General features: G+C 36.1%; 2 protein-coding genes across 3 annotated transcripts; both read left to right on the top strand.

Annotated features, from left to right (window-relative positions):
- Positions 1–15,289: 15,289 nt before the first annotated feature.
- DIP-beta (Dpr-interacting protein beta) lies at positions 15,290–90,552 on the top strand. Of its 2 annotated transcripts, none has more exons than XM_028173112.2 (9): positions 15,290–15,633; positions 33,948–34,153; positions 62,064–62,197; positions 64,547–64,732; positions 65,104–65,296; positions 71,411–71,539; positions 79,503–79,622; positions 88,973–89,143; positions 89,384–90,552. In XM_028173112.2, the coding sequence occupies exons 2-9, from the start codon at positions 34,072–34,074 to the stop codon at positions 89,608–89,610; spliced, it is 1,242 nt and encodes a 413-aa protein (XP_028028913.1). In that variant the 5' UTR covers positions 15,290–15,633; positions 33,948–34,071; the 3' UTR covers positions 89,611–90,552. The 2 variants fall into 2 exon arrangements, with proteins under 2 accessions (XP_028028913.1, XP_089583762.1); XM_089727636.1 differs by having other exon boundaries at positions 15,493–15,633; positions 62,064–62,170.
- Positions 90,553–101,614: 11,062 nt separating this feature from the next.
- On the top strand, positions 101,615–105,766 carry LOC114242150 (C-type mannose receptor 2). Its single transcript, XM_028173198.2, has 5 exons — positions 101,615–101,805; positions 102,124–102,375; positions 103,240–103,440; positions 104,398–104,640; positions 105,591–105,766. Exons 1-5 carry the CDS (start codon positions 101,622–101,624, stop codon positions 105,764–105,766), a joined length of 1,056 nt encoding a protein of 351 aa, XP_028028999.2. The 5' UTR covers positions 101,615–101,621.
- Positions 105,767–144,179: the final 38,413 nt, after the last annotated feature.

The raw sequence follows: 144,179 nt of genomic DNA on the forward strand, positions 1-144,179 counted from the left end.
TTAAGATACCCTATGAATCACGTGCATATCTTGTATGATAATGAAACGAATACAGAAATTTTAAAGCACAATACGTTTTATTTGATGACTCATAAAGTCCTTTTTCAAATGCCCATCCGTTTATCCATACAGAAAATTTTTAAAGAAAACCGTTGCGTGTTCTCATCGCGTAGAAGTTAACCGCTGTACTGAATAAGTAAATGCCTCGAATAAATCAAGTTAATTGCACCGGAACACCTCCTTCAGCCTTCGAGTACCGTTTTCGATATATATAACATATAAATGGATATTACTAGGTTTTGGTACCTGAAACAGCCTGGAATGTAAAAATCGTCCACTACAATTAATTGACAGTAATTTTCGTCATTTAGGCGAATTTTATTTCGGATCATTTTTAAATTTTTTTTTTTTTTTTTATTGCTTAGATGAGTGGACGAGCTCACAGCCCACCTGGTGTTAAGTGGTTACTGGAGCCCATAGACATCTACAACGTAAATGCGCCACCCACCTTGAGATATAAGTTCTAAGGTCTCAATTATAGTTACAACGGCTGCCCCACCCTTCAAACCGAAACGCATTACTGCTTCACGGCAGAAATAGGCAGGGTGGTGGTACCTACCCGTGCGGACTCACAAGAGGTCCTACCACCAGAGTAAATTCCAAAAGAATCATATTCTTTTAAAAACAAAAACATCTACAGTCGTTGTTTTAAAATTTATCATCAATCTAAAATAGCTTAGCACCGTGTTCAGTGGACGAGAAATGATTTAGTTGAACTTAAGACATGATTGAAACTTTAAATTAGTTAAACTATCGAATAAAACCTTTTACGCATTTATAGCGTTCTTCTAATCTAACATAGCGGTATTCAGACGAAAATGTGAAACTTGTAAACTAATAATGCAACAACTGGGACGAAACAAAAACTCTCGCTGTTCGCTCAAGTTTTGAATTCCCCCTCATAGTTTTGTAATATCTGTTGTTGCCTAAATACTGCTATGGCGAATTCACGTTTGAATAAATACATACTCGTATAGGTACGTATAAATACTAAATCTTTATTCTATTTGCACATCACAATACTAATGGCTGATAAGAATGTTTTAAATTTATATTTGTGTTCGTATCTAGTTCCAGTGTCAAGATGTGATCGTTTTTTTAATTTGTCTAGATTTAAGTGATTTTATGAATACTAGAGGTCCCGCAGTAGTCGAAATTCGACTATAATTAATTGGAATTGTAAGTTTGTACACTATTATGGTTGTATTTTATACTTCTATAATCACAAATTTAGCCAAGACTACACTATAAAAAATATTAACAAAGACAAACCATATTCTATTCTCAATTTGACAACAGATGTCAAGAACAAAAGTTTGACAATAAATAGTATGCATGCGTGTGTGCGTCAAATACATGGTATGTAGTGTGTGTAATGTTTTCTTTATTGATTTAATGTATCTTTTATGCATTATTTAAAAAAAAATATTAACATTGTGCACTTCTTCTCTATATTCTCTATAAGTGCGGAAAATTTCATCGTCGTCCGTCCGCGCAATTTTCTTAAAAAGGGATACAAAGTTTTTGCTTCACGTATTAATATATAGATATTTAAATATAGGATGATTACATTGGAAGCATTATATATACATTTTGTTTAACGGATCCACTCAAAATTATTATGGTCAGTAGTAATCGTCGCTCATGGGATCAGCAACGCGAGAACGACTTTTTCAAATGTCGTTAAAAGAAAGACATTATATTATAGAGCGCTATCGCTCGGACACACTCTGTAGCTCTGTGGTGCAGAGTTCATTTTAGAGTTGAATGGCAAGCGACCGAAATAATCTCATGGAAACTAATCTGGGTGAGCACAATGGTTCCAGGTAGTACGGGTCACCCTATTAGGACGATGCCATGATTAAGAAAAGCTTATGAAATCTTAAAAAACAGTTTATAATTAATTATATTATTTCACCTATAATTAACAAATAATTGCAGTCTCTTAAATTAAATTTGAAAATACATTGCTGCTAAATGTAGCCAGCAATGTATTTATAAATGGAAATCTGAAAAAAAAAAAGTTGATGCGAAAGCATATTTGGCAAGTAAAAACAAACTCTCAATTAGTCTAACTTAGATAAAAAACACGCTTAAAAACCAAGCTAAACTAAATACTAAATGAATCGTTTTGTAACTTAGTAATCCTGGTCAAGATATCAAGCCAAAATAATAAATAATATTCTTGGTTTGTTATCGGCTCATGATCGGTGTGCAAATTTTCAAGTATATCTGACATCTTAGCGAGAAAGTGAAGAGTGGATCTTAAAAGATTCCGTTACAGATCAAACAAATAAAAACGTTTTAAAAATAAGATATGACGACAACATTTGGTAATTATGCCAAGCAAGTAACAAAACGATATATCTACACTGAATAACGAATATTCAGCAGTGCCAGTAAATAAAATTATATGACGAATGAAAGCAAAACACAAGTTGATTTTAATACGTGCGAGGGCAGTCTTCCACAAAAAAATACATTCTCTCAAGCTCGGAGTTACATGTAGAAAGGAAACATAGTACTTTATTTCGTTGAACATTTTTCAGACAGCAAAGGATGTTGATTACTTTTCAGTTGAATTCGGATGCAGAGTTTATCCAGATAAAATGCACTTTTCGAATTCAAATTTAAATTGTTTATTATCTTTAAATTTAAAAATAATTACAGAGTTGCAATCTCTGTTTAACAAAAACATAATAGGTTTTTTATTATACCTACTAAATTGGCGTTTAGTATAAAGAATATTAAAGTAATTTTCTTCAAATAATTTTATGGCAATCAATCAATGAAATAAATGATGCAAAATCCACAAATCAAATGCACCTATGGTATCGATGCAACTCTGCAAGCGTAGTGATAATTTTCAATGCCATTCCTGAAGAAGTTAGGGGTACGACAGACAACAAACTCTTCAAATGCATTTTGTTCTGCCTTGGACATTAAATTTTTTCCATGCCTTTGCAGTCCAGTTGTCCAAACTTTGAAAAAAGGAGAAGTGTAAGATCTGGTGAATACGAAGGATGAACTAGCTCTTGTACTTAAGAGACCGTTTTTTGTACCATGCGAGGTAGAACGTTATCGGCGTAAGAGCAGTGGGGACGAGCGATTAACTAAGACCAACTATACACATCCACAGAAATGCTGGTGCCATTTGGTATGAAGCTGTAGTGAATTATAACGGCACTACATCACCTAACACTGACTGTGACCGTCTAAGGGTAAGTTTTCATTCGGGGTATTGCTTAGGTGCTAAGCCATGATCTAACCAATATGATTTTTTTTTATTGCTTAGATGAGTGGATAAGCTCATAGCCCACCTGGTTTTAAGTGGTCACTGGAGCCTATAGACATCTACAACGTAAATGCGCCATCCACCTCGTGATATAAGTTCTAAGGTCTCAAGTATAGTTACCAACCAACCATGACCATGAGTATAGACTAAATATGATTATCCGAAAGAATCAATTTTTCATCCAAAGTGAAAGCGTTGTTCAAAATCCCTTAATTTCTGTGTTAAACAACTCAAGACACATTTTAATGCATTCGTCGCGCTGGCGATCGTTCAGTTCATGCGGCACCTACTTACGAGGGCGGCACTGAAAATTTCGGGAATTAATGAAGTGACACAACATTATTATTTAAAAATGTATTTATTGCTTTTCGAAGTATTCTCCGCGAAATTTGACACATTTGTCCATACGATGGAACCAATCATTGAAGCAACCATTCCATTCGGAAGTTGGGGTCTCCAAAATGGCCGTTTTGTAAGCGTCCACAGCTTCTTCAGGTGATGCAAATCTCTGTCCACGCAATTTATTCTTTATTTTAGGGAAAGTATAGAAATCATTAGGGCTTAGGTTGGGGCTGTACGGCGGATGGTCTAATAATTCTATGTTTTCTTGCTCTAAAAACTCTTTTGTTCTGTGCGCGGTGTGAGAACTCGCATTGTCGTGATGGAGGATGATGCGGCGGTTGCAGTTCTCTTTACGGAGCTCAGAAACGACCTGTGGCAAACAAATGCTAGCATACCATTCTGCATTAACCGTTCTTTGTCCCTCAAGAGGAATAGTCGTAACATGTCCGGTTTTAGAGACAAACGTGGCCACCATTTTTTTTGCAACACTCCGTGAACGAACAATTTTTGTTGGCTTTAACTCATTTTCGAACACCCAAACTCGTGACTGGTTTTTTGTTTCGGATTCGTACGCGTATATCCAGGATTCGTCACCTGATACAATGTTGTATACAGCATTTGAGGATCCTGCGTGGAATATTTCGAGAGTTCTGACGCACCAAGTAACGCGAGCCGCTTTTTGCTATTCACAGAGCGAATGCGGTATCCATCGGGAAAATAACTTTTTTACACCTAATTGTTCATGCAAGATTATTTGTATTTGACTCATGCCAATGTCTAAAGTTGCCTGAATTTCGCGGTATGTCACATGTCGATCTTCCTCAATCAGCTTACGCACAGCATCAACGTTTTCTTGGGTGACTGCAGTTTTTGGACGACCTTGACGGGGATCATCACTGAGCTTGACACGTCCACGTTGAAACTCAGCAAACCAGCGATAAATTGAGGTTTTGGATGGGGCTTCATCACGAAATGCAGATATCATCCAGTCAACACACTGTTTTTGTGTTAAACCACTTCGAAAGTCATAATAAATCATCGCTCTTGAATTTTCTCGAGTCAATTCCATTTTCTCATAGACTAAACAAGTTTGACAAAATCTCGTGACAAGACCGAGAATCTTTTTTTAAATAAATAAATGGTATTCGATTTTTAAAACCAAGGAGTTTTCAATTAAAAAGATTTTAATATCACAGGAACAGTGGAAATATTCCATTCCCGATACTTTTAGTGCAACCTAGTACCAAGTTTTTTTAATCTTATCCATTTTTTAAAGAAGTTCATATGTTTAAAAATATATATTAATTTCTATTTAGAATTTATTACCAGGTACACATGATTCATGTTTTAAATGGCCCGTACAGTAAAACTGCAAATTCATAGCTAAATACCTATTTATTATAATATGCCTGTCATTTGAGGAACCATTATGTTTAATTCTTTACCGGTGGTAGGACCTCTTGTGAGTCCGCACGGGTAGGTGCCACCGCCCCGCCTATTTCTGCCGTGAAACAGTAATGCGTTTCGGTTTGAAGGGTGGGGCAGCCGTTGTAACTATGCTTGAGACCTTAGAACTTGTATCTCAAGGTGGGTGGCGCATTTGCGTTGTGGATGTCTATGGGTTCCAGTAACCACTTAACACCAGGTGGGCTGTGAGCTCGTCCATCCACCTAAGCAATAAAAAAAAAAAAATATAATAATAGCAACATTTAGAAGTTATTATAAATATGTATATCCAAATAAACAGCGTATTGCTAAAATCAATAGAAATTGAACTCTACTACTCACTCGTGAGCATATGTACAGAAAGGTATTACGAAAAAAAAAATTTTTATTCAAACAGGCCGTGCATGATTACGGTCATGATTATTATTTCTCTGTCGTTTCACTCTTGTCAGAGCGGTTGTGGTCGTCGTGCAGTATCATGATATTACGTGATTGTTAATTTAATTAATTATATTAATTTAATATTAATTTAAGTCCATTAGAGTGACTTCGTTTGTTTAGAACACTAACCATAAAATATATGTAGTTACCCCGCGAAATCGGATTACACGTAATCACCAAACGTAATATTCATTCTGATTGAATTAATTATTGAATGCACAAAAGATAATTAGTGAAAATCAAACACAACAACGTCAATTATCGCGAAATGGCAAACAATCGTTTAATGACCCACTGGCATGAAAACCACATAATTAAACGATAGCCTAGTCTCAGATTCTGGACAATTAATGTAAAATTGCAATCTCTATATATTAATACGTGAAGCAAAAACTTTGTATCCCTTTTTACGAAAATTGCGCGGACGGAGGAGTATGAAAATTTTCACACTTATACAGAATATAGAGAAGAAGTGCACAATGCTAATATTTTTTTAAAATAATGCATAAAATATACATTAAATCTATAAAGAAAACATTACACACACTACATACCATGTATTTGACGCACACACGCATGCATATTATTTATTGTCAAACTTTTGTTCTTGACGTCTGTTGTCAAATTAAGAATAGATTAAATATTTTTTGTCTTTGTTAATATTGTTTATAGTGTAGTCTTGGCGAAATTTGTTATTATAGAAGTATAAAATACACTCATAATAGTGTACAAGCTTACAATTCCAATTAATTATAGTCGAATTTCGACTACTGCGGGCCTCTAGTATACATAATAAATACATCAAAATATCATTAGTTAAAATAACTAAAATTTAATTTACACTTGTTAATGTTTAGCGTAATTTGTGTTCCCAAATATTTAATATTGTCTTAAAATTAATATAAAACGACCAGTTTTGAGAACGTGTCGATGCCCATGGACATCACAAACTGAGACATTTAGGTCGGAATTGCAATTGATTGGCTTATCGGCTCTGCGGCCCGTCAAACCCAAAAACGCGACCTCTTCGCGGTAGAAATAAGCAAGATGATAGATAGTACCTACCCAGACAGGCTTATCAATTCATATAGGTCAATTGTACTTTTATACATGAAAACTTATGATCTAATTAAAATTACCTTAAAAAAAAATTTTACTGGTGGTAGGACCTCTTGTGAGTCCGCGCGGGTAGGTACCACCACCCTGCCTATTTTTGCCGTGAAGCAGTAATGCGTTTCGGTTTGAAGGGTGGGGCAGCAGTTGTAACCATACTGATACCTTAGAACTTACATCTCAAGGGGTGTGGCGCATTTACGTTGTAGGTATCTATGGGCTCCAGTAACCACTTAACACCAGGTGGGCTGTGAGCTCGTCCACCCATCTAAGCAATAAAAAAAATTTAAAAAAATTACCTGTATAATGTGACCACGACGAAAACTATCAGGTATGCGAAACGTCGGAAATAATATAGTGACAATAAAAAATATAAAATTAATGCGTAAAATTCACACGTCATGCTTTTATTTTGTGCTCAATTATGGCTGGAGAACCATAAAAATCAATAATTACCGCATAGATTTTTTTATTGCCTTTGCATGCAGATGAGCATACGACCCACCTGATGGTAAGCGGTTACCGTCGCTCATGGACATCAGCAATGCTAGGGGCAGAGCCAAGCCGCTGCCTACAGCTTCATACTCTCCACAAGCCTCGTTTGAAAAAGGACATGTCATAGCGGAGAAACACCGTGGAGGGGAGTTCATTCCAAAGCCGGATGGTACGTGGCAGAAAAGATCTTTGGAAACGCAATGTCGATGAACGCAGCGGTTCCAGATAATATGGATGAACTCTCAAAGTGGACAGATATATTCATTCACGTCGCGGCAACTATGCACCCCAGTAGCAGTCACACATTCAGTTAACCCTGAGTCTTTATTTATTTATTTTTTATTGCTTAGATGGTTGGACGAGCTCACAGCCCACCTGGTTTTAAGTGGTTACTGGAGCCCATAGACAACTACGACGTAAATGCGCCACCCACCTTGAGATATAATTTCTAAGGTGTCAGTATAACTAGTCAGGTCATAAGTATTGTCACACAGTAAAAACTTTTCTTTTAGAATGCTGGCCACAAAAAAGTTTTTTGAATTCGAATTTCGAATTGTTCATGAAAATAAAAATGTATACTTTTAGAATTTTACTCATTTTTAAATATGGAGTGGACGCTTAAAGAAGACCGTGTTGCAGTTATTGCGTTGCATCGTTGCGGTTACGCGCCAATTAATTTTTTTAACATACTGAAAAATTTGAATATAACCAAAAGATTCGCTTATAGTACCATCAAACGATACAATGAAGACTCTAGTGTAGATGACAGGTCAAGAAGTGGTCGCCCTCGGTCTGTTAGGACTCCAGCAGTGATAAAAGCTGTGAAGGCGCGAATTCAAAGAAATCCCAAACGTAAGCAGAAACTGTTGGCCCTTCAGATGGGGTTAAGCAGAACCACGGTGAAAAGGGTGTTAAATGAAGACTTAGGGCTTCGGGCATATCGAAGAAAAACAGGACATCGTTTGAATGCTCGTCTAATGAACCTGAGACTGAAGAGATGCCGCGCTTTGTTGAAGCGGTAGGCGGGAAAAAACTATCGGGAAATTCTTTTTTCGGATGAAAAAATTTTTACTGTAGAAGAGAGCTACAACAAACAAAATGATAAGGTGTACGCACACAGTAATGAAGAAGCGAGCAACCGTATTCCGCGTGTCCAACGAGGTCATTTTCCATCCTCGCTCATGGTATGGTTGGGAGTTTCTTATTGGGGCTTAACAGAGGTACATTTTTGTGAGAAAGGTGTAAAAACGAATGCAGTTGTGTATCAAAACACAGTATTGACGAACCTTGTGGAACCTGTTTCTCATATCATGTTCAATAACAGGCACTGGGTATTCCAACAAGATTCGGCGCCAGCTCATAGAGCGAAGAGCACACAAGACTGGCTGGCGGCGCGTGAAATCGACTTAATCCGGCACGAAGACTGGCCCTCCTCCAGTCCAGATTTGAATCCGTTAGATTACAAGATATGGCAACACTTGGAGGAAAAGGCGTGCTCAAAGCCTCATCCCAATTTGGAGTCACTCAAGACATCCTTGATTAAGGCAGCCGCCGATATTGACATTGACCTCGTTCGTGCTGCGATAGACGACTGGCCGTGCAGATTGAAGGCCTGTATTCAAAATCACGGAGGTCATTTTGAATAAACTTTAGTGTCATAAGAATCTATGTTTTGTTGAGTTCATTTTGGTATATGAATAATGAAACATAATGAATAAACTTGTTTCAATTATTTTACATTAAACATGTGACAGAATTTATGACCTGACTAGGTAGTTACGACGGCTTCGACCCTTCAAACCGAAACGCATTTGAACGCAAGAAGTCCTACTACCAGTAATTACGCAAATTATAATTTTGCGGGTTTGATTTTTATTACACGTTGTTATTCCTTCACCGTGGAAGTCAATCGTGAACGTTTGTTGAGTACGTATTTAATTAGAAAAATTGGTACCCGCCTGAGATTCGAATATCGGCGCATCGCTCAACACGAATGCACCGTACGTCTTATCCTTTAAGCCACGACGACTTCAAAGCAAACCTTAATCATTCTAAGTTTATTTCACACATAAACGTCCTCTGAACTGTGAATACTTTTAACAATAAAATCCGTCATAAAACGCTGAATATACTATCTCGAGAAAACAGCTAAAGTTTTCATTTTACCTAAATGTAAATAAAGAAAATTTGCCTAATATAAAACAACTTTCCGTTCAAATGGAACACACTTTCCCCTTTATCGTGTTTTCCTGTTTCTTTTATAAACTTATTTATGTTTATTTCATTAGTTGGATTTTTTCGTAGTCTTTTGGAAATTCAAGGAGGGATATTTCGGATTTCAATCTTAAAGGAGTAGTTTTATCGGGAATGAATATATTCGACTCAATTAGTCATGAAGAATAGGACATAAAAGTTTTGAAATGAAGCATGCAGTGATATGAACGTAACTCGGTACAACAATAATTACCGTCAATTGTACTCAATTTTTATTCTAATTTTGTTTTTCCTGTCCTTTTTAGGGTTCTGATCATTTAATAAAAAACCCTTATACGAGTTTGTTTAGTTTATTCTGCACGTTGTCTGAGCAATGTTGGTATGCTAATCATAAAGTAGATGAAGGTTGCGAGAAGCAGCCAGATGCTGACAACGCATTACCAGTATTGTGGTGAGACTTGTGAAAGGCCTACGTCCAGCAATCGTGCAATAAAAATCAAATTTGCTAAATATAATTTGCGTAATTACTGGTGGTAGGACCTATTGTGAGTTCGCACGGGTAGGTACCTCCACCCTGCCTATTTCTGCCGTGAAGCAGTAATGCGTTTCGGTTTGACGGGTGGGGCAGCCGTTGTAACTATACTTGATACCTTAGAACTTACATTCCAAGGCGTGTGGCGCATTTACGTTGTAGATATCTATGGGCTCCAGTAACCACTTAGCACCAGGTGGGCTGTGAGTTCGTCCACACAACTAAGCAATAAATAAATAAAACTACATGTACATAAATGCTGATGCTTATAATTATTAATATCACGAAATGTATTTTCAAAAACAAAAATGTATATAGATTTGTTAAAAGGCTAGTAGCTATGGTTCCATACAGAAACGCATAAGTAATTAAGCAGGAAGACCGTCCAGCCGTATGAATCATTTATTATCGGACTATCGGAATATACACTGTGTTAAAATGTTTAAAGCTCAACTATGGAAGTAATTGCAATTTAACGTTTACAGTATGATGTGAATTTCCCGATTAATTCTACTCATCACATAATTATGCTGAATGTTGTCGCTAGCAATCATAAATATTTTTAACAGACATGAGGTTAATGTCCCAATTGTATTCTACAACGGCTGTAAGTGTAAGTGACATAAAACAATAAGGATGAGTCCTTACTGCTTTGTGTCAAAAATAGATATGTAAACCTGTAGAGGCTTGCAATTCGCACATTCCCTCATTAAATTTTTACCACGAGAATCGTACGGTCAAAAACTTTATTGAACTCAATTAATTCTACATATTTCTTTTGTCGAGTAGATGAAACAAGGAGAGTAGAAAAAAACGCTTTAGCTTCTTGATCTTTTACTTTTAGTTACATTTTAGGTACATTAGATAACTGTGAGACTTCATAATAGTAAGTAGACAACTTAAGCAGCTAGTTAGCTAAGTTACATGCATGTAGACTACTAAGTTACAGATCCTGGACTAAGCTTAAAAGAATTAACTTTTTCGAAGGAATCTTGTTACCAAGATAAGACAGACTTTTTACGAGACCAATGACAATTTAATATTTTTGAATTTATGGTGCTATATCAATGGGCAGCAGCAAATAACACCTTTGTGCACTCGTTTGTCCAACTAGCAATAGAAGGGAGAATGCCAGAACATAAAAATGCGGATCCTTAAAATGAAGTGCTTAAAACTCAGTACAACGGTTTGCGGAACCCGAATCCCCCAAGAACTGACTTAATCATAAGAACGAGTAAACCGCTTCGGCTTAAACGAGCCCCCAGGGACGTCGGGCTATCGGCCTCTTTTTGCCTTATTCCTGAACTTGAGTCGATCGAGTGCGAACTTGCCTGGATTACAATTTACACGGTACTTTCGTTCGCAGATGTACAAAAATAATGTAAACAGCCCTTATAGGTAAATCTTGTAAGGCAAGTAAATTATCTTGTCATACTTGTTTTGTTTTCAATCGAGACAGTTTTTTATTGTTTTATGGGAATTTATCAAGCTTCGGATTCGGATGTTTCAATTATTAAAAAGAAAAAGAAAGTATGAATCACTTTCAAATACTTTTTGTACGAGTATATATCCATTTAATGTGATTTTTTATGGATACAGTGTTTATGTTTGATTTTGGACCATTCGATTTGATATTATAGCATAGTTAAAATTATCTTAAGTTGAATGACTGTTTTCTGGCTTCGTTCCGGGTACGTCGCACTCAATAAATTTGCTCATTTAATAGGGAAGGCTCCTGATCCTAAGTGTTCAATTTGTGATGTAGTGGAAGATGCTTTTCACATTATGATGGAGTGTGCACGGAACGATGATTTGAGACAATAATTCTTTGCAAAATATACATATTTTCGACAAGTTGGAACTGTGAATTACTTATTAGCCTTTCCGGAATCCGAAATGGATAAGTCACTTTATAAAATAGTTTTGGTGGGCCTTCAGAGACGATAGACGTTACCTTTATTTTTTTATATAATTATTTTGTTACTCTCTTTTGTTGCACAATGGAGTGGCATATTCACTAGGTAAATAATCTCCTTAAATAAAGATAAAAAAAATTATCTTAAGATCAATTTGATATTTAATAAATTATTACAAACGTACTGACCGTTGCAAAACCTATTTTGTTTCTGTGTATTATTAATAAAATACGATACAAGTAAGAAAAAAGAAGAAAAATGCATAAAGTAGCGTTCTAGGAAAATTATATTGTATTAGAAAAAAAATATTGCATTGATATTAAAAACTTATTTTTTTTATACAACTAGGTACCATAAATCGATATAATCTTACTACAGATTCAAAACGCAGTTTGAAAACTAAAATCAATGAGCCAGATAAATCGTATTATTAATACATAACGTATACACATTTTTTTATTATAAAATCTCATTTATATCGGTGTAGAGTCGTGCAAATTTTATTTAAACTGTGGTGATTTGAAATTATTTGCACGGACCATAGCGGCGATGTAAATTCATTACATATTAATACTATACATATTTCAATAAAATCGGGACATTGAATATTTTACATTGGCCACACAGTTGGCATGAGTGCCCTGCATTGACCGGCCTGATTTTTAAAAATAAAAATACAAGAGTGTTGTAGGGTAATAATATATTATATATTATTACTATAATATATATATTATCATTAGTAATAAATATTTATAATACGCACTGAGGTTAGTCTCAAAATATTCTGTGTAAGGATGACTTGAACTAGAAGAACCGCGATATCTAACAACGGATAAGCTACAGTTAAAATCATCCATAGCTGAGCTTTCTTCTGCTCTTATCTTAGCACCTACGTCAATGCTTAAATTTTATTTAATAAGAGAAAAAAAAATCAGCAAGCCACATTTACTACGTAATTGAAAAGCCTGTTTCGGCAGATACAATTTTTTTTTTAAACAATCACGCCACTTTAACTCTTCCCGTGTTAAGTTCGTAAAGAACTTGTATTGCAGGTACCAGATAACGGAAATAAATGTAAGATTTTTACTATACACATACATATATTTTTAATATACATCCATAAACCTGGTCAAGACATTTAAAATTTTTCATACAAATTTCTTCCTTTGGCGGGATTCGAACCCGCGCCCCCTTGTGTAATGACCACGTCACTTACCACTACACCGGACGGCCGTTAACAATTATGTATGTACGTTCTGAATTTTTTTTTCATTTCCCATACGCAGTCTACCCCCACCTGATGGCCCACCTGATGGTGAGTAGTTACCGTCGCACATGGACGTCTAAATATGGTAAACTGTCCACGAAAATGCTCCTTTAGAGGCAGTCAGGCAGACGACTTCACAACGGCCTTATATGAATAACGTCCACTACAGAAATGATATCTTGAATAGCGTCCCATGCTTTGAGATACATAGGTGATCAAAATCACAATCTTATTGTAAAACCGGTTTATAACGCAACGACTCTGAGGCTTTTTAATTCGAGGACTTTTTATTATTAAATTAAAATAAAAAATTAAATTAAATTAAAAAAAAAATTAAATTAATTTACGTATTGACTACCTTGTAACTACCGTCACTAGTCAAAAATAAAAAAAATCAAATTATAAACGTAAGATTAAATCGTAAAAGTGGTTTCAAATATACCACATTCAATTCATATCAGTTTTTTTATTACGATAGTAAGATGTTTAGTTTTGTAGTGAATATTATGTATATTCAATTAATTTTGATTTTAATTATAAAGAAGATTTCAAGACTTTAGCCAACATCGTGTTTGTGATATTATTTTTGGAACCTAACACCTAAGCCTAATGGAAGGACCATTCAAATGATTTTGTTCTTCATTTGAAACTTTAAATATCTAATATGTATGTCTTTTATTATTCCTTTTTTTTAAATAATCACTAAACATGAATGTTATTCAAAAGAGTTTATAACTAAGTGTTCTTACTCAATATACAACTGTTTTGTAATAAAATTTAGGCTTCAAAATAGTACATATCTCAAAGTGTGTTGCATACGGGACGTGCACGTCTATAGGTTCTAATAACCATTTGACACCAAGCAAACGTAAATTTCTTTCAATCATTTAGTGCCATAAAAAGAGTCTCAAAAATATCTACTTCAAAATTAAAGTGAATTTTTCCCAAATAAATTTGCTCTAAAATTTTTATGTACAACGTTACTGAGAGTCGATGTACGTCAATTATTCATTGTCAAGCTCTATTTAATTAAATTTATTGATGTCAGTCGTCATTAGGATCCCGTTACATACGACACCAAACAAATAGGTGTTCACTTTATATTTATTAAGTAAAGATGCAAAAGCCTATTCACCTGCCCAACGGCCAGTGCATTTTGTTCTCTATTGCGATGACAATAAAGTTTTAAACTTATTGAAGTTTCGTTTAAATTTGATACGGCAAATAGGAGTGCGAACGCAGAGTATTAGCGTTGGCTTATGGCACTGTATTAATTTTGAACCGTAGTAACTTAGATGGTGACAGAACTAAGATACTAACACATAACTCACTTTGTAACGCAAATGAAACTAGCGCTTAATTTACTGGTATAATTTAGGAAATTCCTTTACAGGATCCCCTCGTGGGATAGTAGCTAAAGCGTTATCACGATACAAAGTTTGAAAAAAAAAACTTTATTAATTCTTTTTTTTTAAACCTATTAGATTTATTTCTTACTAGTGGTAGGACCTCTTGTGAGTCTGCACGGGTAGGTACCACCACCCTGCCTATTTCTGCCGTGAAGCAGTAATGCGTTTCGGTTTCAAGGGTGGGGCAGCCGTTGTAACTATACTGAGACCTTAGAACTTTACGTTGTAGATGTCTATGGGCTCCAGTAACCACTTAACACCAGGTGGGCTGTGAGCTCGTCCAACCATCTAAGCAATAAAAAAAAAGAAAATTATGAGATCAGGAGAAAGACAAGTAATCGAACAAAAAGATCTGTTAAATATACAGAAAATCAGTTTACTCCGTATCAAATAAAGTTTTTCTGTAAGTATTTTATCATTCCAGTAGATACGAACAAGCAACAGCACGTGAAATTGGTAACAAAATAAGAAAAAAAAAAAAGAAAATCACACGGAGCGTACGTAGCATCACGGGCCGACTCGGTTCGCGAACTACATTACAGTTTACATAAAAACATCGTGTTGAACGACAACGGGGCATCAACTTTCCCAGCGAAGACATAAGCGAAATTGAATTACACATATTGAAAAAGAAATGTGTAGCTCCTTGGTAGGCGTGGTTTTTTGGGGAGACTCCTCCTACCCGGTGAGACGCGCATGAATCGCAGCGATATCGCTCACGAGTCGCCGAAACGAGCCGCATGCCGCACGGACCAAGTCAGTTCGAACGGAGCCGCGCGTCAGGTCTGTGCCGAGCGGCGTGATAACTTCTCTCCCGTTTGCGAGATTAGTTCCCGGCCGCGTTCTTTACTTTGATCCCGACTTACGAGCGAACACCGAAACTTTTGTGTTTGACTTCGTCGAAATTTAATATAACTTCACCGGGTAAACTCGACAAGTGAGATAAGGAAAGTAATGGTCTTTTAACATATTAAAATTAATTACGTTAGAGGATGTTCTTTAGTGGGATGCTGTTCGGTGAGCTTAGCCAGGATGACGAACTTTTGTGGATCTAAAGCTTGAATGAAGACTTTATAATGATTATTTCGTTTTAAATTTCAAAGGTAAGCTCATAAATATTAGGACAGATTTTACCATAGACTTGGAATAACTTTAGTTAGTACCTACCTAATAATAAATGGCTGCATTTTAAAATATACTTAGAATAATCTCCATTTAAAAGTTTATATTTTGGTGTAAGTATGTGCAGAACCGAGTTTAACATTGATTTGGATATTTTTTATTAAAGACTTTTGAGACTAAATCTTCATGAATTCAAAAAGTATCTCACAACGATATCTTGCACTGTTAATTATATTGTACGTAGCATTTTAAAGCAAATTACTTGTATTTTTACATCTCATTTAGTTCATTACGAAATTTATTTATCCTTAAATAGAAATAACAAAAATATTAATTAATTATTTTGATTGTATTTACTTCATTAATATTAGTTTGTTGTTTAGTAGAAACTGATCAGTTGTAGTAACAAGAGACGAGAATTCATGGGCTATTTGAGGTAACTAGCTACTTACACCCTCATTACGAACTTACTAAGCGTGAATGCGCCGCCCCTGGAAAATAAAGTACTGGTCTCAGATGCACTGAAATTTAAACAAACAATAACTCTTAAGTTACAAATTGGATGTAGTGAACTATCAATGATCTAGCCTATTTTGATCAAAGGTGTTTATAATTGTATGCATAGGTAAATCTACTTTTGTTTGCTACGCTATACAAATATATATTTTTTATTGCTTTTATGGGTGGACGATCTCACAGCCCACCTGATGTTAAGTGGTTACTGGAGCCCATAGACATCTATAACGTAAATGCGCCATCCACCTTGAGATATAATTTCTAAGATCTCAGTAGAGTTACAGCGGCTGCCCCACCCTTCAAACCGAAACGCATTACTGCTTCACGGCAGAAATAGGCAGGGTGGTGTTATCTACCCGTGCCGTTTATATTATTAAACTGCAATAATCAGTATTTCATAAAATAACTATTTGATCCAAAATAAATTTTAATGTATGTATTGTATGATATTATTGAATGAAACGACATCAAAGGAGAAAATTGTTTTTACCCATCTATGACGTCATCGGTAAGTGATTATTGAACCTGACTACAGCAAGTACTACAAGGTTCAGATGTGATTTCGAATTCGTGTGTGTTGAGACAAAAAATAGTGTTTTTATTTAAAAAACATTCAGTTAGTACACAGACAACCGATTCGAACTGATTTTATTTTCCTAAATTTCAGTTGGTATATACAATTTGATATATACCAATTGGTATATACAATTTTGAAGTCGTCGTGGCCTAACGGATAAGACTTCCGGTGCATTCATGTTGAGCGATGCACCGGCGTTCGAATCTCAGGCGGGTACCAATTTTTCTAATGAAATACGTACTCAACAAATGTTCACGATTGACTTCCACGGTGAAGGAATAACATCGTGTAATAAAAAATGATTCCCGCAAAACTATAATTTGCATAATTACTGGTGGTAGGACCTCTTGTGAGTCCGCGCGGGTAGGTACCACCACTCTGCCTATTTCTGCCGTGAAGCAGTAATGCGTTTCGGTTTGAAGGGTGGGGCAGCCGTTGTAACTATACTTGAGACCTTAGAACTTATTCTCAAGGTGGTTGGCGCATTTACGTTGCGGATGTCTATGGGCTCCAGTAACCACTTAACACCAGGTGGGCTGTGAGCTCGTCCACCCATCTAAGCAATAAAAAAACCGTTGCTATTACCTAAGCCTGTTCTGAAATTAATGAAATTATTGGTCCTAATTATTTTCATCAATAGTACTCAATAACATTTCATTGAATAGCATTTCCTCAAATTCCACGAGACTAAGTCAAATAAATAACATCCTAATGGCTTTTTCTTATTGAAATTCCAAATTGGTCACAGGTTTCGTGATCATAAGAACTGTAAATAAATTTAAACTGTATTTTTTTATTATAATAATACACATTATAATAATAAAATATTCGCATTTAATCATTAAAATTTAAACTGTATTTTTTTTATTATAATTATCCACACAATCAAAAAAATGTATATTCGCATTTAGATTAGTAATAAATATTCAATTATTTTCACCATAAAGAAAATTATTACCGTAAAATATATCTTAATTCCAGTTGAAATTTTCTATTGCTTAATTCAATACATTATTATACTTTAGGAAAGTACTAAAGATACAATTTTATTTCATGGACTATAAGATGACACCATCCCATTACTGGTAAGATTATTAATGAGCCATTGAAACTGAATTCTGTTAAGATAATTTCTAACCCAGAATAAGTAAACAACAAGCAATTCTCTTAAAATAAATATGAATTAATTACTTTATAAATGATGATCAAATGACAAAATGAATCCTCGACTCTTATTCATAATATTAATTTGTCCAGAACACCCATTATAAAAGAGTCAATAGATTTTTTTTTTTAAATAAGTTTTTCATTAACTTAAAAGCTTCTCGAAAGCTTAACAAGAAGCTTCGTCAGTTTTACAAAATGCGGGCGAACATAATTTAATATTCTATTCATTTTCTGTATGAATTTCTGTGTACGGAATTTTTAAAGAGCTTTGATAAAAAAAAGAACTGTATTATACTGTTATTGCTCTTTGCTTTACCTGAATGAAAATTGTTTTGGTGTGACGCTCTGATTTTGAACCGTTATAAAAAATAAAATTTGTCAGTCCGTATTTTTATCCACCAACGCGACGTGGTAGTTGTAAAATACTTTCTGTGATATACCTACTTGGTTTGATTTAAAAAAAAAATGATTACTTAGATGGGTGGACGAGCTCACAGCCCACCTGTTGTTAAGTGGTTACTGGAGCCCATGGACATCTACAACGTAAATGCGCCACCCACCATGAGATATAAGTTCTAAGATCTCAGTATAGTTACAACGGCTGCTCTACCCTTCAAACCGAAACGCATTACTGCTTCACGGCAGAAATAGGCAGGGCAGTGGTACCTACCCGCGCGGACTCACAAGAGGTCCTACCACCAGTAAAATATTTCACCGGAATTAGGTGTTTTACAGTTCTCCTAGACAGAGTATTGTCTTTAATTGATACAGCACTATCTTATCTTAAATAGCAGTACTAAAAACGTTTATTCCAGAACCTTGTACGTTAAATTAAGTTTTTTTAATAAACAATCCCTTCAGTTCTACAAAGACGAAACCCGTCACAAGGTAAACAAATAAAGCCTTTTCTTTGATTTCCACTAAAAATTTAAAGGACCCGGTAACGAACGAACAAACTTCTAGTAAGCCAATTTTTTTTTATTGCCCTTGTAGGCAGACGAGCATACGGTCCACCTGATGATGAGTGGTTACCGTCGTCCATGGACTTCAACAATGCCAGGGGCAGAGCCAAGCCGCTGCCTACCGCTTAATACTCTCCACAAGCCTCGTTTGAAGAAGGACATGTCACTGTTGTCCCCCACATTACGAATGCATATCGTAATCATCAATTTATTTTTGTTTCATACGACCGTTACTGATTTAATTCTACTCAGTTTATGAACTTAGCATAAAGCATTGGCGGTCTGATAATAATTTTGAGTACGGTCTTGTCACCCACATCCTGCACCCAGATCGTTGTGTAATTATTATTTAATACTTTTTGGTTGTTTTTAACGGAGTCCCTTTAGAAGACCCTTTAGGACCCCAAGGAGACACTTTATATTTAAAGCCGTAAGAAAGTAAGTCTCAATTGCATTGATACAACGGCTGTCCTCTCAGATTTGAATATATCCAGTATACTATGGTTGGATTACAGAAAAATGGTAGCCTGGGAGCTCATCAAAAACTATATACATATACCTATATATTTACAAAATCTTAAGGGAAAGCTTTAAAAAAAACTTATAGTTGGCACATTCAAATGTCAAAGCACCTCAGTCGTATGCACCCACGAAAATATTAAATAAGTGGAAACATTTGAAACAATATACTCAGACTAATAAAACAAGATTTAGCCTTAAAAAAAAAAAGTAAGTATGCAGGCAGCGGCTTGGCTCTGCCCCTGGCATTGCTAAGGTCCAAGGGCGACGGTAACCACTCAACATCAGGTGGGCCGTACGCTCGTCTGCCTACAAGGGCAATAAAAAAAAATTAGGAAGTGTTCTTTGACTTGACTCAATCTAAAACAACAACAATTGAATTAAAGCTAATTTCACGGCTTAGTCACAATTTTTTTATTGTGCATATGCATTAATTTCAATATAATGTCTATCTACCGTCTGTATGTCAGTAAAGCCTTTGACTGTGTTGATGGTCGGACCTATGGAAGGTACTTAGTGAACTGGGAGTACCTCTACACCTCGTTGCCCTCATCCGCTCTCTATACCTGGACAATAAAGGAATGGTAAAGGTCGAGAACTGCACATCGGAGCTTTTTGGTTTCGGTAAAGGGGTAAGACAGGGATGTATCCTGTCCCCTGTTCTCTTTAACGCCTATGGAGAGTACATAATCAGGCGGGCATGTGAGGGTTGGCAGGGCGGAGTCACAATAGGTGGCACTAAAATAACCAACCTCCGCTACGCAGATGACACCACACTTCTTGCTGCAGGTGAAATCGAGATGGTGAGCCTCTTTGCTCGAATTGAGAACATCAGTTTGCGGTTGGGTCTAAAAGTCAATCACAGCAAAACCAAAGTGATGATTGTAGATCGAACCAACAGCCTTGAACTAACGGGAACGCTGAACCTTGACGTCGTGAGCGACTTCGTCTACCTAGGGTCTAACATTAATAACACAGGATCATGCGAAAAAGAGATAGGGAGACGTATAGGGATGACCAAAAATGCAATGTCCCAGCTGCATAAGATATGGAGAGACCGTAACATCACGCGAAAAACTCAAACCAAATTTTTTTTTTTTTTTATTGCTTAGATGGGTGGACGAGCTCACAGCCCACCTGGTGTTAAGTGGTTACTGGAGCCCATAGACATCCACAACGTAAATGCGCCACCCACCTTGAGATACAAATTCTAAGGTCTCAAGTATAGTTACAACGGCTGCCCCACCCTTCAAACCGAAACGCATTACTGCTTCACGGCAGAAATAGGCAGGGTGGTGGTACCCACCCGCGCGGACTCACAAGAGGTCCTACCACCAGTGATTACGCAAATTATAATTTTGCGGGTTTCATTTTTATTACACGATGTTATTCCTTCACCGTGGAAGTCAATCGTGAACATTTGTTGAGTACGTATTTCATTAGAAAAATTGGTACCCGCCTGCGGGATTCGAACGCCGGTGCATCGCTCAACACGAATGCACCGGACGTCTTATCCGTTAGGCCACGACGACTTCTTGGTGAGTTCGCTAGTTTTCTCCATATTCAGTTATGGCGCGGAGGACCTGGACAATTAAGAGGGCCGACAGAGACCGAATAGACGCTTTTGAAATGTGGTGCTGGAGAAAAATGCTACAGATTCCATGGACCGCCTTTCGCACCAACGTGTCTATTCTGAGAGAGCTTCATGTCAAAGCCAGACTTTCCACTATATGCCTTCGTAGCATGCTGGAATTCTTCGGACATATTGCTCGTAAAGAGGGTCATAATCTTGAACAGCTGATTGTGACAGTAAAGGTAGATGGCAAACGTCCCAGAGGACGCAGTCCTACGAGATGGTCGGACCAAATACGATCTTCTCTGGACATCAACTTCCACGATGCCTTCCACAAAGCTAAGGATCGTAGAAGATGGAGGGAAATCGTACGGAAGAAACTGATGCAGCGGGAGAGTCACGACCCTCAGTAATGAGGAAAACGACGCGAGGAGGAGGACCGTCTGTATATAAAATTCTATAATATAAACATTTCTGAATAAATGTCAACTTATAAAACCTTAATTGTCCGTGACCACGTAAAGTATTCGATGCATCGATAATAATCTAACGACAATAAAAAACTCAAGATTACACCCTGAAATTAGTTTTCATTATATCTAAGAGTACAACTCCCGAAAACCGAAGATAATATGATTACGATTGAGATAGAGATTGAACTAGGTCTTTTTTTTAATGGTAATTTAATAAATTACCTCTTTATCTCCAATCAACAGGAAGCAATGAATAACAATTACGATTAAACGTAGTAAGTGTTTTTTTATTTATTAAAAAGCCTTATCTAACTGTGGGAAACAGCTTTGTAGTCAAGAGTGAGCCCCCGTTTCCTGAACAGTGAGTAATTTAAAGACGGCTAAGGTTTGATATCTGCGGGGCATCCATTAAACCGGCCCGGCAAAGGCGTCCTATAAATTATGTACGACTATACTTATTCACTGATTTATATTGTGCTGTAAATTTTGTACTACTCTGTACCTCGAAGCACATAAACCGATCTTCGTAATTATAGAGAAACTGAATTCAATATTTTTACACGGAAACTCGCTGAAAATACAAAACTCTTTTGTTTTTTTTTTTGGAACAGCTTATTTATTGATCAATTAATTAGCTATCACAAAAGTGCAAAAATCAATGCATCCATTTAATACCGCAAGTGAATTATTGTTTTTATTATCAATATATCATCAATCAATCAATAATTGTTATTTTTACAATTTTCAAATTCGTAGTTTTCGTAGAATGATACAATTGCAATTATGTGATTTTTATGTAAGAATAAAAACCTTAAATGCATATCACTTTTGAAGCATAAGAGATTTTTTTCTAAAACTATGAAATTTTTGAGAGAAATATGTTTGGTAAATACAAAAAAGTGTATACAAGACTTTCTTATTTAATTAAAAAAATTACGAATCCTATTACATATTCGCTAATTTCAAATTATTATAAATGTAATAATTTGGAAGATAATTGTTTAAAAATACACACAAACATAAACTGTATCTGACCTTGAACTTTAGTTATTGATCGAAAAATCACATCTTTAGACTTTCCTTCCACCGAAAAACCAGTTTATATTAAAGCAACTGTGAGGCAGAAGACAAAAGTAAAACATAGGAGTCCACTCTCAAACTAATAGATACGTCACATAATATATTCAACTCATGAAAACGAAAAGTAAATTAGATAAAAAAAAATCGGTGCAGAAATAGACATCATACAACTCTAGTCTAGTCTTGAAGTCATTGTGGCCTAAAGGATAAGACGTCCGGTACATTCGTATGTAGCGATGCACCGGTGTTCGAATCCGGCAGGCGGGTACCAATTTTTCTAATGAAATACGTACTCAACAAATGTTCACGATTGACTTTCACGGTGAAGGAATAACATCATGTAATAAAAATCAAACCCGCAACATTATAATTTGCGTAATCACTGGTGGTAGGACCTCTTGGGAGTCCGCACGGGTAGGTACCACCACCCCGCCTATTTCCGCCGTGAAGCAGTAATGCGTTTCGGTTCGAAGGGTGGGGTAGCCGTTGTAACTATACTGATACCTTAGAACTTATATCTTAAGGTGGGTGGCGCATTTACGTTGTAGATGTCTATGGGCTCCAGTAACCACTTAACACCAGGTGGGCTGTAAGCTCGTCCATCCATCTAAGCAATAATAAATAATACAATCAGTTATTACACGTTTTCACCGATTTTTGCGAGTCGTAGACATAATTAAAATTATAAATATAAATACTTTACGGATATCTGACAGCTACCACGAAATATGTAAATATATCGAAAGGTCGAATAAAATATAATGTAATGAAAAAAAAAACCGCAGTATAAATTCGTAAAAGTTGTTTTATTTAAGTTTAAATGCTGCATCTTCATTTTTCATCGAGTAATTCTTTCATAAGTATATCTCAGCTAACAAGAGGCGAATAAGCCGACAGGACCCAAACGTAGACCTTATAGAGCTGCTATTTCAAAGTTACATTTTATTAGAAAATACATTTTCTTAAATTGAATATAATAATGTAATAATAGTTATAAATCTACCGCAATAGTAATAGTAAAATAATAATATCTCATCTAAATAATCATTAAGCACTTTACCATACTATTAAACTTATTAAGTACAGAGTTAATATTGTCATAATTTATTCGGAAATTGGTGCTACTTCAAAATGCAATCACGCTATCTTTGCATGAGTACAGAGAACTGAGCAATTAGACTTGCCAATTAGATCACGAACAGAACTATCGATCTAATTTAGTTATGCATCAACTGACAAACGTGAATATGATGATGATGATGATGATGATATATTGAAGAACAAAACATTTCTATATCACACGTACTAAAGCTTTAACACATTAAGAATAATGAAAAAATCTGAACCGATTATCGATTATATAGGAAAGGCTGATACTTCATATTAGAAGATCATAAAATTAAACGAGATACGCCTTTTCTCTAAAAGTAGCAATATAATATTTAACTCATCTTAACTTATTTTTTTCACCTTAAAAAGATTAATAAGTTTTAAATTACTATTATTTGATCCTGCTTCCACATCCGCTGAAAACTAATAACCACTCGGAATGTGTTTCTCGCCTAGTTCGATATAAATAGCTGTGTTGATGTCCACGACTGCTGTTTGAAAGTAGTTTTATTAAAAGCGGAAAGATTATTAAAGAAATTTTAATAGAAACAAAAAAAAATGATTTCATACGTAAATTAAATTAGATAATCCTTTGTTTCAGTTTGAACTTTAAAAAAATTGTCTTTTAATTAAATAATAAATAACTTTGTACAAATCACGAACGGTCATCCGACCCCAATTTGGGATTCCCTTTGTTATTATTACCAGAGACTGACATACATACTTATATACGTTTGAATATATACCATATATAGATAATCAACACCCAAACAAAGGGAAAACAAACCTGTTCATCTCATGAATGTTTTCCCGATGTGGGAATCGAACCCATAACCCTCGACGCATCAGTCATGAGCGCAAACTGCTGCACTTCCACGGTGAAGGAATAACATCGTGTAATAAAAATCAAACCCGCAAAAATATAATTTGCATAATTACTGGTGGTAGGATCTCTTGTGAGTCCGTACGGGTAGGTACCACCGCCCTGCCCTAATTCGGCCGTGAAGCAGTAATGCGTTTCGGTTTGAAGGGCGGGGCAGCCCTTGTTACTATACTGAGACCTTAGAACTCATATCTCAAGGTTGGTGGATTACGCTGTAGATGTCTATGGGCTCCAGTAACCACTTAACACCAGGTAGGATGTGAGCTCGTCCACCCATCTAAGCAATAAATTAAAAATAACCACCGGCTCAGTCACAAAATTCCTAAATCATGAAATATGTAGAATATATTAGAGTTCCAAATTCCGTTAATGTTTAATATAAAATTGAAGAACGAATTAGAACGTGTAGTATATGATACATTATTGTATTATGTAAATGTACAACAGAATAATTAATACATTAGAAATAAATAAAATATCTACGCTATATTATTTTCGATTTTTCGCACACTTTATAATACAATTTTTGTGGACGACTGAACGTCGGAGATAATACACATAATTACAATTGAAAACAAGCGAGATTTAATCGTAAAAACAGTTATGTAGAAAATAATAGCAATAAAAATCGAGGAAAATAAAACATGTCTAGTATCGGTTTTATTTCTCAATATATACACACACATATTTATACTATTAGTACAAATTATTATAAATGCCTATTTCTATTTCATGCTAATTTTTGCATCGAAGCATTTGTGCGTTCCAGTTTTAGAGCTGGGTGTTTCTAAATAAAATCATGGCTTGGATCTGATATTTCCAGGTTGATGACGGTATTCACGCTATGGTGACTGTGAGCTACGATGACCGTTTTAAATTAAGTGATCGCGAGAGATCTACAGAAATGAAAGTTTTATGTTTTAGTCAATTCTAAAACTTCCTCCGCTACAATAAAAACCCAGCTTTACGAACGGAAGCGTATATGACATGTCAGTTTTTGCGCGACACGTAACGTGATCCATTCATTATACCAGCACTGCTCGCGTCCATAATAATAACTGGATGGTTTGATGAATACGAGTATTAAAATCTAAAACTTTAAAAACCTAAAAATTGTTGAACGCAAATCCTATTATTTCTATCAACTTGTGACTCGTGGTTATAAAAATTAAAGGTGGTGCAATATTTATAAATTTTACTAACAACCAGCAGATTGTGAGCCGCATATACATTAACAATAACAGAATATACAGAAACAGCATCTACACTCTTTTTTTTTTGGTCAGGACGAAATCGCTGGACTTCCGCCCTCCACTGGGGATGGCGGGCGGAGAATCTCGGAGTCAAACCGACTAAAAACTCTCGTCGTTCAACAACCAACGTCCAAACCTCGCATGAGACAGAACTCATGAAAAGGCAAAGGGGGGAAAGTGTAGCGTTTAGTGCGGAGCACATCTCTCCCATCACCCTCCTCCTCGGGACGCCGGACCAGCGGTCGTCGGCGCCACGACCACCAGCCCTCTCGGTCGGCAGACTATCTGAAGCCCGCCTAGATGGCGCCGGTTAGAGTGACTTATCCTACGGAATACCCCGATGGGTCATAACCAGCGTGGGTCAAAGATAGCCGGCCTTCCATCACCCAGAGCATCTACACTAATCACTCTATAGATTTTAAAACGTTAGCTTAAACCATTGTATTTTATACGCGAATAATCCATAAATTGTATCTATAACTATAATCTTCTATAGTAAATTTACATCGTTCGTGAATAAGCTGGTGCTCGGCTCTATATCTTATTCATTTCACATTTAGTTAGGCTACATTTTTATTGCTTAGACCGTTAAAAGAACTCACAGCCCATCTAATGTTAGGTGGTTACCAAACTCATAGATATCACAACTTGAACGTGGCAACACTCCTTGACCCGAGAAGCGGAAGTTTTAATTGTATTGTATAGCGACTATCCTACCGTCCAAACCGAGTAGACACGACTCCTTCGCGATAGAAATGGAAGGGATTATGGACCCCATTCGCCACACTTAACCCGCCACTCAAAATACGCCCTAAGATCAGTTTTAATCACAATTACTCATGCTAGGCAAATCAATATAGCTTTTTATTTAGATTAGTAAAGTATATTATTGTCTTTTGTTTTGTAAACAGTAATTTTAAGATCAAAGTACACGATAGTTTGCAGGTTTTTGGAAAAAAACCTAAAAAAATATAAAATCCATACGAACAAATTTTAATATCCCAAAGTAACACTAAGCTAACAGAGTGATTGATAAAAATGTAAAAATAATCGATTTTAGTCAGATACATCAATCAAATCCGATATCGGAATCTTTTAAATAAATTCAATAAACAGACTCATTTCTCTTGCTTATGTATAAGAGACATTGAGTTGATAATAGTTTTTTTTTTTTTGAACAAAACTGGAAATGAAAATATCCAATGGGAACAATAAACTCATTACACAAATTATACTAATCAGTTGCATCTATTGCTGAATCAGACACGACCGCACGGCCGCGGGCTGATTACGGCCGGTTTATAATTACCGCTCTTACAAATGAGGCCGAAATGCCAAATCGACGATGGCGAAAATCCTTTCATACGATCGGCGTTCATTAATTTCAGTATATTGTGTCAATTTTGACTTTCGACTGATTGAACTGAAACTACAATCAAATCGAATTTGTTGGGATTTATGAACCGGGCATAGTGACGAACTTCGGGTCTTATGTCCACCGGTGGCTCTTACCCCATCTGGTGTTAATTAGTTGCTGAAGCCCATAGACATCTACAACGTAAATGCGCCACCCACCTTGAGATATAAGTTCTAAAGTCTCAAGTATAGTTACAACAGCTGCCCCACCCTTCAAACCGAAATGCATTACTTCACGGCAGAAATAGACAGGGTGGTGGTACCTACCCGCGCGGACACACAAGAGGTCCTACCACCAGTAAAAAACTGTTTGTATTTTGCTTTAAACAAAACACTCAATATCTGTTTGGCTTCGACTCCTTATATAACAATATAGCAGATCATTGTCAGCTAGTTTACTAAACCCTCGAGGGTGTTTCCCTACCCACGTTTCCCTTCGCTCTTTCTACCTAAAAAGACAATAAAATACGCTTTTAGCTCACAAACTAAAATAAAAACCAAGCTAGTAATAGTTTAGCTAACTTTGATAAAATAAAAAATATCTTTATTAAAGTTTGTGTATATATGCATTTCTATAAACTTGGAATGCTTTGATTAACATGAGATAATTATAAATTCTAATGATACATTTGTAATTTATTACTTGTTCAATAATGCTGGTTTGTATTCGGTCGTTAACATAAATTATAGCATCTTTTTTTTTTTTAGCTTATTCGGATAAAGGTCCCTGTTTCTCAAAAACAATTTCAAAATAAATGCTTCAAACTTTGAGTTTGAACATGGACGCTAGCCCATCAAATAAACTGAAATAATGCTAATAACTCGAGCACTAGAAACTGTATATAGCTTCTGAAAACTGAAATAATTCACTTGGGACTGCTGCACCACAACAAACCACGACTCTTAAAGCAAAGTTACGGGCATGATCGTAATGCATTTTATACTAAAACATGGCACAATGCCATGCATTAAAAATAATGTGATTTTGCATTTTAAATCATTTTATTCAAAAACTAAAACTTTTTAGAGTCTCAATTGTCAAATATTAATAAAGTACCAGTGGCCCCGCAGTAGTCGAAATTCGACTATAATTAATTGAAATTTTCTTTATAAACATTGTTATGGTTCTACTGTTAAACACTATTAGACTTCTTTAATATTATAATCACAGATTTTGTCAAAACTACACTATAGATAAATAGTATTAAAGACAAAGAATATTAATTAATTCTCAATTTGACCACATACTTTGAACAATAACAAAAGTTTGACAATAAACGCAGAGTATATGTGTGTGTATGTGTGCTGTGTCAAATATGTCAATAGTGTGTGTAATGTTTTTTATTGATTTAATGATTTTTTATGCATAATAAAAAAAATATTAACATTCTGCACTCCTTCTCTATATTCTCTATAAGTGTGGGAAATTTGATACTCCTCCGTCCGCGCAATTTTTGTAAAAAGGAATACAAAAGTTTTTGCTTCACGTATTAATATATAGATTCTTATAGTAGTAGACTTCGGTTGAATAGAAAGTTGCTTGTGATTTAAAGGATAAGACAACTGATGTACTAGAATCGAGCGATGCCTCTATATCGGTAATCATATTCCGGAAGTACGTACAAACTTAAATATGTAGGCAACTCATGTTCACGCGTGATTTCAACGATGAATGAATTATTAAGGGATAGCTTTTGACCGCGACTTCGTCACCGTGGAATAGTTCACAAATAATGCTTTATTTTAGAACAAATTTGATTAGCATAAAAAACGTTATAGTGAGCTAACCTTAATATAATATAGACATATGCTGTCCCGGACTTTTTTTTAGATCTTTTAAAGGGGAACAATTCTGTCATACATTACTTTAGCGAAACTTTAACCGTTTCCGCAGCGCACGCAGTGGAAGTTCTCAAAAGGGATTAAAACCCCGATTTTGAAATATTCTTTATTGGTGCTCTGCTTTTATTGATTTTGGCGTGATGTTATATAGCCAATATCCTTTCTCGATAAATGGGCTATCTAACACTGAAAGAATTTTTCAAATCGGACCATTCGTTCCTGAGATTAGCGCGTTCAAACAAACAAACTCTTCAGCTTTATAATATTAGTATAGATGTATTAAAAATCAAATACACAAAAAATATTAATTTGCATAATTGAGACATAGACCTCAGGTCTCAAGACTCAGTACCGACTTCACACTGGTCTGTGAGCTAATTCATCGGCCAGAACAATAAAAAAAATATGTTTTTTATGTTTGTTTATGTTTTTCAAATGTCACGGAATTTTCGTATGCTTATTAGTAATTTGTTGTGATTGTAAAATCATCACAAATATTCATGAACTTCGAAGAAATTTACAAAAATAGAATTATGATGTTTAGAGGTAAGTTTTTGTAGATTCGCTTCACGTGTTTTTGTTTTCACCCAAAACAGGCGAGCGTACGGTAGGAATGGTCAAAAGTTGTCCGCCACTTCGACAGTTCGACACAGCCAAATACCAATTAAAAGTTTATGATTTGGGGCTTCAATTATTTTACAGTTTTTCTCACTATAGTAGCAGCCGAAGTTTCAGAACAAAACTATTTTTTGTCAAAACAATAAAGAAAAAGCTCACGAGTGAGTGAACATCAAAACTCAGAATAACCTGAAACAAAATTTCGTTACAAATCGGAAAAGTGATTTTACATCGACGCGATTAATACCTCATGTCTAAAGAATTTAGCATTCACGTTATGATATCTATGAGCTCCGGTAACCTCTTAGTACTTACTAGGTAAGCTGTGAATACAACTGCTTATCTACAGCATTCAACCATCCAGCCGTCATTAAAACGTCGAAGAATTAATTAAAATTATTACGCTGTCGTAATCTCAGATATGAATGCAAATCGCGGCAGCTTACTCAATCCTTTAAGCATATGTATTATAATATGTATGAGCGGAAAACGCATAATGTGGCGTTGGCATTAATTACGACTTCCGATGGCGATCGCCTTGCTATCGCATACCTGTTTATGGCACCGCGCGCGGGTACGATTCGTCATTGCCAAGTCGAGTTATCAAGCCCATTATATCACACGAGTCCACACGTATCGTGTGTGCGGTGAAAATTGCTAGTTTCAAATATCAAATACGCATTTATTAATTTTGTTTAAAACTTGGACTAATATGTGTGTGGTCTATTTAAATCGGCTAGCAACCAAATATAATTAGAAACCATTGCGATGATATATATAACGTTAATTAAAATATAGAAAACTAAGTGATTTTTAAGCCAGACGAAAGGAAATTGTTAAGGAAGGATCTATGTAAATAATCTGTATAATATGTAGATATCCACGTAATATTTGCATTAAGTGAAGTGACCTCAGTGCCCTCTAGCTACTACTACAACACAACTCATTCATAGTTGCACGAATTCACGATACTTCCTATATTACCTTCCCAAAAGAATCCTGTCCATTGATACTAATATCCATCGTTATTGCAAGTTCGCCAGTGCAAATCGGAATACAATACAATTTTTTTTCGTTGCTTAGATGGGTGGACGAGCTCATAGCCCACCTGGTGCTAAGTGGTTACTGGAGCCCATAGACATCTACGACGTAAATACGCCACCCACCTTGAAATATAAGTTCTAAGGTCTCAAGTACAGTTACAACGGCTGCCCCACCTTTCAAACCGAAACGCATTACTGCTTCACGGCAGAAATAGGCAGGGTGGTGGTACCTACCCGCAACCGCAGCCACCACCATGGGACAGTGGTTCCGGAAGTGGCGCATCGACATCAACCCCACGAAAAGCACAGCGGTGCTCTTCAAAAGGGGTCGCCCTCCGAACACCACGCTGAGCATCCCCCTCCCGACTAGGCGCGTCAACACCTCCGCCCCCGCCGTTCGCCCAATCACGATGTTCGACCAGCCCATACCGTGGGCCCCGAAGGTCAAATATTTAGGCGTCACCCTCGACAGTAGGATGACATTCCGCCCCCACATCAAGACGGTACGCGATCGTGCCGCCTTCATTCTAGGACGTCTCTACCCGATGATATGTAGGCGAAGTAAAATGTCCCTTAGAAATAAGGTGACACTCTACAAAACTTGCATACGCCCCGTCATGACCTATGCAAGTGTAGTGTTCGCTCACGCGGCCCGCATACACTTGAAATCATTCCAAGTCATTCAATCCCGTTTTTGCAGGATAGCCGTCGGAGCCCCGTGGTTCGTCAGGAATGTCGACCTCCATGACGACCTGGACTTAGAGTCCATCAGTAAGTATCTGCAGTCGGCGTCCATGCGCCACTTCGATAAAGCGGCACGACACGAGAACCCTCTCATCGTGGCCGCCGGTAACTACATTCCCGATCCTGCGGACAGAATGGAAAGCAGTCGACGTCGCCCAAAAAACGTCATCTCGGATCCTCCCGATCCACTAACGGTGCTTCTAGGTACTTCAAGCACCGGTCACCGTTCTCGTCGAACCCGTCGCTTGCGACGAAGGGCTCGACGAGTAAATTAACTCTCAGACACAGCCCACTGAGTTTCTCGCCGGATCTTCTCAGTGGGTCGCGTTTCCGATCCGGTGGTAGATTCTGCAAAGCACGACTCTTGCTAGGGTTCGTGTTAGCAACGTCATCAGGTTTGAGCCCCGTGAGCTCACCTACAAAAGTTAGGGTTACGCTGATATAGCCTCTCAAGGCACTCAGCTTAGGTAGGAAAAAAAAAAAAAAAAAAAACCTACCCGCATAGACTCACAAGAGGTCCTACCACCAGTAAGACATTCGACATTTTCACATTATACTTCAAAGTGTTATCATCGAAATTTTTTAGTACATTGACGCGCAGTATTTTCAATTTGATGCATACTTCGATTATAAATGCAAAAATTATTTTATCTGTTTCTCATACTTTTAGGTTTTAATCACTCAAACGAGCGCTATGAATGTTATTTGAATTGAAATGAACGTTATTCGTATACATTCTGTCAGGGGTACAGAAAATATCATAGAGTAGTCTTCATATAAGCGAGTGTACTATTCCCAAATGATTAGATTATTTACTAACATAGAACTGGACGGTCTGTATCGTATTTTATGTTCATTTTCTGATTAGTAGTTAATAACTTTAGGCTTACAGCGCTGTTTTTACGAAGGTCGTTTAGCCGGATCACGATCGCTTGTGATCACACAGATATCTAATTGAGCGGTTCAATAATTGATAGTCAATAAATACAATTGACTGCAGTCATATTTGTCTTATATTTGTTGTTGCGTATACAGGTTGTCTATATTATGTTTCAACAATATTTATATACCCAAGTTTATCTCAGTCTCTTTAAAACATAGCACACGTAGCTGACCCTAACTCTCTCATATTTAAGATAGCGTTCGACTATTCCTGTGGCGCGCTGCATTCTGAATGTTATGAATAAAAATGCGAAAATATTTCAACACCTTTGTGTACAGCGCGACGGCTATAATACCGAAATTTATGTGCGTCGGCGTGAGGTATTTTGTTTACTTTTTTTTAAATATTAGCATTTTACATATTATTTAATATCTGAACAACTTGTTTACGTCTGTATATAATAAAAGGAATCTAACTGCGTTTCGTTTTCTTACATTTTAAGCATCGGATATTATTCCAATAGTGCACACGGCTATGCTACGCAAAAGTACTTTATTACGCTTTAAAGAAAATATAGTTTTATTAAACTACTGCGGAGACTACTTTGAAGTCGTCGTGGCCTAAAGGATAAGACGTTCGGTGCATTTGTGTTGAGCGATGCACCGGTGTTCGAATCTCAGGCGGGTACCAATTTTTCTAATGAAATACGTACTCAACAAATGTTCACGATTGACTTCCACGGTGAAGGAATAACATCGTGTAATAAAAATCAAACCCGCAAAATTATAATTTGCGTAATTACTTGTGAGTCCGCGCGGGTAGGTTACCACCACCCTGCCTATTTCTGCCGTGAAGCAGTAATGCGTTTCGGTTTGAAGGGTGTTGTAACTATACTTGAGATTTTAGAACTTATATCTCAAGGTGGGTGGCGCATTTACGTTATAGATGTTTATGGGCTCCAGTATCACTTAACACCAGGTGGGCTGTGAGCTCGATCACCCATCTAAGCAATAAAAAAAAGACGTACTGACATGTCATTGTATGCGTATTCTTAGCTTGATGACGTCACCAGCACGCATAGCACTGGGAAGTGTCACCTACGTTACTCAAACAGCGCAGGCACATACTGAAACCCACGCACTTAACTTGCGTCGCTGCTGCCCATCCTACGCAAGAATGAATAGGCTGTTTCACTGAGACGTTGTTCCAAAAAAATGGACGTGGTCTTCCGGTAAACGTTTTTAGCTATTGTAGCTGTGGTGTGCTTGTACGCATATTACATTTGCAATATAATATAATATAATATATAATATATAATAATATTATAAAGAGGAAAGATTTGTTTGTTTGTTTGTTTCGAATAGGCTCCGAAACTACTGGACCGATTTGAAAAATTCTTTTTCCATTAGAAGCCGACATTGTCCCTGGTGAACATAGGCTACATTAAAAAAAAAAAAAATATTTTATTTTTTTGGTTTCATGTGTGTTTTAATGTTTCCGAAGCGAAGCGAGGGCGGGTCGCTAGTTTGCAATATTTCGAAATAGTTTTTGGGATAACCGAAATTTATGAATAAGAACTTTAAACCATTGCGGTAGTTAAAACAAAAACCTAATTTTCTTTGGGTTTTTTTTTCAGAGACTTCGCCGCTTATGAAATAGAGGATTCTGGTGGATTATTCAACACGATGAGGAGCAAGGGTTTCGTGTGGACAGGAAAAAGAAGTAGCAGGTGGCAACACTGGATACTGCGTTGAAACAAAATGGCTGCAGGTGCGCAGGCGATGGGTGGTGGACCACTCGCGCGCCTTTTAATCTTGGCAATCCTACATGTCAACTTTGTAGGTAAGTATTTAGAAGTACATTATTAGAAGTATTTATTATAAGTAAGTAGACTCCCAGTAGTCGAAAATCGACTACTATTAATTGAACAATTAATTGAAATTACCTAGTCAGGTCATAAGTATTGTCACACAGTAAAAACTTTTCTTTTAGAATGCTGGCCACAAAAAAGTTTATTGAATTCGAATTTCGAATTGTTCATGAAAATAAAAATGTATACTTTTAGAATTTTACTCATTTTTAAATATGGAGTGGACGTTTAAAGAAGACCGTGTTGCAGTTATTGCGTTGCATCGTTGCGGTTACGCGCCAATTCAAATTTTTAACATACTGAAAAATTTGAATATAACCAAAAGATTCGTTTATCGTACCATCAAACGATACAATGAAGACTCTAGTGTAGATGACAGGTCAAGAAGTGGTCGCCCTCGGTCTGTTAGGACTCCAGCAGTGATAAAAGCTGTGAAGGCGCGAATTCAAAGAAATCCCAAACGTAAGCAGAAACTGTTGGCCCTTCAGATGAGGTTAAGCAGAACCACGGTGAAAAGGGTGTTAAATGAAGACTTAGGGCTTCGGGCATATCGAAGAAAAACAGGACATCGTTTGAATGCTCGTCTAATGGACCTGAGACCGAAGAGATGCCGCGATTTGTTGGAGCGGTACGCGGGAAAAAAAAATCGGGAAATTCTTTTTTCGGATGAAAAAAATTTTACCGTAGAAGAGAGCTACAACAAACAAAATGATAAGGTGTACGCACACAGTAGTGAAGAAGCGAGCAACCGTATTCTGCGTGTCCAAGGAGGTCATTTTCCATCCTCGCTCATGGTATGGTTGGGAGTTTCTTATTGGGGCTTAACAGAGGTACATTTTTGTGAGAAAGGTGTAAAAACGAATGCAGTTGTGTATCAAAATACAGTCCTGACGAACCTTGTGCAACCTGTTTCTCATACCATGTTCAATAACAGGCACTGGGTATTCCAACAAGATTCGGCGCCAGCTCATAGAGCGAAGAGCACACAAGACTGGCTGGCGGCGCGTGAAATCGACTTCATCCGGCACGAAGACTGGCCCTCCTCTAGTCCAGATTTGAATCCGTTAGATTACAAGATATGGCAACACTTGGAGGAAAAGACGTGCTCAAAGCCTCATCCCAATTTGGAGTCACTCAAGACATCCTTGATTAAGGCAGCCGCCGATATTGACATGGACCTCGTTCGTGCTGCGATAGACGACTGGCCGCGCAGATTGAAGGCCTGTATTCAAAATCACGGAGGTCATTTTGAATAAACTTTAGTGTCATAAGAATATATGTTTTGTTAAGTTCATTTTGGTAAATGAATGGTTCCATAATGAATAAACTTGTTTCAATTATTTTACATTAAACATGTGACAGAATTTATGACCTGACTAGGTATATGTTTTACTGGTAGGACCTCTTGTGAGTCCGAGCGGGTGGGTACCACCACCCTGCCTATTTCTAGCGTGAAGCAGTAATGCGTTTCGGTTTGATGGGGGTGGGGCAGCCGTTGTAACTATAGTTGACCCTTAGAACTTATACCTCAAGGTGGGTGGTGCATTTACGTTGTGGATGTCTATGAGCTCCAGTATCCACTTAACACCAGGTGGGCTGTGAGCTCGTCCACCCATCTAAGCAATAAAAAAAAATCTTAAAAAAAAAATCTGTTCGGTTATCAAACTTGAAGCTCTGGTTATGGTCAAGGTCATAAAGTTCGTGTACTTTTAAATCGCGTTTAAATTACCGCACCTAATTTGAATACGGAATTCTTAGTGTAAAATCGATCAAATTTGAGCGTCTGTTCGGAGCAGCCGTCAAATATATTTTTTTATCTTTACGATAGAATTTCTAAACGAACCTTTAACGAGAAAAGTTCACGTAACTCTTTAGTTAAACACCAAAATGAGAATTCTCCGAATCTTGTATAATTAGGTGTATTTATGAAACCTTTAATGGAAACCTCATTACGGTTTGGTTCAAACTAATTAGCATAATATTATGATTAATTATATCATTAATTTGTTAATACATATTATTGTTTAATTTGTAATGAAATTTTATCAAATAAATGTAAAATATCTGTTTGTGTAGGATACTGTGTGGGTTCTCATCAAAATTAGACTCAACATTGAATGGTAAAGGAGCTGTCCTATTAATGGAGATGGACTAGATTAAAGTTATACAACCTTAGGTGATTTACCTAAGAGGTTTACTTCGATTGATATTCTCAATCTCACAAATAACTTATTACACAAATAAGCATGTTATATAATACTATAATTTTATAAAGTATAATATAAATAATAATACTTCAATACATACAAAACTTTTAATCCTTTTAATACAAAAACAAAACGCAGAAAAATATGAGTTGCTTTAAGTACAATTTTTATTGCAATGCATTTGAAACTTACAAAATAAATAAATAAAAAAGGAAACTAAGCACACGGGCATCTAGGTTCGAAATAGGATTCGCCATACTATAGGAACCACAGATTGATTATACTTAAATGTATAGTTTAAACATAATATGTATATACCATATAATATATAATACATACCCAGATAATATGTAAAGAAAATTAAGTTAACTAACCTGTTCATCACAGGAATTTTGGAAGGGGAATCGAACCCACGATCCTCAGTATAGAGGCTAAGGGCAATACCAATACCACTACGTCATCAGATCACTATTAATTACATATGTGTATCTCAGGGCTAGTACTGATATGCAATTTGTGGTGTTAATGGATTCTAGAACATATAGAATCGCTGCCTTGAGCCTATCTACCTATCATAGCCCCTCTTCAACTCGGATTCCTTATTTCTGACAGTCGTGTCCAAATTTTATAAGGTGCGTAATAATCCCCTACCCTGTCCGACATGCAACGTGTTGCATAAATATGTGTCGATTGTATCATAGTTAATCAATAAGTACATATCATAATATCAATAGTTCAAGTTCAATCAAAAGTGGTCGTAACCTAACGAGCAAAACGCCCGGTTTGTTTAGATAGAGCGAGGCGGCTATGTCGACGCTCAAATCCCGCAATTTTACTAATAAAATACGTAGGTACTTAGCACGTATCCAAAATTGAATTCCACGATGAAATAAGATGTTATAGTAAAAATCAAACTCGGAAAAATTTAACTTGCGTCTTTCTGGGTAGTAAGTGTTGGGTAGTAATGTAGACTTCGGGTAAGTACCACCACCCAGCCTATTTCTGCTGCGTAACATTCAGATGGTTTGAATTATTGGGATAACCTTTCAGATATTCTTAAACTGCTCTTAAACACATGCATCATATTCTAAATGTAGCTATCTACTGATGGTAGGACCTCTTGTGAGTCCGGACGGGTAGGTACCACTGCTTTGCCTATTTCTGCCGTGAAGCAGTAATGCGTTTCGGTTTGAAAGGTGGGGCAGCCGTAGTAACTATACTGAGACCTTAGAACTTATATCTCAAGGTGGGTAGCGCATTTACGTTGTAGATGTCTATGGGCTCCAGTAACCACTTAACATCAGGTGGGCTGTGAGCTCGTCCACCCATCTAAGCAATTAAATAAAAAAGCTACTGCAAAATCGACCCGCAGCAAAACTCTGCCCGTAATTACGCTGCGCCAGACGTATTGCCTTTCCAGCCTTGCGCACTTTACATACCAACTACATCAATTTATTGAGATTAAAATATTTAGTCGGATATTCGTGAGAGATTAAATTTTGACGAAGTTGTATGTGACAGTGCCTTAACGCTTCGCCGTACATTTACGACATTCGCGCGGTCTGTGTCCAGGGGTGGTTTTGTTTCGTACTCTCATTTCACAAAGTGCAAGCTTTCATAGCGTTTGCGTAAACAGCTTTTCACGACAACAAACTATTTCAGACTACTTTAAATTCCCTGAATCACCCGAGCTGATTTATTAATAGCCGTAATGTACTTCAACTGACCACATAAGAATGTAGTTGCGTCGTTTTAGAATTAGGTCTATTCCTTTTTTTTGGACGGAAGGATTCAGACATTAGGGGTTGGATTGGCTCTAACAGATGTCCGAACGTCTCCAAAGAAGCCCTAACAACTCAAAGACAGCCGCTCCGCAAATGCGTCTACCACGGAAACGTCAGGTTGTAGGTTAGGTTTCAGGTCGAACTCTTCGACGAGTTTGACGAGTACGGTTATCAGAGTCCCTACATGCACTCATAACCTTGGAGCTGCAGATATGCAATAGCTGATTTAGTATTTTATTTTATTTATTGGGTACCAACATGTTATAGATCAGTACAGAAAATTACAAATAACTTAAACATAGATTTCACACTAAATGCTAACACAATTACAGGTACCGACTGCATGCAATGATAAAAAAAGCGATTCGATGTATACGAAAAAAAAAAAACCTATAGTCTATAAGTATAACATTACATGAAAACCTTACATTATTACACATTTACTACCAAATACGCTATTACTTAATTGAATTTAATTAGTAATTCCATAAGGACTAGTAAGGGTGAACGATTACTAATATCTACCATTATTTATGCTATATATTATGTTGTAATGACAGTTGAACAAGTCCTATTGTATTGGGTAAACACTCGGAAACCAATGTAACCAATAACCATGACAACACTATTGCCACCTCAATTATCACGAAACCTCAATTGTTTCTTTATGACTATTTCTTTACACCCAAACATATGTCTGCTTAGCAAGTACCACAATCACCCTACCTGGACAGTTTTGGTACTATACATCCGAGCGGGCTCAAGTTTTATCTGAATGTTGAAACAAACCCATTCCACAAACGGACATTCGTAGTTATCTTTCAAAGCAATTCATTCAGCAACGATAAAAAAATGAGAGCCGGGTTAGAGTAGCGTGGATAACCCTTTCAGGAGTCAAAGCAATGGAATTCTCATTGAAATACAGGATACGAGGATCAAAACAGAGTAGCTCACGTTACGAAAATGCGCGCAAAAAATATCTCGATTATTTTAATCTTCATACTTGTAATTTCATATTAGATTCCAAATAAATTGATTCCTAAATTCTTTAGCAGATTTAAAAGTTAATAAAAAATATATATAACACAAAAACTTAATTCACAAAGAAAACATTAATTTTTATTTGAGTGCTCTTCGCGAGCTTTTTAAATACAAAGGTCCCGGTGCTAGCTCGTATCTAGACACTGCAAGCGGAATTGAATTAATCTCGTTGTAAAATTTTCAGTTGCCACCTTATCTTCCGTCGTATTGTCGTTTTATTATGCCTACCCTGGAACCATTAGCGAAAATGTCACAGCGAAAGCATTGTAATCGCGGCCGCGGTTCGCCCGCACAATGATGTACCCATTCGACCCTGCCTGTATTCACCCACCTTTATACTATCATACAAATTTGAGTTTCTATAATAAATGAGGATAGGCTGAACTCGTATCACTTACCAAACAGGTTCTCTTCATGATCCAAAATATATTTGGATTCAAGCTAAGTGCCCTCCACTATCGACAACGTGCTTTCGAAAAGCTCACACTTGAAACGTATGAATGAATAAACACTTTCACGAATTGTGTCGTCTACATTTCACCTCCCGGATTCTTCGCATAGGGTTAGCGAATTTCTTGCGTTGATTCACGTCACGTTGCGAGCGAGTGGCCGACAAAGGAAAGAGGGCATGCATACCTTATTACTACCTTTTTGCGAAATCCCTACTTATGTGAAACACGACATACTCGCGTAGGCAACACGGGATTATCACTACGTGTTATCGCAAAGAGAGTGGCTTTCCCGCTATTCATATTTCATATTCTAGTTAACTCTCTCACTCATATTAGATATGCTACACCTAAATCGAATTAAGTTTTATCATAAAGATCACTCCAAGTTTCTCAATGTAGACCGCTATAGTCTATTTTTCTTAACGAGTTTTGTAGCAATACATTAAATGAGGTTTTATTTTTTGCAAATGATGCTCTGTATCGTAATGTCACCACGGTCCTCATAGTAATTAATCAGGAAGTCAATGAGCCGTTTTGTTTGGACACCGCCGATGTATAATCCTTCCCTTGTGATTTACTGACAAGCACGAAATAGCTTTAATATCACGCTCTTGACCATAATTTTTGTTTATTTATTTTCTAATATACGAGATATTTATTTTATCGAGAAACATTTTTATATCTTAACAAAATCAGCGTAGCTTATTAAATGGATTGTGTTACGTCTCGAACTCTGTGTGTCAGATCATCTGATTATATCAGGAACGGACTACCTGATACCTTAGAATTTATTTTAGGTTTTTCCTGGCCAATCTAATTCAACATAGTTTTCTTTTCCTTCTATTATTCAAATATATTCTTCACTTCGATCAACAATAGTAACATTGTTGATCGAAGCTTCTTCACAAACATTATTAATAAATTCTCTTGCTATACTTTTTTCGTATTTCGAATATCATTCTGAAAACAACCAGTCAGTGTGTTCTAAATACATATAAGTAAGCCAAATCATATACATAGACACGTGTAAAATTACGCCTAAACTATTCATATCATATTAATTTTCCGACATTTCAAATAATTTTCCATTGTCCTGGTAACGTAAGTTTGGCGTTGTCATGGCTCTGTAAAATAAGCGTCAGAGCAGATCACGAATCGCACACATTTTATTCACGCTTACTAGGTACTCGATAAAATCATTGAAATGAAAACACTATCCGAGAAAGTCTAAAACACAATCGCCCCACAAAAATACACTTAAAACAAAGGTCAAAAACCCCATAAAGTAACGTAGCAATAAGGAAACGTTGAAGAACAAAGCCTCGAGAAACAAATGCTTATATTTATTGCCGTTATCTTATTTGCATGCAATTCACTGTATTGCTGTCCCCGGCATACACTGTTGGACTGGCTTTCGACTTGTTTATAGAATATTCCCTCATAAACATGCAGATTGCGGATGAGGCGCGTTTTTTTTATGTAAAATTGGGAGGAAGGGGAACGATTTTATTTATTGCCCTCTTGACTTGGTGGCGCGTCAAGATTGTCAGTGCTGTCGACGTGAGATATTACTGCCACTTCATATATGTGAATTTCGTTTGTTCACGAATATGTGAAACTGTGAATGCTATGTCTTTTTTTTGTTTTAATGATTTTAGATCTAACAATCATTTGAAATACTTCTATCGAAAACATAGCGTGAGTAAAATTGAGAAGTTAATTTTTGAAAATTTCTTGTCATTTGAATTATAATGATAATTGTCGCTTACTACGTATTATATAAATTCCAATGATTGTATTCCATTGTGACAATTTGTAATCCATAGATTACGTAAACGAAGAATGACGTAAATATTAAAAAAATGAAGATATCGTTGTGCTTTGAATGCCAACAAGTATTTGCATCAAAAATTATTGTGTCATGGGTAAAATAATAATCATGATTTTAATCCCTCATCTATGGATCATTTTCTTTTTTTATATGTTATATTCAGTTATTTTTATAAGTATTTAATACTTTAAAAGTGCAATACTAACGTACAATTATTTTCATTCATTCATTTCATTGTCATTGATTGATTTCTTAATCAATTTAATTGCTTTGAATTCTCTCCTGAGATGTAGGAAAGATACAAAAATGCATTGGCTACAAATATAATACCTTTAACCAAAATAGCTTCCAACTAAGAATCGAACCTAGACCCCAACAAAATACATTTTCAGAGTCAGCAATCACTATGCCAACAAAGACATTTGATACGCCCCAGAATGAGATAATGTATTGAAATACATATTAATATAATATTAACATTTTACTATTAAATAGTTCCTAAAGTTTTTCAATTCAGACAAAGCCTTTAAATAATATAACAAAATAAATCACGAAAACGCACTTTAGATCCATATAAATATTATTGCCTTTCTTCTTTTTTTTTCCTACCTAAGCTGATGGTCTAGAGAGACCATATTAGCGTAACCTTAACTAGTTAGTAGGTGAGCTCACGGGGCTCAAACTGACAATATTGCTAACACGAACCCTAGCAAGAGCCGGCTTCGCAGAATCTACCACCGGATCGGAAACGCGACCCGCTGAGAAGATCCGGCGAGAAACTCAGTGGGCTGTGTCTGTGGGTTAATTTACTCGCCGAGCATTTCGTCGCAAGAGACAGATTCGACGAGAACGATGACCGGTATTATTATTACCCATTTATGTAATGTAGTATGATGTACATCGTACATTCGCAATCAACTAGTGATGCGCAGTCGCGTAATTACCCTTACGTTTACTTCTTGACCGGGCGGGATTTTCAAGTGAAACTCCATACACTAAGATCGGTCACACATTTCTATACAAACTCCCCTGCGACGCGTTACGGATGAGACGCGGGTAATTAAAAACGTGACCGTCGTCACTTGTCGGCCAAACGCCCATAAGGGTTTTATCTACTCCGCGCCACCCTCCACAATAAGCCGTGTTTATTTATTAAAACGAAACTTTCATCTGTATCTCTTAGTGTTTTACTACGTTCATTTTATTTTTGGCGTCTTCCATTTTTTATAATGCCACTAAATGTAATATGTTACGAAAATTTATGCGATGTAAAATTGTTGCGTTACGGCGCGGGCTCTCGTATCGAAAACTTAAGGGGGCGTCAGTGATTTTATTAACTGTTTGCTCTTGTGCCCTCGTAAAATTCGTATCTTAAGCACTCGTCTATGAGGCCAAGCGGGTCGGCACCGACGTCATTTATATATTTGCCTTAATGCAATCATGCATTACTGTTTGAATTTTGAGATAGATTATGAACTAATGTTAGGACTCATAGAGATCTATATCGAAGTTTGCGGCTTTTTACGAGCCTTGATAGGCTGGCGAGTTTACGACTTTGTATCGCTAGACGGTAATCGGAAAATAGAAACATGGATGAGATGCATGTCGTGGCTATGCTACGACTAGAACGCGGGACTATTTCGCGACAGGACTAGGAAAGTGTTACCAATCTTTGCGACATAACATACCTACTATTACCTACCACACTCACAAAAAGAATTAAAGAAGTCAAAACGAGTTCAATTTATAAATTTATCACAAATATCTAATTCTGTTTCCACCTAATAATCCCTAACCAAGTAAGCTATAGTTTTCGGAACATCAAATATACACATACAATTAACACACGATAAAATTATAGACCTAGTTTTGATTAAACTATCATAATTTTTTCTATGACATGCTGTAAGCCCGCACGGATAACGCATCCCTATATTCTCTCCGCGAACAATCATGAATACTATTATAGTTTGAAGGATAGTACTCTATGCATGGTATTTTCTGGCCTGAGAAGAACTCTAAAAACGACTGTGGGAGGCGTGTCGGAAAATGGCAATTGACAAGCATACTGTGCGTCAAAAATGGTCATGGGTCGGCCATGAGATAAGTCTTGGTTATGACCATCCAGGGCAAGCGCAAAGTAGGCCTTCCAAAGCTCATATGGCGGTATAGCCCAGACTAGAGCCTAGATTAGAGACTAACCTAGCCTGAAGTAAAATGCGTGACCGTAACCCAAGACAGAACGTGATGACGAAAGACTGTTGAAGCCCTTTTTCCCATTTGGGCACTTTAAACTAACAAACAACTGTATATTTCAAGGTGAGTAGTAACATACGTATGGTGATATATATATGAGCTCCAGTAAAGGCTTAATAATAAGTGAGCCAGAAGCTCATCTGCCCGTTGCTAATAAATCATGTCAAAGAACAAACTCCCGCGAACTCGAAAAATCAAGTTCCCGTAATTAAGTACAAGAAAGTACAGCTCGGGAAAATACTCGGCTTACGAAGCTTTGTCTAAGTTGCGGCAGCTATTTTACGCATCAAACTTTCCGTTGACGAAATTTATTCATGACGTGATCCCTCGTAAATACATTTGGGGGTTTATTGTCGTAATGAATTTGATATGGTTTATGAAAATAGAATTACCCCTGTTTCCCGTATCATCATTTTTTTTAAAGTTTTTCCTTAAAATCGGAAATGTAAATCGATTTTACTAAAGCGAGAAAACTACACCATCGAAACATACACTTTACAATTTTTTAATCGAATTGAACTTTTATTTCTAACTAGCTAGCCCGGCAGACTTCGTAGTGCCTCAATCGATAAATAAAAGACCGACGGGGGACACATCAAAGGAAAAACAAAATTATTATTTTTATTTAATTCCGAACATTTTCATATTTATCGACCTTTTAAACCTTCTCTGGACTTCCACAAATAATTCAAGACTAAAATTAGCCAAATCGGTTCAGCCGTTCTCAAGTTTTAGCGAGAATAACGAACAGCAATTCATTTTTATATACATATAGAGATTTTCCCTAACACTCGCCGTCATCTATGATTGTGACCGCTTTGCATTGTATGGACCCTTTATTTTTCTGACCGCTAAAGCTGCAAAAGGCATGATGAAACAGACATACTACAATCGGATTTACAAAAGATTTACGTGAATTTTTCACATGTTTAGGGTTCCATATATAAAAAAATTACAATTCCGTGATTATTTCTATCCGTATGTAACTATTCAGATGAAATTTCGTAAGTTGAAGCATAAAAACCATATCTTAATCATATCTTATCCATAACTTATCGGAAGTGCGAAAAAACGTCAAGGGCTGGCACTAAAATGTAAATAGAATAACGAAACAATTCACATGGAACTTCTTCACGAGTAAAGTAGTAGGTGAAATAAAAAAGATGTGTGGTGTCGTAGGACACCGGATAGGAACGAAGTTCCGTATTATAAAAATGTTAATTTTAAGTTCTATTCGAGGTATAAAGAAAATAATTATTCGGGTATACATTTTTTATTATGATTTTTTTATTAATAAAAATAAAATAAAAAACTACTTTACAAAGTTATCAACTTTATTTTATTCACAATGATTTATAAAAAATATATATTAAATAATATACAAAGAAACAGCTATTTATGTGAATAATAATAATAACCATCATAACGGAGACTATACATTAGCACTGTATAGCCATCAAACTAAGCCTATACATAAATAATAAAAATCTTACGTTACGGACGTTTTTTCCCGGTTACGGTACTCCTCCGCAACGTCCCATAAGGAACTTCGTTCCAAAAATTAGAACATAAAACAATTTCTTTTCAGTTATTTTGCTGGTTAAAATAACAAAAGAGGACTCATTTTTGTACTATAACGTCCAGGTCAAGACAACCTGACCAGGTCCCTTCGATTTCCTTTACGACACGCATTTGTCCAGTGAACATTAAATATGAGGTTTACGAAAATTTCAGCGCGCAGGCAATAAATAAAACCACTTAAAACTTTTAATATGTGGAAAGAAATTTATTCACGGCGAACATGTCCTATCAAAATATCTCGGGCCACACACGTTATGTCGACACATTCTTCTCCTAAATTGAAATTCTCGAACAGTCTCCCTTTCGTAACCGGGAGCGGGTCAGAGCCAAAAGACAAATACTTTGAATGTTCGATTAATGTGATCAAATATCATTTTTCTTTGAAGGAGACGTACGGAACCTTTGTATTGTCTCTTCAAGTTTAATAACGAACTCAGTTGCTTGGAACACTTAAAATGGACGTGGATGGAAAATGCACGGCATTTTTCATTATCAACCAGGAATTGCGCTAGTTGAGGTTTCTCTTTCTAAATTGATTTGAAAAAATCGATTTAATAAAAATATTCAATGAAAATTAGAATTAAATTTTTTAAGTACATTTTTAAAATGACTTTTTTGTAAGCAGAGATGAGTGGACTAACTCATAACCGATCTGATGTTTAAATTGCATTAGAGTAATGACATAGCTTTAAAACCGAAACGCCCAAATATTACGCTGTTAAAATCGATTTGTGGTCATACCAAGACCGAGATAAGAGTTATATTTAGATACGTAAGGTTTCATACATTTACAAACTATTCACTGTAATCGAAATTTGAAATTCAAAATTCACTCTCCACCAAACTTGGAATATAGTAAAAACTATTCACTATTAGAATCGATACCGTTATCAAAATGCACCCGTGCTAGACGGTTCAAAGGCCGGCCCGACCGCCTCAAAGGATGTGTTCGTAGGAAACAAGCCGTACGTTCCCACTCAGATCAATGTACAAGGGTGTAGAGAGCTCCTCTTTCCTGTACCATCATGAGCACTTCACACAAAACTCATCCTTTCTTACGTTTCGTACAAAGAACGCCTTTCATTATTCCCTGCGATTATTTCCACCAACTTTTTGCGGTTTTATTCGACAAAACATAATATTACTTCTCTCAGTTTCCATTCCTAAAGGTTTCAATGATACCAGTTTATTTTACTCTTAGAAATTACAAAGGTAGTCCGACCTGATTGTTTCACTCGAATACTAAATTGTTTTTTTTTCCTTCCTACCTATGCTGGATAGCCTTGAGAGGCTATTTCAGCTTCACTCTAACGTGTGTAGGTGAGCTCACGGGGCTCAAACCGGAGTGTTGCTAACACTGACCCTAGCAAGGGCGGTGCTTCGCAGAATCTACCACCGGATCGGAAACGCGACCCACTGAGATCCGGCGAGAAACTCAGTGAGCTTAAATTGTACTGCTTAGTGCTCACGAGCAAATCTAACGGATTAATATATTTCGACTAAGCAATCTGAATATGATCCTGTAATCCACAAATATGATCTTATCATAGTATAAAGCAATGCAATAAATTATACATAGTTTTGGCATAATTTAAAACTAAAGGAGAAACTGGGAATTGTGATTCCCGGACGTGTTTCCGTTTGAATAAATTTACATTGAGCTTAACGCTTCAGTGACCAGTTGAATTATGTTTATGGTCTGATTTTACTAGCACTCTAGGTACAAGTCTCGATCTTAGAATGTGACAAGGCTCATGTACAATGGAGAGTTGGGAGTTTCGTCGAATAAAATATTTAATTTATTAGTACTCTGAACTCTCGTAGATGTAACTCGCTCTTTGCGGGTAGTCGATAAAATAACTTTCTCAGCTTACTATAATACATCTCAAGTTGCCTACTTAAAATCACAGAATAATATAATCGTAGACAATTACTATTAAAATCACTAATCAATTGTTAAAAGTTACTAATGTTCTAAAAACGAGAATAAATTTTTAAAAATATATTTAAATCAATATTTAATGACCTTAAAATGATCGCTTAAATCGGTCACTAAAATCTATTTCTTAATGCGCTTTTATAAGCCTCAACTGTATGTATCTACCTAATATCTAAGTGAATAACTTGATGTAGTTTTCAATAAAATCACCGATAAAAAAAGTTGTGTTCGATCATGAATTTTGATAAATAAAAATCGTTTGATAATTTTAAAGATAGCACTCTAACACTTTAACGGCCGTCTGGTGTAGTGGTAAGTGCCACGGTCACTACACAAGGGGGTCGCGGGTTCGAATCCCGCCAAGGGAAGATATTTGTATGATAAATATAAATGTCTTTTCCAGGGTTATGAATGTATATTTAATATGTGTATGTGTATAATAAAAATCTTACATTTATTTCCGTTATGTGGTACCTGTAACACAAATTCTTTACGAACTTATCACGGGACCAGTTAAGGTGGCGTGACTGTTAGTAAATATTTATTTATTACTCTTTTAAAAAACACTCTTTATCGTTATTAATATGATTTAAAATTATTTCGAATGCATACATAATATATCAGATGTGCATTTTTTATTGCACCACATTTGTTTACAGTGCGGGTCTCATTCATTCATTTTCCTGAGCCACGAGAGCCAGCATTTTAGGAGGCCGTTAGCATTGTTATTCAGTCGACGGAGTCGCGGCCGCGCACGCTCCCGGCTTATCGTCCTTCCCCAGCCGTTGTAAATTAAATAAATACACACCTAATGAGCGGAAATACAATGCATGACTAAGCTAAATAATTTCTTCATCATTTATACGCGAATTATTGTCTTTGCTTTGCTGAATTGTGAGTTTGAAACTTTGAAATGAATAGGTAACTGTTTATGAAACATACAAGGAGTAATTTTTGGTTTCGTCTACGTTAAAATTGCAATAATATATTGCGTTATAATAGTGATAGTAAATTTTTAAAAAGCTTGAAGTCCTTGTGGCCTAAACGATAAGACGCCTGGTGCATTCGTATCGAGCGATGCGACGGTTTCCGTGTTCGAAGCCTTCAGGCAGGTGCGATTTTTTTTTATGAAAAATGCACTTAACATATATTCACGAATGATTTCCACACTAAAGGAATATAAATAATACTGGTGATAGTGCGTCTTGTGAGCCCGCACGGGTAGATAACTTAATGTCTATTTCTACAATAAAGCATTAATAGGTTTCGGTTTGAGGGGCAACCGTTGTACTGTAAAAGCTGGGACTTAAAACTCATGTCTCAATGTGATTACTGAATACCAGGTGAACTGTGAGATCGTCCATCAACGTATGCAATAAAAAAACAATGACAACGAACACTTGATATTTAATTTTGTTCAGGTGACATACTCATTTTCTCTTGTCCTATGTTATAGTATTTATTGCTACAAATACGTAGACGAGTAAAAACAACATATATATGCTCCACAGCGCTGTCAGCAAGTAGCATTTCAAACAGTTTTTTTTTCTTATTGCCCTAGCAGGAAGACGAGCATACGGCCCATGATGGTAAGTGGTTACCGTCGCCCATGGACTTCAGCAATGCCAGGGGCAGAGCCAAGCCGCTGCCCACCGCCTTATACTCTCGACAAGCCTCGTTTGAAGAAGGACATGTCATAGCGCTCGGGAAACACCTTCTGTCCTATCCTAATCTCTATCATCAGAGTGAAGTGATTACAGTAAAAGAAAATGTCCTGAATTTCATTTAAAAACACGTTGAAAATCTTATTCTAGTTCATCGCGTTGTATATAAAGGAACACACGGCCATTTTCGGGACTTCCAACCCACGTAGGCTTAGATAAACCAACAGGTAGAACTAACTGCTCGTAACCTAAATATTTTATGAGTTTCTAAAACTTGGTCTAGGACGTATAGTGAACCCGTACGTATTGGCATCGTCATTCTACCTAATACTACCTTCAAGCAGTTACCATTATTATTTGAAGCATTGGACAATGGTTACACAATACATTTGGGACTTTGACTACATGTCTCAAGTATAAGTAGTGGTATTAACTTGTTTATAGTCTCCGGTAGTTACTTAATCCATATCTAGTGGAAAAAACTTTATGGTTTTTGTTTTTTATTGTTTACATGGGTGGACGAGCTCACAGCCCACCTGGTGTTAAATGGTTACTGGAGCCCATAGACATCTGCAACGTAAATGCGCCACCCACCTTGAGGTATAAGTTCTAAGGTCTCAGTATAGTTACAACGGCTGCCCCACCCTTTAAGTCGAAACGCATTACTGCTTCACGGCGGAAGTAGACAGGGCGGTGGTACCTATCCGTGCGGATTCACAAGAGGTCCGACCACCAGTAGACTGATCTTTTATACATGTGGAATCTTCTTCTATTCGGTTTGGGCCAATGAGACAGTTAAGGGCTTCATACAAACTTGATTTTTATTCCGACTTTCTTATTACAAGTAAATAAAATACAAACGTATTTCGTCTTCAGAGGTACACTGCGTGTCTGCTGTTGCGACCGGTAACTACCCTCATTCCTCCTCAAGGTTAAAAATAAAACGGTGTTCAACATTCATTCGCCATCTTTCTTACCTCCTAACACGTCATCTCCTATTTCACTTAGTCATGGTCCATATCTGTAATTCATCCATACCGTTTCTATCCTACATACATGTATGATGATCTTCTCAAAAGGCTTTTCCTCTTAGAAATGACGGTAACTCATATCAATTCAGTTATATAAAACCGTTGTACAACACGTTTTGTAAGTTGACCCACGTCATAGGAAGCGCAAAGTGCTCCGATAACGGGCGTAACCGCGGCCTATCGCTTTTTGATAGCATCACTTTTCCCAACTTGCCATCTGACGGCCATTAGGTTCGGGATATTGAAAAAGTGAGCCCGACCGATCGACATACATACATAACAATCTACGCGCTACTACCAATGATTTATTTATTTTTTTCGTTAACGGATTGAATCTGTTGCAATTGTTATGTTGTACACGGATTTTGTCTTTCCGAGATCGTGTTTTTTATCAATTATTATTAATCGTATTACGAGACGTACTACTACTTGAGATATTAGTTTAAAACTTAATTCCACCATAGATACTATTCGCGTTTTTATGTTGTACTTATAAGGTTAATAAATAATAAAATAAGTAATATTTCTTACGATTGTAAGCTGGCCATTTCATGCGCGCTACAAATGCCATTTCTATCTTACTTATGTGTACAACGATGTAAATCAGACGCGTACTAAAAAGCTACTAAAGTGCGATCACAAACACAAAGGCAAAACGCTTTTTCACTTTTAAATGATTGCGAATGTCTGGATTTCACATCTTTTAAAACTTATTGTCCTAGTTCTAGAATGAAGCCAGCGATACCTACTTGCCCAGCCCTAATAACACAGTGTTTCTTGACTCGCTGAGTTCTGATCCAATAAAAGTCCAAGAAAATTGTTTTGTTACCGTCAATTAACGTTTAATTCTACCTTCCTGCGGTCACGTATACCTTATAAGACAGGTCACGAAATACATTAATCTCGATAATTTAATATGAATAATAATTTTACAGACCGACACGGCAGATCATATGATATGAACAATGATTTAATAAATGATGAAAATTCCTTGCCATTTTACTGGATGTGAATTATTAATTAAAAAGTTATGAACAATTTAGTCTTTTTATATAAATCGGTCTTTTTGAAGACCAGTATGAAGTTTTACATCAAAAACGTATGTTTTCTTGTAAACGGTAGCAAGCGATTTTATTATACCCAAGCAACGGTGTCTACTCACCATCAGTGGGATTCGTGCGGTCTATGAAGGCGATTAAAAAAGTATTGATATTAACTAATATTGGTAGATGAATTTACGATTCATATGAAGTAACGCAATTATTGGAATTTATAAGCACTAATAAAGTGAAATACACAGAACACACCCGACGCTCTGGTAACATCATCTTCCACTTGTGTCTAATATAGAAATTAGGTTTTTAAATAGGTAACATTGAAACCTAACTACGAGCTAATCAGAACTCATATAAATACCATAATATACGCTTTTACACCGGTCACCGTCCTCGTCGAACCCGTCGCTTGCGACGAAGGGCTCGACGAATGAATTAACCATTAACCCATAGACACAGCTCACTGAGTTTCTCGCCGGATCTTCTCAGTGAATCGCGTTTCCGATCCGGTAGTAGATTATGCGAAGCACTGCTCTACCTAGGGCCAGTGTTAGCAACACTCCCGATTTGAGCCCAGTTAGCTCACCGACACGTGAAGGAGAAGTTGAAATAGCCTCTTAAGGCTATCAGCATAGGTAGGAAAAAAGAAAAAAAAAAATACGCTTTTACTTTTTCTTAGAATGTGGTCTTTTAAATGACACCGTTCCCGTAAGAGAAATCGGACGATACATTTGCAAGAAAAAATCGCCAAAAGTTATGCAGGTGGTCAGGAACCACTATTCTGCAAACTTCTGCCGCGTTACTCAAGCATATTCAGAGTTGAAGGGTAGAATAGCTGTCCTAAAATATAATTGAGATTTCAACCTTATGCCGCAAAGTGGGTGGTAGCATTGCTCTGTCTATGGACTTCAATAATCATTTAACACTAGGTAGACCAAATCTGGTTCACCCATATAGGTAAAATAAACGTTAATTATGATCGACTCAAGTGCTACATACAGACAAGACATAAAACCTCATTCAAAAATTATTTATAGACTGTTCGAAAGAATCATTCCGGCCCTTGGCACTTTTTACACAGCGGAACACGGCAAAGGGGTTTGCTGTTTGAGCTCTTTAATTGATTTAAATGCGATCATATGTATGATGTTTTAAATTCACACGAATATTGCACAAATCAATTTCAACCGTTTTATATGTCAGATTTGTCATACGAGTTCACTCATTAAGTTCTGTTTACTGGGAGATATTACATATTTAATGGCGACACGCTTATAGCCGATGTCGAAGAGCGGGAATTGCGAATGCTATCAAGAAGAACCTTTTTTTATATTCTTTGGATAATCGTATATTTGAGACGAAAAACTCTACGTCTAAATGACCTTTTCACATCTTTATAAATACTCAAAAGACTTTGACAAACCGCTTCTATAAAATTCCCTTAACGAAAATATATAAACACAAAATTTATTAACATTGTCACCTGAAATTAAGAGTGATTTCAGTTCTTTCTAATATTAATTATACACAAACAGTGAATGCAATATAAGCACCCAGAGACGGCAATCATTGGCTCACTAGCGCGCTCCTCAAGGCACATCACATCTTTCATTTGACCTCACCTTAATTGTTATACTGTTTATCCTGCCGGCAGTTTCTTTTATTTACACAACGCGTGTAATTCGTTTACCCGTGAGAATAGCTTCAACACGTGCCTCCGTCTAGACGAATTATTGACCGTAATGGACTTTGTGCCCGGACGAATGTGGAACAACTTTTTTCCTCGGTTCGCACAAAGAAGTTAATATTTACAAGCTAAAGATAACATTAAATACTTTTTGTCGCCGTCACGAATTGAATTTGGCTTTTATTATGAACGTTCTTAATGGAGTCTGGTTTTTTGAGTAAAATTGATGTGTTTGTACTTTGGTTATGCCACAGTAAGTGCATACATAATACGTATATTATTATAGATATGTTCCTAGTCCAAAATAAAAACATTTTAATAGCAAGCCGAACTTTGAGTGTTCGTTTTTTATCCTGATGATCCTGGTCAGGATATTAAATCAATCAAATTTGAGCATTATCATTGGGTCATTGATAATTGTACAATTTTTCAAGTTACATGGACGACTTCAAATTTGTGAAAACTACCTTGAAAAATTTCGTTATATATAAATAGATAAATTTATATTAATCTAATTAGAAAAAGAGCGTGTAATAATAAGATTCACATATTGATAGTTAATAGAACCGGGTAGTCTTTCCATAAAATTTACATCTGAATAACTAGTCCAATATTACTGAAAGTATTTACGACAGTTATACAGAATGCCGAGAGAATAAACCCAAAGCAAAAAATCCGAAAAAAAAATGGAAGCAAATTAAAGATAATACAATAATACGAAACATTTCCGTGAAACTCGTCGAGATAGGACAAAGAAAGGGAACGAATCTGTTCCCATCAAAACTTGGAAGACGCCCGACCTCAGCAATTAAGTCACTCGAAATATTTAATGAACAGCGCTAGTTCCGCTACGGAAATGACACTTAATCGGTTTAACTTCGCCTCAAAACTTAACCTCCCGACGCTCTTCCCCCTAAATTTTTCCCCACCACAAAGACCTACGCTGCAGCAAAGAAGTTAGAGAATGTGCAATTATGAGATTGTTTTAATTTAGAAACAATGTTGTTAAAGAATTCCCTTACTTCCAGTGAGCTCTACGCAATCTCGAACCAGAATTCTTGGTTTAGTACAAGATTGTTTTACGGTTATTGCTTTCTTGTTTATTTTTGATTTGATTTTTATCTTAATCGCGTTTTCGAATTCAATATTCTAATTTTGTTCTTGAAACGTAAGATATGATGGAATTTATTACGAAATAATCATTCTTTATGGGAAATGTAACCTAAAGTCTAATGAGTATAATCAGAATGATCGTGTGGGCTTTGAACGTTATCGATTATTTTTCCGAATCGTGGATATTTTTGTTCGTTTTGAGGCATGAGGCCAAAGTCATCAAAGTCACCGGTGTTCGAATCCCAGGCGGGGTACCAATTTTTCTAATGAAATACGTACTTCACAAATGTTTACTATTAACTTCCACGGTGAAGGAATAACATCGTGTAATAAAAATCAAAAACCCGCAAAATTATAATTTGCGTAATTACTGGTGGACGGACCTTTTGTGAGTCCGCACGGGTAGGTACCACCACCCTGCCTATTTCTGCCATGAAGCAGTAATGCGTTTCGGTTTGAAGGGTGGAGCAGCCGTTGGAGCTATTCTGAGACCTTAGAACTTATATCTCAAGGTGGGTGGCGGCATTTACGTTGTAGATATCTATGGGCTCCAGTAACCACTTAACACCGGGTACACTGTGAGCTCGTCCACCCATCTATGCAATAAAAAAAATCCGGACCGACTAGCACTGCGCCCTGTCTTCAGTAATAATGTAGAAAATAAACACGATGCTTGTGTTTTTCTTGTAATTTTTTCTTCCAAAAATAAACTGTCAGTTTTCGTAGAGTTTTCCAAAGCAATTTCTGTACTTTTTTTGTAGACTAAGAATAGAATATACTTGATACTAATTTAAAATCGAACAACAGAATAAACAGTACATATATAAAACACTCTATTCCCAACAGTCTTTGTGACAACCAAGATCGAAATCAAAGTAATTATTCAGGTCTAGTTCTGCAGCCCGTACCTGACGACACAACACATGAATATTTAATGGCCTTAAGGTATATTTATTTCGTGCTTTGCTCTTAACCTCTCCAAATACATTCAAACAACAATAACATTGGGTTACCGACTACAGAGCCTGGAAGACTTCGACGTCCGAAATAAAGTTTGGCCCAACATTTAACTAGTTGGAGCAAACAAATCCAGAGCGAGAGTCTAGTGGCGCGAAATGCAGTCGAATACGTCGCAGGCAACTTGTTCGTAACGACTTCAAAAACATCTACGAAAATATTTGTTTTGAACGTCAACGACGTCTCGGCTTCACGAGACGTAAACTCCTCAAGTAACGTTCACGCTTTTTGTGGTATAGTTATTATATATTATCACTACATAGTATAAAATAAAGCCGCTTTCTCTGTCCCTATATCCCTATGTATGCTTAAATCTTTAAAACTACGCAACGGATTTTGATGCGGTTTTTTTTCATAGATAGAGTGATTGAAGAGAAAAGGCCGTGAAAAGAAAATTAAATGAAATGTCGAATGTAGAGATAATGTTTGATCGGTTGGCGTGAATTGTAAGTGGCGGAACTTGACGCACCCTAAGGCATTTGTCAACGAAGGACTTGCCGATATCATTTACACCAGTTCCGCACCGCTGTTTATTTAGTTTTGATGTCGCGTGAGTTAACTTGAGACAACATGTCACTGTTTGAACTTTCGTTTCAATAAATTTAATATACGGTTTGTTTTTAATTTTATTTCTGATTTGTTTTGACTTTGTTTTGTCTTCAAAGACTGATTCTAGTATACAAGTGCCAAAAGATTTTTTTTGTTTCTATTTTAAACTGTAATTATTATTTTTTCAATGAAAAAAAAAAATCAAAAATAAACAACGTAAGATTAGAAGACTGTTGTTTATACAGTCGCAAAGTTCAAAGCAATTAGTAACTACTTTTCGTAATTTCAAAACAATACCTTCAAAACAAAACAATACCTACACAATATTCAACGCCTATATTCTTCTTGTATTATAAAACTGAAAAAGTATTATGTTAGTTCAATTTAGATACTTTTTAGAAACTATATAAGATATTGCATAACGTTAAAGAATATCTGCTGTCGAATTAATAGGTTTTATCGACTTTTAATTATTTAGATTAAACTGGCCAAGTGGAATATTATTATTAAAACCTTTACCTACCTTAATAAAAAAAAAAGTGCGTGCGTACAAAGTACACATGTCAGAAGTGAAACTTTTTTGGCGGACTAATTTATAAGTCTTGCTTATATTTATACAAATCTAAAACTTTAGATTTCCGAGACTTAGAGGAAGCGAAAAAGGAAGATATGTTCCCGCCAAAAGTCTGTCAAATGTCAATCTCAAACCTCAGTGTTGACAGTCACATTTAGATTTCTAAATTGTAAATTACTAATATTTTGCCAATAGAATTGACTAATTTTATTTCATGCTATTTGATTAATGTCCCAAATTCTTTTCATTTCATTTCAATTCCTATTAACATTTTTCACAAAAAAATAATAAAATATGTATGATACATTTGCCTTTCCAGTTGGAAAAATACAACAACTACTACTACTGACATTTTACAAGTACTTAATTTCAATAGTAGTTTGATGTCACTTCCGTTGCATACCTGCGTGACTTCTGTAAAATTTTTACCCTCATGCGCCTAAAGAAGTTTCACTTCAAAAGAAGGATAAAATATAACAGCGCATCGGTTTCCGAAAGTAACACCAAAACCAGACAAATGTTAAGTTTCGTTTTAAAACGGGAACTCAAATTTGTAATGGCCAATCAATTCGTATACATTTGAAACAGAAATGTTAACAGGCCTACCCGGTGTAGGTCGACATTTCGTTGGTTCTAAATATAGAACGTGAAAAGCGCTTGTACGTATATTGGTGACATTTATACGGGGGACATTTGCAGTGGTGTTTCACTTGACCCATTCCCCTTGTCCGTGTATGGCTCTTAGCATGAACCAGCAACTAATTTATTGCATTAATTTGCTTATGTTTATCGTTTTTAGAACAGTGTTCAACTAACACACCTTTTGAAATTCGATCGAACTTAAAATTTATTTATTTTCCAAAATCAGTTTAGTTTTTTTTAAACTTTTTTCGTTTAACGTCCCCTAGGTAAAACTTTTAACTGTCTTATAGGAAAACATATATTTATGACAAAAACAGGTGAGTAAATAGTCAAACGAGTCAAGATACCAAACATCTTTAACAAGATTAAAACTAGTCTTCCAGATGCTGTGACGTTATACGACGTCCGTAGCACAAAAAAGTGTAAAGCATTCGAAATATAGGAAATAATAATAAAAAAAAAAAAACTTGATAACAATTTTAAATCATGTTTTTTTTTTTTTATTGCTTAGATGAGTGGACGAGCTGACAGCCCACCTGATTTTAAGTGGTTACTGGAGCCCATAGACATCTACAAAGTAAATGCGCCAACCACCTTGAGATATAAAGTTGTAAGGTCTCAGTATAGTTACAACGGCTGCCCCACCCTTCAAACCGAAACGCATTACTGCTTCACGGCAGAAATAGGCAAGGTACCTACCCGTGCGGACTCACAAGAGGTCCTACCACCAGTAATTACGCAAATTATAATTTTGCGGGTTTGATTTTTATTGCACGATGTTATTCCTTCACCGTGAAAGTCAATCGTGAACAATTGTTGAGTACGTATTTCATTAGAAAAATTGGTACCCGCCTGAGATTCGAACATCGGTGCATCGCCTCAACACGTATGCACCAGACGTCTTAGCCATTAGGCCACGACGACTTCAATGTCATGTCTGCGACTCCCGAATTACTCTGACTGTGAATCGAACTTCTAACCCGTGTTATACTTTATAATAATCTGAATTACGAACGACAACATCATTCTTCTCAGTCGTACACTCTTGACGGATTGGTTGTGATTATGTATTGTCTTATTGGTTGGTTACGGCTTTTCCTAGACTTTCATTTGATTCCTAATTTAAATAGTAAATGACATGATGAAAAAATATTTTAAACCCGTAACTAATTTTACGAGAAGAAATCCTTATTATTAGTAACTTTTCTACGTTGTGGTGTTTAAGAAGCTGCATATCAATACTAAATGCATTCCTGCTAGCACGTCATGTCGACTCATCCCCAACAATTAACTACTATGCTCCGATATGCAACATTAGCTACACAAGTTTTTCTTTTATTTATTGGGAAAATCGACATAATTTATTATTACGCGTAAGACATATTATTATGTACAGTAAAATTAAACTCAACGTTAATATAATTACCTGTAGCAGGGAAACAAGCGATTCGTATCTAGATACTATAAAAATATGTATATTACAAGTATATTCATGAAATCGATATAATTTTTTCAGACAGCCCATCTAACATTATCTTTTAATATTAAGATATATACATATATTATCGTAATCATATTCGCCTCTCCTGGAGCGTGAGTACACGCGAATAAATCAGTAGCACGATCGCTATTCTATGAGTAAATAGATGGTCCTTACTTCCGACACATGTTTCCGTGGACGCGACACAAGTAACTGGTCACGTAGAATATTGACGCCTCCAGCTATTCATTCGAAAGGGACTATACCTTCGCTACGAACAGAGATACTTATAGAGATAGAAATATAAAACTCTATGGTTTTTAATGTACGTTTTATAAAATTCTAGCTGGCCCGGCAAACGTTGTTTTGCCATATAAATTATTTCTAGGAAAGATAAATAGCCTAGATACCAAATGCAGTGCCATCTGCCGGGCTGATTTGTAAATCTAAACTATTCTCGAATCCACCTCAAGATACACAGAAAATTTCATTAAAATCGGTTCAGCCGTTAAGGAGAAGTTCAGTGACAAACACACGCACAGAAGAAATATATATTATACTAGCTGGCCCGGGAGACTTCTTAGTGCCTCAATCGAAAAAGAATAGACCTAAACTTTTGTATAAACTAAACTTAAAACAAACAAAAGGATTGTACTCTGTATCCTTATTGTCGTGTTTCTTCTAACAGCTGTGTGTATAAAATATATATTAAAAAAAAGGAATCCGTCCGACGGGGAACACATCAAAGGAAAAACAAAATTGTTATTTTTATTTAATTCCGAGCATTTTCATATTTATCTACCTTTTAAATCTTCTCTGGACTTCCACAAATAATTCAAGACCAAAATTAGCCAAATCGGTCTAGCCGTTCTCGAGTTTTAGCGAGACTAACGAACAGCAATTCATTTTTATATATACCTATATATAGATAGATAGATATTAAGAATACCTCCGTTTCAAAAAGCTCCGTTGGTCTTGGGTGAACCCAAGAATTTGCTTGTCGCCATTTATGCAAATCGGTGCTAGGAGCGTTGCAGACGTCGCGTCGGGAGTTGAAATCACTTAGAAGCCTACTTCGGGTAGCGGGAACTTCTAAGTGCGAACGAAAATCAAATTAATTCTATTTATAACATGAGATTGATTTTGTTTTCCGAACGACGAACATTATGTTAATATCAAAGTTTTCTTTACAAAATTCCTTTGATTTAAAACCGTTCGAAAGTTATTTCTGACTGTTGTTCTAAGGAGATTCTTGTTGTGTATTTATAAAAATTAATGAAACAAACTTTTTTATAGCATATACAAATGACTGTATTTTGTACATCCCCTCTCTTACCATAGGCGCTGTATAAGCAACAATAAGGTTCACCAAATAATGGTAAGATAAAGCATTATATCAGCATTCTGTGATCGTAGGGCATACAGTGAATTTACATAAATAGGTTCCACCATTCAAATTGCCAAAAATGAAATATCTAAGCTGTAAAATCTTCATAAACATATATTCTAAATCATACAAACTGGAATATTAAGAAATCACTAATTTTGTATCTGAGAATTTTTACTCTTAATACTTTTTTCTTTGTTCTGTTATTGTTCAGGCAAGTCGTAGACATAATAAAAACAATTTGTAGTCTAACCTACGACTTAATTGTTTTCTTTTTACAATTTCAAATACTTTACAGTTTTAATTGTCACAGTTGAATAAAGTATTAGTCGTCAGAATCTCTATGTTACCCTAACCCGTCTTATAATAATAATAAGTCTGTACTTCATAAAGTAGCCGTTTTGTAATAGTGGCCATTTGAAACATAATTTAGGTATGAAGAAATTAATTTCTAAATTCATACATTCATTCAATTTTATTAAAAAAATACGGAATCCTATTTTGAAATTCAGGATATTTTTTATTGATTATTGCTTGGTTTTCACTACAGTAGATAGGGGGTAATAGAGACTAGAGTTAGAATAGGGAAAAATCTAGGATGTCAAAATACTTTTGTTGAGTTGTTAGATTAAACTTTTTTGGACTAAAAATGACTTTTATTTAGTGTTTAAGAATATTAAATAGTTTAATTTAGTCATGAAAGTTTTGTAGCTCATTAAAGATATTAAAAATCAATTACCTAAAGTTGGGTACTTACCTAACAACTAAATAGTGCCAGCCCTATCGAAAAACTCTATTGTCCCCATACATAACCTGATTCACCCCAAAGCCAAGGTGTATCAGGTCAAGCAATTTTTTTCAGTTTTTGTGTACATTTTGTAATGAACTAGGTATAATAACGCAGCGTGTATACATTTTTTATTATTATTATCCTAAGAAAAACCATTGAAAATTTGTGTTAGATTTGGAAAGGGTCCCAATTCCCCCAATCTACGGTAAATTAGTAACTTTTATATGGACACGATAAAAATACGAGTAATTACGGGATACGAGTTCCATCGCAGTAGCAATATCGCACAAATGGCTGACAGCATTAATGAAGTGTACGAAGGGAGCACTACAAACGAACGTACGACTCGTTATTAGTGTGAAAACTTCCGATATGGAAATTTTGATCAAAAAATTAGCCCCATCGTCGACAAACAACTAAAATCAACAACGACGAATTAAAGGCAATAATGGAAGTCGATGATACACAATATTCCGCTGAGTTAGTAGTATCTTTCAACGTAAGCATCAAAACAACATTGGTCCTTTTGCGTCAAATTGGCAAGGTAAAAGAAAAATTATAAGTAGGTGCCACACGAACTCAACGATCGCAGTGCGCTGAACACGTTAAGACATGCCTTGCATTGTTAACAGACCCAGAAACGGGGGGATTTTGAACCGCATGCGATGAAACATGGATTATTTTTGATAATCGTAATTGGTGATTATTTTAGATATTATAGTTTTACTAAGTTTTACCTTGGCTTAGGACCCAGATAATGCCATGAACTTACCCCTAAAAAAGTCATCATGATCATTGTTGGGTAGTCTACTGCCCGTATAATTCATTTCTTCAGCTTCTTACCAAATGGCACCATCATTAGTGCAGATGTGTGCTGCGAGAAACTGGACAAAATGATAGAGAACCTCACGAATCTCTGGCCAGCCTTGGTAAATCCCTCATCTCCGCTGCTCCTACACGACAACGCTGGACCTCATATGGCACAGATGGTGTCTATACTACAAGAGCTAGGGCTGGAAGGTCTGCATTATCCATCGTATTTACCATTGCGCGAACATGTTTGTACTTTTTCAAATTTAGACTACTTGTTGGCAGGAAAAGAATTCAATCCCCGAAAGGTAGTAAGTAGTTTATGCCTTTAAAGTGTTTGTTGGCTTCCGTACACCTGATTTCTTCAAGAAGGGCACTGAATCATTAATTACCACTACGCTGACAGAGATGCAGCGATACCATGGATCCATATTTTGATTGATAGAAATAGAAAATACTTTTAATATTTTTTGAATACTAAACGGCAACTTCATAGGTAAAGACCATATTTAGAAAATATTATTGAAATAGAGGTTAGCTTAACTTGAAATTTCATTTTAGAGATAAAAGAAATCTTTGTGTCCACTATTGTACTACCACTATTGTATCCACATTGACAGTAATTATGAAAGCTGTAGTCGACACATCAAAATTATAATAATCGGACTAATACGAGTAAGGTTCACGCACTGGTTGCTGGTGCAAGCTAAAACTTCTTAAGGCTCAAGCTATAATATTTACTGAGAAGCTTGATGTTTTTTTTTATAACTATCCTCTACCATAGTATTTATTACTAATATGCAGAAAGAAAAAGACTTTAATTGTCGGCAAGACAAGAAACGCATAAGAAAGCGACCCCAACAAGGGACCCCCTTGCTTTTGCATTCAAGGACCGGACCCTAAAGAGAAAAATAATAAACGCGAAATTAAGCTGTAAAAGTAATTTTAGCTATTCCTGTATAACGTTAGTAATAATAAAAAATTTGTTTCAGCCTTAGGTCTAGAACCGGATTTTCTTTATCCTTTGGAGAACGTGACGATCGCACAGGGGAGGGATGCGATGTTCACATGCGTGGTCAATAACCTGGGTGGTTACAGGGTGAGTGGCGACTCCGCCACGGCCAGGGTGTGTATCAAACTAACTCATTACAGCTACCGATAGAGAAGCACTCTCACTCTGCACTCCTACGTTTAGATCTATAGCTCGATATTTAACTTAACAAATATAAAATGATTGCTTAGGAAGAAATAAACCTAAGCCGCTTGACTAGAATCTTTCTTTCGAAAAGTTTTTTTTACTGTTTCAGACTTCAGAAATGAATTTGCTTTTTCGTACAACTTATTTTAAACAATTGATGAATCTATCACTTAAAAGCTACAGATCTAAACACATAGACTTCCGCACTTACTTTCACACTTCTTTAGCACACAAACTATGATGCACTTCTTCGGTATTCTTCCAAATCCACTGGCACTTAGTACCTCTCTCTCTATCTTAGTATAGAGTACACACAACTATTTTGCACTAAAATAGTTTCCTACACAATAGTAGTAGAATTAGTCCTACTCCGCACAACTTGCACTTGACAGTAATTGTGTATCTGCACCTGGAATAGAAATTAAGGAGCTCTAAACGAATATCTTTAAATAATACGAAACAAATAATAATTAAGTTCCTTAGTATTCGGAAGCAAAAGAAATGCGCATGCTCTTCCCTGACGCACATAACAATTGTTTAGACTTTTTTTTTTAATATTTATATTTTATGCAAAAGCACTTAGGTGATCAATCTTAGCCAAGTCGATCATTGTCACAACAAAACCCGCAAAAGCCAACACGATGAGCGGCGTTTCATTCGAGGCGAGAATTTAAGTTGCAAAACAGTCACTTTGCGAAATTAAAATAAAGCCGTAGACAAACCCCCTTGGTCCCCGTTCAATCATTTCAAGAGACACTGCTCTCAAACTGTCCCGAAAGCTAATCTAGGAGACTAACGGTGTTATGTTTAACATGGCTTTATATGTGAAATGACGTCACACTGATTTTACCTTTTTCTAAACGATAGGTACTGAAGTTGATTAGTTTTAAATGTCGAATTTATTTCAAAAAAAAAATAATGTTTAATTAATCGCAATATGAAATAAGTTCAATGCCCATGTGATTTGAACCGATACAGAAAAAAACAAACGGTACCATAAAGGAAAATATAAGTATTTCACGAATCGTGTGCAAGAAACAAGATTCGAAAATAGTCTCTTTGGGACTGTTCGGTTGGGCTACTCGATTTTCTCGCGATACATCTCGAACGAACTCGTCTTTATATCGATTTCACGTGAGTAATTACTCAAGAGCAATAACTTACCCATCAGATGCACAGTATTCCCGAATGAATAAAATTCCAATCTCTTTTGAACTATCCTCCACTTACAATTCACAGTTTTATATTTTACAAACATCTCTATACATGTTACACGTCATTTTCTAACAAAAAAATACGATCGATTTCGATATGCACCGCTGGTATGGATGAGTTCAATTGGTAAATATGTTTTGGTTATATTTTCTTACAAATATTTTATTTAAACGAAGTTCAATCTGCGATGTACTTTCAAAGATTATTTTTATCATTGAAAATACACCGTAGCTTTAAATTACCTTGAAGTTTTATGAACGTTTCTCTAATAATTCAAGTTCTGGAGTAATGCTGCGCCAGAGAAACGTTTGTACAACTATTATTGACATTAAGCAAATTTTAGTTACACGCACCAAAATCTTACTCTGTCTAATATTATGTAGATATATTTCAGAGTGTATGCACTGATTAGCGACAAGTTACTTTTGGAGCACTGTGAGCACTATTCTTGATCTCTCTTGTAGTGTCTTCCTTTTCCAGCACCTGTATTAGTTCACTGTAATTTAATTCATATATTAATTTTTTGTAAGCATAACAATAATTTTAAATTATTTACAAGTGCTAAGTAAGTATTTTTTCTAAAGGTTGTCGTCTCTAACATAAATTGCCCACAATAAAAGTTCGAGTACCACAAAGTAGGGTAAACGCTACATTTTTGTTCGGATTTTTTACTACGCGCTATGCAGGAAATTAGCTTCTATTGCAATGTCGACGCTTTTGGTAAAGCGGGTGAAACGAGGGCGTTTTCAGCACGCCCGCAGCTAGCCTCATAGCGGCGACCAAACGAAAATGTAATTAAAAATTCCGAGAGCATTTCGCGCGGCCCTCGCTACAAGATAGTGTTGCTGGCACTCGAGGATCGTTGCCGTGACTGCCTCTCGGGAAGCATTTGCTTATAATTAGACTTGTTCGTTCCAAAGTCTTCATCGCTCGTTTCCATAACGTCGTATAATATAAATAACCCTTGTGAAAACGATGCCTTTCGAAATTAGAGTTCCGTACACTTGAAACGTTTGCAATTTCTCGGGGTTAATGTTGAATGTGAATTGTTACGGGATGTAGGTAGCGTGGATCAAGGCGGACACGAAAGCTATACTGGCAATTCATGAGCACGTCATCACGAACAATGCGAGGCTGAGCGTCACACACAACGATTACAACACGTGGACGCTCAATATCAGGGGCGTGAAGCGAGAGGACAGGGGACAATACATGTGCCAAGTCAACACTGACCCTATGAAAATGCAGGTACAGTATATTTTTATTTGAAATACACACAATAGAGGGAAATTGAAACTGAAATACATTAGTTTTCCTTTTTTTTAAATATTTTATTTGAAGAAACGTTAATTTAGATATTTTATTATTCAAGAAAAAAATCTTGAGTCATTGTATTTTAATTTTTTATTGTAATACCATTTATGTTTTTCTATATTTTATTATGAAAGAAAGTATTGAAGATATCTTTGAATAAGAATGAACATGGTACATAACGGGTTTACCTACTTTCTCGTATTTAACTTCAGTAGTAAAATAATGATAAATAGACGAATTAATTTTATAAGGTCGCATGAACATTACTTAATTTTCTACTTAAGTTCTACTTAATTTTCTTTTAGACTGCATTTTTAGAAGTGGTCATACCACCGGATATTGTTTATGAAGAGACTTCGGGCGATATGATGGTCCCCGAAGGGGGTTCAGCTAAACTAGTCTGCAAAGCTCGAGGCTATCCGCCACCAAAGATCGTGTGGCGTAGAGAGGATGGTGGGGATATTATATCTCGAGGCGGACCGCAAGGAAAAACCAAAGGTAAAATATTTGATACTAATTGTAATATTATTTTTTTATATTTTTTTAAGGAATCTACATTTAATCCTGCAAATTTAAATGACGATTCTTTTTCATTTATATACAATAGAAAAGTTTATATTCTTCCTTTTAAAGTCAGTTACTTTATATTTGATTTGTTATTACTGATATACTGAAAAGGCATCCAAATTGAAGAAGTGATTTACAAATTTAATTTAGATTTAAAAAAAACGTTTAAGTTTTATGAATTAATATAATTATTAACACATATATTTACGGTTTTGTGACTTCGGAAACATTAACAATTTATGTACTGGGATTAAATAAATCAATGACGATACACTAATACTGATTTTCACGAGAATTGTCATTTGTTTCAAAACACTAAAGAGCAGCTTCCTTCTTTTTCTTCTCATTTTTCCTTCCTTCACCTTTACCTCTTACGCTAGGTTAGGGCTTAGGGACCCCGGTAACCGTATTCGTTGAACACGTCGATTAAGAGCTCGATGTGCAGCTTAACCCATCAACCTGCTGAGTTTCTCGCCGGATCTCCTCAGGGAATCGCGATTCCGATCCGGTAGTACATTAATTCGTGAAGCAGCTGGTCTTGAGTTATTAGGTCTCCTTCGGAGGCGCTCGAGCAGTTGTTAGCTAATCCCACTCCTCCTGGCTGAGCCTTTGCTCGCCCACCTATCCTGGTGAAACTGGAAAGGCCTCCGGGCCACCAAAAACCGTTCAAACATAAAAAACTCCTCGTATATAATACCTTAGTAAAATCTCATTGAAACAAACGAATCTTTAAGCAAACGAGTCTTCCTTTAAAATATTCAGTATTGGTGCTGAGCAGTAAATCAGACCGCGCCACATTCCGAACTATTACCATTCACACCGCCCTTACTAATCTCGACGGATTAAGATCTTGAAGCGGTCTTCGAATAATTACTTGCCTACTTAACCTATAAGCTACGAGTAGAGACAATAATACTATAACAAAGACTCCTCGTCTTTTTGGTGTGAAACATGAATGAAATATGTACGTCTACTTATTTTGTATTTTCGTAAATGGGCAGGATCGGAGAATGTTTTTAAGGTTCTATTTTTTTTATTTTTTTTTATTGCTTAGATTGTTGGACGAGCCCACAGCCCACTGGTGTTAAGTGGTTACTGGAGCCCATAGATACCTACAACGTAAATGCGCCACCCACCTTGAGATATAAGTTCTAAGGTCTCAAGTATAGTTACAACGGCTGCCCCACCCTTCAAACCGAAACGCATTACTGCTTCACGGCAGAAATAAGCAGGGCGGTGGTACCTACTCGCGTGGACTCACAAGAGGTCCTACCACCAGTAAGTTCTAATTAGGATAAGACAAAAAAGCATCAACATCAACGGCCATTACATAACTCGCCTTCGATTTGCCGACAATATTATGATGATGGTAATGATGGGATGATGGAATGATTATGGCTGAGAACTTGGAGAACCTCAATAAAATGTTCAATTACCTCAGAAGATCTTCTGTCCGAGGGGGCCTTGGAATGGAACAAGAGGAAAATGATCCAAAATGCCCATGTAATACCCCCTCCGGTTAAGTGCGGAAGCTCTAAACTGTTGAAACGTAGCTGTATATAAAGATATCAATTGTTAATACCAACTAAGATGAACAGCATCCGGAATGCTAAGCGAAATATTCTCTTTTAAAATACCGCATTATCTCAAGATGAAAGTTTTGATCAGTATATATTATATATTTTTAATGATGACATATGGCAGTGAAACGTGGTCGCTTAAAATGGGCCTTATCAGAACGCTAAAAGTCAATCAAAGAGCAAACTGAGAAGACTATGCTTGGAGTTTCCCTGCCAGATCGATCCAAGAATAAAAACATTCAGAGAAGAACCAACTGACTTAGAACGAAGGGCTATGAGGTTGACAGGGCAGTGTTCAGAGCTCATTGCTCATAGATTAGACGGCCACTATTACTGAAATGTTCTCGAGTGGCGACGGTACTGGAAAACGCAGTGCGGGAGACATGTTAGGTGGACTGACGTCTGACGATCTGCTTAAGGTCACGAGAATCCGCTAAATACGATCAACACAGGACCGGTCCTTGGGGGTCCTATGGCTCTACGGCCTATGTACAGCAAACTCGTAGGCCATGGTCCACGTGATCTAAAAGATGACCGTAGATATCACTGCAACAACGGTAGCCCCGCTCTTCAGAAAGGTGTATGTTTCGCGGCAGGAATGGGAACGAGACTAGTAATACAACACTTCTTACCAATAGTGCTGAATGTTGGAAAGCATTAAGTTAGCTTAGCTAAAAAAAAGTGAAAACAATAGTGAAAATGTAAATAACTCAACGCTGTGATCAGAAACTTGTATCTGCCGATTAGTAGGTACACATACTTACATTATGAAAAATCGTCTTGTATCCCCAATTAGTAAAATAATTTTTGTGCTCAATGATTTATTTAAGCTCAGCAATAAAATCTACAAAAACTTATTAACTAATCAGTTCACCATGCCTCTCTGGTACCGAAAAACCAAAAAAAAAAAATTAATTCAATGGATAAATTTATCATAATGTAAACATTAATAACAAAAAATCAAAACAATATTTTACTATAGAACACAAAGTTACTTTGAAATTCGAACTGAACGCAAAAATTATACAAGGGGATTCGTGACGAGTGGCAATTGGAAACTGTACTGACAGGGTGATTAATCAGCTGCTCCCACTTAACCCTGGCACTGTTCAGAGCTCCTCTCGCCATCAGTCAATTCATTAAGCTAACAAAGTACTACCGGTAATGACTTTCACAACGGAGCTCTATGCTACACTTAAGATATCTCAGGCTTTCCATTCCATGCGTCTAATACAGCCAAAATAACGTTCACCTCAAACCCAAATCAATTTGAAGGAACTCGATACGGATCTAGTATTACTTAATTGAGGGGGGGATAGCAATATGAAACGCCACCTCGAACAATTTTAAATTACAAACATCAATAACAGTCATCAATTTGAGTGAAGAAGTCTAATTAAAGAAGCCGTTACAAGTTACCTCCATAAATCTGAGTAGAAAACAATACAGGCTATCCATTACCGTGGCCAATATTTCTTCAGGAATATTCCGATGAGTAAAGTTCGAGGGGCGACTGACTGATATAGTTTTTTAATGACCCTGCTCTTCGGACCAATTTCTAATTTATTAGTTATCGCTTTTGTGTACCTAGAAAACACGATATTTTATGAAGTTTGTAAGTTGATTTGTTGATTTAGTCGAATAAATCAACGTCATATTGCTATGAAGTTTATCAATTAGTTTATTTATTTCATTTCGGGTGGGTACCACCACCCTGCCTATTTCTGCCGTGAAGCAGTAATGCGTTTCGGTTTGAAGGGTGGGGCAGCCGTTGTAACTATACTTGAGACCTTAGAACTTGTATCTCAAGGTGGGTGGCGCATTTACGTTGTGGATGTCTATGGGCTCCAGTAATCACTTAACACCAGGTGGGCTGTGAGCTCGTCCACCCATCTAAGCAATAAAAAAAAATAAAAATGATAAGTTTATTTAGTATCCAATTGACCAAATAATTTCTTACAAAAGTTACATAATATGTATGTCGAACAAAAGACTAAATTCCATAACAAATCCGTCCAACGAAATTCGTGTAAATCACATATGACAATAATTACATATAATACGGACAGAAAACAGTAGCGAAAACAAAGAGGTATTATTCAAAATTTACTCTTTTGTGTTTCGAATGAAACATGTTACTGGTGACAACGGCGTGTCGTGTGCCTATTTATTTCATGTTCTACACCAAATTATGCAGATAAGCGAATGAATGGTGGATGGAAACTTAGTCGTGGAGTGATGCAAATTAACTCCGCTATCCACCCGTTCGACGCTTTTCATTTACCTCGCGGAGTTTCAAACAAATACGAGTAGATTCTCGCTAGTGCTACCGAGATTCACTATCCATTATTGACCAACTTTGCAGATGTTTAATTAACGTTTCGTATTTTTTATAAAAAAAATTCACAAAAACATGCTGCATGGGCATCTCTCTCTATCTAGAAATCTTATATAGACGTCTGTACATGTTTCCATGAAATGTGCCTAAAATGACCCAACAATTTCAATGAAGAATACAACACATTTAAAACGGTTGTGTGGCGGGTAGCCATCATACTACGCAAGATAATTGACAGATGCCTGAATCTCGCTTACGACATTTTCAAGATAAAGCGCATATATACAAGTTCCGAACAACAACATTCGGACCGTCGGTCTACCGAGCAATATCACCCACTCGGTGGAAGATCTTCCGTTCGTCGTTCAGCCTCTTCAAAGTTGTTAAAGAAAAATAATCAAACCCTAAAAACTACGAGCAGTTTTGATACAACTGTACTAAGAAGATAAGTCAACACTCTCACGTTGATTGAAGTCAATAGCTACCACCCAATCAAAAAGAGCACACTTCAAACCTACAAGCCTACAGCTACTTGCTTAATTAAAATTATCACTTTTGAACGAAGAACGACAACTAAAATAAATGTTGCCATTCCATTTTACTTGAGAACACTTCACAAAAGTCCGTCAATGCTTTTGTTGCCTCTGGGATCTCTGGGAATTTTGAAACAAAATTCTTAAAAAAAATACGTGATCTATGGCTGTGTTTATTTACGAGTTGAAAAATGAATTAAAAAACTAGACAGTGGTACTACATAAAAAGAAGTTTTGCTTTTAGTTTTGAAACCAAAATTTTAATGAAAAAGTAGTTGAAAATTCGACCGTTAATTTCTATCCCATACAAAGAAAATGACAGATAAAATCAGTTTAAGCGCCTCCCCTTGGCTTATGACACATCGACAAGCCAAAGTTATTCGACGGACCGCTCAAAGGGTGTTCAAAAATCCATGGAGACGACTTATCACATAAATTAAAACTAATTAATATTGGTCGCAGCAAGTTTAATGAAGCATCGCAAATAAAAAGCTAAATAAAGGAATTGATTAACTTTAAAATGTAAAAAGGTTACTACTGGAATATATTTTGCACAATATTTCGATGTTCTATTTATTAAAAGTAAAAAAGTGCAATTACACTAGAATTTTAAATCAAATATTTTAAATCTATTAAATTATCTGTACAAGTAACACCAGCAGAAAATTAATTACTCACTTTCCTTTCACTTTGTTAAACATCTTAAATTTTCAATATTCCCGAGACCAATAGCCACTCCACAGCACTCCTAGTTCGCGCATTGTTTGCTAACGAACCGTCGTTCGACAGAGACCAAGAGCTCTTCACTTTAAACCATCAACGCTTCCTCCCTCGGAAAATATTGCCCCGGCTTTTTATCCTCTTGTTTGAATAATGGCTGTAAACGCACTCGGGTGCCATTTTAGAAAGGTGTCCGGATAACAAGTCAAGTTCAAACCACTAACGGCACTTGTTTGCTTAACCCGTCAACTTTTGGTGGACCGAAAAGTGTTTTCCAGTTATTGCCGAAAAGTAAAGTAAGCACTAGAAGAGATGGGAGTTGAACCACTTCTTGGAACAAGTATTGAGAAGTCGTTTTCCGTATATCTAGTCGAGTCTCTGTACAGCGCTTGTCTAGAAGTACCTTACTTCAACTAGGGTTGAGCCATTTAGATATTTCGATATGGCGATTTTAAGTAAATATGTAATTTTTCACATACCAGCCGTATTTTTGTGCTTTGGTCTTTAAAAAAGAAATAATTTGTAAATGCCGATACCTCTTACAAGATGCTAGTTAACCTACATGTGCAGATCTATCTCCAAAAGCTACAACATTATTGATTCTGCACCATCAAACCACGCCCGTGATTGTAACATCGTCCTTGATTTCCAACATAACTCTTGCACTAACTAATGTTTACTTGAGTACAAAGGGCAGAGCGTGTTGTTAGCCGACATAGGGTGACAAAGGTTGACAAGTTGCCTTAGAATAAAACTTCAACCTAATGTCTCAAGGTGAGCGACAACATTGACGTTGTAACATGACCTTAGATTCTGTCAACTAAAAAACGAATTATTAATCTTTATATTAATCTAATGATAATATTTTGAACAGTGACATCACTGGAAGGTGAGATAGTGAATCTAACAAAAGTGACCAGATCAGAGATGGGTGCGTATTTATGCATTGCAGCCAACGGAGTACCTCCTTCTGTCAGCAAAAGAATCATGCTTCACGTTCATTGTAAGTATAGCGACAAAAGTTTTCTTAGAAAAAATATATCGTATTTCTTGTGAATTGATTTTGATCTTCGTATTTATCTGGCATCTGCTTTCCTGTCTCGATCTGTCTTATTTTTTTTCCATTTTTAATTATATTTTTGAAATGAAGTTCCTTATGGGACGATGTGGAGGGGTACCCTAACCGGGAACAAACGTCCGTAACGTAAGATTTTTATTAGTAATGCACACAATGTACGACTTAACTTTGTAATAACGTACAAAAAATAACATATTTTTTTATCATTCATTGACCACGATCTCAGAGCGTTCGTTTGCGCAATAGACTAACTCTTATGCAAACAACCGTGAATGAAGTGTACCACAATAAGTTCGCACGTTACCGAATGACTGTGGGTTGTTGCGAAACCTCCAGTTTAATTTTTTTTATACCTCGAATAGACCTTAAAATTAATATTTTTATAATAAGGAACTAGGTTCCTATCCGGTATCCCACGACACCACACATCTTTTTTTTGCTTTCAACGTCTTCCTCTAAGTATTTGTTCAAGACTAGTCTCTAGAATATTTTTGAAATTCATAGAAATGGGGCCTCTCGATTACCAGGGAAAGCCGAACGGTAACGGCACATTACATATTCTCAACATGTATCAATTCAATCATCGATAAAGTCTACTCACCTGCGTAGAGCGAGCAAAACCTGTACCGAGCTCACTTATCAGACGATCCAACGGTTAATTTATAACCAGGAGTTATTCAATGCTCGGTTACGTGGAGAACACCGGCGCGCCCGACGGCTCCAACACGTAAGCAATTGGGAGATTTTCGTGTTATCACGTATCATCTTCGGTGCGTGTCTTGCATAGGAATTACGACGCCGCCTGTAGTCGACGGGCCGTGTTTAGTGAAAGTTACTGCCTCGTTGACTATCGGAATTTAATTTCGACGGGGTTTATTTTCTCTCGGATATCTGTTGAAGGTTTGATTTTCGATTCAATTATTTTTCGTGAAAAAATAAATTCGATTGAATTTCAAGCTTTTGATTAGCATGTCTTCCAAACTGTTTAGGACCACTGAAACATGATTAATACCTCATAATTTTTTTTAAAAAATTACGCCTTAAGAATGACTGACTAATTGCAAATAGTTTTCAAGCAAAACGATAAAATAAAATAAAATTGACATCGACCGATTGAGTTTTGTAAATACTCATTATAATATTATATTATAATATTAGTTTACATGCTCAGAAAAAAAAAATAAAAAAAAAATGCTTAACAGTTTTAAAAAACTTTTTGGAATCTCTTGTAATTTTTTATCAGTTGTAAAATGCACTGATGAACGCCATTTTAATACGCTTTTATTAGCTTCATTTGTTTTTCTGTTAGTGAAAAAATAATGTTTCGATGATGTTGAGATAAACAAAAGTCAGATAAACATTAAACAAGGTTCACTATATTAAAAAAAAATGAGTATGACTACGCTGATTGTATAAGTTGCCTATTATACCCTTTAACAAAAATATTTTTTGAAACAAATAACTCTTTTTAATAGGAAAAAAAAACTTTATTTAACGCTTATTTACATGTAAAAATGTAATTAAAGATGCATCCAAATTATATGTACAAAAGCTAGCTTAACTTATGTCTAACGAAATTATAAAATATTTACAATATATTATGTTCATTTCTAATGACTTAGTTTACTATATAATATTACTACGAATAAAATCAACCCGAGGATACATTGTCAACTAAAAATCACGCAGACGAGTATTTTTTTGAATAAAAGTAACTTACATAAGCTTTTCGGTCTTACCGACACATAAAACTAAGTATTTGCTAAAACTCATGTTATGCTATTATTATTACGTAATTTAACATATGGGGTTTAACAACAAATATATTATTTTAACTTCTAGTTTTCTTACATTATCATCCGATACTGAGCTATAAAGTTGATATTTGAGTCGCCGTGGTTTAGAAATGTACTCGTATCGAACGATGCACCTAAGTTCAAATTACACAGCAATTTGAGAAATTACTATACAATTAAAACATAAACCTCACGTCTCAAGGTGAGGCTGCATACACATCGTGATATCTATGGATTCCGCTTAACACCAAGCGGGCCGTAAACTCGTTCACCTATCTATGCTAAATCGATATTCAAAATTCGACAATTCGAATGGACTTTTAAAAAGGCGAGCTACTAAAACGTGATTTAAATGTATTGTAGACAACAAAAAAAACTCAATGCCGTAACGCACGTCTACAATCCGCTACGATATTTCGTAGCAGATCCCCTGGCATCGTAACCATGTCGTAGCATCGTAACGTTTTAAAAGCAACGGTTAAAAAAACTGCTGACTTGAAACGTGAGAGTAAATAAAGTCACGAACGAGAATTTAGGGCGTATATTAAATAGCTTTATCAACGAGTTCTTTTCTTTTTTTCTTCGAAAGTTTACATTACTGCTACATTAAGGCCGTATCTGCCTATTGAAACCAATAAAAACTTATTCGTTTACTAAATTGAAAACATAAACCGTCCAGCGTAGTGATGTGTATTAATAATCCAAATTACAATGTGGTGTTTCACAGAAGGATTATTACCTATACCGAACATCGGCACTCAGACAAATTAATCTCTATGCGCCGTAATCGACCGGTTGCACACCGGTAGATCGCGAAATTTCTACAGAAATGATGCACTGCATACAGCAACGGCCGCCATTTGCATGGATAGTGTCCACTGGGGATAACACTCTGATCACTCTGTGGAATCCTGAAACTCGGTGACATTGTAACTATCGATGACGTCACAGATAGTTATAAACAATGGACCATAACTGCTCTTAATAATCGTTCGAGCGGCTAACGTTATTATTACTCTTTTAACGCAATAAAGATTCCAATTTTAAAAACTCCCCCAATCCATCAGAATTTTTGTCAATAAACCATTCCATCATGAAAAATGTCACTCATACTTTTCGCGAGTACTTCGTTATTTTATACCAGCAATTTTAGAACTGAGATCGATCGGATAAAACACTGGTATTATTTTAGTTGAGTGCGGGCTTAAACTTTTTGATTGTTAAGCAGCCACCAGTTCCGAACTGCTGCCGGCTGCGTATTTGCATTATGTTATTAGCAGTTCTGATGCTGATAGCATACGACTGATTGGATGGTGCGTCCACATACTACGAGCTATTTCATTATTTGAATTTCGACCGAACGTGGATTACTCGAGAGGCGGATTGTTTATACAAAATTTATGGGTGGGGTAGCCGTTGTAACTATACTAAGATCTTAGAACTTATATCTCAAGAGATATAAGCCAAGATATAAGAGCTCCAGTAACCACTTAACACCAGGTGGGCTGTAAGCTCATCCAATCATCTAAGCAATAAATAAATAAAATATTAATGTTGTTTTCTAGAAACATCACGACTACACAGTGATATGACTAAGTCACCTTTTACTTATAATTTTTTATCGGGTCATTTGCAAACATCTATAGTATTATTGAGTTACCTATATTAAAATTAAAAGGCTAAAGAATCCAACTTTAGCAACAGAAATAACGGACGATTGAAACAATCATTTCATGGATCCCCCCTAAAGCAAACAGCGCGAAGTCACACTTTACGACAACAAGAGAAATTCACTTCATAGGAAACGCAATTTGAAGCGAACAAACAAACTACTACCGTCTGAAAACCCTTCCACTCAGTTTAATTACTTCACAAAGAATGCGTCGCGTTCGCTCGATGAGGAGACAAAATTAACGCTCTCAAATATTTAATTTAAATTTCTACCCCCTTCCTCCCCCAAAACGAATGATAACAGTGAATAGACGAACTTACCGCGGTGAGAGAGCGTAAAAAGACGATTTAGCTCGCGAAGAAAGCCAGAGGTTTTCGTTTGTGTGTTAAGCTTCTCGGAATAATCTAATAATACAAGAAAAATAGTTTACCAAAATAATTTAATTGGTAATGTCATCATTCTGTGTCTAGGACATATATGTAACTGTATCAATTTCAATATGAAATCATTAATGAAAAAATATGCGAGTTTGATTTTAAATTACATGGTGCTATTTCTTCATTGTAGAATTAATTCGTGCGCTAAGTACATCTATTATTGCCTGCAAACTTTAAAAATCGCTACAGTAAAATTTATCTACAAAAGTACACTAGACGTTTTATCTTTTAGGGCACGACGACTTCTAAGCAATATTGCGTTTGTTGTAACAGTTTGTGAATTTAGTGCAATATAAAACATAACATTGTAATAAATTAAAAAAAAACTGAAATTAAAAAAAATTGTTATTAATTCTTGTAACTTCTAAATTAAATAATATTCTCAACGAAGTTTTCATTACAATCGAAGACAAAGGGCTCAGTGTAACCGTGCTAAGCTCACCGAGAATTATGCTTTTAATTTACATCCAATTATCGTATGTAATGAAACTAAATTGTCTTCTATGTAGCCTCTAGCTTCAGCTTAATAAATTCCAGAGTCAACTAAAACAGGTAATAGCTACAAAGCGCCAAGAAATCCGAAAACGTTGAAAGCGTGTGCGCCGTTCGGTTAATCAAACTGTCACTCGAGGAATTCCGCGCGGAATCCTTTCCGAGAAAACTCCAAGTAACTTTTGATTGCTGTCGTAGAGAGCTATCTGGTATATCTACAGATTATATTGACTTAATCACTTCTGATATGTCGTAGATAATTTAAAAAGAAATTCAACTTTAGCGCAGTAGGGAAAGTTTTGTTCGGAGATTATCAGTCAATTTTTGTTTTTCGCTTGAATCAATCGCAAATTTTTTTGTTATAGCAAAAAAAACAAATAATGCCTCCTGAACGTACTTAAAATATCTACACAGTCGTCTCGTTAGTAAAAATATACAAGTGATTAATCTGAAACAGTTTTTTTTTCAAAGCTTTTTAATCCTCAATGTCAATTACATTAAGATCTTGACTTGGTTCATTATTCAGCTTCATTTAATAAGCAAAGGGCCGGCCTTGTTGCCCTTTAGAATTATTAATTAGAACAAAAATTCTGATCGTTCAGATTTTGTTCGGCAAATTGGCCACTCAAACTCGTAAAAGCCGTCCTAAGGAACTTAACGACGGTCAAAGAGAATAACCGCAAATAAGCTCCGATCTAAGGTCTTGCGAGAAAATTCCGTTTTCCTTAATTCACCCCGGACAGAGTCGGAGCGCGATTGTTTGCATTTATAAAATAATCCTTTCTCGAAACATTTATTCTTCATCTCGACACACATTCACAGAGCTGTATTGGTGCGAGTTTCTTTATTTTATTTTCGCTTAACTTCGAGCCAAATAATATGTTTGCGATAATAGCAAAAGGTGATTGAGTAAAGCTCGTGAAAATGGCGCCAGCACTGTTTTATGACAAACTGAGATCCAAAAGCCAAATACGAACGATACCAAATAAACAAATTTGAATTATTATTACTAAGAAACGTTAAGAGAAGATAGATCCATAATAAATATTTTAATCTCTGAGTTTGAATTAATCTAATTAGTTTCAATTTATTTTATTATTACAAAACCTGAATAAACAAAATGCCGATCGCAGAAGTAGCTTCCGTATTATTATAGTGTCGTAAAGTGTAATTGCATGCAAACAACGATCGCAGTGAATTGATAGAACACACACAAGTTATGTAGAGTGCATACCAAACTTTACCGAAAACGTGACAATCCGCTAACCTAACACAAACAGAGTACTATTCATTAACCAATCTATAATAAAATTCAAATATATATATTGTCATTTGTATGACGAAGCATCGATCAACCGTTTTATCTGAATTTCATTTTGTTTTTCTTTGTAATTGTAAGGATAAGATTTTTTTTTTATTGCTTAGATGGATGGACGAGCTCACAGCCCACCTGATGTTAAGTGATTACTGGAGCCCATAGACATCTACAACGTAAATGCGCCACCTACCTCGAGATATAAGTTCTATGGTCTCAGTATAGTTACAACGGCTGCCCCGCCCTTCGAACCGAAACGCATTACTGCTTCACGGCGGTAATAGGCGGGGTGGTGGTACCTACCCGTGCGGACTCCCAAGAGGTCCTTCCACCAGTGAAAACCACCAGTTCGGTAGATTTTTTATAAAATAAACGTGCAAGTTAGCTATAGCACTACCGGAGCGTGATCGGACTTCATTATACGATAGGTATTCTATAAATAGGGATTGTTTACGACCTCTGGCTTACTGAAGGATCTTGGCTATCAGTGGACTTTTTTGTACTATATAATCCATGAGGAATGCTCTGAGGAATTGTCTGAGATCCCGGTATCTTATTTTTACCATTAAACGGTCCGCCACTGAAACAGAGCTCTTCCGTACGATCTAGAAGTGCTGCGTTCATCCACAGTGCTTTTCCAGAGATCATTTTTAGAGTCATCCGGCCTTGTATACAATAACATTCTCCCCATGATGTGTTTTGGACGCTATGACATGTTCAACTTCAAAGAGGTTTGCGGAATATTGGTAGGCAGCGACTGGCTTTTCTAATGTCCAACCACCAACCACCAGATGATCTGCTCGGCTACTTACAAAAGCAATAAAAATTACAAAAACCTATAAGCTTCGTAAGCCCGCCATTTTTTTTGAAGACATGATGTCGACGCGACCCCTATTGCCAAACAATTAAATATCGCTAAAAATGTAGAAACATCAGTAAATATAACATCGAATATAACGTAAAATATATCGACTATTGGTTTTCAAATGTAATTTGTAGCACTAATCGCAACTGTCTTTAATTTCGTTGGCAATTTTAAAATCTACCACTTGGCATTTATTGATAATATTTCACTTGATTATCGTGGCGAGGTCCTACTGCTAACACAAGCAGAAAAAACATACACCTAATGCTTATAGACTTCAAAATAGAGTTGCTTTTCATATATATTTCTACACTTTCACAAATACAACGTTTTAAAACGTAAAAGACGTCTGTCACCTTCATTTATCACACAATGTAGAAGATATAAATTTTACATTGTATTTTCTACCAGTAGAAATACAAATCTAGACTATACCACTACATCATACATTCATTGTATTCATCATGATGAATAAAATATTTAAAATAAAGGAAGCCGAATTATAAATAAATTCATCTTTTTTTTTGTTTCAATATTACTAAGCATCAATTAAATGTGACATGTTCTCAAAGTTAGTACGGATTTTTTTTATATCAATTTCTGTATCGAAACAAACAGAACGTATTAGTCGTTTTTAACGAGAACTCTTGCGTATCCGTAAATATATATTTGTATTATTCCATCACATATAAACCATTTTAATTCACTTAGACTAAGAAATAATACTGGCATGCTTAAAAGGAAAGTTTATGCTAGCATATTTTAAAAATAAATAAGCCTGTAAAATTCTTACAGCCAGCTCATATGCATTCCATGCCAAATGCAAATACTCGCGTGCCTATGCATAAAAGGAGTGAAAATAGAAAGTTATGTTCACAAAATGCAACTGAAATCGCTCGAAGCTTTGTAAGCGTTATGGGTATTGCTGTTATTATTATATTACAATTTGATAGTGTATTAATGTATATGAATCCTAGAGTTATGAAATATTGTTACATAAATTCATGATAAAAAAAAAATTCATTGACAGTTGCGTTTCTGTTTAGGAAACTTATTTTATTCATTAACAATATATTTGGTACTACAAATAAAAAATATTAAACTACTATCAGATACCATTATATTCCGGATATCATGGGGTAATAATCAACATGGCTGCATTTAATTAGTAATATCGCAAATGTTGTGTACCAATTCCTCACGCAGACAGAAGGGGTTTCTTTCCGCATATATTATTAATTACGAATAAATCGAAACATACTCTAGGGTTCTGTATTGGCGTGGAAATTTTAATAAAGCATTTTTTTGCAGTTCACCCTCTGGTACAAGTGCCAAATCAGCTTGTGGGAGCGCCGACCGGCACTGACGTCACGCTACAGTGTCATGTCGAAGCATCGCCCAAAGCCATCAACTACTGGACCAGAGAGAACGGTGTGTAAAAAATGTTATTTAATTTACCTAACTTTTTTTCCGTCGATAGACAAACAAGATAATGTATCACCTATATTAATGGCTCACCGGAGCTTGTAAACATCGCAGCATGAATACCTCCTTGGTTACTTTATGAAGTCATACTTGATGTTGTGTAACGCCTTGTGGACTTGCAATAAAATAAATGATACCATCAGTATGAACCGCCATGAATTTGTCACGTTTTAACAATTTTGCTGCTGGTGTATCTCATTGGCAAGAAATGAAGTGAAATTAAAACTAGAATTTTAAGATTTACTCACGATTTGTGATTTTCTTTAATTTCGCTAACTGCTTTAGACTAGGAGGCCCTTTAGTTAGGCCCTATAGCTTTGCTATGTGACTACAGCACCAACGAGAAAGAAGAATACATAAAACCAAATTTAGTAACAAAATATTCACAGCACGTTAGAACGAAAAATATTGTAAACAAAGAATTAAAATACGAGGCTAAAGTCATCGGGCAACACTTTTATGGCTTAACTTAAACTTTCCTTAATTAAAAATGCAATAGTACGACTTGGTAATTATAATAATCTTTGATTGCCCCCCAAAGTTGTTTACGGCTCGGCCGTATCTCGTAAACCTTATTAAGTTCCAAGCACGAACTCAAGAACGGCATAAGCAACTAATTTCATTATTCATAAAGCACATTGGAAGCGTCAAAGCACTCATTAAACGAGCCATTATTCACGTTCCTACTATCCTCCGTGACAGGCCACGAGGCCTAGGGCCTGCTTACAAGTTACGGCGTTTTTATGGTTGTATTTAAAGGAAAAATATGCGGTTATTTCATGTCCGTTTTTTCATTCCGATATGATTTATGCTCGTTTTGATTATATGGAGCCATTTTTATGACTTATTAACGACCTCGTAATTATAAAGACGACGACAGCCTAATATATTTCTGTGGTTGCCGTTAATAAGCGGGTCTTTATCTCTATACATAATTAGATAGATTTCTTACGACATATTATAAATACGCACAGCTAAGACAGAAGATCTTATATTGCTATTTTTATCAAAAACATACTTCTACAGGATTTCGACAATTTCGGGTAATAGAAGATACTTCGTCATTATCCACAGGAGCAAAGTCCTCTTCATTTCATACATAGTCGTTCTATAAAAAATAACATGAAATGGTGTCTATGTGATCGAATTACCGATTTACATATGACGAGGTGTAAGCTGGTCAGTAAAGACTAACAAATATAAAAAATACTACAAATGACATAAGTTGTTTATTTACATGGTTGTGAGATAAAACATTATTCACAAATAAAAAAAAGGAAGAAAGAAGTGTAAAAGTGATAAAAAATTTATGTTTTTATCGTTTGTATGTCAGTTTATAAATCAGATTTTGTATTTGGTAAATGCGTGCACGTATTTATGTATGCATTCAAACATATACTTTTTAATTCACCATCCTTGATTATTGAATCGTTTATTTCCGTACATGATTACCTGAATGAGATCGATCTAAGCCCTAAATCAGCCCATTTTTGTACACGTTCATACCGGTATAAGGTATTATATATATTTATATTGTGGTATTTCAATAAATAATATTATTTTGTTCGATTAAAAATACTCACTAAAAATAAAAAGTAATTAGGAAACGTTTCAGTTTCAAATGAAATTAAATTCTAAAGAACTAATTACGACGGTCGAAAAATAAATGCGGGAGGTGTAAAAACACGTGCTAACTAATACAAATACGTCTGTCACCTAACATAACACCGCCGGGGTCGGGGACTTCATAATTTCTCATTAAAATGGCGCCCTCAGGATAAAAGTTGCTTATTTAGTGTCCCGGTGACAGATGGACAAAAGCACTTTTCTCTAAGAGCAATAAGCTGCAGATAAGAGTTATATTTTCTTTAACTCTGACGTTAAATAGAATATTGTACTAAAGCGGCTTTTAAGCGCTTTTCATGTCATAGAGATACTTTAAGCGGTTCAAACAAATACGTACTTATTTAAACTCGTATATTAAGTCGAGCATTACGCAGGCTTCCATTTGGCTCTGTATCGAAGCCATAAACAAAATTAAATTTAACATGGCACCATTTTATGTGCGATAAGATTTTGTCGTCTTACCATTTAAAATAATTAATGTGAAATGGTAGTGGCATAGCTACAATGCATGATATATACATGTCGGAGACGGTCATTAGTTTGGTAGCTAAACGAAATGCATTGCATTGCGATTCCCGAGAGATGGCAGCACGATTGCCGTATCGTCGTTTTTATTTCCTACCTAAGCTGATAGCCTTGAGAGGCTATATCAGCGTCGCCTTAACTAGTAGGTGAGCTCACGGGGCTCAAGCCTGATGACGTTGCTAACACGAACGCTAGCAAGAGCCGTGCTTCGCAGAATCTACCACCGGATCGGAAACGCGACCCACTGAGAAGATCCGGCGAGAAACTCAGTGGGCTGTGTCTAAGGGTTATTTTACTCGTCGAGCCCTTCGTTGCAAGTGACGGGTTCGACGAGAACGATGACCGATGCTTGAGGTACCTAAAAGCACCGTTAGTGGATCGGGAGGATATAAAGTATGGCCCGAACAGTAAAAAACTTCGTGCTACGACAGAGCCTAGCCTAACGTTTCAAATATTTTTTTACGAAATATTTTTTTTAAATCCAGCACTAGATAATATGCTGTAACAAACTCTTAGACCTGGCGACAACGTTCGGTCACTAAATTCGGTTATTAAATAAATAAATATTGCACGCGATTTTAGCAAGAAACGCTTCCAATTTTTTATTTACGAAATAAACATTTTAAATCCAGTACTAGATAATATGGTGTAACAAACTCCTAGACCTGGCGACAACGTTCGGTCACTAAATTCGTGTTAGGAATGGATTTACGGTTTACCGCCCGTCGTTCGTTTTGCGCGCCGCACTCACAACCTACTCGTTGCATTTAGTGTTACCCTATATCTATATCTCACTGGCTTATTCTACACATTTATGAAACACTTATCGAACGTCATTTACGGAAAATCTATATATATAAAAATGAATTGCTGTTCGTTAGTCTCGCTAAAACTCGAGAACGGCTAGACCGATTTGGCAAATTTTGGTCTTTAATTATTTGTGGAAGTCCAGAGAAGGTTTAAAAGCTAGATAAATATGAAAATGCTCGGAATTAAATAAAAATAACAATTTTGTTTTTCCTTTGATGCCACTCCCGTCGGACGGATTCCTTTTGTTTGTTTTAAGTTTATTTTCTACAAAAGCTTAGGACTTTTATCGATTGAGGCACTACGAAGTCTGCCGAGTCAGCTAGTGTAATATAAATATAGGAATTGTGTGAGATGATCCCATCATCTGATCATTACAATCGCAAACTACCTAGAACCACTGCATTCATAGACATTGCTTTTCCAGATATATTCTTTTCCACGCTTTGGCATGAGTTACGGTGTTCCCCGAACGCTATGACAAGTCCTTCTTCAAACGAGGCTTGCGGATTCTTTAGGGTTGGCAATGGCTTGGCTCTACCCCTGGCATTGCTTAGGACTTAACCAAGGACAAAGGCATGGACTTAACCATTCACCTTCATGTCTATAAGGACAATAAAAAAAAAATTAACAGAAAAGTCATAAGATGGTTCGAAAGTCGCGTTAAAGAGAACAAAACGGCTTTCTTCAACCATACGTAGGAATTTAGATCTTAAATCTTAATTTGCCGAACGCCACGATACTTGTGCTACACAAGTACGTACTAAAATTTAAATACCTTAATAATACGATACACGATTAATTTTTTAGCTATAATTACCGATTTTTTTTTTAAATTCTATAATGATATTAACTGAAAAGCTGTTTTCTCAACGCGAAATGGCAAAAACTCGGTTTCTTTTAATTTCTGTTTGGCAACACTAACGGAACGACATCGGCCGCAACATGTGTGAGCGATCCTCGTGCTCGCCAACTGTAACCCAACAAACGAGCAAAACTTTTTTCGCAGTGCGGTCCACGATCTTTTTTGATTAATGGAATAAATTACTCAGTCAGTCCATTGCTACTTAACTTTTAAAACAACACAAATTTAGGTAAACATTTAGATATAATGTAAAATATTAACTGTAGTAGCAATGTACGCATATGGTACATGATATTATTTTAATAATTGAACTAACGCAGAGTACTTACAGTTTTTTTTGTTTTGACAACGTAATGTTATATATATTTGCTGTTTTATGAATGTAAAACTTAACGAGTATCTCCAAAAAACGCAGATAGGAACGTCGATTCAATTATAATATACTAATTAAAAAAAAAAACGTTAGGTAGGTAAGTCTACAGTTCTAATAGTTAGAAGCAGATCCGTTCAGAAATGTATATTAACTTTCATGTTCGGTTATGAATGCTTTTTCAAAAATATAAAAAATAAAAACTAACAGATTTTTTATTATTCTGAATTCTGAACTAATTTCATTAAAAATTCATAAAAAGCTTTACATTTAATTTAATCAGTAATAATTATAATCAAACATTGTAAACATTTCCTATGAATAATGATAAAACTATAGGAAAATGTATGTAGGTATCTAAAATAGATACAGCATTGACGAAATCAGTAAAAATCGAGTAAAATATAAGTACACAAACACACGTGACCACATATTATTCGTCGCCAGATTCCGATGCAGTTACAAAGGCAACCGAGCCTGCCATTACGAGACCAGCCCGACGACCGCGCAAAAAGCGAACCAAATTCTATTACCGCCGATATTCAACAAAGACCGCCGGTCCGCCCGCCTCAAATTGCTTTAGGCTAGAGTCACAATATTTACTGTCGAGTACACACCGCAATATTCATTCGAACCTAAAATCAATTTCAGTTAAAGCAATACTACAGGCGCACATTACTGCACAAGATCTGTCTGGTTTAACGGGACGAGCTTAACTAAACCTAAAAAGTTTGTTCTTTAATTTACAAGCTTCGGTTTGCATATATTTTGTTTTTTTTTTGAGTTTTCCTTTTTGTAATTCGCAAGCACATGGTACATAACGTATACGTATCAGCTGGATAAAAATTTTGATACAGTACCATAGAATAAAATTGCACTGTTGGTTCCAAAAAAAATTGATCTTATCGTTTAGATCACGCAAACTTCAATAACTTGTTTATTTATTTTTGAATGTTGAATTGAATTATGATTTTCTTAGAAAACCTAACTGGCATTCAGATTTGATTAATAAACTAAATCTGATTCTCGAACTTATAACCTTTGAAACACACAATTTTTTTTTTTGCAAAAGTACTCAAGGTGAAATCAGTAACACAAAATTTCAATGTGAACGCCTTATTTATTTATCTTATTTATTAGGTACCTTCGAATTCTTGAAATTGTGTTTTTGATAAATGGTTACTGGAGCCCATAGACGTTTACAACGTAAATGCCGCCACCCACCTTAAAATATGAGTTTTAAGGTCTGGGTATAGTTACAACGACTGGTCCACTCTTTAAACCGAAACGCATTACTGTTTCACGGCAGAAATAGGCAGGTTGGTGGTACCTACCCGTGCGGACTCACAAGAGGTCCTACCACCAGTAATTATGCAAATTATAATTTTGCGGATTTGATTGTATGATAAAAGATAATTATTAAAATATCAGCTTATCAGTATCGCGATCTCACACGGCTTAATGTGAAGCTTTCAGGTACGGTTATTATTACGAAGCGTTTATTTCGTTTTTCATCCCACAAAAGAATAACTACGAAGTTGAGTATCGATTCTCAGGAAACTTTACATTATGGTTGATTAATAATTTATCTGTCTGGCTAGTCATTACTGAACACATGGGAGTAGTCATCCTGCGGCCCATAAATTGCGGAGGCTACAAATTAAATTAGGTAATACATGGCCGTGACGAGATAGGACAAGCGGCGGTCGTCCACGACCGACATGGAATGGGTGTGTCCTCCCCGCGAAACGTCCGTGCGCATACGGAAGTTTTTGTTCCGATTTCAATGACCCGTTTTCTAATTTGGAATATTTAAAAAAAAACATTTTAATAATGCTGATTTTATGGACCAACCAGTGGCCTTTCATTTTCCTATAGGCGATTTGAAAACAATTTAAGATTTTGAAAAAAAAAAATACTAGCGCCCTGAGTTTGTTTCCGCTCCTCTTCTCAAAGATACGCGGCTCGTTTTGAAAACGTTATTTGTTGATTAATTGCGACATGAAATAAAATTGAAGAAAAGTTTGCGAAGTTATCATGATATTGCGTAGCCATGTACATATATCGGGTACATTGCATTATAAAGTAACCTACTATCTATCCGGTATAAACCACGATCACCGAAATACATAAATTTATTGTTATTAAAAAGAAGTTATTCACTACGTAATTCATCAAAGCACCTCATTCCGTAATATTAATCGTTTCATTGATTTACCAATCACAAAATTAATTCTGTTCCAATTAAAGTCACAAACTTCGGCTCGCATAGCGGCTTGAATATTGATAATTAATTAACGAAGTTGCCTAGCAATAAACAAAAGGGGGCGTATCTGCGGATGGGATTTGTTGGCGGAGATGTCAGTTGCAACGAACGGACCACAGATTTGTGGTCAATTCGCCGATCAAGCGCCAGCTGACGTCACTTGACTGGACTGGATGTCTTCACCGTGACCACAGTTATTAATGGATATCAATTGATACCAAAATAATTCATTATTTAAACAACATAAAGATGTGTTTTTTTTTATAGCTTATATGGTTGGACGAACTCACAGTCCACCTGGTGTTAAGTGGTTACTGGAGCCCATAGATATCTACAACGTAAATGCACCACCCACTTTGAGATATAAGTTCTAAGGTCTCAGTATAGTTACAACGGCTGCCCCACTCTTCAAACCGAAACGCATTACTGCTTCACGGCAGAAATAAGCAGACTGGTGGTACCTACTCATGCGGACTCCCAAGAGGTCCTACCACCAGTGAAATAGCTTAAAAAATATTTAAACAATCAAGTTCCTCAAATCACCCAAGGATTACATTGAATAGGAAAAAGGTTCAGTTGTATTGGCAAAGAATTTACTATGCATAAAGACTATTACCAAACAAACTTTTTTTCTTACACATAAAATTACATATTCACTACTAAGCTGAAAATAAATTATTCATACATGTATTTTTTTTTCATTCTTAACTTTCCGTTTTGAAACAAAAATCGTTAAAATGCAGAGCCGATCTTTATTTCATTCCAAAAATAAACGAAAATTTAATTTGATATCTACACAAGCCGCGGCTGTGCAAAATAAAAAAAATACTAAACCGGCCCCACAAAATAAAGCGAAGCAAGAAGAATGCAAGCAATTTTTAATGTAGAACGACGAGGAAGCAATGTGACCCTCAGCCGCTGTAATAATGTAGCTAACGACAAAAATTCAACGGTATCACCCGAGTCTTCGAATGCGGCTCTCTACCGATAAAATTTGCAGACGTCTTTGAATATAATCTAACCTAATAAACTTCCATCTTAATATTATTTATAAATACGTTTTGAACGACAATATATGGCATTTACGTACGTAAAGGAAGATATATCCAATATTTGATCATTTCCGTACATTTGTAATTCAGTTACCTGCTTGAAGTGTATTTTAAATAGATCTAAAGAAAAACCTTTATCATTTAAAATCTTTACAAACTCTCTAGTTTTAAAAAAAAGATTTTTCTTAGACGTAATCACTCACCTGTCTGTCGTTCAGTGAAAAGAAAGTTCAGCTTTGTAATATAGTATAATAATACTGTTTAAAATATTAATTTTAAAAGAGATTAAGTGCTTTAAATGTTGTTTTCTTATTATATCACAGAAAACGCAATAAAGTATTTTATTGTTTATTAATTCTGGAGTATTCCATATCATTATGTTTTATTCACAGAAGCCGTAATGCATTCTATTTCAAGGGCCGCTACAGCTGTCATACTATACAATTGAGACTTAGACATGATGTCTCGAGGTGATTCGCGCCATTAACTTTTTTTTTTTCATATCTATAGGTCCTGGTAACCGCCAAGCACTAGGTGAGCCGTGAGCCTATTTACATATGGAATAACAAGTCATTCTTTAATACTGCCACTCCATCAATATTGGTCTTAGCTTTTTGTTCATTTCGTACAAATGTTCCACCTTCGGCTTTCTGAGATGACAGGTTATCCTGTATTTCCAAATACGGGGACATCTTCAAGGACCAACGGTACAGACTTTTACTGGTGGTAGGACCTCTTGTGAGTCCGCACGGGTAGGTACCACCGCCCCGCCTATTTCTGCCGTGAAGCAGTAATGCGTTTCGGTTTGAAGGGTGGGGCAGCCGTTGTGACTATACTGAGACCTTACAACTATATCTCAAGGTGTGTGGCGCATTTATTTACGTTGTAGATGTCTATGGGCTCCAGTAACCACTTAACACCAGGTGGGCTGTGAGCTCGTCCACACATCTAAGCAATAAAAAAAATAAAAAATAAAAAAAAGACTTCAGACTTATGATTTTTGCTTTGACATTTGCCGATGATATGTGTTGGTATTTTCCGGTATTGCTTGAATATATAGGAATTTTCGTATTATCCGGTGCGGAAAGAAGTTAAAAGCCATTTGCCATGTACGATTTACAGTTCATATTATGTCACACTTTCACTTAAATCAATAAGTTAATGTTTCGACCTGAAATCCAATGAACATTTATTTTGAACAGTCCGCGTGTGGTAATCAACAGAATATCGAATGCATACGTTAGCAAACAGTTTTTGGCAAAGGACATGCCGAAACAATATTTCAATTCGATATCAGGCGGACAATGGCAGGATGCGACCGAATATTAATGGACGGAAAGGTATCGACTATCGAATAAGGGACTATGAAATAAACATAATATTAAATCATGGTCTTATTATTTCACTAATACTGAGACGTAGAAAGTTCTTGAGTATTTACGAATGTATAGGTAAGGTATATTTCGTTTAATTTCGTACTGATTAGTAGGAGTAGTACAAAATAATATTAGTAATAATTAAAATTATGCAGATTTCGAAGGCGGCAGTTTCAGCCATTACGGCATCGGTGACTATATTAAGATTATCACTGAAATAATCTGTTGTTGACAATCTAAACAGATTTAATGTTACAGAACTACATAGAAACAAAAAATAACAAAATTAAAAAAAATAGAACATGGTCTGATAAATAGATAAACATACTTGTATTCCCAAAACTAGTCCCAAAACTGCTACTGAACTAAGAACAAATGCTTGGTGAATTAATGAAGCTCTTTGTTACAGGTGAGATGATCATTTCAAATGAAAAATATCACATGAGCGAAATCAATCGTTCCGCATACAGCGTGCAAATGAAACTCGTCATCCGCAACATCCAACGCAGCGATCTTGGGGGATACAAATGTATCTCGAAGAACTCCATAGGTGATGCAGAAGGAAATATAAGGTTATATGGTACGGCACTTTCAAATTTTACTTCGATGATATTCCAAGAATTAAAAAGAATACCTAATTTATTAAAACTATGTGAACTGAGTTATACATAAGTCAATTAATATAATGATTTATGTTAGGTAAAATGAACTTAAATAAGTAAAAAGTTATTTTATTTATTTATAGGATCGCATAAACAATAAACATTTTGCATATAACATGACAATGACAACTACTAATCGAACCCTACTCCTTATACAGAAATGGAACTTCCCAACCGCAAGTCAGGTGATGAAGATGACCGCGATATCTCGTCTGAGGAGTCCAATGATGTACGGTCCGGTCTCCAGGGCCCGCTTCGGGAAGGAGGACCCCGGGCTGAGGATGCCGGCTTCCTGGGAGGGGGTGGGCCGCTCGCAGGCTCCGCGCCTCACACCGCCCCACACGCAATCTTTTTAATATCGGCCTTTGCCCTTGCTGCGTGCTAAACTTTCCTCAAAAGCCATGTGCAAAGTTAGGGCTTCCTCAACTTAAAGACAATATAATATCGCGCAGGCAAAGATTTATTCTCGACTTAAGAAATCGTTTTACACGATATTCTTTCGACGGAGAAAAGTCACGAACTCGCTTGAGTTTTTATTCGACCTTAAAATTGTGCATGGCTTTCATTGAGACGAGAACAATGCAGTGTTTAATGTAGGGACTATGCGATTTTCACGGAACGGAGTAATATTCGTAAGTGGTTGTAAATGTACTTTTAAATATGAAAATATACTATAGGAATTAGTTTCATCAAGTGTCAGCTTAACAGGCAGTGTTTGCTTCATATATTGATTACCCCAAGGAAAAGAGAGCACAGATAACACTAGGTTTTCACTAAGTTTGGGCGTCCATGGTACTATTTTTAATTTGCTACGTTCTTTTGATTAAAATAATACTGTGTAAATGAAAAAAAAAATTGGATTTGCCCAAGACTAAAGCGAAATTTATTTATGAGTATAAAAAATAAACGTAACATAGAAGCTATTGAAGTGTATGTCTATTAAACAAGTAGTCTGTTTGACAAAACAAATGAATGTTTTTTTCATTTCCGTTCATTGTTTTGTTATTATTGTGATTTCGCTTAAAGCTTCGTTATCATAACTAAGTGTAAATTATAAAAAAAAAAAAGATTATAGGGATAAATTGTTAAAGTTTTGAATAATGTTAAATTTTATGAAATCATTTTGTAATCAATATTGTACGGACGAGCGAGACAGATGTGTAGGTATGTTTAATAAGAATGTAAAAATATAATCAAGTAAATGTCGTCGTTTTTTTTTTTTTTTTTTTGTGTTGTAAAGAGCTCGTATTGTAAACAGTCTATTATTGGAACGCTCTTAAGACATGTATGAAATGCCTGCATAAAGAATATATAAACGGATTTAATTTATCTTTGTTTTTCATTTATAAAACTGGAGATCTTCTTTACTTATTCTTCTTCACTTCTTTCTTCACATTCTTCACTTCCACGGTGAAGGAATAACATCGTGTAATAAAAATGAAACCCGCAAAATTATAATTTGCGTAATTACTGGTGGTAGGACCTCTTGTGAATCCGCGCGGGCGGGTACCACCACCCTGCCTATTTCTGCCGTGAAGCAGTAATGCGTTTCGGTTTGAAGAGTGGGGCAGCCGTTGTAACTATACTTGAGACCTTAGAACTTATATCTCAAGGTGGGTGGCGCATTTACGTTGTGGATGTCTATGGGCTCCGGTAACCACTTAACACCAGGTGGGCTGTGAGCTCGTCACCACATCTAAGCTATAAAAAATAATAATATGCGAATGAAATAAAACGCACAATAAATAAACGAAGTTGAACCATTACTAAACAATTTAGTAGTACCCGTTTTTGGCAAGCATTCAAAAAAAGCATTGAGTATTTTCTTCTGACATCCAAATTGCTTGGACGCTTGCATTACAAATCAATCAAACGTATTAACATACTAATTAGATGATATTCAACTAGAACTTATATTTTTAAACAATTACTACTTACTATTATATTATTATACTTACTTACTTATTATACTACTTACTAACCACAGTGTAAAAAAATTAGTAATATCACGGTCTATATCAACTACATATATTTAATATAAACAAAGACAAAATTGTTCAGTCTTTTTTCTCAGTTTATCTCCCGGTTTTTTTTTATTTTTATTGACGAACCTTAGTGTTGTTATCTAAGAAAGAAATTACTATTTTTCTTCCTGTAAAAGTGTACCTGCAAGAAAAATTTTCAATAACAAAAACGAAATAATAATAAAATAATTTACTCCGCATAAAGATACTAAATATTGAGATCAATGTGCAAACAATAGTTTACATATTAGATGGTTCTCGCAAAATCATAAACAGTACAAGAAAGTAATTTTCCCTAACAATTAACTGACTATAAATTCCCACAAGGCGATCTTACCTTAGTTTAACACTTAGTCAAAATATACAATTTCGAGGAGGGTCTGACAATTTTCCGTGTATGGTCCCTCTTAATAGGTACCTTCGGGCGAGGCTTGTATAAGTGCGATGGAGATAGGGTGTAACCACTTGCATTAGCGAAATTACCTGGGCCTTTTGTTATTTTCATTGCGAAACTAAGACTACGTTTGTTATTGAGGTCCTGTAATAAGAATTTGACTAAATGGTAAAAGAATAGTATCTCTCAACTTATTAAGTCCTGACTTAATTAAAACTAATTTAATGCCTTAATTTACGCGCTATTTATTTTATGTAGTAGTAATAAAAACTGGAAACAAATCACGCACTCTCATTCGGTCCTAATATAGCCCTATGTTATAGGTACCAGAGACTGATAAACATTTATGTTGAAGTATATAATATGTACATATCGACGCTTGTATGTAGATAATAAACAGTCACATAAAGAGCAAACAAACCTGTTCATCACACGAACGATGTTTGCCCGATGTGGGAATGGAACCCACGACCCTCAGCGCAATAGTCAGGAGCGCTAACTACTGCACCAGAGAGTCTGTTGATTGTCATTATATTATTTCGGACGCATCAAATACTGCACAGTTTTCGTGGTTACAGACCACTGTGAAGAGTTTGAAGAGTCGTAAATAATAATAATGTAATTATAGTTAAAAAATAACGTTAAATTAAACAGTGAAAGTTGTTTTCATTATGTCTGCGAATTGCAAAAACCAAAAAAAATACTAAGCCTTAACTTAACGTCTGAGACTTTAGCATGAAGTCAAATTCCCATATAAATAAGGATAAAATGTTTTGAAACCCTTGCTCAAAAAAATATATATATGGTAAATATGCCATTCATAAAAACATACAACGGAAACTTCCAATTACTTTTTTTTTCCTACCTATGCTGATAGCCTTGAGAGGCTATTTCAGCTTCGCCCTAACGTTTATAGGTGAGCTCACGGGGCTCTAACCGGAGAGTTGCTAACACTGACCCTAGCAAGAGCAGTGCTTCGCAGAATCTACCACCGGATCGGAAACTCAACCCACTGAGAAGATCCGGCGAGAAACTCAGTGAGCTGTGTCTGTGGGTTAATTAGGACGGTGACCGGGTCCAATTACAATGCATTAAAATTTCATCCGTATATTTTTTTATTGTAGAATCGGTTCAGATTAACGAATCGTATTACATTACTTTGGACTAGCTCAAAAACGATATTAAGTGGAATCTCAAAACTGTACTCAAAAATCTTTATGAACTGCATTGAACCCGTAAAACATTCGGGATGTACGTACGCTCGGCCATCTTTGTTGGGAATAGTGCCTCTCTAACCCAATATAGGCGTATGTATATTTCGGGAATCCCCATGTGGTTTGCCGTCCGTGAGTTTCTGTTTGCATCTTAAGTGCTCACTGATATACGTTCGGGATCGTCTTGATTCAGTCATGACAATTGTTTTCACCTTATTTTTCATTCACATTTAAAAAATATATATTTGAAAACAGACTACACGCAAAAAATATATTATTATCTTATGAGATATCCACACTAATAACAATCTTATTATAATATATCTGCAAATGTAAACACGAAAACAAATCGTGGGTCAAATAACATTAAGTGTACACTTCGTCAGTGGACACCAGAAAATTAGCATGGATATAGAAAAGCTTAGTAAAGCTTAAAATTATTATATTTCAAATTTTGCTGCACAATACAAACAGATGGTACCTATTGTTCGAAGAATTTGTACACATAATTAGTACTACAAAATTTTTGGCAGGGGCCTGACAGCTGTATTTTATATGTCACACTGGTCGATTACTTGAAATCGAATGCGTCAACTAATCCACCCGATATACATATTATGTTTGTTTACAAACATCTCAGATTGCTCGAAAGACTCGCCGCTGGGGACATCCGGTTACAATCTGCATAACAATGGTGCCGTTCTCCGTGCTCCAGACGGATGCTAATGCCTCCTCCATTCATAATTCATGTCTAAATGAAGTGGACGAACAAGCCTTGGCTATAAGATGTCACGACCCTTTGTCTCCGACGGCCGAGTAACAATACAATAATCCGATTCCACCTAAATTCATTTCAATACTAAACTACGAGAGGACTAGGAGATGAGAAACATCGCTAGCCTTGTGGATGTGGTGGTGCTAATAGTGTTTGAGCGGTCGCATAGTGAATAAGGTACCTAGTGTACTACGAGTAATTCTATAAATTACAAGTGACCCGCCCTCGCTTCGCTTCGGAAACGTTAAATTTTATTATTTATAGCTGAGTCCCGTGATGTTACCCGCGGTTATTGTCGTACCGCGGGTGACGCCGCGGGGCGAAGCTAGCTTAAAAAAAGTAGCCTAAGTTGCTCCTTATATCATCAAAATCGTTCCAACCGTTCCAGAGATTACCCGGAACAAACAGACAGACAGACAGACAAAAATTGAAAAAAATGATATTTTGCTGTATGTACCGTATATATATATTCATATGCATGTAGTAAAAAGCGGTTATTTCAATATTACAAACAGACACTTCAATTTTATTTATATGTATAGATTATAACAGAGCTGAAATTGTGTTGTAGAGCGTATTGTGAGCCCGGCAGCGGATAAAGCCTTTAACCCATTAAATTCGCGAAGAAGTCATACTTTCCGATTTTATTTGACAGTTAAACAATGCAATAAGATTTCGGCTGCGAGTATCGATGGGTGAAATCATTCGTTATCTCTAGTCCATAGGCTCCAGCGGCCACTTAATACGAGATCGACTATAAGTTTCACGGCTCGACAACACAATTCCTTGAGATATGACTCCTAAATATGTTCTATAGAACGGCTGCCTCACCCTTCAAACCGAAGCGTTGTACTTCTCCACAGTAAAAATAGACAAAGTGACTCGTCATCGTTCTCGTCGAACCCGCCGCTTGCGACGAAGGGCGTGGCGCGGCGGGTAAATTAACCCACAGATACAGCTCACTGAGTTTCTCGCCGGATCTTCTCAGTGGGTCGCGTTTCCGATCCGGTGATAGATTCTGCGAAGCACGGCTCTTGCTAGGGTTCGTGTTAGCGACATCGTCAGGTTTGAGCCCCGTGAGCTCACCTACTAGTTAAGGTTACGCTGATATGGTCTTTCTAAACCATCAACTTAGGTAGGAAAAAAAAAACTGGTTCAAGTAATACTATATATACATACGTATCATCATCATTCTCCTGCCCTTCTCCCAGTCACCTGGAGCCAGCGCAACATGTTTATTATTATACCTCTGTATTTATACCTCTATAACATTTCTTGGCTCACTCCCCTCTTATACATATCGTCTTTCACGCAATACATCCATTTCTTAGGTCTACCTCTTCCTCTAATATATAATATACACATACGTATATCACCTTCAAGTAGGTAACTCAGAAAAATATTTAAAAAAATTTATTAAGTCTAAGACAAAATAATAAACCTATTATCCCCAACAGAACAGTTAACAGAGAGTCAAAGATAAAAAAAACAGAACACTTCTTAAACGTGAAACTAACAACATCCACTAACATTTCAGTTTTATTTCTCTAGAAAACTGATAAAAAAATGTATATATCCTGCTATTTTTCTTTTATCCGAGTCGAGGCAGCGTTACACAATTCAGATCTTTTCTACTAAAAAGTGGTTTATTGTGTTCTTAAATAAAGTTATTCAGTTTACTTCTCGGGCATATTGTACGGGCCTATTGTGAGTGCGTCGGGCCTCAGGTGCGGCCTCACCCTTGTGTTCCCTACAATAACGTTATGAATGTCAAAAACACGTTATTTTTATTTCCTTAAGCAATGAATCGGTACTGTTACGACCGATAAAGTGGCTCAATACAGTAGTACTCTGTGCTACGTTTTTAATTGAGACTATAAATATACAATGCGGTTTTTACTCGACTACAAATTCAACAGCTTAGTTAAAAATAATAGGTAAGCAATAAATAGCAACATAAAGAAAAAGTACTTCTAATATCAATAAAAAAAAAAATGATTGCTTAGGTGCGTGGACGATTCCCGACCCGGCAGGCTGGTTATGGTCCAGCGGGGTATTCCGGGACACCAGCGGCACCGTCTGGGCGGCCCGACGGGCTGCCGTACCGAGACGGCCGACGTTTCAGAGCCTTCGATTCGCCTCGAAGGCTCCGTCGGCTGGGCGTCCTTGGGGTGAGCCGCGCCGTCTGGTTGTAGTGTTGACCGCGGTAGCCCCCCTACCTCATCCGGGTTCTGACCTCGGAGGGGATCGGACGTCGGGTGTAAGAGTGCAGGGGAGTCGTTTAGTGGGTGGGTCCTAAAATCCTTGGGCCCGCGGTCTGCTCACAACACCATGCAGACCGTTGAGTCTCACATACCCCGCGCGCCCCTTTTGCGCGGGGACCTCGTAGGAGGTTCGGCACTCTACCCGAAAAAAAAAAAAAAAAAAAAAAAAAAAAAGGTGCGTGGACGATCCCGAGGGACCTGGGCGGGGCGGGGCCCCCGGCGCGCACTCTGCGTGGCCGGGGGCTCCGTCTGTGGGGGAGTTTTGCTGGACTTCCACCGGGCGCATCCGTAGGTGGCGGATAACGGGATCCTCTGGGAACAGTCCCACTCCCAGGGGTATCGTCCGGTATTTTTCATTGCAAGGATTTCCAGGTGTTAAGTAGGTAGGCTAGGTGTAGGAGTAGGGTAGCCTAGTTAGGCTTTGCAACGAAAGAGATCGGATGACGCGAGACGCTCGGGCTCCCTCTCTCTTCCCCCTTCTTCCCCTTTTTGTTTTTTCGGGTGACGTCCGACCCGTTTCGGACCTAGCCCATGGGTGATGGTGGGCCACTTTTGGCCTGCCCTTCGATGGAGAAGTGAGCCGGCGTTGCTTATGCATCTTCCGGCCGCTGGTCGCCATGTCCCCGGCTTCGGCTACAGGGGCACGCCCTCCAGAGGGGGGTACCGGTATACCGGCGTGGCTTCGTCGTTGCACTTACTTATCATCCTGTCTACACCCTTTAGGGGCTATACATACAACCTCCCGACACCATAAGCCCAAGGTTTCTTTTCTATCGTCTACCCAAATAGTGCAATACAAAAAAAGTAGCGTGGACCCATTCTACCTCAAATAACTGATTTCAAGGACAGTGTATTGTTATTGATCTTTTCTGCTACATATGTACATTTAGACTTTGGAATGTACTCTGTTTTACGGTACTCGCTTAGCGCCAAGACATCTTCATTTTGACCTTGGCTATTGTCTGGCGACTGTCAATATCTATGAGGGGCTCTTAGGCTACAACCACATTATTACAACGGCGGCAAAAACATTGTTGCGAAGAAATTGCGTTTTTGCAATCTATATAATATATAAAAATGAATTGCTAAAACTCGAGAACGGTTGGACTGATGTGGCTAATTTTGGTCTTGAATTATTTGTGGAAGTCCAGAGAAGGTTTAAAAGGTAGATAAATATGAAAATTCTCGGAATTAAATAAAAATAACAATTTTGTTTTCCCTTTGATGTGTCCCCCGTCGGACGGATTCCTTTTGTTTGTTTTAAGTTTATTTTATACAAAAGTTTAGGTATTTTATTTATCGATTGAGATACTACGAAGTCTGCCAGGCCAGCTAGTCATAATATAATTATCAATTAACTATATTTATATTTCTGCACGGATCACTTGCTTGTAGATTTCCTTCCGACATTTTAAATCCTTCTCAATAATTTCAATAAATGAATTTATTTTAAAAATACTTTGGCCGTCTATTTAGTGTCAGCACTTAGGAACAATATGATTATAGAGCAGATTGATTTCGCGTTATTCCGATAATCTATCAGACAAAAGCCCGCTTTTAATGGCTGATCAATTTGCCGGGTCCAAGTTTAAAAGCCTAATTATCTGTCGTCACGGGCTGCGAACCGCATCGTGCATTTGCGTAATTAACTGGACATTGTGTAAAATCAACAATATTAATTAATTTTTCGGTTTTAACATATTATTAACCTACAAGAATTTTAAATAGTGTATTCAACACTTTGAAATACATTACTTATCAACTTAGGTACAGGTGAATTGTAGATAAATTTAAGACCATCAAAAAGTCACATCTCCTTTTCTTCTCTGCCGAAATAAATTAAATGAGACAATCCTAAAACTCCTAGAGGTCTAGGTTTTAGCTGATTTTGTTAAATCGTAATTCAATGAATGTGATTCACTAAATTTCAAATATTTATAATTTAAAATATCATACTTATTATTAGGTGTATTGAATAAAAAAATCAGCTCAGACGAAATATTTTACATCCGAGCATTTATAAACAGAAATGAGCTGGCTGCTTCATATAAAAATCCATGCACTTAGCGCAGAAAATAAGCGCGGCTTTCGACCGCATTCACTTTTAGCGATGTAGTTTTTCTCCTTTTACGCCCTCCACACCCATTCTCCCATACAGCATGCCCCATCTCACTCAGACTTAGCATCTCTTCAACTATACTCGGTTCGCTTTAGCGTTCGTGACACAAAGCAATATGTGAGTTAACTTCAGTGTAACGGTTCTTGTTTGAGTTGCGATTTAATGCCTCCTTAAACTGAGATGGTTTACGGGTTAACCGGGTTGAAAAGGATAAAAGTATCGACGACGGTTGCTTACTTTTTAGATCTGCTTCGATTCAATAAAACTTTTATCTGTTAAAGGCGGAGTTTGGATACGCGCTTCATTATATTGAAGTAAGCAATACTTTCCAGTGAACCCTTTGAATAAATAAAAGTTTTGAACCTTTGATGTGAAATCTTTTCGGAGACTTTACAAAACGAATTTACAAAATAGTTTCAAGTTGTTGGTTTGTTTTTCGATTATTCACGCTCTATATTTCAGAAAATTAAGTTCAGGGATGGAACTTTTCGAAGAATAATTTATTACGATTACTAATGTATCGTTTCCAAAATTATAGAATTAACATTTTCATTAATTTGAAAAGTGCGTTTGTTTTTCATCTGGTTTCTAGCTGGTAAATGAACCTTGAAATAGAAAAAACATGTTTGGTTTCCTTTAATGCGAAAACCCTAACAATGTAAAATTGTATAATGAAGTTAATACTTTTGTATTTCTTGTTAGTCACTTAGTTACTTATGTTAATACTAATGTTCTTCTGTTAATACTTATGTACTTCTTTTGTATTTTATCTTGTATATTTTTAGTATTTATTTGTATTTAATCGTATGTAAGTTTATCTTATATGGTATTTTTCACATGTGTATATAAGTATATATTTTTATGTAAGTTTATTAAGATATAGCACCGTCCAGTTCACTTATTCCTCTCCCTGCAAGGTTGCCTGGAAGAGATCGCTTTCAGCGATAAGGCCGCCAATTTATATCACCGACTTTTATTTGTTTTATTAGTTTACTCTGTATATAATATGGTGCTAAATAAAGAGTTATATTATTATTATTATTAATAGTAAAAAAAAACATCACATCCCTAAATTTTGTACAAGCCCATAACCATCATTATGTCATTCCCACCGTGAAGAATACCGTTGGAGTCTCAATTCTATAAACATTTTTTTTTACTGGTTAAAGCCATCACAAAAAGTAATAGAGAGTCTGTTGTTGAACAAGAACCAAGGCCCGTGGATATCATAAGGTCAATATATGCCGCCTAGCGTGAATTGTTTTGAAATATCGATGGCATTAGTACAATGATCGGATTGATTGGATAAATGGTTGGATTGGAATCATTTCTGTAAGGCAAAAACAATAAATAAGCATCACAAAAAACTAATTTTGGAGAAAAAAAAACAATATTTAATTGAATATAACTATAGATAATAGAGTATTAGAAATGACTAACAAATTCTAACAAAGAAAATAAAAAAATATTCTCTATTTCTTGTTCAAAAATAGATTTAGAAAAACAACCATGAAGCCTTCTATAATAACAAAATTTTATCTCATGTAAGTAGAACTAATTCATATATTTTGCTAATGGTTAGCCATCATCTTTACCGCAAGTTGTCCAATTTACATGACGAAGGTGGCGATATCGCAAAAGAAAGTTTCCGACAACTTTTATCAGATCCCAACCCAGTGCGCCTGATGAGTTGGCACCGAACTTGTTCAGTGATACTACGGTACACTTATATGGAAATGGAATTCATTGAAAATTAATTTAATTTCACTTTAATACGAAAAAAGTCAATATGGAATTTATTTGGGTGATACGTTTTCTAATTACATTTTAGCAACTTTCAATAGTAAAATGATTCATTTTGGATTAAGGATTTAATATTTATTGATATTTAAGGCAAAATATCTTGTTCATATTAATCAGAGGCATTTGTATGATTTTACGGCTTTTTTTTATTGCTTAGGTGGGTGGACAAGCTCACAGCCCACCTGGTGTTAAATGGTTACTGGAGCCCATAGACATCTACAACGTAAATGCGCCATCCACCTTGAGATATAAGTTCTAAAGTCTTAAGTATAGTTACAACGGCTGCCCCACCCCTCAAGCCGAAACGTATTACTGCTTCACGGCAGAAATAGGCAGAGTGGTTGTACCTATCGGATTGTCGATAATCCCATTCTCTCGGATCGTTTGGAGCCTCTGGGTCTGCGGAGGGACTTCGGTTCCCTCTGTATTTTGTACCGTATGTTCCATGGGGAGTGCTCTGAGGAATTGTTCGAGATGATACCAGCATCTCGTTTTTACCATCGCACCACCCGCCACCGGAGTAGAGTTCATCCATACTACCTGGAGCCACTGCGGTCATCCACAGTGCGTTTCCAGAGATCTTTTTTGCCACGTACCATCCGGCTATGGAATGAGCTCCCCTCCACGGTGTTTCCCGAGCGCTATGACATGTCCTTCTTCAAACGAGGCTTATGGAGAGTATTAAGCGGTAGGCAGCGGCTTGGCTCTGCCCCTGGCATTGCTGAAGTCCATGGGCGACGGTAACCACTCACCATCAGGTGGGCCGTATGCCCGTCTGCCTACAAAGGCAATAAAAAAAAAAAAAAAAAATAAAAAAAAAAACCTACCCGCGCGGACTCAGAAGAGGTCCTACCACCAGTAAAAAACGGCTTTAACAACATCTAATTAACACGGAATGTTTTTGTCAACTACTTGTTTTGCTAGTTTCTTCCTGAATATGTTGAAGAATGCTTTAATAGAGAATGAAAACAAACAACTATACGTCAGTGATCAATGTCAGAAGACTTTGAAAACAATAATGTTAATTTATTTCTTTAAACTATCATTGTAAATGTTATTTATTATAATTAGCTCCAATAAAATACGACGTTATTTAAACACAAAGACGTACTCCACATTAACGAACTTGCTCCGGACTTGAGAACCGACTCCGAGGGACTAGGATTAGGCACTGCCTACGTATTACACGAAGAGATTTAAACTGAATTAACCGTTCGATCGTAAAATTGGAATGCCACACAGATAATTACCTGACACTCACAGAAGAGGAAGCCGCTCAGAACGGGGATTCAAATAAGCGTGCAAGAAGGACCGAGGCGGGTGGTCTGCGCCGTACTGCGATCACGGCGGCTGATACAGAGAAATCTTAAATTCGATCGAGTGAAACCGATAGCGGCCAATTGAAACCGAACGTCACTTGAATGTGTCTCTGAGTTACGGCCAATTTTGTTTCTTTTTTACAAAAAAAAAAAGGATATGCAAGATTTTTAATTGAAAAAAAAAACCTATTCGAATTTTAATTAATCGATTCAAAACTCGTAACGAATGGAATGGTATTATTTTGTAGTTGCACTCTCACTAAAGCCATCAAATGCTGCAACTCAACAAAATCAACATGCAAGTTCAAAAATAACTAGCAAAAAGATTTATATTCACGTACTAATTCTGAACAAGAATGACAAAAAATAAAATGAAAGATCTTTTAATGTCGAATATATTAATATTCTTTTATTGTGCAAATGGTGAGAGGAATAACGATGAAAATAATTAACTTCTATGAATATCTAAATACTTTTTGGTGTCATGGAGTGCTTTCGTGTCGGTCTGTATTGTCATTGTGAAGAGACTAATAAAAATAATTATATGACTCTCTGGGCAAAGCTAAAAGCCACTACAACAACAAGAAGCTTCAGCGAGCCTCCAGATCATTGGCAAATAACACGGAAAATGTACCAGGATGTACGCTTCCAGTGTGAAATACGCAAGTGTATTAACATGCTCTGACGCATTTCCTTCTCTTACTTTCGCAGACCAGTATACATCCCACTTGATGGTGAGTGATCACATTCGCTCATGAGCTTCGGCATTGCTGGTTACATAACCAAACTGTTGCCTACCGCTGAACAATCTGCTTACAAAGATCCTCCATCCCCACTTATTACTCAAATGCATCCGTTACGAAGCTGTCCCAAAAATTTAATTGAGGGATATTTGAAACTACCTTAGAATTAAAAATTATTACTTACAATTAAAAATCAACCTAGATAAGCCAGTGCTGATCGAGTAAATCCTAAAATGTTATCAGCCCAGAAATTCCGCATGGATTACATGTGGGCCCAGATGTTCAAGACGTACTACCGCTTGAACGATCTAGCTACCAACTGGGATCAAGCCAGACAAATATGCGAGGCCGAAGGGACATATTTGTTCATACCGGACTCATTAGATGAAATGGAAAGTTTTAAATTGCTGATGAGCAACATGAAAGCCCAGTATACTGGTATATTTATGGGATTACACGATAAGTTCTCAGACGGAAACTTTGTCACATTAAAAGGTGTGTTTAACATATTTGAGTCGTCTATTATCAAAGGTGGCAATCTGTGCATTTGGACAAAAAAATGTTATTGATATGTCAATACAGATTGATTTGAATATAATCGTCTCCTTCAAAAAATACGGTTCAAAACCTGCATTAAATAAAGGTTAATACTTAACCTGTTATTTATCTAAGATGTCGTTCCGAAGAGTTTTGTGTCTGCCAATGGAATACAAAGTCAATAATTCGTTTTTCTGATTTACCAATAATTGTCCAAAAGTCAGATTGCCGGCTTTGATAATAGTCGACTAATTTTATCATTATCACCTAAAACAGCTACGGATACATGCGACTCAATTATTTATTTAACTGAAATTTATATGGAAAAATATGCATTAGCGATCATGTTTTTTTTTATTTATTGCTTAGGTGGATGGACGAGCTCACAGCCCACCTGATGTTAAGTGGTTACTGGAGTCCATAGACATCTAGAACGTAAATGCGCCACCCACCTCGTCATGTCAATGGTTTATATCTGTTTAAAATATAAACCATCGAATTTCAATTTAAATGCTACAAAATCATTTTTTTATGTTTAGGCGGATGGAAAATCTCAACGCCCATCTGGTGTTAAGTGGTTACCGGAGTTCATAGACATCAACCACGTAAATGCGGCCACTCACCTTGAGATATAAGTTCTAAAGTCAAGTTCAAGTTTCAGTTTTACTACGGCTATCCCTCAAACCGAAACGAATTACTGCTTCATGACAGAGATAGGCAAGGAGTCATATCACTTGATACGAATGCACCGGGCGTCTTATCCTTTAGACCACGACGACTACAAATCACATTATATATCAATCCAATTTAACTGAATTCCAGGAGAATCAATAGCTGGCACAACCATAGAGCTTTTGTGGGCACATGGCTCTCCTGACAATGTCAATGGCACTGAGCACTGTGTTGTGATGACCAGAGAAGGATTACTGGACGATCGACCCTGCGATGACATATACCCATTCGTTTGCAAAATACTGGGAAGCGAAATTGAATTTAACGAAAAGTGCAATAACTTTGATTTGGGTATGCTTTGAAACATTTCCAAACGGCAGTGGTAGCCGTAGCCTTGACGAAATTTAGTTAGCTAGTTTCGAAGCTGAACAACCTCAAATAGCAGAAGTAATTCTGAAAAGTTGCATAGTTTAAATATAGCTTTATTGTTGAGGCTTAGATATTGTAATCCTGTACCACCGTCCCGTGTATAAAGCAATTCAGACTTCGACCTAATGTATCAAGACGGTGACGGCATTCAAGAAGATACATCTACGGCCTCTGGTACCCACGTAAAATTAGATGGACCATGAGCGCTTTGCATGCATACTTTGCATTGAATTGCGCATGAGAGTTTAATCAAAAATGTAATCTATTTAAATAAAAATGAATTGCTGTTCGTTAGTCTCGCTAAAACTCGAAAACGGCTGGACCGATTTGGCTAATTTTGGTCTTGAATTATTTGTGGAAGTCCAGAGAAGGTTTAAGAGGTAGATAAATATGAAAATGCTCGGAATTCAATCTTCTTCTTCTCCATCGCTCCCTCATTGCTGAGGATCGTGACTCCGTTTTAGCTTGTCTACTGAATTCGGAATTGAATAAAAATAACAATTTTGTTTTTTCCTTTGATGTGTTCCCCGTTGGACGGATTCCTTTTGTTTGTTTTTAGTTTATTTTATACAAAAGCTTAGGTCTTTTATTTATCGGTTGAGACACTACGAAGTTTGCCGGGTCAGCTAGTTAATAATAAATATCTAAAGGCGACTCCATTAACTCATCCGTGGCTTTACAGCACTTTAATAAAAATACCTTTTCCAATACGAAATTCTATAACTCAATATGACGTCGCTAATTCTATTATCAATCCTGATGTAATTTTGGGAATTAACTATACAAGAAGCAGAACTGGAATGATAAACTCTAGACAATAAAATACTAATAGATACTTTATACCATCTCTGTGCTACAATAGTTTACAACGTTTTTCAGCATATATACCTAGAAACAACGGAAAATGCTACAAGTTTCACGCAGATCCCCTATCTTGGTATGACGCATACTTAATCTGCAAGTCCGAAGAAGGAAACTTGGCAATCGTGAATTCAGCAGACGAAGCCTCATTCATAACTGAAATGCTAAGTGAAAACCTTGATAGAAAAGTACCAGACCCCAATATCCTATTTATTGGATTTAGCGACCTGATGTTTCCTTTCCAGTACCGAACGATATTAGGTAAATTATAATAGTTAAGAAAATAAAGTGAAAAGGCTAAAATATATTATGCCGATGTAAAATATGAAAGGTTTAAAGTAAAGATGCTCGTGTATTCGTACCAACCTATGCGACTTTCTCTATATCCATTACCTCGAAGACAATTACTAAGTTTTCTAACGAAATACGTACTTCGCAAGTGTTCGACTTTTTTTATTGCATATACGGGATAGCGAACTTATAAACCATCTGGTACCGCAATGGTTATTGAAGTCCAAAGACATCAACAACGTTAATGCCGCCACCTTGAGACATGCCTTCTAAGTCCTAGTTCTATAGTACAAGAGCTACTCTACCCTTTAAATCGGAACATATAACTGCTTCGCGGCAGAAATAGGCAGGGTGGTAGTACGTACCCGTGTGGGCTGACAAGACGCCCTACCATCAATAATTACACAAAAACTGTTTTTTGCCTATTTTATCTAAATTACACGATGTTAATTCTTGATCGTGGAAGTCATTCGTGTACACATCTCAAGTACTTATCTCATTGGAATTTTTTTTACCTGCCTGCGAGATTAAAACATTGGCAATGACGCATCGTTCAATATTAATGCACCGGGTATCTTACTTATCCTTTAGGCCTTCAAATTACAACGACGAATCAATAAAGTTAGCTTAAAAAATCAAAATGAAATCAAAATTTACAAATTTGCTTAAATATTATTGGTGGGACGAATTAAATGCCCACATAGGTTTGAAGGGTAACATTGCCACTTTACAACATAATAAAATAGATAATTTGTACTCATATGTCTTTAGATGTGTGATTACATCCTCACGGTAACCTATTTAATACGTGAAGCTTTGTACCCCTTTTTACGAAAATTGTGTAAACGGAGGAGTATGAAATTTCCCACACTTATAGTAGGTATCTAAATAATTTTCTGAAGTTCAAGACAATTTTTCAGGTCAATCACTCGAAGATGCGGGCTATTCCACTTGGGGTCATATTGAGAAACAGACATCAAAATTAGACTCAAATCATTGTGGAGCCATAACTAGTGAAGGTTTCTTACAAATCACTCGGTGTAACAGACCTGCAATGTTTCTTTGCGAAAAAAGAATAAATAATACAGCTGAATAAATTCGTATTTTTTTTTAGACTAATTGACAGCTCATTCAATAAACGCTCAATCTAACCCACTGGTTGTGGGTTCTTGACATTGATTTGAAACATAAATTGTAATAAAATGGTACAAATTATCGAATTGATGACGATACCTAAATTATCGATATTACGAAATTCATCACCGCGTTTCTAATGCAGTATTTTAATATTGTGTATTCGTATTTCAATTTCTATAATATGAATAGATATAGTATTAATGAAACCATCAAATTTCAAAGGTCATCACAGTGTGTACTTACATAGGTTGATGTCAATCAATAACCTCTCATGGATGCCAAGCTCTGGCTTGGACAGCTATGTGACATCCATTGACGTAAAAAACATTACTCGGAATGAATGAATTAATTCATTGGATTGCTAAAAAATCTAATAGCCAGTTAATAGTTCTTTTTTTCAAAAGGTGTGTATGAATGAGTTTGCGTCTTCAATTTTGAGATGTTTTTTTAGGTAGTGTCTCTGAATGAGGAGACAAGCTGCGGACCCATCTATTGTTATGTGGTTACCGAACCACGTAGACAGCATAGCGTAAGCCCTGTGGAATCGAATAGAAAGACGCTTGTATCGGCATCAAACCAACTTAATGTATGCTTCACGACAAATACAGGTGAGATTACAATACGCCTTAGATAGTCTTTATTTTTCATTTTTACTTTCCAATTATTATTAGTGCGCTATCGACCAAAACCTCAACGAATCCTCGTAGAAACAAAATATCAGACAGTACAATACATCCAAGCTTCGTTCGATATTTCAATTCTAATTTAATCAACTCAAAGTAGTCGTATACATAAAGAGAAACGGGAAAATTTTCGAGATTCTCATTTCAAAGCTTTGAACTTCATTCCGTACCATATTTTACGTCGATTTTGACATCCCGATAATACAACAAGCAATACATTTAAAAGCAGTGGTGCGCGCAGAACAGTGTATCGCTACTTTGTCGATTACAGACGCCAATTGAATGAGTGTAATAGCCGTGAAATGCATGTATACATTGTTTTGATTTCGATAGGCGAACGGAAAACGATCATTTTAAATAACATTTATTTTTACAGAAGTAAGTTTAAATCATACTGTTATTCGTTATGTTATTGTTGTGATATTCTTGCACAATATTTGAGATGCTGAGCTGCAATTTCTTTTTTGAAAAATTATCTAGTCATAAAATGTTTCTGTTGTCTTCCAAGTATTAGTGTACGTCTGATTCTGACTCACTCATTGACAGCAAATAGTGGTACATCCAAGCGGCTGCCTATAAAGTTGTATCTACAAGTAACTTCTTAGGTGCTCTAGCTTAAAACTACAGTTACATAAGTAGCTTACTCTTATCGATTAATTAGTTTGAACAACTTTACTTAGATAGCACAGTGCTTACGATAACACAATTTAAATTCGACCTAATGGCTCGTCCTGGTTTGATTCACATATGACTTCTATTGATTGTAAGTAATTGTAACAAAATAAAAAAAATGTTTTATGATAATTTTTGTGGTTGAGTAAAATTGAGAATGATTTAATGTCTGTCTTATTGAAAATAATAATAATAATAATACAATAGCACAAACAAACGAAAGTTTATCCTACTACAGCACGTTTAATTAACAAAATGAGAGAACAATGTCAAATACACACAATTAACATAATAATAACTCTTTTATTATTTGAATTTTCATTGAAATATGATATATTTAATGATGATTGAATATGATTGATGATTGAATATTGAGATATGAAAGTTTGTCAAATTCAAAGAAATCGAGGTAGTTGGATACAAGGTGGCTGATCATCAGATCTATGTCCGTCGGTCCTCGCTCGCGGCTAAAAACGAATATTACCGGAAATCCTAAAATAGAGAACTTACTTTAGAGGGTGAATGGAATCGTATTAGAGGCTTTATTATTTTGGCCCTCATTTACGCTTAATACTTATATATCTTTGAACATAATATGCAGTATTTAGGTATTAAGCCCTTGGCCTAGCTATGGAGGGTGGTTACTAATACGCAATAAATAGTAATACAGAGCAAATCATTCGGTTTACCGCTCTAATATTTTCTTAAACCAGTTTTTATTAGATAATATTTTCTTGTAGAAGCACCTGGTGCATCCTATTCAAAATAAAATGATTACCTTAGAATCACAAAACAAAGCATAATTCGCGTTATTAAAACTTTTTTATTTGTTTTGATTTATTATTTTACGATAGTAATTGAGCAGACAAACTTACCCGCTCACAATCTGACCTTTAAATAACTACACTGAAAACAAACTTTAAAGTTGCATAATCTATTGTACATCTAGATGTTTGCTACTGAATGAAATTTTGTGCTAAGATAGTTCATAAACTGGAATAAAACATGACATACTTGATATAATGTTAAATGACGTGACCGGGATAACGCCGGGTATGTAAGACTATGCTACTGCTATGCTACTATAGTAAATATGACCGTGCGTTCGTTATTTCATGTACTAACAGATCTGCAAAACGACTAATATGTATATAGTGTGATTGACTATAATTTATATAGATCTATAGTTTAGATTTATGATTTAGATTTATGATCTATCTATACCAATATATAAATCTACAGTGGTTTTTACGGATGTTCCGTTATAACTACTGAACCATGCATCCGATCGACTTGAAACTTGGTATCCATGTAGAAAATACATGAACTTAATGGATAGGCTAATATTTATATGAGTGTTGGACTCCCTACAGCAGTTGCGGGGGCATTAATGATGAGAACATTTGTGGGGTGAGAAATAGTAATGTTAATTTTAAATGCCCAGCGAAGCGGACGGGTACAGCTAATAGCTTATATACCACGAAGTGACACAAGCAACTCTGTCTGTATCCCGTTAAAATTCAACGTATTTAAACTATTTCTGAATTACAAATTGAATATGGTGAAAACACGCAGCACGTCCGCTATTACTATTTGCGGTAAATAAAACATATATGTGTATTATAACTCTACAGTATTTGAATATTTAATTAATTTATTAAAAAAAATTATTTCATTTAATTCAGATTTTGCATCCATATTATATCAATTAACAATAACATTTCACATTGAATACAAAAAATAAATAAAAACAATTTTAATATGAATCAATGATGTTTTTTTATATCTTAGACGAGAGGACAAATAAATGGACCTTGAGTTATGAGCTCTAAGTCACAGTTTTAAAGTACAACGGCTGTCCAACTCTCCAAACCGAAACCCATTACCTATTTGTTCATCAACATGCCCTACCACCAGCATAACAGTTTATCAGATAAGTAAATTAACTCCCCAAATCATGTATGTGCTTTGCTGAAACACGGTCCTCATCAAGCTATATATGTAATAGCCTATTCTGAATTTCCTATCCTCAGTAATCCGGTGTTCCCCGAACACTCTAGCATGTTCGTCTTCAAACAAGGTATGAAGGGCGACCTTTATAATGTACAGCGGATAAGCTGTGCCGAAAGAAGAATAGTGATCTGGATGGAGAATATATTCAAAAATAAATAAAAAATTAAATAAGAATGATTTATTCCGCAAAGTTACCAAACACAGAGAAAGAGCATCGAATAGTGATTTAAAGAAAGATTTACAGTTTAAACTCAAGCCCTTTATCGAATTCTTTCCACGTTTGGAACATGTTTCAGTTTTCATAGTCGCGTTAGTCAACTGCAAATTTCGCGATTCTTTCACCTGATCGTCTGACGATCGTCGATGACGTCTCATAAATAGTCAAGAAGAAAAAAATTAATATTATTACGAAAACATTTTACATAATACAATTTGGAAGAAGCACGAAATCAATCACGAAACAAACCACTCACATTAGATGATTAAACTTTGGATGTTAAAAAAGAAAACAATGATACGTTATACGTGACGGCTTAACGTAGGCTTTTGAGTTAAATTTTATTTGATTGCGAGGCTCGCGTCACGCCGACAACGGGGTGATTGATGTATCACCGCCGCCCGCTCGACGGTCAAAGAGTACCTACGTAATTGATGTGATACACATATTCAAATTATTAGACTAATTCAGATATATGTAGGTTTGTGAAATGCAAATTACCACTAACAGTTATTTTCTACCAAGCGAATGCCCGCTAGCGATCGTAGCCGTAGCGGCCAGTTTCAACGGTGACACTCACAAACTGCTCATTTCTACATATTGTTACATCGGTAAGAGTAACGCCATCTATCGCCGAATAATCGAAGGAATATCGAAGGATCTAGTAGCATCTAGAACGCTCGAGAAGTACAATGCCATCTATTGTCAGATAGCGGAAACACAGTACTTGGTTTTTGTGGAATATTCTCGAGGATTCTAGGCATTTTGTCTCGACTATAAAAGCGTGGCAGAGAGGGCACGCAGTTAGTTAGTAATCAGAACTACTCGAAGCGAAACAGCGCACGGATCACCTGAAGTGAAGCGGAATAAGCGAATTGAGAATTTTAAAGTGTTGGTGGAACATTTATTTATCCCGAACCCCAGCGCGTAACAATATATTTTATGAACAAACGGCTCGTTTTCAATGATCGCCACTTTGCCATATTCGGAGATAGGTAGCCCCGTTGTTGTGTTCCGGGTATTGACTAACATACCTACATACAGGTATATATGTATGTATGTGCCACGGTGACCACGGATCATGAGACAGATCGTATGCTCGTCTATCTTTCTAACCATTTAAAATCGATATGTAATTTAAAGATAAATACTGATTACTCTAATTTTAAAGTGAAATGATCGGAATTCTTCTCCCGCTTCGCAAAAGAGAGTAACAATATCCTGTATATAATTTCTTGGCCCACAATTTTAAATCGCGTTGCATCAACACAAAGACCTTTTTTTTCAAGAACGCGCGTGATCTTGAAGTCTTACTCAATTCGTGTTAGGCTTTACAAAAATAACCAATCTAGTTACTTAATAGTGTCGTGCTACACTTACATACTCTGAATGTATTTAAAAAAAATATGTCGTGCTACACTTACTACGAATGTATTTTCAAAAAAAAAACAATTGACTGTTACGGGTTACCTGCCCGATATCAAGCATCAGATTTGACGGTAGATTTTATAATTCATGAAAAGCAATAATCAAATGTGCTGTAAAAAAATAGAAAACGATATTAAAAAGAAAAACGATGGGACATACACAAGCGGCTGATGCGCTAAGTAAACTGACAAAAATATATACGCAGTACACAACTCACACAGAGAAACCACGAAGTGTCTTGTATGCGCATGCACACAAGTATGAATGTCGAGAGCGGTGGCGTAGAGAAGACATGACGTCACGAGAGAGCATCCCTACATTTGCCGGCACGACATACGGTTTGTTTTTACTGCCAAGGCGCCTCAATAAATGTTTCATATCTAAAGAATCCAGTGTATTTTCGAATCAAAACGTCAGTAAGTAAGCATTCTGGAATTACGTATAAATACGGCTAATCGTGTAACAAGGCCCGCGCTCCCGACACGACTTAGATAAAGCAATAGCGCCCCTTTCATACAACATTAGGTACATTAGTGCCGGCACATTTCGTAACAATCTGCACCGTAGCTCATTCGCGTGTGAATCCTTAGATACAGTCGCTTATTTCCCTTTCACATCCACGTCTTACATGCATGCACATGAATTAATAACATCATTTAATTAACAGACGCTCAGTCGACGAAAGTTTATTTACTAAATTTTAATTAGTGTGGCTTTTAATTGATATTTCGGTTTGTTGTTGTTATAAATTTCAAGTGTGTTTTATGACGGTAGGAAGAAAAATTACACGGTAAAAATTATTGCTAAAATTGGTGAACAAGCTCACCTCGTAACTGGTGGAAATGGTTATCGGAGACCAGAAGCATCGCAACATCAATACCGCTGCCCACCTTGAGACATGAGAACCAAGTTTAACCAAGTTTTGTGTAATGAATTGTATTTTTACGACTGTCCCACCCCTCGAACCAGAATTTTTATATCTACCCGCGCGCGCTTACAATACTCTCTACAACCAAACAGGTGATTGTAGTACGCTCAGCCTCTCACGATACCAAACGGGAGAGATGTGATGGAGATATTCTAAGCTAACAGTCGAAACTTTTCTTTGACGAACATTTATCAAAAGAAAAAGAGTTATTACGTAAGTTATTGTTTTTTTTCTCCACCTTATCCCACTAGGTGGGGTTGGTACAGCTAATTTTTCTCTTCCATTCTCTTCTATCAGCCGTCATCTCAACACTCACTCCTCGCTCTGTCATATCGTCATTCACACACTCCATCCATGTCTTCTTCGGTCGACCTCTTCCCCCTCTACCTTACACATTCCATACATCTCCTAGTCACATGCATCTTCTCTATACGCATCACATGCCATACCACGCCGAGTTATTGTTATCGTATTAATAAATAAGTCTTGATGTTGCCCAATGTTAATTAGAGAGTAGATCTTGTAGTGCTAGGACACAAACAAGGAACGCTTACGATCGGTCACTTCGTAGACTGGTTCAGCATGATATATTCAATGCCTATGAAACTGAACGTAAGCTATTCATTAAATATTATTCATATCAAATGCTCCAGTACATATATTCCAATGAAATATGTTTGCTTCAAATTTCATAAAGTACACCGAGAAATCTACAAATCCCCGAAATGGTTAAAAGTGTTTACGTCGGTTTCCTTTACTTACAAAAGTTCGCCCAACTAAAATATTGCAATTGCTTTTTCCAATTCGTATATTCCCGTTTAACTAAACAAAGAAAATATCTATGCTTCAAAATTCAATCATTCATATTGAAATCACACAAAATGTTTTCGAGAAGAAATGAAATTGATTACAAAAAAAAACCCATTACAAATACCTATCGCAGTAGGTATACGCTCTGTTCAAATTTAAAGAAAATAATAAAATTTCATAGCTCCACTCGTTCGAAGTGACAATAAAACTGCAACTCGATTCTGATCACACTCGTTTCAATATTCAGATGTGGACCGCACCTGAGACATTTTTCCTCTGAAAACACTTATTATATTGCTCTCAAGTAAATAAACGTGCGCGTATAACGTGTTGGTAATTTATCAGAAATTTTCTCGGTGGAAACACAATTTTTTCGTGAAAATAATTTGTACTGTAATTGCTGGGTCTCTTTCATTGTGTAATAAATATACTTATTGCTTCTAGTTTCATATTCTAGAACACCACACGTTCAAATAATAGAACTGTCAAACATATCGAAAACTGGTATCATTAAATTACATTCAATCTTCAAATTCGAAATGATTCAGATATTGTAGAAACGAATTCAAAATGTTATATATTATAGACAAAAATCCAGATATTTTTACACTTTATTCCTTTTAGACTTCAGACCTGTGTCCGCACGGGTTGGTACCACCACCATGCCTATTTCTGACATGAAGCAGTAATGCTTTTCGGTTTGAAGGGTGGGGCAGTCGTCGTTACTATACTGAGACCTTAGAACCTATAACTCAAGACGGGTGACGGCATTCACGTTGTAGATGTCTATGGGCTCCAGTAACCAACACCAGGTGGGCTGTGAGCTCGTCCACCCATCTAAGATATAAAAAAGAAATACAAAAATAGTCGATCAAAATTTTTTATTAGATGTTAAATAAAAATGGTTTTTCTTAATGTTTATTAATACAACGTAGAAACTATCGTGGCAAATTAAATTACGGTGAACAAAAAATACATATTCATCAGACTTAATATTACATAGTATCTACGTAAATAGGTCATTACAGTGAGAGAAAAGAATCATTTTTGTGCCTTCTAAAATCAACATACAGACCTCTAAATCGATATCTGAAACTAGCACTTTATGTAATAGATTTCAAACTAGAACAACTATTCTTGTAGTCATTTTTGACGGGCAGAATATAAAAAATTCATAACACCGTGTGTCCGACCCGAGTTTTGCATAGTGACCGAGCTCAAACAAGATTAAGAACATCGTATTGTGAGTGAGCACTTCTTGTTTGAATTGACCGAAAAACAAGAAACAGATTTCCCCATCAAAACTTTAAGATTCATGCCTGAATTTCGAAGAGGATTAAATTAGATATTTTAATAATGGAATACTATTGTAAATCGCATATTTAAATAATAAATATTCCCCACTTACCACTAATGCAATTTTTGTATCATTTACCCAACTAATGTATTCATTATTTTTTGCTACTGTTTCCAGTCGCAAATTTTTATCCCCTTCTCGAATTTCGCTCAGCACATTTTTCAATAACGATAACGCATCAAACGCAGATTCGCTATTGACAAGGTTGTGTAGTTTTTAATCTTCTGCTTTATTATGCATTCCGCACACGCCCATTCCTTGTAGGGCCCGGGTGCGTTCCACTCAGCTCAACTCGCTTAAGCTGAAAGCAAAGCGAAAGTTTTCAGGCAAAACTAAGTTTCTCGATTTTTATTGCTTTTAAACAACGTGAGGAATAATATTAAAATTCCAGCGCTGCAAAAGCTGTTTACTCTCTCTATAAGTTTATTAATAACAGCAGTTTCAAACTTTTCTGCAGTTAAAGAACAAGCAACTATAATTATAAGTGGCTAATAAGTATTTTTTTCACGGACTGGTTTTGCTCTAAGGAGAATCGTTAAATGTGCCAACGCATAAAGTGAACATTTTATGGCCTGTGATTTCTTCCTCAAAACAGTATTCGAATTTATTATAATAAATCTGCAAAACATGAGAGCGATGTCGATCTACGTAGCTGGATCATTCGTCTTCCCGCGCAATCCGTCTGTTTGGGACGTGCGTCTGCGTACTTTCGCTAAAAATGCAAATTCTTCAGGCGTCTGATACCACGCCCTCGACAGCGAGGTCGTGCCGAGAGCTGACAGGCCGAGGAGCTGCAGAGGAGCACGGGAGGGGCCAGTTGAAACACGACTACAATTTTTCAACTGAGAAAAACATGCCCTTAAAATCCATTTAGTGTTGTGTTTGCGGCAGTCTTTTTAAGTTGTTTCGTTTAAAATTAGAGGTATTTATGAGAAACTAGTAGTCCCCCGGTAGTCGAAATTCGACTATAATTAGTTGAAATTATAACTTTGTACACTATTACGATTCTACATATTTTCAAAGACTTTATACTTCTATAATCATTAACTTCGCCAAAAATACACTTTAGACAAATATTAATAAAGAAACAATATTCAACCTATTCTCAATTTTACTACAGACTTGAAGCAATAAGAAAAGTTTGACACTAAACAAATAGTGTGCATGCGTGTGGGTGTGTCAAATACATGGTATTGTGTGTAATGTTTTTTTTATTGATTTAATGTATTTTTTATGCATAATTTAAAAAACTATTATCATTCTGCACTCCTCTATAATCTCTATGAGTATGGGAAATTTCATACTCCTCCATCTGCGTAATTTTTGTAAAAAGGGATACAAAGTTTTTGCTTCACGTATTAATATAATTATAGATAATCTAATAGGCAATAATAATAACATTTATTTCCTTTAAGTTTCAGGATAGATTATTTATGTATTAGATGTACAAATAAGTTTCCGCCGTTTTGAGAAAGATGGCATGGCACGAGGTTTACGTTCGAATTCACAGATGATAATCAGCTTGAAAATTAAGTTGATCATGTAAGAACAACATAACCCTATCACATTATTAACTCCGTATTAGCATCATATATATTTTTTTATCCAAAAATGTCAAAATTTGAGCCAAATAAGCGTCATTTGCGGGAACTTTTCATTAACTTTTTTAATTTAAAAAATCTGCAGCCGAGGCGCATCGATTGTTCGTAGAAGCATATAATGAGGCTGCCTTGGGTGAGAAAACATGTCGTGAGCGCTTTCAAAAGTAAAAGAAATGGTGATTTTGACGTAGAAGACAAAGATCGCAGTGGTAGGCCAAAAATTTATGAGGATGCAGAATTGGCGGAATTATCGGAGGAAGATTCGTCTCAAGCGCAAAAGGAACTTGCACTTACTTTAGAAGTCACTCAGTAAGCAGTCTCACATCGTTTAAAATCGTTAGGGATGATTCAAAAACAAGGTAATTGGGTTCCATACGAATTAAAGCCAAGAGATGTTGATTGGGAAATACTACTTCACCCGCCGTATTCACCAGACATTGCGCCGTCTGACTACCATCTGTTCCGGTCAATGGGACATGCTCTGTCGGAGCAGCGGTTTACATCATTTGAAGATACCCAAAATTGGGTTTATTCGTGAATAGCCTCAAAAGACGAGGAGTTCTTCAGACGTGGAATCCGAACTCTGCCTGAGAGATGGGAAAAGTAATTGCTAGTGATGGACAATACTTCGATTAAATTTAAATTACCGTCCTTTCATAATAAATATAATTTTTTCAACAAAAAACGGTGGAAACTTATTTGTACTCTTTTATACATTTATATAATGATGGGATCATGAATATAACGCAACGCAATTGATAACTAAGGTATACAGGAATATCATTTTTGTCTAATTTAAAAATCTTTATATGAAGATTTACTGGCAGTATTTTATTATTACATTGTGCGTGAATTCATACAACCGTTGGATGTATATAGTGTTTTTTTCTTGGATTAGTTATAACAGTCCAACCACAGTAGGACCCACTAGATTTGTTCATGGAACTCTCCTCCGAAATCCTACGAACCAGTCTCAAAGATATATACCATGATATACCAACAAAGTTTATTAACCAGTACGCAGAATTCCGAACATGGGATAAATGCATTAGCACATGCATTGGATAGACCGCTGTAACTAGAGCTTCCCCAAACATTCGATAATTAAGCAATTCTAGCTCTCGCAATCGTTGCTCCACTTTTAGTTTACTTCAAATAGTTTGAACAAGAATTTACATGTTTAGTAATTGAAAATACCAACGGGCTTATAAATTGCTAGTTTACTGGTATATACTATTATCCGTACACTCAATTATTTTATTTTGTCTTAAAATTCGCACCGAATTAAAATAACATAACGGCGTAGGTACCAGTATTTTTTTTTTGTGTCGATTGTAAATTTGCGATTGAACAACAAAGAGATTCTGGTGGCTCCAAATAATGGCATGCGAATAGTATTAGCGTCAAAACTGTGAACTACAGTTACAAGACAGGACTGACATTTTCTCAGGTGTAAATAGACTGTTCTTTTACATGCCACTGCTAATATAGGCTTCTTTGGCAATTGTTTGCCACTGTGGGAACACTAACACATTATTTTTTTTCAAATTGGGATATTCGTTGAAGAATAGAATTAAGACTTTCTCTCATTTAATGGTGGGTGATGAAATTATGGACCCCGACAACCCCTTAACCAAATAACCATGAAGCTAACTTATCCAGCTAGTCTGTGTTTTTTTTGTTGTTGTAAAGAAACCCAGCCGTTCTGCAATGCATACCGCTAATCGTATCTAAAACGCAGATTTCTCCTGCTACTGCATTATCAATTACTATAACTATCCTTTTCCAATACTCTAGAAACTTCTAAACGTGCTCTCTTGATTTTCGTTTAATTATCATAGCTTTAAGTATTTGGCCATAAATAAGGGTGACGAAGAAGAACAAAACACTCAACTTAATCAAGCGTAAGAATTTACAAGTAAATCAATACGACCGATGAAAAATATGACATCTCGTTGCAAGTAACAACAAAATGGCGTCGCCGCTGCGTCCGTTGGCGATGAATATTGTCTATGCCTGCCTGTTTGTTTTTTAAAGATAAATATTTTACGGCAGTGTCTTACATAAATTGTTATTTATACATAACATATTAAAATAAATTATTAAACGCCTGGATGTGCTTAAAATAATACAAAATTCTGATCAAAAATAAAACAATAAAACATTACATAGCTTTTTTTTAAATGAACCATTGTCGATTATTCTACTCGTATCGGTAACGCACCAATTGATTAGTAGACGAGCTGTCAAAATAATAATATAAACTGTTAAATGGAGATAAAATAGAGAGTTAATTACTAATATTATCCTTTTTTGTGTTAAATTAGGTTCTAAAATCAGCATTTGAAATTTCAATTCTCTTGTCTGCATCGGAGCATGCGTTGCGGTTTTTTTCAATTCGAGATATTCGTTGCATAACAGAACTAAGAGTTTCTCTGTGGATGATGGCGTTATGAACCCCGGCAACCGCTTAACCAAGTGGGCCATGAAGCTAACTTTTCCAGCTAGTCTGTAATTTTTTGTATAGTAGAGAAACTCAGCCGTTCTTCAATACATATCGCTAAATGTATCTAAAACGCAGATTTCTCCTGAACAACTGTCTATGTTATCGTCATTCTAACCTGTACTTCATCAAAATTGGTTCAGTTTCGAAACGCATAGGAGACAAACATGAATATTATTTACATAGATGCACATTATTTATTCGTATTAAAAAAAATAGAATTCGTGTTATCTTTGCAAGTATTATATTTAATTTCGGATCTCCATAACACTATTAACGTTAATTTTCTAAGCTATTACCACATTAGTATTGCAGAGCGGACGCTCTATCGTAAATCAGAAGTGCAAACAGTGTATTAATTACAAATGCAAACAGCGAGTGTGGTTGGCCACAGCCGTCTCTCTGCTAATGATTTGCAGTGTAGTTACAAACGAATCAGCAGTCAGCATAAAATTTTAGAATTTTTATTGATTTAACATAAACACTATATTATTATGTAATTAAAGAAAAAGAACTGATTGTTTTATGATATAGGACGTTTATTGCGTGACAAACAGAGCTTACTGTATACTTAATTGCATATAGATATAGAAACGTTGTTTTTATTTTTAATTATTTATTTTTTTAAATTATTTTATTGTGATCTTCGTACTTAAAAAAACAGTAAATCTACTAATTATCGAAATTTAAAAAAATAAGTAAAATGCAATGATACTTTAGAGTTCTTTAATCAAAACATTCGACACGATTTCAACAGTCTATTTATCTGTATTCCTACAAAACAATAGTGAAGAAGCCTTCAAAGACGATTATGCTATTGCGTTGTTCGTAGTTACAGCTTGTTTTTTTTTTTCATTTTTTTTTCCTACCTAAGCTGATAGCCCTCAGAGGCTATTTCAGCGTAACCTTAACTAGTAGGTGAGCTCACGGGGCTCAAGCCTGACGACGTTGCTAACACGAACCCTGGCAAGAGCCGTGCTTCGCAGAATCAGTTACAGTAAAGTAAGTCTTACTGTAGTGTAATATAAATTTTAGTTATAGTTGAAGAACTGAAGGAATTGTTTTTCCCTTCGATATACAATTTCTGTTTTTCTTCGAGAAATCATAAAATAATTAATATTTTAATAATATATTTATTTATTACGAAATTATTTTATTTCCATTTCACACATCTAAAAGGCTAAGATTAAACAGCTTTACACTCTTTAAATTCTGTTGATTGTGAAAACATAAATCATATTTAAAACCCGACATTCGTTGATTATGGAAATTTGAAAAAAAAAAACCATATCCATATTACTTCATACGCCACATTCGATAAATTCAAAATACAAGAAACATTCGGGGAGCTCAAACGAATCGTGTCCCCGCATTGAAATGTATTATCGTGTAATCTTTTAACGGACACAACGTTATCGCCGCTATTTCAATCGAAACAAAACATTCAGACCGCTGCTGCGTTTTAATTTCATCACCATAACTCAGCTCGCGAAGATACGGTTGCATGAAAACTCGAATAAAAGGACTAGGTACGCCGCGCCGTCGAAACAATAATGTACGATTGTAGTTGCTTTTACAATGGTCGGCCCGGGGGCGGGGGATGCGGGCGCGGGGGCGACGCCGACGCAAAGTGAAATCGGTCCTTTCAAAACATTTTACTGTGAGCTGGAAAAATAAAACGGTGAAGCACTATTCAAACCGCCGTGCGGTTGTGAGCAAAGCGTCTACGATAAAGAACGTTGAAAAAAAAAAATACGTCTCGAGAAAATTAGACTACTATAAGTTAAGTAAATTCTATGATTAACTTATTATGTTCTTTGGAAAACCTTTTCTAATAAAGTTACATTTGAAAGTACTGTCTAACAAATAAGATGCCCAGTATACTTATACCGAAGAATACACCGATGAAACAAATAATAAAAAAAAAACATTTGAAATCTATATATATAAAAATGAATTGCTGTTCGTTAGTCTCGCTAAAACTCGAGAACGGCTGGACTGATTTAGCTAATTTTCGTCTTGAATTATTCGTGGAAGTCCAGGGAAGGTTTAAAAGTTAGATAAATATGAAAATGCTCGGAATTAAATAAAAATAACAATTTTGTTTGTCCTTTAATGTGTCCCCCATCGGACGGATTCCTTTTGTCTTTTATTTATCGATTGAGGCACTACGAAGTCTGCCGGGTCAGCTAGTTTTGAATAAATGTTGAAGTGAAGACTTGTTTACCATATTTTCATTTACGTTCCACAATTACGTACCGTTGTAAAAGCGATCCGCAGCTCTTACTAAAGAAGCATCGCCATTATCAGCAACCTAAAAAATCACACTCAACCGTCTCGCATCGGCTGGGGTCTAAAATACCCATTGAATCGAAATCGAATCGGAAGTCTCGGAACGGGTCACATTTCCGTAGCGAATGTTCAATTCAATAGTCCCCACCTCGCTTCGCCTCTCTCACCTCAAGTGTGAGAGAACTATTTTCGTTTGGAACGACAGCGACGTACGGGTTGGGGCAACAAAACATTCTCCTGATAAAGAACTTGATATAGTGAAACTTTAAAATATTCAGAGATATTTTAGAAGTCCTTAATTTAGAACGAACTCATGGCTTTAGTTCAGTTCTTACCGGAATTAACCCTGTTCCTAATTGCTGTCGTACTGTTCGACTGATGACAACTCAAATTGGAATCCATGATTACATCATGGCTGAAATAGGCGTAATGTTGATACGTCTTTCTAGCCTTACAAATCCAAACATCCTAAATCTAAGTTTCCAAAACCATAGTTTTTTTACATTTTATGGCCCCATTAATTGTGATTGGTCACTGTCGCTCATGGACATCAGCAATGATTTATGTTATACGAGCTGATTTTCGTTAGCACTCCGAGAGTTAGTAAGGCGCGTTCCGCTTTCAAAAGCGGGAAAGCCGTCAGAACATTTGACGGTATTTCATGATAAAGGGCTGAATATCTTACAAGGGATTTAAAAAAATAAGCTATTGTGTATTATGAACTTAGATATGTATCGGAAATCAAGTAAAATTGAGTATTAATTTAGCTGTTCTTCAAACAAAACAAAATCGAACAAGCCTAATTCGCCTTTCAAATACCCAAAATTAAATTGCCTCTTTCGGAGAGTTTTCAACTAGTGGCGTCGGATTGCATTAAACCAAGGCGTAGTAAGCATTCAGTCCGTCATATTATTTGTTAGCGAACCGTCAGCGACACGCGCAACCGACAGACGTCAAGTGCGACCGACGCACGCTGTATAATATCCATTCTACATTCGCAATTACCCATTCGCAATATTTTCTATGCGATGACGCCTGCGGAAAACGCAATCAATCCACTCGTTCGCAGTACGTGAGCGATTCTATTAAAAAACAAAAACCGACTGTTTGATTGTTTTTGAACGCGAAACATTTCGTGCGAATTTGATTGATATGAAATATTAAGTAAAGATACTCTAAATTTTACGGCAATAAGAATATTAAAGGCGTATTACGCATCATGCTGATCTAAATGAAGCATGATAAAAAAATTATCTGATATATAGCAAGGTATCGGTAGCAAACCTCGTAAGCTCTGCGGCTTTCGTATTTTTAAACAGATATTTAGACTTCAAATTAGTGAAATGAATACTAGAAAATTTCTTTGTTTGTTTTCCGTGTAAGTCAGATTTTTTTCTACCTAAGCTAGGTAACCTAACAAGGTTATGCCAGCGTAACCGGGCGAGTTGGTGACGTTTCTATTCTGGTGACGTTGCTAACACTAGCCCTAGCAAGCTTCGCACAATCTACCACCGGACCGGAAACGCGACCCACGGAGAGGATCCGGCAAGAAACTCACTGGGCTGTGTCTGTGGGCCAGTCAGATCCATATTCTTACATACATAGACAATTATTCTAGAAACACCAAACGAAAATAAACAATTACTCTAACATGAACAGACAACAATAATTGACATCAAACACTCCACTATTTTTTAAATTATATTTTTTTTCAATAACTGTAACTTTTTTAAACTTTAATTGTATTAAATTACTTTCTATTTTCAGTTAACCTAGCTACAAAAGCGTATTTTTTAACCTGTATTTTTTTTGCTTTTCTAGTTTTGAACAATGATAGCTTCATAATAAGGTAGAACAGGTTTTTTAGTGCAGTAATGTAATTATTTCATTCAATTCAAATCATCATTACACTGGTCTATCTGTCTGAACTTTGAGCGATGAAGTTCTTCTATTCGATGATAAGTTCTCTTACTACTGGGGTTTTAACGGGGAATTAGGGCTCGATTCCGGAGTCTCCTTCTCCTAAGCAACGGTTGCCATATCCAAGGAAGGCAGCAGGCGCGTAGGTCAATGGCTGTTTTCGTGGCATAAGGCGTGTAACTGTCCGTGCCGTCGATCTCCTAAAGATCCATATCAGGACGATAATCGAACAATATTTTTTTTTATCATCAGTTCTTGATAAGTATGCGAAGTTTCAATAATAATTTAAGCCGAAGCTTTCTAAATTAAGTCAAAATCACGTTCAACGATTTCATTGCATTGTTTCATACCGAACTAATAAAAGCGTGTTAAAGGGATAAGTAAAATTTAAAAAAGGAGCGCTTTATGAATAGTTCAGTTTAAAGTCAACCTAATAAGTGTCAATTCAATAGAGCAGAAGTAACTAATAGTACTTAGTGCTATCCACCTTCTCTCATTAGACCAACTCGATCGTAATCTATACAACACTAACATCAGAATTTATTTTATGGTGCATTTTTTTATTAACTTCCTCTTCGATTTCATTTATACAGTAAAATCGAATTAATGTAATGAGTAAAAATAAAAATTATATCTCACACAGTAAGTCGTTGGATACGATAATGGTAGTGAAAATAAACCCCTACATACACGTCATGTTGCAGAATGCAGGCAACTAATGAAATCGTAAATCAACAATGCTCGACAAACATCGACAGATTTCAACATGGAAATATTTCGTTTCCAAACGAACTCCCAACGGCAGCCTTTTTAATTAATAGAATTAAAACCAGACTTGATGAGTGGATCAACAAAGGGGCAATTACACGATCCCGTTGCGAGGCTTTTTAATGTTGTATTAGATTTACGCACCCTAAAAGGAGCTTTTCATTTAACTAGTCAATCCCAACCACTACCATATATATTATGAAATGAGGTGAAAAGATACCCATTTAATAAAGCATCTCCTTTTTGTAAGCCATACTTTGACTCTGAAGAATTTCGTGTTTTCATCTTCTTGGTATTGAGTATCCTCGCCTTACGGCCCTTCTGGTATCGAGTGGTCACAGAAGCTCATACACATCACAAATTAATGCCGCTATTCACTTTGAGACTAAGTTTCAACTGGCCCCGTAAGAAGGTTCATCCTCTATACAAAAATAAATACCAATAAAAATCGGCCTAAAAATTTGACTTACACTGTGACTTCAATTATTTTTGTCTCAATACAAGATGTTTTGATGAATTGAACCTGAAGAAAAGAATCATTTCTCAGCTCATCAAGCTCATTTCTTTCTTTCCGTAATAAAGACAAACAATCAATAATCGGTTGCATATCTATCGTATTAACATTAAAATTTGAATCTTTAAAATTTTATTTATTTCTTATATAACATACGCAACGATCTCAGGAAGAGTTTTCTTTGAATTCTTAAATTTAAAAGTTACAGTCTAGAGAGACCGAGATCCCAAGATAGAGACAAAAAAACTATACGCGAATATAATTACTAGTGATTTTTTAAGTAATCTAAGACGGAAAACAAACTAATCGTAGCGTTGATAATATAAAAAAACAAAAATATATTTTACGGTTATTAATAACAAAAACAGATCGAAACGACCACGAACGAACCGCAAAATCAATTTTCTACAAGTACACATGAACTGAATGCGTATACGATTAACTACAGGATTATTTATGTAGGATAGCTCTCAACCTACTGTCGGTGTGCGGACTACATCAAAAACGGTGCACTCCAACTAATTGCGTTTGGTATTGATGCAAGCCTGCCCGCCGGTAGTGGCCCAATGAATGACCGCTCCGAAACACATGTGAAGTTATTACCAAAATAATTTGAACGTATTTGGATTTGTTACGTAGATTTATTTAATACGTTTTTAATAGGCTTTCGTGGTTTATTTGTTTATTATGTGTGAGAGACAAATACAACTAGCTTTATTTGTTTTTGAATTTTTAACAACTTCAACGACTTCCATTCAACTGAATGTTTTTTTGTTTATAAGACAATTATAGAAGTTTTTTTTTTCTTTACTATTAATATCGGTGTTTTGAAGATACCAATTTCGAAAGTTAAAAATTAACTTTATGATAATAATAATAATCATAATTGGAAACAAATTACCCACAGTCTTAATTTACGATTCCCTGTGCTATACGTTTAAAAGTATACATATATGGATAACGAACACCTAGACCAAGAGCAAACAAACCTGTTCGTCACACGAATGTTTACCCGATGTGGAAATCGAACCCACGACTGCATCACCAAGTCACTCATTATTTTTGTTAGAGTATCACTTATCACGCTATATTTATAACGTAAATAAACTCCTACTCCTAAATGGAACCTTCAGTTTATTTTCACTAAAGAACTATTTAAAAAAATCTTTCGGGAATTCGTTATCAAAACCATTTCATCCGAAGGCACGTATTCACGCTTCATTCCTAGAGAGCTCATAACTCAAAGTGGGTAACCACCTCGTCCTCCACCCAGTAAGTGCCACATCTAAGTAGTTGTAATTACCTGGTATCTCATTCCAAATGTAAAATGTATAAGTATCATACATGTGTAAACTTATCATATTACGCTGTTCTTTTTGGCATAAAATTCACGGCACGCCTAACTCTAAGTGATTACCAAAGCCTTTTACGCCCTTATACTTGTTGTACGAGGTCATACTATCCTTTATTTTATGTTTTTGTGGAATTGGAACGCACGATAGCTTCATGAAGCTACATGATAAGTCTGACCATGCGTTATCTCAATACACGTTTGCTAATGTCGTTATATGCAATGAATTAAATGCATTTGAAATCAAGCTCGGTTATTTTTTTAAACTAAAAATAAAAGCATCAATTAAAAATGCACGAGTTAAATAATTGACTCAGTTTTTTTTGCGGAAATTTGGGTTGTGGAATGCGTTGTTATTTTTAAAAACAATAGTACTAAAGAAAGTGTTTTTATTTTTACATACATATTGTTCTATATTGGTGAACGAGTTCATACTCCATCTGGCATTAAGTTTACCGGAACCCATCGACATCCCGACGTAAATTTAGTCACCAATCTTGAAGCATGACGTAGAAGTCTTAACTGGATTGTAAAACACTTGAAACTGTAAGGCAGGTGCTACACAGTAGAAATAAACAGAGTAGTGGTAGCTATCCGTGTGGGCTTACAATTTATAAATTTAGCGGATATTTAAATTTTTATTACACTATTTGCTTTTCTTTATCATGGATCTCGTGAATACTGACGATGTATTTCCTTAGAAAAAATGAAGTCTCCGCAATCTGAATACTGGCATTGTCACATCGCTTGCTACAATCCTTAATTGTTTGGGCGACAACGAATTTACTACTCTAACAACACAAAACAATTCACACATCAAATTAACTTATGATTTCATACATAGGAACACTACTAAAGCTACGTGAATTACTCAGTTAATGCTTATTCAACAACCTATAAAAACAAAGAGGCGCCTACAACGCAAGGAGGGTCAGATCGCTATTGTATATTAATGTTACCGACGCCGTTCTCCCGCTAGTTTTGGCAAAGATGCAATTTCATTTGAATATTGTGCAAGTCGACTGTTATCCGACGATATACACTTAACTGAAGCCGTTTAAATACAAAGCGTTCGTGTAAGTTGTTTTTAACTTCGGAACGACTGTTTTGAACAGAAGAGAAAACCAAATAAACTGTAATAATTACAGTACTATATATATAAACTTTGTTGTACAAGAAGCGGCTTGCCAGAATTTTGTTCTTTATTGCACCAAAAACAGATACGAGATAACAACATGAGTACATACTAAGAAAGTCAACAATCTTTAATAAACCTCATAGTGCTGTAGTGAGAGTCGCTCATTACTCGTATTATTTAGTAAATTATTTAGGGTAGAAGACTTAACATAGCGACAGCAATCGGGTTATTAATAAAAAAATACTAACTACTAACAGATAGTCCCCGATAGTATTTTGATGTCAGAACTAGTAAATTCATTGGTTGCTTCACGAATTATTTACTATCTTAGAACGAACAAATGTGGTTTTTTAAAATTTTTTTTTTTTCCTACCTATGCTAATACCATTGAGAGGCTATTTCAGCTTCTCCTTGACGTGTAAGCGAGCTCACGGGGCTCAAACAGGGTATGTTATTAACACTGGCCCTAGCAAGAGCAGTGCTTCGCAGAATCTAACACCGGGTCGGAAACGCGACTCATTGAAGAACAAACGTGGAAGCGTTTACTTTCTATTTTAACCTTTAAAGATCGCTTTAAGCGCTCGTTCAATTTAAAACTATGGAACGGTTTCAACGGCTCATTTGAACGGTAGGTACATTCTGCAAAACAATTAAATGGAAAATTCAGGGTGGTAGGTGGCACTCGCATCGCGTATGTATTTCTCATTCCCTGTGTAACTGCTCCGCTCGTCACGGTGTCTCAACGATTTATATCCGCCATATTACACGCTATTCGACACTTGCCACGGGCCACATGGATCTGCGAATAAAAGTGTGTTTGTCTTGAAGAAAGAAAAAAACTCCACTTTTACGTTTTGAAGCTACAGCAGAAATTTAATGGTAGTGACAGTTTTTTTTTTTAAAAGCCAGCTTGATGTACAGGAACAACTGAACTCTGCTCTGGCGACGCTGACGTTTGAGAACGACGGTGACCATTCACCATCAAGGAGACAGTACGCTCGTGTCGTATGCTCTCTATTTCCTAAGCCAACAAAAATAATGTAAAAAAGCCACCCAGCTTACAATTATATTCGCAAAGAGTAGGCGTACGGCTCGGGTAGGTACCACCACCCTGCCTATTTCTGTGGTGAAGCAGTAATGCGTTTCGGTTTGGAGGATGGAGCAGCCGTTGTAACTATACTCAGACCTTAGAACTCATATCTCAAGGTGGGTGGCGGCATTACGTCGTAGATGTCTATGGGCCCCAGTAGCCGCTTAACATAAGGTGGGCTGTGAGCTCGTCCATCCATCTAAGCAATAAAAAAACAAATTAAATTACATCCCAAACACAAAAAGGCGGTATGATATTTCATGTATGTATGTACACAAAAAAGATTTTCTATCTTCAAATTGATAGTGAAATTGAAATATGAACTATATAAATGAATATCCCAGTTTCCGTAACTACTGATGCCTCATTAATAAGCGTGGCATAACGTAAGAACATTTCCGTACAACGCACAACGCGGGCCACTATTAATTCTAACAGTTGACTGCCTTAATCTGCTATATATTTATATTACTTTCTAATGATTTGTTCAAATGAGGCGCAAAAAATTAAATAATAAAACATTGGTGTTAAGGAACTGTGCCCATAGCAATGTCCATTAATATACAATCTCGTCTGTTTTCAATTCCAATATAAAAATTGCAGCTCAATTCGTTCGACGTTTGAAATTTTATACTTGTTCACAATAATGCCATATCCATGTTTTATGGCACATTTTCGTCCCTCCCGGATGATTGTGACGGTTGTCTAATTGTTTCTTGCAACGCGGCTATATTAAGCAGTGAAACTCTACCGACTTTACGACTTCTTGAATGAGCCATTAACATGTAGAATCAATTCGTCTCCACCGTTATTTGTAACCAGTTGCGTTTTGAATAAATGAGGTAGGTACTTACCCACGAATCGTTGATTTTATCTGTAGACAACGTTCGATTTTGTATTGAAAAAAAAAAACACACTACCAGGTAAAAGATAAATAACGGACAACCTTATTTAATTTATTTACTGTCGATAGAAAACTGTACATTTTTCGACTTCTATTGAGAGCAGCTAAGTATTTAATTTCGCAAATTTTTCATCCAAACTAATTTCTTTACTGAAAAGGAAACACAAAGCTAAAGAAGCCGTTAATATTCAGTATACCGGGGGAGTTTTAATTAAAATAGAACACGCATATTCATAAAAAAAAATAAGTAACGGAGCGCTACCCGCCCGCCATTGGACTTCGCATAAAATAAATATTTAGTTCACGAACTAATAATTGATATTTCCGACAGCAATACCGTTACAAACTGCTTTTTAAATTACAATCTGCGCGAACGGCGAAGCATTAACTTAGATCTAAAGTTAATTTTACATATTTGAAACACATTTCCGTTAAATAGGTTTTTTTTTCCTTTAAAGAAAGACGCGGCATTTTTTTCTTTTTAGAGATTGGAGAATATCTGCTAGTGTGCAATAAGACTGCCAAGGTCATTTAGACGTATCCATTAATAAAACCAAAACTGACGGTCATTATATTTCTCTAGAGGGGTCAAGAAATTTACGGCCAATCTAGCGTTAATTGACTATCGAAGCCTTTAAATATCCCAACGTGAGTGCCATACAACTATCATACGCTCTGAGTTTTTGTCTCTATTTAAATTCAATTTCAGGCTAGCTGTATAGGTGAAACAAGCAAGTTATAAATCTGCATCGACCTGCCCTTACCATGAGGCTTACAAACATCCCAACACAATCGTTGAGCTTATAAACGTTTTCTGGAACAAAGGAAAATATATTGTATATCATGTAAAATGTATTCTTTGACGCGTCCTCTACCGATGCTACGACGTAGCAAACAAAATGAACCTTTGCTTTCTCTATATTTTAGCTTACCTAGCTATTGTCACGCCCAAGCAGAACAACGTGTGGGTATACTATTTTATGGCAGGGCACAATATTCTATGTCAACCTAATGGAAGATAGTTATAGACGCCATCAATACCGATAACGGCATACCCAAGTCCAGTCCACTACATCCAGAAATGATCCTCTTTAATTGATAATTTTAAACATATTATTGAAAATTTGTATTATTTTAATAACATCCCATAGCCCCAAGGTAAATGTCGCCTAGAGATATGAGTTCAGAGTCTCAGTTTTTACAGCACAACGGCTGCCCCACCCCTCAAACCGAAACGCATTACCGCTTCACGATAGAAATAGGCAGGGGCTTGATACCTACCCATAGAGGCTCACAAAACGCCCTACCGTTACTAAAGACGGCGTTCCACCAGTATTACAATTTGAGTCTTTGCATTTTATGAAAGTTCGTCAAATTAATATTTAAGCTACCTTTACGGCTTAAACTCGAATTCAATAACTTCATCTAACTTCAGCCAACATTTCAAATTCTTTACAGTTGTCTGTGGATCGATAATCGCAAAAGTGGTTTTAATTATCATCGACATCTCAACAAAATCGAAAAAATATATACTAAATTACTACTTTTCTAATTATTTTTATTTCCGAATAAAATTAGAACACCCATAACTTGAACTTTTAACAATAGAGCTTTACGCTCGACGCCTTAAAACCCAGACTCGTCGTAAAATGAGAATCGAGAAATTAGACTAGTGCAATCATTCTTCGAGCGGTATTGATTGGTCTCGCAATTTGTCCGGTCTATCGGAGCTTTGGGAATAAATCATCGGCACTAAATCCAAAATCCATGCGGGTTTCTTTCAGCTACAATGAAATTGTAGACTATAATTCTGTTATGCGACATCTAATAAAAGCGTCACATATCTCCAATGGCTTAAAATTTTCAATTTTTTTTACTATTAAAATCATACTAGATCAAATATTAGATAGATATAGAAGATCTTATATGCTAATAATTAGCCAATTCATTAAATATGGGCTTAGTAATCCGCCCTATTCGACTTACTAAAATTAAGACTACTAATGCGCAGCAATACTTTGTCATCACCATATTTTTGTGGAAACAATACAATTTATGATACATTATTCATTTCTAATTAATTCTTATATTTTAATAATTGTGGAGGAACATTAAGGAAAATATGTGATTAGCACGTCCTAATAAACAGCCGCAAGAGAACATACATATATATTTCTTTAATAAGTCGATTGAATTAACTATATTTATATATATATGGACAATTTTTTATTTATTGCTTAGATGGGTGGACGAGCTCACAGCCCACTTGTGGTTACTGGAGCCCATAGACATCTACCACGTAAATACGCCACTAAGGTCTCAGTATTGCTACAACGGCTGCCCCACCTTTCAAACCGAAACGCATTACTGCTTCACGGCAGAAATAGGCAGGGTGGTGGTACCTACCCGCGCGGACTCACAAGAGGTCCTACCATTAGTATAAATTTACATGATATATAAACAATATATAATAAACAATTTACATGATACAACCAATGGCAGCAATTGAATTTATACTTTTATGAAAACACTAGCGACCCGCTTCGGCTCCGCTCGGGTCTTTAACAAAACATTTCAACGATATTTGACGTTGTTTTATTATTTTAAATTTTATTCTATCATGAATATTTTTCGCAGGACACGCGATTTAAAGAATATTTTAGGCAATTTTTTTACACCTAGGGTTACATTATTGGAGTTTTAGTAACGATCCCTAATTTTTTTCAAAAAAGGTTATGGCCTATGTCACTCTGGAATAGTGTAGCTTTCAAACAGTGAAATAATTTTTCAAATCGGTTCAGTATTTTCGGAGCCTATTCAATACCAAACAAACAAACAAATCTTTCCTCTTTATAATATTAGTATAGATTTCTTTTTCAAGTTCTTATTCGAAACCGGAAAGCAGGAATTAATAAAAACAGGGGGCGAGCGGTTCATAAAGAAATATGTCGCTGCAGTGCAAAGTAATACTTTCTCATTCTCGACTGAACGCGGCTCTTAAATATCACCTGTAAACAGGTTTCTGCAAAAAACAATTAAGTACGTACCTTTTTTTATTACAGGACAGGGGCAAACAAATTCTCGGTTCACCTGATATTAACACATTGACTTCACCACGTGAATGCCACATGAGGTCTAAGTCTCGATCGATTATTCGATTCGAATCGAAATCGATTATTATTATCGGTATTATCTTCTTCTTTTTTATAACTTAGATGGTTGGACGATGTTAAGTTGTAACCGGAGCCCATAGAATCTACAACGTAAATGCCGCCACCCAACTCGAGACATGAGTTGTAACGTCTCAGTTTTAACAGTACACCGGCTGCCCCACCCTTCAAACTGAAACGCATTACTGCTTCACGACAGAAATAGTGGGTGGTGGTACCTACCCTTAAGGACCCACCAGATGCCCTACCACCAGTAATTATACAAATTGTAATTTTGCGGGTTTGATTTTTATTATACGATGTTATTACTTCACTGTAGAAGTCAATCGTAAACAATTGTTAAGTACTTAAAGTAATTAGAAAAATTAGCACCTGCCTGCGGGATTCGAACACCGTTGCATCGTTCGACATGAACGCACCGGGCATCTTATCCCTTTAGGCCAAGACGACTTCAAACTTTATTACTTATTATTATCTTGAGAAAGACAGAAGGATCCACTTTGCGATGTCTATGGACCGTCCATTTAACATTGGGTAGACATTGAGAGCACCTGCCTATTAATTGTTGCAAATTAGTATTTATTTTAGTACTAATGCTGAAATTAAAATTATCAATGCTAAATCTAACAAAACGCAATCGTAAACTACAATACTTTTTCATCATCATACAAAATGTCCACAATTTGAAGCCGTAACTAAGTACAGAGAGGCTCATTTTTTCAGACCTCTACGTGACTCCTGAACTAGGGCAGTAAATTCAAACGCCAGTGAGTTGAATGTCAGTATTTTCCTAATATACGAATACGGTTAAAAAAATGAGTGCACAAAGTTTGTGAATTGAGTATTTAATGAAAACTTTTTTCATGAAATTTTTGATTCGTTTCAATTTCGAACACAAATACAATTTGATAAGTTAATGAATGGATCTGGTTGAGACAATAATTTAGGGGAGATCTGTGAATAAAAATAGGCTAAGAGTACTAGTACTGTAGAGAAAGGTGAACCATGAACCAGCACGCGTACCACCACTGCTGCAAAGCAGTAATGCGTTTCAGTTCGAAGGGTGAGACAGCTGTCAGACAGACAATAGAATTGAGCCATAAACCTCATTTCAAGGTCGGTGGCGCCACGGTCTCTAGATTTCAGTAATCACTTAACATGAACTATGAGCCTAGAGCTCATCTAACCAATTATAAAAGGCAGTTGATAAAGATGATATATTATCATCTAACTCACTAAGTCACTCATAGACATCTGCATTAAAATGGACATTATTAACACATTATGTCGTGTCAAAGTGACAACCGGCCTGAACTACTCCACTCTGCTTATTTCTGCGGCGATGATCTTCGAATAATATTCAAGTAACTGTTTAACAGGGCTAGGTTATTTATCGTATTTTTATAGGATAGTAAATGTCTAAGTCTATTTATGGCTGGCGAAGCGGTGGTCTCAAACTTGTATGTAAATATACTACAACAAGTTCTGGCAAACCGTTTCTCGCCAAATTAAAATCCCTCACAAGCGAATTAAAACCGAGAAAGTTTTTAAGCGTACTTTAGACGCAGCCGCTTAATTATATTAAAACTGTTGATTTATTTGCGACGAGCAACGAGTGTTGCTATAAATACGGGGCTCCCTGTTGCTTACTTACCGAAAAATTATGCAATAATACTCAACATATTTCAAATGCTAAGCGGCAGTCTGGACGATTAATTATAGTGCGCAATATTGCGAATCGGGCAATATCATTGACTGTTTAGGGATAATATTGAAGATTGCGCAATAATTGGATGAAAGTTTGAGCTAGTTTATTTTTTATTGCACCAAATTTTTCATTGCATCGTTTAGGGTCAGTAATGCGCAATGTTTTTCAATATGTAGTTCTCCTTCCTGACAAGGAGTACACCAATAACCATAATATGAAAACATTTTGCAGTTCGTATTACTGTGCAATATAATTGATCGTTTGGATTCAGAGGGCCTTTCAACCTTATTGTATTGTATTTAATGTTATTGTAGGTCTAGGGGCCACCTTATTAGGCTAATTTATAATAGCTATTGATATGGTTTTATGACTTTTTTGGCTTGTGCCTCTGAGCATTAGCAATTATCAAATTGTTAACCTCTCCTTTTGCGTATGATTAAAATAGAATAAACTGTTTTTTTCTATTCGTTTTATGAAATTACATGTCCTAACTATGTCAAAAAAATTAAAGCGGTCCAATAAAATAATCTCTGTTTTGGATTACTGTAATATTAAGATACAAAAAATAAATAAATAAAATTTGGTAAAATGGGTGAACGAATCGACGGCTTTCCTAGTGTTAAGAGGATACCGCAGGCCACAGATCTTACAACATGAACGCCGCCACTCTGATACATAATGGGCGTGTACTTTAAAAACTGAGACCTTAGAACTCATATCTCAAGGTAGGTGGCGGTGTTTACGTTGTAAAAGTCTATGAGCTCCTGTAACCATGTAACAGCAGGTGGGCCGTGAGCTCGTCCAACCACTTAGGCAGTAATAAAAAGTCTTTATTCTATTGTTTCACGGCTACCCCATTCTTCAGACCGGAACTTATGACTGTTTCGCGGAGATGAAAAAGGCAAGATGGATGAAGACCTAACCTATAGTATGTATAAATACTGACATTTATAAACGACGAACTTAAGACTTCCTTAATAAGGCATTACACTGCACATAGTGCACACAAAACGCAATTACAAATCACCTGACGCATACGCAGGGTCAACGACCTCGTATAACGCAGAGGGAGCATACAGCTTATGCTCTAGTGGTGTTATACCGTGAACTTCCGAAAAATATATGTAAATAACAATGTCTAGCTTAGGAAATAAATATTATTTCTCTATGAAGAGATAATATTTATACCATTTCGGCTTTGAAAACAAATCCTTGAAACCCAGCATAATTAAACTATGTTACAGAATTTGACGACTTAACGTGTTTGCTACAAAACACAAAATCAAATGATCACAGTGCTACTTTAATGGCCATTTTAAAGCACCTTCGTTGATTACAGAACTACCGAAACGATAAAAACTACCGACACCTTCGATATTATTGTAGTGAATTAAATCAACATGAAAAACGTTGAACTGGCGCCAATATTTAGTTTAGGAAAGCTTCTATTCACTCGGGGGGGTGGTTAAATCGGTGTTAGTTGAGAAGAACGGTGTGCCGGCCTAACGCCGGGCGTGCCTTATCTTACATCTCCGGCGGGCGTCACGGCAAACACAACATTACCTCCACTCATTTTATTAGGGACTCCGACTACCTACCAACCTTAAACATGATACGATGAATCGCAAAACGAATCTGACTTCTTTGTAATCGATCGACTGTTGAATGTTTGTGGTTTCATATAGAAATCATTTACAAAGATTACAAAGACTACATCTATACTAATATATAGGTATAAATCTACAGTGGTTTTTATGGACGTTCCGTTATAACTACTGAACCATGCATCCGATTGACTTTAAACTTGGTATCCATGTAGAAAATGCATGTACTTAATGGATAGGCTAATATTTATGTGAGTGTTGGACTCCCTACACCAGTTGCGGGGGCATTAATATTGAGAATCTTTGTGGGGGTGAGAAATTATAATGTTAATTTTAAATACCCAGCGAAACGAACGGGTACAGCTAGTACGTTAATAAAATTCTCCACAAAGACTTTTTTTATAATTATGTATATACAAAACTAATGTTACTTTTATTTTTTTATTGCTGTAATTAGGCAGACAGGCTCACGGCTCACTTGCTAGGAAGAGGGCTGGAACCCATAAAGGTCTCAGCGTCAATACCGCTACCTACGTTCAAAAAGGTCACCCTAATTCTATTGCATAACGTCCGTGCTATTCAAACTAGACCGCTAACACAAACATTATTTAGAACGTAAAACAATAAAATTTTACTTGTCGCTGTAACCATGATAGATCAGAAGAAATTTCAAAAAAGCCTTGTGAATCGCGGTAACGACATTTACAAGAGAAGCTAGCAAATATGTAAGCTATGAACTTATACATTAAAGCCGTCAGTTAACGGACCAAAAATCATGCAACCAAAAATCACCTCTCGGTCGAAGATAAATGATAAGAAAGGTAAATGATGAGAAAGTGAACCCCTTCAGAGCTGTCACTACAAACTTAAAACCCTCAAACAAACGAACGCAATTTAAAAAATCGTATACAAATTAAATAAACAGTGTTTTATTTGTAATTTTATTAAGTAAATATATAAATTTGCTCGACAAAATATCGTAACTTAGTAAATTGTCTCTCTGACAAACTTTACTAAATTAATTACATGTTTCAGAATTTAATAAGTCTTAGCAGTTTAAGCGAATAAATCAAGAACAAACAAATGACATTCAGTACTTGATATTCACAGTCGAACGCTGTGTTTTCAGTGAATAAAATAAAATCAAATGTTTCATTGATTCACTACATAGTATAAAACAAAGTCGCTTTCTCTGTCCCCCTATATCACCTATATCTGTCTGTCCCTATGTATGCTTAAATGTTTAAAACTACGCAACGGATTTTGATGCATTTTTTTTAATAGATAGAGTGATTGAAGAGGAAGATTTATAAGTATAATAACATCCATTAAATAGTGGAGAAATCAATAATAAATTACAGTTTCCGAAGCGAAGCGAGGGCGGGTCGCTAGTTTTCAAATATTCTGATGACTCGGTGGTGACTTCGTAGCAACAATCGACTGACAACATTAACATAGAGAATATCTGTGGATCAGAAATTATCAGATCAACGATCGTGTACAGGCCTAACCCTGTCTCAAGATCAAGATACGCCCCTGTAGAAATTAGAAAGGTTGTCCGGGGACCAAGAAATTATAAACTTTAACTTTTTCCAACAACTTTACGTGACGATATTCGTCGTCGACAATAATCCGTCGGTCGACCTTATCACGGATTGTTTTCGTAATCGACTCAAACAAGTTTGTAAGTGATTAAAGTATTTAATCATATTAGGTACATTTAATTATACATATTAGGTACTGTTATAAATGAATAATTCCTTTACAGAAGACTATAAAAATTTGAGGTTATGTAAATGCGCATTATTTTTATAGAAATACTAGCTGTACCCGTCCGCTTCGCTGGGCATTTCAAATTAACATTATTATTTCTCACCCCCACAAAGATTCTCATCATTAACGCCCCCGCAACTGGTGTAGGGAGTCCAACACTCATATAAATATTAGCCTATCCATTAAGTACATGTATTTTCTACATGGATACCAACCAGGTTTCAAGTCAATCGGATTCATGGTTCAGTAGTTATAACGGAACATCCGTAAAACCACTGTAGATTTATATATTAGTATAGATGAAAAATGTAATTCATCCCTATAGTGGAATTACTTACGATACGTTGCCAATATCTGAAGAAGGCAGCGTCGGGTGTACTAATATCGTTCGTGTGGACGCTACCGATAGCCCCTCGATAGAATAATACGGCCGGCGCGCGACCGGCGCTGTGGCACGTAGGCAATAAGCCGCCGGCAACCACCCAGCGAGCCGCCGGAAAAATAAGATTGCAACCGGACGCTTCTGAACCGCCACGCGTGCTTCCATACGCCGGCCTATGCCTTTGCTTAGATATGCTAAGGACATTACTTTTCTATCAACAAATTCCTATACTTATTTCAAAGTAAAACAACTCAATCTAATCATTAACATAACAAACAACTGTCGTTAATTTTAAATATCGGTCAAATTTAGAACCAAACTGAAGTTAGAAACATAACTAAATTCAAGACAAAATATGCTAATACAGCCGGCGCATGCCAGAGAATTTGAGCTAAGTCAAACTTTCACATTTTACACCCCTACGTGAGCAATGTGTCGGGTTAACATGTAACGTATTCAAAAAGAAAACGTCTCGCCAAAGCGCGCCTTGTTTCATTTTACGATCTTATCGAAATAATCCGATCTCACTGGTTATTTACTGCCGGGTACAGACCCGGCTGCCGCGGCTAGCCGTTACCACTTCAAATAATTATCAACCTTATCCTCTTAAAATTTGACTCGGTTTTCTTTAACCGATTTTTCGATGGTACTTCTTGCGTTCGACTCTTCGTACCTGCACCGTCACGACGAACATGGCCTCAGAAACCGCTTACAAACGGACCTATTCATTTATGAATTTAATAATATTTTATTTGAACACCTCAGTAATCTATAATCGTTTGGAATATGATTTTTTTATAGAATAATGTTTCTCTCGAATTGTGAGGCAGAATCTACGTGTTTTATTTCACATGAGAGACTGGTTGTGAAGCCAAGCGCGCTATCACAATAAACAGCTTGCGGTCGCGTAAATTATTCATAGACTAAAGGTTTGCTATATTTCTTAAGTAGAATCAATAATATTGTGGTACAAAATTGCTTGATATAGACCATCAAATTATCAGAAAATGTGCTATCACTCGTATGTGTTTTATGTAGTATTAGTAAAGATGTCAATCTTATGTTTTCCTTCGTATTTTCAAATTTGAATAATTGAACATTTTTCACGGTTTATTTATTCCAGAAATGGTTTCTTTTAGACTTCGTCGATTAAAAATTAATAACGCTCCACGTCATTATAGTCAGTCACACGTTTTGATGAATTATCAATTATTAAAAGCAGCAAAACACGATCGTGCGCAAAACATTTGAAATTCAAAGCGATCTAGCGAAGAACGAATTCAATATGCCGGGTGGAGAGTTCCAAGTCTCACCACTACATCTCCGAGCACCTAATAAGCGCGGACTAGAATGAAGTAAAAATTCTCGGCATTGTCATTCCGTTGGCGTGGAGTGGTAATGAGCTAAGTTCGCCGTAACGCCTCGTAACTTACATACCAATCGGAGGTTCACTCCCTATTGGTAATCATGACGTCCACAAACATTGAAAACAAGAAACTTCGGATCATGTTCCCGATTTAAAGGTTAGATTGGTAAATTTTCACTTAGTAATTTGCTTTTTGTTTATATTTACTGGCTTTCGGCCCGCTGCTTCGACTGCCTGGACTATACTTTATCTTGTAAGCATCGTTTTCTTTGCCCAGAATTATAAAGAAAGGTACCTATCGTAGCATTTCCCAGGATTCCAACTTTTTCCATGCTGAATTTATCGTCGAAATCGAATAGTAATTTGGGCGTAAAATCGTAACAGATACAGAGTTGCTTTCATATAATACTGTTTGCTATATAACGTCTAATATTTAATAGCATGAAAATAAATTCGAAAAGTCTTCAATTGACTAAAATTTATTTGCAATCTCTATCTAGCTATAAAAACTACATGAAAATCCGTTTAATAGAAACATGACATACAGAAAATAATTTTAAAATCACGGCTTGTATTATCTTACTCTGATTTAGTTACGTCTTTTTATTTTTATTAATTTACTTAAAAATAGAGACGCACTAGATTCTACAATTTCATTATATGTATAAATTATAAAAGGAAAATTGATAAGATCCGTCAAGTGCAAAAAAAACTATACATGCCTATGACATCAAAACGCATGATCGCTTCCGGGCAGAAATAGGCAATAGTACTCATCAATGCACACCTACAATACTCAGAGAACTGTACTGCTCATTCTCTGATAATCCCTTAATCGCCTTTACGACACCCACCGGAAGAGACACATAGAGAGCGTCGTGTTGTTTTAACCCAACAATTTATGAATTATTAAATACTGTTACTCAAACTGTTACTACAATTGACTACAAAAGATCTTTGAACTTGTGGCTGATTATTATAAATTACTTATTTAATTAACAGATATGAAACTTTCAATGTTCTATTTCTAAACAATATCTGACACCATCAACCAAGCTTTTATAATTAAATTTTGTCTGAATTTTTTTGTAGTTTTTCTTGCCAGTTTCTTTGATTATATCTTATACAGTTAGGAAATCCTATGTTTAATGATATCGTAGAATTTAGATTATTATCTAAAAAGCAAGACTATCTAGACAAGAGGAAACAAAGACGGGGAGCATTCAGCTTCTTTTGACGCGTGGCCACCGAGTTCGTAAATGGAATTTGCAAGTAATTTCACCCCGGCCCGCGACCCTTCTCCCGCCCGCCCTAGCTTTGCTCTCTTGTCTCCGCGTGTCGCTTCCATTACAAATTGTGTTGGAATAAAAATATGGTCCGAAATTATATAGAGCTGATGCTTTGTTACTGTTGATTGTGAAGAGCGTGACATATAAAATTGTGCAACATTGCTATTTTTCCTGATAGTATTTTATTATCTAAAAATAATGGTTGTAGGGCGTTCTGTGAGCCCGCGCGGGCAGACACCACCACTCTGTCGATTTCTGCTACGAAGTAGTGATCCATTCCGGTTTGCAATATGGAACAGCCTTTGAATAACTCTGAGAAATTGAGACTTGGAACTCATGTTTCAAGGTGGTGAAATTCACCTCGTTATGTCTATGGGCTCCACTAACTACTTAACACCAGATTGGCCCTGAGGTTGTTCACCCATCTATGCATTGAAATAAATAAAAAACTACATTTGTTTTGATAAAATCTTATCAACAAATCATTTTATTACAAATCACAGATTAGGATCCTTCTAGTTGTATTGTCAACAAAATATTTATGGCAGTTTGAATTCTGGTAACGCTTAAGGAAGAAGATTATTTTCTAACTTGTTGTTTTTTAATTATAAAATATTTGAGAACCATAATTATATATATTTTGCAATTACTACTATCAACTCTATATGTATCTGAACTCACAGGAAGAAGTGGGCGTGTAATAGGAAATGTTCCGCATATTGACTCCTGCGACGTTGTCTAGTACTCTAAGCAATGACGTACGGTAGCAGTTACACCATTGAAAAAATTATAATAACGCATTTTAAGTTAAGCTGTATAAGCTATGTAGCACGATTTATTCCTCCAAAAACTTAAAAAGGCTAGGACAATATCTCTCCGAGGTATCAAAACTTAAACCTCTTAGTTTTATAAAAAAACAATCAAAAAACTTATAAAATAATAGAAATAGCATCAAACGCCTATATAAAATCACAGCCTATATATAAATGCTCAATTTCAATTATTATTTGTATTTAAAAAGTTTGTTTCACGTTTCCCTTCGAAAACAGTTAAAACAGCAATTGATGGTTAAAATATTTGAATTCCTAAATTCAAATTGACAGATTCGAAAAGCAGATCCCTAAAAAGCCTTTGAAAGATCAACAAGTCTTCAGAAAGCTGCCAAAGCAAAATAATTTGAAAATCGCTACCTACCCACTGGCGCTAATTCGAAGTTAAAATTAGAAAACCTTCATAATTCACGAAATGCCTCCAGGCGTACTTTAAGTTTGGACCCTTTGAGTTATCAAAGCTGATCGTGCGGATATTGAGTATTTATAATATATCTTACTATTACTTAATACTCTATCCATACATATTTTCAGCTGTTTACCTGCACAGAAACATATATTTTCTATCATGTATTTTATGTTTTTTTTTGTTTTTTTTTATTGCTTAGGTGGATGGACGAGCTCACAGCCCACCTGGTGTTAGGTGGTTACTGGAGCCCATAGACATCTACAACGTAAATGCGCCACCCACTTTGAGATATAAGTTCTAAGGTCTCAAGTATAGTTACAGCGGCGGCCCCACCCTTCAAACCGAAACGCATTACTGCTTCATGGCAGAAATAGGCAGGATGGTGGTACCTACCCGTGCGGACTCACAAGAGGTCCTACCATCAGTATGGACTATATTTCAGTATGGTAGTATTTCTTTATTTCTATAATAGAAGAGACGGCTCACTCATAGCTCACCAATGTGATCAACATGGCTGATGTACTCATATACGTACTTTCTACATTATCTCGATATTAGTATTTGTGATTTGCTGGAAGAAACCTCATGTCGAAGTTAAGCTTGACTTTGTTCGTAAATTTCCTTCTTAGACATTTTTGATATAATTTTTTCTGTGTACAATAAAGCAAACATGGATAAAATAAAAGAACAAGTCTTTGTGTTAAAATATGCCATTTATCTCATTGGATTGAAACTTTGTTGACATTTCAGGGAAAATTCTAGAATTTTACACAGACGCACATGCTCTGCTCATGCTCATTCAATTAGTGTGCTTCTTATATTTGGCTATAGTTTATTCTATAGTAGTATATAAAAAGAGTAGGGCCAGGGCTTATTCGTAATACATGTTTAAAGTAATAATGGAAGACAGCTTCGGGACGGGATCATACATTTCAATGTATGATTTCAATTAAGTTGATGAACCCCACTGTGATTCACGCTGTAATAAGTTTGGGCTCCAGCAACACCTGAATACCAGGATGGCGAAGAGCTTATCTACTAATAATTCCAAAAAAAAACTTAGTGTAGCCCGCGGCTTCGATCGCGTGGTCAAGGAAAAGGGTCAGTGTGATTTTCCGTGGGAATGAAATGTTTTTACACGATAAAAAGTAATCGATGTCACACGCCTGATCTAATACTGTCGGTTTAAAAATTAGGTACATCGGTTGCTTTGTTTCGAAGAGAAATGAAGGCAATCAAACACACACACATTCACATTTATAATACTAGTTCCACTTAGGCAAAAAAAATACAAAATAATATTATAAATAAACAAAGACTATACCTTATTTAAATAATCACCGATATACATTCGGCTTTCTTTACATATTCTGTTTCACATTTAAATTGTCGAAAAAACGGATCTCCTAGAGCAAAAGTTCAAATGAGTTTAAGGGAGTTCTCCAAACCCTTTTTACGAGTGCAAAACCGGGTCGTAAGGCAAATGTTTATTGAAAGATTTTGTAGTTTGTAGATGGCGAATAGAAGAAATAAAAACTTTCTCAGCCAGATAGACGGTTATTTACGTTTCTTAAATACATTTTTCATTAATAAGACCGTATGTAATGTGTGTATGATGTGGGGAATGACAATAGCAACAACTAGTACTAGACAGAAAAACCGGCAAACTTTAAAGAAGGCTCAGATGGATTACTGCAAAAATAATAATTTATTATAATAAACTCAGTTTTATAATATTAATGGCAGGAAACAAAAGACATTATGCATTGTATTATTTAGAATACAGATATTCTGCAATAAAAAAACTTAATAACAATACAATTATTAACAAAAAAATTATTATAAAATTTCATTTATAAATAAAAACTATATCCAAAATAGATTGTCCCTGGTGATGGTGTCAAAGCCTAAGGCCTCTTAAGATGTTGGACAAAGCTTTTATGCACACCGACAAAACTATCGGAACAATGATAGTTGAATCAACATGCCAGATGGTGGTAGTACGTAGAATGAAATCTAAATATTTTAAAAAATATCCCTTTTTGCCTTCACGACGTTCTCGTCATGAGGAATGGTGCAATGAACCAACACCGCTAGGAAGAAAATACAATTTCTATATTATTTATATATTATATTTGTAAAATAGACCGGGATATTTTGTTTTTCTTATATTTGTAATTTAAGCTACGAAAAGAAAGCTATCTCTGAGAACTAAACACACAGTATTACAAGATTAAGGAGTTTCAATATTTTGATGTAACGTGTATCGTAGTTACCCCCTGATGTTACTATATAGAGATGGTGTTCGCTCATGTTTTTGTTTCATTTTCTCGCCTCCTCCGGAACCCTATTTTCCCCTTGCGTAAAAACATGATGCGGTGATCTACATCCGAACTTTCTTGACATAAATTACGACGAGTGTAATTTAATCTTCGCTAACTCCGTTAATTTTATTTTTCCTTTGAATTAATTTAAAAATTCCAGCTGAGATCCTCGCAATTATCGAGCTCCGGACAACTGAAACTTTCGACAGTAGTTAGTATTTTCAGCGTAGACGTTTTTCCGAAAATTCCATTGGTAGAACAAAAGATGATCTGGACGTACTATGAGCATTGAAAACTGCTTCACTCTAGTTTTGTTATTGATCCATTTTGTTTTAAATAACATCGAAGATAGGACTTGCGTATTCAATCGTAGTTCCTTATTCCGGTGACGTTTTACAATCATGCTTTACGCGGCAGTCATGTGCGACGATATCGTAAATGTAGTGTCGTTGAGAATCAAAGCTATAAACTGTAGATCGGCAGCAAATCGGCGAGCGTGTCGCGGAGAATGAGAAGGCTTTAGGACAAGCGACGTGCGACAAAGTTTTTATTTCCCCCGGGACACACCGATCGTAGTGCCGCTCAGGTGCTCCCCGCACTGATGGAAACCTATATTATTTGTTTGAGCAAAACTTTCTGGTCTCGCGTGAGATAAGTAAATTATGTTTGCGTCTCGAATGCCATCTTCTATTCAATGTCTCGTGCACATCGATTCTCTCCGGCAGTGCCTATAAATATTTCCAATTTTCATTTCGAGCGCAGTATTTTTCCTTCACTCGAGTCTGGTATACCTCATAATATTAATTCATATGAAATAAGGATGAAATTTTAGGAAATGTGAATGAAACTTCAGCTTCTTGAACTTATTCTTTCCACTAAGTCAAAATTTACTAACAATATTGCGCGTTTTCTTACGATGCGTATCTTAAATTTTGTCTTGCTCAGTATTTTCTGAACATGACTAATGATGTCAGATGATAATCCTATCTCAAAGGAGAATGCAAAGTAGCCGAAGTTAACACCACATTGTTCGAGCACTCGTTACGTAGTCCAATTGAATTCTCAATGGGAATATGTTTCGGCAAAATGTTACTCGATGGTTAATGAATCTAATTTTTGCTTCGCAGCGCAACGGGGTGTTTCTTATGAAAATTGTGCACCATTGGAATGGAACGCTCGCGGAGAAGTTGAGAAGTTGAAATAAACTGTCTTGTCGTGACTTGCACGCCGATCGAATTTGATAACACATGTGGCAGCTAGCTCATTTCTTTTACAATTTTATTTACACACACATAGCTTACAATAACAAACAAATACCTGTTCAATTT

This window comes from Bombyx mandarina, chromosome 05, assembly GCF_030267445.1.
Source record: "Bombyx mandarina strain Sakado chromosome 05, ASM3026744v2".
Taxonomy (NCBI): Eukaryota; Metazoa; Arthropoda; class Insecta; order Lepidoptera; family Bombycidae; genus Bombyx; species Bombyx mandarina.

Bases quoted from the DNA above. Each gene is read 5' to 3' on its own strand.
- DIP-beta (XM_028173112.2), top strand. From the start codon at position 34,072: ATGGCTGCAGGTGCGCAGGCGATGGGTGGTGGACCACTCGCGCGCCTT. The intron at 62,198-64,546 runs GTGTGTATCAAA...TACGGGATGTAG, and splicing joins GCGACTCCGCCACGGCCAGG to GTAGCGTGGATCAAGGCGGA. The intron at 71,540-79,502 runs GTAAGTATAGCG...ATTTTTTTGCAG, and splicing joins AATCATGCTTCACGTTCATT to TTCACCCTCTGGTACAAGTG.
- LOC114242150 (XM_028173198.2), top strand. From the start codon at position 101,622: ATGGAGTGCTTTCGTGTCGGTCTGTATTGTCATTGTGAAGAGACTAAT. The intron at 101,806-102,123 runs GTATTAACATGC...AAATGTTATCAG, and splicing joins CCAGTGTGAAATACGCAAGT to CCCAGAAATTCCGCATGGAT. The intron at 103,441-104,397 runs GTATGCTTTGAA...AACGTTTTTCAG, and splicing joins GTGCAATAACTTTGATTTGG to CATATATACCTAGAAACAAC.